At 42.9% G+C, this 143,798-nt stretch overlaps 2 protein-coding genes across 2 annotated transcripts; one reads left to right on the top strand and one right to left on the bottom strand.

Annotated features, from left to right (window-relative positions):
* The first annotated feature begins 38,814 nt into the window (after window positions 1-38,814).
* On the top strand, window positions 38,815-58,716 carry NT5DC3 (5'-nucleotidase domain containing 3). The gene is given in 15 exon segments (XM_084206791.1): window positions 38,815-39,026; window positions 41,894-42,078; window positions 44,910-44,984; window positions 45,462-45,517; window positions 47,674-47,764; window positions 49,365-49,502; window positions 50,784-50,844; window positions 51,079-51,181; window positions 51,322-51,423; window positions 52,426-52,507; window positions 52,846-52,932; window positions 54,112-54,252; window positions 54,612-54,676; window positions 55,749-55,980; window positions 55,982-58,716. Coding segments are annotated over 15 exon segments (1,650 nt in total). The 5' UTR covers window positions 38,815-38,824; the 3' UTR covers window positions 56,012-58,716.
* A 1,455-nt stretch (window positions 58,717-60,171) lies between these two features.
* On the bottom strand, window positions 60,172-140,738 carry STAB2 (stabilin 2; the record flags this gene model as incomplete). The annotated part of the gene is given in 70 exon segments (XM_084205466.1): window positions 60,172-60,290; window positions 60,869-60,988; window positions 62,003-62,131; window positions 62,822-62,929; window positions 63,769-63,927; window positions 64,692-64,811; window positions 65,771-65,877; window positions 66,108-66,273; window positions 66,976-67,109; window positions 68,412-68,553; window positions 69,540-69,733; window positions 70,370-70,477; window positions 70,832-70,936; window positions 72,717-72,866; window positions 73,820-73,943; window positions 74,884-74,940; window positions 76,016-76,162; window positions 77,408-77,497; window positions 77,582-77,758; window positions 78,435-78,494; window positions 78,808-78,933; window positions 79,312-79,458; window positions 79,545-79,628; window positions 80,995-81,042; window positions 81,456-81,575; window positions 83,601-83,672; window positions 84,993-85,066; window positions 85,585-85,710; window positions 87,805-87,881; window positions 88,966-89,011; window positions 90,356-90,451; window positions 91,673-91,868; window positions 93,022-93,117; window positions 94,313-94,369; window positions 94,960-95,085; window positions 96,127-96,258; window positions 98,663-98,770; window positions 98,867-98,959; window positions 99,098-99,175; window positions 100,034-100,148; window positions 100,513-100,649; window positions 103,426-103,473; window positions 104,457-104,552; window positions 105,273-105,368; window positions 105,756-105,914; window positions 106,110-106,203; window positions 107,188-107,368; window positions 108,581-108,692; window positions 109,209-109,295; window positions 110,010-110,044; window positions 110,047-110,092; window positions 110,873-110,923; window positions 114,123-114,272; window positions 115,190-115,270; window positions 115,937-115,990; window positions 116,613-116,732; window positions 116,825-116,887; window positions 117,663-117,806; window positions 119,484-119,627; window positions 120,260-120,342; window positions 121,889-122,022; window positions 126,827-126,960; window positions 128,054-128,250; window positions 129,701-129,826; window positions 130,550-130,645; window positions 132,407-132,476; window positions 133,308-133,393; window positions 137,359-137,474; window positions 138,371-138,504; window positions 140,655-140,738. Coding segments are annotated over 70 exon segments (7,623 nt in total). The 3' UTR covers window positions 60,172-60,239.
* Between the last annotated feature and the right edge of the window lie 3,060 nt (window positions 140,739-143,798).

Raw genomic sequence — 143,798 nt, 5'->3', positions numbered from 1 at the left:
GGGTTTTGGGGTGTGCTTACAGGCTGCTGAAGTTTTGGGATGCATATGAGGGAGAAGGGGAGACCACAGGCCATCTTAGAGACTGGAGAAAATAATGGGAAATCATCACCCTATTTTCTTTCCTGGTTGCCTTCTTGGGAGCCAGACAATGACATTTTCATTGGGTTGGGGGAGCAATCAGAGAGGGAGAAAAGACACAATCTGTACTTTAAAAATACTTTTAAGTATTTTTTAAGATCAGATCTCCAAGCATGCAGATGCTACAGCAGTTAAGGTTTGTGGAATTTCTTATGGTTAAGGGCTTTTGTGTTTGTGAAAATGCACAAGTTGAGGAATAAAGCCTAATTCAAATGCCCTTTGTTCACTAAATTATTATTTTCCATCTGAATTTGCTGAATGCCAACAACTCATAGTCAGTGGGGAGCAGAGGGTACTCGGCATTCCGGAGAACTAGCCCCAGGATGTATAAGTATTGCATTAAGTCTCCTTAACATTTCACAGATTTGGCTGATTTTCAAGATCTTTAAAGCATGACACCATACATTTGTCCCGTTTTTTTCTCCCTTTGGTGTGGGTGTGTGCCCATGGTGGGAGTGCTGGTATAGGAATTTATCTCAAAAAGCAATCTTTAAATCCAGCCTCTTGTTTTCCCAGGGGTATTTGTTTACATAAAAGGCTTTGTTGTGGCAGCAAGCACTAATGTGTTTGAAAATCTGTCAAGAGCAATTAATTTATCCTCCTAGCACCAAGCTGTTGGATAAGTTACCATTATCCCCATACTGTAGCAAGAGAAGCGAGAAACAGAAATTAACCCATGAGGGGCCTAAAGAGGCTGTCAGAGAGCCAGAAAAGGAACACAAATCTCAAGAATTAATAGGCTAATGCCTTAACCACATGAATATCCTTTCTAAGGTTTGATTTGTTGCCATATCCTTTTTCTGCTTGATCACTTAGGACAAAATGACCTGTCCCCAGATAACATTTTATATGTTGGAACTAAAAATAGGAATTCTCATCTCCTACTCTTAAATTGTAGCATTGTAAGTGTACAGCATGGGAACTTGTGGTAAAAGAAAACTAAGGTTCAAGAGGAAAAACAGATAAAGACCAAGTGTGGGAGAAGAACACTACGGAGGGAAAGAACCTTTGGTAGAATGTGCAAGGGATCCATCTCCAAATACTTCTCACAATTTAAGGATTTTCTTGCTGCCTCCCTCCATGCCCTTCGGAGAAATAAACATGGGATTGAAGAGCATTTGTTTTAATCCTCACAGGTGCTGTGCATGTATGTGCAAAGGTTTGCCATGCTACTCCTTTGATAGGAATTCAGCCACCTAGTTGGAGAGGCACAGACCAAAAGGTGCAGGAAAACAATCAAATATCCCCCATTCACTTCCTTAGGTTTTTGCCCTTACCTTGAAACACAGCTTTGCATGAGTTTACAAGTGACCATAGAGCTGAAGAAAGCCTTAGGCTGGTGATTTTTCTGTGGTCTTTTTAATACAAAAAATACAAGATTATTTAAACACAACACTGTCACCTCAAGTTAGTTTTCCAACAGCTTTGCAGCGTCAGTTCCAGACCTGCCAAGTCTCACAATCTCTGGTTAAAGATTCCCTCAGCTGTCTCCTGTCTCACAGTCCTTCAGTGCACTTCACTTAGCATCACATCACAGCTTCTCTCTGGCTCTGGGACCACCTTGTTCTGCATGGCACCAGGGTTTCCAGATAAGAGGTGATTCCTCTACTATTCCCACTGAGTCTACCATCCTATTTTCTTCTGAGGAATCTGCATAGGGAAAAACCCTTTCTGTGCAGGATGTCTTTAGCCATGGCAAGAAAATCCTCTCCTACATCTCTCTTTCTGTTGTGCTTTCACATTGTGGGAGCCTGGGTAGTATTTAGCACTGTTTTATTAAGCATTGCTTACTGCCAGTGCCTGCTTTTGTTTAATTAGAGCTCCACAGAAGATTATATTCAAGCTAGAGTTATGTTCCTTAGAAAAAAATGTTACCCCAAGTTACCTTTGGGTCTTAAGGGAAAAGCTACAACATGCTTAGGGTAAGGGTTCCCAAAAGCACTTGGCTCTGATAGAAGAACAGGCAGCAGCTGTCACTCATATGCACAAGACAGAGGACTCCTTTAGCTGCTCACAGGGTAAGAACATGCCACAGCTTTGGAAAGCTCAGCTCCAGAGCAAACTCCCTGCCATGTACCACACACTTCCTCCTTCCTACCAGCATGGCTCTGGTGTAAGGTCTTTACAGAGCAGCCCCAGAGAAGCTGGAGACATTATGCAGCAGTGTAACTTGGGTAGAAATTTCTGACTGGTCATGCAACCAAAAAAAGCCAGGTGTTACCTCGATAAGGTCCTGTCTATGCAGCCACAGAATCACAGAATCATTTAAGTTTGAAAAGGTTGAGTTCAACCTTTGACCAAACACTACCACATCAACTACACCAAAGCACTGAGTCCAGCTGTTTCTTGAGCACCTCCACGGGTGGGTTCTCTACCACCTCCCTGGGCAGCCTGTTCCAATGTTTGACAACTCTTTTCAAGAAAAAATATCCCCTGATGTCCAACCTGAACCTCCCCTGGTGCAGCTTGATGCCATTTCCCTGTGTCCTGATGCTGGTGGTCTGGGAGGAGACCAACCTGACCTGGCTGCACCCTCCTGTCAGGAGAGTGAGAAGGTTCCTCCTGAACCTCCTTTTCTCCAGGCTGAGCCCTCCCAACTCCCTCAGCCACTCCTCAACAGGCTTGCACTCCAAATCATTCCTCAGCTCCATTCCCTTCTCTGGACATGCTTCAGACCTCAGAGTGCATCTTGCAGTGACAGGCCCAGAACTGGACACAGGATTTGAGGTGTGGCCTCACCAGTGCCCAGCACAGGGGGACAATCACTGTCCTAGTCCTGCTGGCCACACCATTGCTGATCTAAGCCAGGTGCCATTCACCTTCTTTGCCATCTGACCACACCTGGCTCATCTTCAGCCACTGTTAACCAGCGCTTCCAGGGCCTTTCCCACCAGGCACTTTCCAACACTCTGCCCCCAGCCTGGAGCTGCAGGGGGTTGTTGTGACCAGGGTAGGCAGAAAGACTTGGTGCCTTCAGATGGCAGCACCCTGGTTTCAGCATATTGATGATTGGCAGGGAGCACACCCAGGGTGGCACCTGTGCCCTGCAGTGTAATTGAGTGCCAAAACTCCTCCTAATATCTGACCATGAGGTACAATTGCTACTTTTGATCAAGAAAAAACACTGTCTGTGGTTCTTGGAGGTGATTGCTGTGCTAACAGCTGTGCTGTCATGGTTCAGGGTAGCTACAACACATTTCCTCTTGAAGCTAAAGTGCTAATAAAAGTCTAAGCAGAATTAAAATAAAACTTAATTATAGGGTCCACCTAAGCCTTTAATAGGGATGTCTACATTAATAATTAAATTCAAGATAGACCTTTCTCTACCATGCAGAGGGAAAATTGTAGAAAAATGGCTAAATAAATCATGGAAGGCATTTAGTGTTCTTTGTTAGCACAGGATTTGTTATATTCAGAAATGTGGAAAATGCCTCACTTGGGCTATCAGATTCTAGTTGAACTCTTTAGGCTATGGGCAACAAGTCACTTGATTGTTATGTGTGTATATCCCAAGAAATTGCCAAGATGGGCAGGCCTTGGGATCATGCTGTACCTGAACACTTTAAAGAGGAAGTGGGAGTCCATACATGTAGGTCCATGGTCATTTGGGAGAAGCCCAGCCAAGAATCTTCTGTGTCATTAAAAACAAACCCCCATGAGCTGCAAGCAATCTGAAGGAAGCAGGTAATGCTGTCCTTCAGCAGGAACATAGTTAGCAAGATTGGAAAAATAGTGCATAATGAGTTTTTTGTGTCTGGGTGGATAATGAATGCTTTTTTAATGTCTACAGGGCTTTTACAGGTGAAATTTGAGCCAGCATTATGCCAAACCCAGATCAGCTACCCTCTAAAATTGGCTGCAAGGCACAATCATATTCTCTGTTCCTTCTCTCCCCTTTATCTCTTAAAAGGATAATTCCTGACAATTTACATTAACAGGCAGATGTGGGTAGGGGGGCTTGCTTGCTTACTTTCTGGAAAGTGCTTAAGGTGAGGTCTTCTGTCTCCTCTAAGGAGACATTTACTTGCACAAAGGGAGGTGTGATACAAAAGATCCTAATATTCCATACTCTTTAATCTTCCTAAACAGGCTTAGTGCAGAGCTCAGCCCTTGCTGTGAGAGGCAGAGCTCTGTTTTGCAGACTCACTGCTGAGCAGATGACACCATGGGCAGAGCCAGGGGTGGAAGTGGTGATGTGGAGAAAGAGGTCCAGTGCTTTCCAGTGTCCCATTTCCAGCCAGGGACATTGTCAGTGCTCCTGGCTGATGTCACACCCCTGTTGGACATGCAGCCAGGAGAAGTTCCTCCCTGGGACAATCTCAGAAGAGGCTGCAGGCACAGTCTAGGTGTAAGGACTGAACACCCATGAATTAATGCATCCTGTAGGATATGTATGGCATTCTAGGCAGTACTCCTGGTGCTCCCAGGGACTTGCAGCCCTTTAAAGAACAGATTTGGCAAGTACATGTCTGGAGAAGGCACTGCTCTGTTCTTGGTTCCTCTGGGAGAGCATGTGTGAGGGTGTGAAGGAGGTATTTTCTCTTTGCCAGTGAGCAAAGAAGCCTCCTAGAAAACGACCCACTCACTGCCAGTGTTTCACAGTGAATGTAACCCACATTACACCTGGCACAGAGGCACAGCCAGCTTGGAAACAGACATTATGAAAGAAAAATAATGGCTCAGCATTTCAGTCCCGGTGGTACAATGGGTTTATTTTCACCGCGCCATGGAATAAGCAGCACAGCTGAGGCTGCTGAGCTGTGCTTCTGGACCTGACCTAGTATCACAGACAGGCTTTGTGCCATGTGGTTATGCCAGCTTCACTGGAGCAACTTGGAACCTTCTGCCCTCTGCTGCTTTACCTGCTGCTGACATTAGCATTCACATTCAGTTTTACTCAGTCTCCTCTATACCCCTGCGCTTCCACTGTTTCCTCAGAGCAGTAGCCTTCCCTGGCATAACAGCAGATAAAAAAGGGGTGTGTAAGTCTGGATTCTTTCTTTTCTACCAGTAGTTTTTACTTTTGGAAGTCTCTGTCCCAAAATTCCACCTCAATTCCTGTTTCATCTTTTACCAGAGGGTTTAAGCACCTCAAAGACACATTTTATGAGATGGGTGGGTTCTTTTGTCTTTTTCTGGTTTGGGAATATCATTATAAATGGGACACAGAAAATGGCTGCTTTGAGACTGTTTCATTAGCAGGAAAAAGAGCTGAACTTCTACCTCACATCAAAAGTGAATATAACTAAGTTACTTTCCTCTTAGCTCCTTGTAGGTTTTTGTTTGTCAAAGAAATCAAACAGTTGGTAACCTCTGTGTAGGAAAGCTTCAGGCTTCAAAAACCAGGAGTTTTCTTATGCATTGGCAATGCTGAGTGCATCTCCTCACACAAACTATCCCAGGATTTTAACTAACTGTTACTCCAACCACTAATCCTTCACTTTCCTGTCCTAACTAATAAAAATCAGGCAATCCTCATGCATGTCCACCTCTGGGAAGGATGCTGCCTTTGTAGTCCGAGGGCCAGTCAATTTTCTGTCAATATGGAAGGCATTTTACATGGATGAAAACTCTATTTCTGATTTCATGTGCCTGGTTCAGGAAGATTTTTGAACCAGGTCCCCCAGACAACTTGAAGCACAGCTCAGAATTAATTACCTTCTGAAGTGTGTTCTAAGAAATTTTTATTTAACCTCATTTGTCTTGGATCTCTGTCTCTCCCCACTTGCATAATGTTTTGGGTTTTCTTTTATTCCCAGGGTAACCAGGAGATACCGAGCAAGTAAAGGAGCCAGCAAAACAGACAAACAGAAGTATCTGCTAACCTGTTGAATCACCATTTCCTGAATCCTATGGTGACTTTAGAAACCAGAGATGGAAAAGCTCCATCACATTATCTTATCTGTCCCACTGCCAAAGAAGGTTCAAGCATGGGATGTTATTTGCCAAGCTACTTTTCAGTTTCCACTTCTAAGTGAGTTGACCATATCTACATCAGATGGTCTAATGTTGCAAAAGTTAATGCATTTACTTGCTTCTGCAGAGCATTGTTTACTAAGTTCTGGGCAGAACTGAGCAGATGGCTGTGAATGATGAGCATTGCTCTTGTAAATAGGTGGTGCCCTGGACAGTGATCATAAAATCATAGAATGGTTTGGATCAGATGGAACATTTAAAGGTCAGCTACTCCTCCCTTCCCTGCAATGAGCAGGGACATCTTCAATCACATCAGGTTGCTTAGAGCTCCCTCCAACCTGACCTTGAATTTTTCCAGGGATGAGACATGGTCAACTTATTCCAGTGTTACCACTGTCATTCTCAAATCTAATCTAAATTGACCTTCCTTCAGTTTAAAAACATCCTCCATTGTCCTGTCACAAAACACCTTGATAAAATCTTTGCCTCTATCTTTGTTAAAAGGCCTCTTTAAGTACTGAAAGGTGCTCTGGAGCCTTTCCTTCTCCAGGCACAACAATGCCAATTCTCCTAGCCTTTCCTGACAGCAGAGCTGCTCCATCCCTCTGATCATCTTGGCGTCCCTCCTCTGACTTGCTCCACATCCTTCTTGTGCTGGGCCCTGGGGCTGGAGGCAGCTCTGTAGGGTGAGGGGTTGTCTCACCTGAACAGGGCAGAGAGGCAGAATCCCCCCCTCCCTTCCCCTCCCGTGCTGCCCACGCTGGGCGCTGCCCAGCACAGGGGAACTCTGGCTCATAGTGCATGTGGCCAGGGCAGGGCCATCTCTCAGCTAGCAGCACCACCAGGTCCTTCTCCCTGGGCTGCTCCATCTGCTCATACCCAGCCTGGATTGATCCCAGGGGTTGTCCTCACCCGGGTGCAGCACCTGCCCTGGTCCTTGTTAAACCTCATGGGATTCCCATGGGCCACTTCTCGAGCTTGTCCAGGTCCCTCTGGATGTCCTTCAGGTGTGCCACTGCCCCCTCATCTTGGTGTCATCTGCAAACCTGCTGGAGGTGCACTTGATCCCTTTGTCCATGCCATTAAGGAAGACATCGAACTGGTCCCAGTGTGACAGCTGCTACTGGTAAGTTTTACAGCTAGCTGGCTGAGTATGAAAGCTGGAAATATTTTGAGAGAAGAAGTGAATAAGACACAAATACAATTTGATGACTGAGCAGAAGCCAAATATGATGCTATGAGGCTGTGTTTATTTTTCACCAGCTAACCTTTGGGTTAAACCTGTCAGCAATACCATTCCCAGAAGCTTCAAAGCAGGGAAGATCACTGGGAAAATAATTCTGGCTCCAGGGTCTAGAGATATTCAATGTAGCAGCTTTGTCCACATCATTCTCATCAGTTTTGTTCCGCTCCTGGTGTTTGCCAGCAGGATCCAGTCTTTTCTGCTTGACACCATTTTATTTCACATGAATTTAGAGCTGTTGAAAGGTGCAGGCCTTTCTGTCTTAGATGCTGGCTTCTCTGTATACCTGTGAACTAGGCAGCAGCTTGGCAAGCTTTCCCTGGTTGTCCTGCCAGGACCTCCTAGTCCTGAGGACAGAATTCATTGCCCGTCTCATTCATACTCAAGCTTCCAAGATATCATTTCACAAATCCTAGATGTAAGGCCCTGAAACAGTCATCTGAACACTCATTCTTGTCACTTTCCATGCAGTATTGTAGTGAAATTATAAATGGGATGTGACAACTTCTACACAGCTAGGTAGGCAGGGTTTTTCTACCCCTTCCTCAACTCTCCATTCCAGGCAGCAACAACAACAATTACAGTATAGTGCAGTGGTATAATAAAAACACTACTGAGAAACTGGATATAAAATTTATTGGTCATTAAAGGAGATCACCACCAACTGCAGCCCAGTTTCATTCCAAGAGTGACAGTAAGGCCATTATCAGGTGCACCAGGGATGGAGACCTGACCAGGTTTTAGTCCACATAACACCTCCAGGAAGAGGAAAGCCTGTTGGGCATAGTCTGACAGAAAATGTACAGAGAATGTGTGAGAAGCCTTTGCAAGACCTGGTGCCTTTGCAATTCAGAGGCACTTCAGGGACGTGGGACGGGGATGTAAGTGGCTCTCATGCACTGTTTCCAATTTTGCACCAAAGTGAGAAGCTATTTTCACTTTGTTTCTGAGCCTGGTCCTGGACAACAAACTCTGTATGATTTAGGCTTTTGTGTGATGTACTGTACACTTTGATTATGGCAAATTGCAGAGGACATCAGTCCCCCAATAGAAGCAGGTATATTAAGTCTTCTAAGCATCCCTGGGACAGAGTGTAGAAAGCTCTGGGTGGCCTTTTAAACTCAGATAGGGAGAGCAATTAAGATAAGAAGGTCCCTTGGCAAAAAATACAACCTTTAACCATCATGGGAATACCAGAAGGGTTGCTACATAATTAGTTGCTTATCTGCCTGTATAGAGGTGCATGGAATGTCCTGTGTTTCTTTCAAGACTTGTGTGATTTGCCATTCTAGCTTTTCTTACAGGCTGCACATGTAACTCTACTGACTTCAACAAAAAATTATTCCAAAACATTTCGATGTAGACATTAGAGCATCCCAAGTCAGAAGCAGGCCTGGTTCTGATGGACACCCAGATTAGGCTGTTGCACAGAGTGTGAAATGAAATGAAAAAAGTAGTCTTAATTCTAAGTGGCAAGGCAAAAAAACCCAAAATATTATGAATTGACTCTGTAAGTCTCAAAGACTTGTCTTCTTGTTTATGGCAAGAAAAACTTATATCACCTACATTGTTTCTTTGCCACTCATCTCAGTTTTCTTTTCACCCCTAGCCAGATATTATTTACATTTTCTTCTTCCTGTGGTTGCATTTTGTCTTCTAGCAAGAAATAGTTGCCACCTGAAAATATAACAATTCTTAAAATAAATGTGCACTTAAATGAACAAACTACTTACAAAATATGTTGTGTTCACTAACTGTTGTCACAATCCAGGAACAAGAGAGTATCTGGGATGTAAGTGGCTCTCATGCACTGTTTCCAATTTTGCACCAAAGTGAGAAGCTATTTTCACTTTGTTTCTGAGCCTGGTCCTGGGCAACAAACTCTGTATGATTTAGGCTTTTGTGTGATGTACTGTACACTTTGATTATGGCAAATTGCAGAGCACATCAGTCCCCCAATAGAAGCAGCTATATTAAACCCTGATAAAGGATCTCCTAGTGAGCAAAGCATCTCCTGCATAGAATTGCAGACTGATACTCTGCTGAGTGGATTTTATTATTAAAAATACATGGTAAATCATAAGCCACATATGCTCCTGATTTCACTGATTTTAAAAATAGAACGTGAAAGCTCCCAGCTGGGGACACAGCTGCTGCTGAACACTGGTAGAAATCATAGCCAGGAGTGTCACTTGCAAATGCAGCAGCCTGAAACTGAAGCAGTGGGAGAGTTTGGTTTCTCCTCAGCCTGCAGCTGAATCTTGGGGGTGGGGTGGGCTTCCACAATGCTTGAAGGGTCAACTGTCTCTTCTCTAAGGCAGATGCAGACAAATTTAGCTGTAAGATTCCCAAACAGTGACAGTGCTTAGCCAACACTGTACTTCCAAGAACCTGATGTCATTGTTACGATCAGTTTTTAAAATCATTCAAGTTTCAGCACTTAAAAAAAATGCATCCATATGGATTGTCAGGATAGAGCTGGGATACAGGCTTCATGACACCAAGTACTGGTGAGGAAGAAGGAGGATGCCTATTGAGGACAATTGATGGCAATTTTCATCATCTACAGAAACACTGAAGGGAAGAACAGAAGGGAAGAGAGGAACAGAAAGTGGCTGTGTTGTGCCTTTTGTGCCAGCACCTCCCTCAAGTAATATCCTGCTGCCTTTTAGATGGGAGGGTCTGCAGGAAGGAGGATATCATGTGCAGGTTATTGAGCTGGACAGCTGCAGAGATCAAGCATCTCCTCTTCCAGCACTGAGTCATTGCTGCCCACGTGACAGTAGAAAAACCTATCCAGTGCTTGATTGTACTTTATTTGGTTTGTTTAAAATGCATCTAGTTGTAAAGTCTTATAAATATCAGATGCAGCTTCTTTCCCATATTCAGTACAATGTGGAAGGTTTTTGTATAAATGGACTTTAAAATGCAAATGTAAACAGTTCTTTTGGCTTCTTCCCGTTTAAAAGAAAGAAAGAATGAAACAGTGAAAAGTGGTTTTAGCCTGTTAGTGAGGCTCTGTGCAGGGTCTGTGTAATGAGAGACTTAAAGGAGAGCAGCTGCTGCCTCCTGATCTTTAATGTCTGCAGTGCTTTTGACTCGTATAGCAGGGGAAATAAGTAATGCTATCTTGTTTAATCATGCTGTCTTCTACCTTGCTTAGCATTTACTAACTGGACTGGACCACCTAACTTGAAGACCTGCTTTAAAGGCAACGCTTTGATGGAAGAAACCCCAGACTGAAAATTTTTGAAACAAGGGCACCCTCTAATGGAAATGGGAATGACAAAGCAACACAAGCTTTAGGGTAGGGAGCATACATTTTCTCTTCTCTGGGTATTTATGCTAAACTTATGCAAGAATTGCTCCCTCTCTTACTCTCAGAGGAATGGCTATATATTCTGCCTTTTAAACGTAAAATGAGAAAGTTTTTGGTTTTTTTCATTGCAGATCAAAGCTTACAAAAAAAATAACCACCTTTTGCACAGAACCCAAAACCTCCTCACCAACTTGAAGACTAGAAAGCATCTTGGCAACTGGTGGTCCAAGCTGTAAATTAACACAGGAGCTCTTCTGGCCACTGAGGCCAAAGACCACTTTGTTTAGTTTGCTTCTGTTTGAGTGAACTATTTTTCCTGCTTCAAACTGCATCAGCAGCAAATGGGTTTTCCCTGAGCTGCTGCTGATATTATGAGAGAGCAATAATTGTTCCACAGCATGGAAAGACACAGTAACTGCTATTCTGTGAGCACTTGTGTCCTGGGGTGACTTTATGATGCCTGTGTCCCCATTTGTTTGTTTAGCCCAGTAATAAGTTTTGCACCTTTTAGACTGGTTTGAGAGGGAAGTGGGGAGAAGTGCACAGTTTGTTTTCAGGAACAGCACTTGTTCCCCTGCATCCTTCTCCTGGACTGTGTGGTCTGCAGCATGGACAGACAGCAGGACAAGGGTCTCCTTCGCTTTTAGTTAGTTTTTAGCTAGCTGAGGCAGAGAAGTTCCCTGGACTGTGGTTTTTCTTTTTGTTGGACCTGTTTAACCCTGCTCTGGATGGAGCACCCAGCAGAGCACCGGCAGCTCCACCTGTGGCCACCGGGCCGGGCCGGGGCTGGGCATTTCCAGCACGGAGGGACTGATCAGGGACTGGGTGAGCTGAGCTACAGCCACCAAGGGACTGTCTGAGTTTGTCATCTCTTTGGAGCAGCAAGAGCTTTTATTGTTTAATATTGTTCAATTTTTTTGTGCTGGTGAATGATTTACCTGTTAAATAAACAGGTTTTTTCCACTTTTCTCCAAGTAAATCTTTTCCTGAACCAGTTGGGAAGGGACCACTTGAATCTGCTTTCTAGAGGAACTCCTTTGGAGGTTTCCTCCCAAATTTGCCCTAAATCAGGACAACTTGTCCTAGCACAATTAGGCTTCAGCGTTCTTCCATATGAAGCAGTGTGAGCTGCAATCCGATGGTGAGGGCTGTGTTAGCAAACCCTCTCTTACCTATCAACAGAATTTTTTCACAGAGGGTGAAAAGCAAAATGGGATGGCTACATCACACATTCAGGATAATTCCAAATGATTTTGCTGCCTGCCCCTACAAGCAAGTTCTCTCCTGATTCCCATACAGAAGATGAATGACAGTGTCCCTGGAGAGGATTAAATTCCATGAGTCCTTACCAAGTTTCTTGCCTTAGATTTGCTCCTTCTCATCCTCTGCACCATCATGTAGTTTCGGGGAGTGAACTGAGAGATGAGTTTGTCACAAAGGCTCTGATTTGTATGTTCCAATAGTATCAAAGGATTTCTGGAGGGTGCCACTGTATTTGCTTGCCATTTAATCATCAGCCAATTTCATTTTGCCCTGAGCACCCATGAGCCTGTGTGATACAAAGGATGTGCAAGCCCTAGGAACCACATCAAACAGGAGAGAGGTGCTCTGTCCAGGCTTGCCAGCTGTACCTACTGAATGAAACACACTCAAGCATTTCCTGAGAAAGTCTGGTGAGTCAAATCAGGCCAGCAGCACAACCCAGCTGTGTGCATCTTCTGTTTTTCTTGTGTTACTGGTCCATAAAATAACTAACACTGATTGCCTCAGCTTTAAAACCTGTGTGTGTAAATCAGTGCTATGTCTGTACCATAGCACCCACATGGCTGTTGACGTAGTATTGTACTTAAGGCTTCAAAACAGTTTTTATTCCAAGTCCAGTGTTTTCCCTTGCTCCTGAGTTTCTGAAAAGTTCTACTTTCTAGGCTGAAATTTTCCATCACTATGTTCAGCCAATGGCTTCTAGGAGAAAGTCTGAGGAAAATCCATTTGACCATTCTGTGAAGCTGGAAAACAAAACAAAACTTCTCTGGAAAATGATTTAGGAATATATTAACTTGAACATCCAGTGAGAAAAACATGAGCAGAAAACACAGCTGGGCTTTGACGAGGAAGCTGATTAGAATTTTTTAAAGTTGTGATTCCCTGAAGATTTACTCTGCTGCATCTCTCCTGATTTCACCCTTTGCTTGTACTGAGTTAGGTGACAATGGAGTTAGATAGGATTTTACCACAGCACTAGAGTTATCTCTTGGAACGTGCTGGGAGTGCGAGTGTGTTGTTACTCAGAGGAATGTGAGTGTCACCATTGCGTAAGCAACACGTACAGTCCCTGCCCTGTGGCCTGTGCCATGAGGGGCAGGAGCTGCCCTATGTCAGGACAGACACCACAGCTCTGCTGTACAAACTGTCTTCTTGCAAATGGCATTGAGAACTTGGAAATCCAGATCCAAGGGGAAAGAAAAAAATTAATTCATCTTGGGTGAATTATATTCACTGCAGCGTTCTCACATGTGATTAAGTAAATATCATTTGGTATGTACTCCCTCTGTTGACATTTTTTGTATGTGCTTTTATTATGTATTTATGGGGACATAAAAGGCAAAGAGATATTCCTACAGGATAATACTATTATCAACACATTTCTACAAATCTCAATAACAGGCATACACACATATCCCCTCCTTTTTATCTGTATCTGACTCCAAGCAATAATTTAATCTTCACATGACCCTAAGCATGCAGAATGAGTTTCTCCCCCTTTTGTTTTGCACACAGTGCCTCTCTGGTTACCCACAAAACAAGGCCAGCAAGTGGCCATGGATCAGGTCCTCAGTGAAACTTGTCAGGGTAATGCTGATGAATTGCATCAGCTGGAAGTCTGGCTTGCTGGTGTTTGGGAACTGTGGTGAGGGAGGTGACTAATGTGCTGCAGTGTTTCTTAAGCTTTGAGGCTGAACATCCTGAGGAAACTCTGATCTCAGAGCAAACCTTAAGGAAGTGCCTTGTGTATGTTGTGGGAGAGGAAGGCTAGGAGGATGGATGAGAAGGAAAGGATTTTTAGGGGATTTCTAATGCTCAAGACTTGGCAAAACCAGACTGTGGGACAAGCTCACAGTAATAAATGGAGTTTGTTTTGCTGTGTCTAGAGAAAAACTGACTTAGTGAGAAAGAAATGGAAAAGATCTTGTGTTAGAAGTTTTAAGATGTGCTAGAAAATTTCATACAGAAAAAGAAGGAAAAAGAAAAGGTAGAAGTTCACATTTCCACATCTCTTTTTTTCTGCTCTTTATCTTCTAACCTTTTCCAAAGAAGATATTTAGTGTTTGCATCTTTGGACAGGAAATTGTTTCATTAAACCAGTCTGAGGAGCTAAACCTTTCTGTGAGGATCCTGGGTCAGACCCTTTGTCACAGCTGAGCTCTCCTACCCCATGGGCAAACTGAACAGACCAGTGGGTTGTAGCATTCCTGGAACTCCTTCCTGATTCATTCAGCTGCTTCGGAGAGATCCAGATAGGTTAGTCCTATCTGATAAGAAGACCAGGAAGATAAAGCAATTGCATTTGGTTAAGCCGGAGCAAAGAAATTACTTCAGCCAGTGAAAGCAAATTAGCCAAATTCATTTTACAGGCCTCCATCATGTGGTTCTTTAAGAATATCATCCAATTTACCGCTCCAGGAGTTTAAGTTTGGAAATATTGGGAAATTATGAAGGCCAGGGGAACAGTGATATAATGGGACAGATATCGAGGGTGACCTTCAGTGTAACATAACCTAGTCATAGCAGCCACTGTGAGTGGCTCACAGTACAACTGTTTGTTCCCTGGTATGTGTGAGCCAGACCTCCCTAGTGCTGAAAGGAGGAGTAAAGGGAAATAAAGCCCTTTGCATGCACTGCCAGTGTGCTCCTCTCTGGAAACTTTAAACACGGGAGCCCTCCTATGGCAGCTCTTCAGAAGTGTGGTTTTTGTCAGAATCAAAGTGTCACCAGAAAAGTTTTGAAGTACAAGCAGAGAGAAACACTGCCAGAAGAGAAACCTGTACCCATGCATGGTGGCTGTGACTGTGGGTGTACACAGCTACTAAATGTTAGTGGGCAAGCCGACCACATGCTGCTTGTGTTGGGCAGATCACAAAACTTAACCTGACCAGCCCAATGACAGCCCAGCAAATTAAACCTAGCCTTGAACACTGAAACTGCACCTGTGAGAGCCTGACAGGCTGCCTGCAAGCACAGAGCCCCTGCTCCTGTTTATTTGGGAGCTTTGATGGTAAGGGGTATCCTCTGTGCACCCGGAGTGCAAAGGTGAGCCAGCCTGCAGAAGAAGGGTGAATGCTTTACACAAAATTCCCTTCTCACAGCAGTGTGGCCTGGAGGTGATGGGTGACTTACAGGACTTATTTAAAGCCTCTAAGAGATACAGATGGCCTGGCTGGGCCTGAAGCCATCCCACACTGATGAAGATGAGGCTGTGCACCCACAGCAAGATCCACCAGCAGTGCTCATCTGTCCAGCAGGTCCCTTCCACGGGGTGTCCATGAAGGGAGGCTCATGTGGTAACACATGACAAAGGCCAGCAGAAGTCTCTCTGGGGTTCAGGGATCATCGCCCACCCACACCCTGTTCACTCAGCACCCACCAGATTTACAGCTAGGATAAGCACCCACAAGGGATCCGGAAGGTGCTCATGGGTGTTTCATTCTCTGCTGACCCCACAGTGCCTGTTCCTGTCACAGCCCCTGGTGTTCTGAGCTGCCTTGGGGACTCACAGGCCAGTCCCAGCAGATCACATTTGTCCACAGAGGATGAGGAAAGAAATGCCAAAATAAGGACTCTTTTCTCAGTATTTGTGAGTAGAGGGAGGGCAGGGCTAGCCCTTTTTGGAGCATCACGCCCTTAAAACCACATCAGCTGGTCATAAATTCTCTCTTAAAGGGTGGTGGTTTCATGCCTGCCTTGGTATGCACTAATTGTTATAGTGGCTGTACCCTGTTAACAGAAATGCCCAAACTGAAAAAGACATTTATTAATTATTGGCACTTCACTAAGAGGAAGACTTCACAAGCATTTCCCTGATGTCAGAAGACAGTAAATTTGCATAATTTTGTTCAAAAGTAAAGAACTATTGTGCCTTAATTGACAAACAAAAAGCCTTTTGAACAGAAGTAACACATGTTGCCACATACTGCAAATTGTACTCTCTGGCTAACCAGCACCTACTCTTATGAAGTTTCCAAACCAAGTTCTGAACCTCACTTGGTTAAACTAGTGCTTAAACAAACTTCAGTTTGCTTATTCAGAGCAGCAGCATCCAAAGACTAAACCTCAGTGTAATTATTGTGTAAGAGGCGGTGTCCAGGAATTTTAATGCAAAGCACCTGCTTTTATCTTATGTGCTAGAATGTAATGATGGTGTGTAGCACTAAAAGGTAATTAGGTTGAACAATTTCTCTTATCTCAGGGGCCATTTTAAAGACTATAAATTTTAATTCAGCCATAAAGAAACGTTTTTAGAATATGTATTAATCTCTCTGGATTAATGAATTTTCATATTTGGTAATTGTGAAAGTCAGTGAAGTTAAGAAGGTAAGCTGTTGTTGGGGTTAAACACATGCACAAATATGCTTGTACAGATAAATAAATAAAAATCTCTCTAATGCTGTTTCCTTTTAATTATATTTTAATTTCATTTCTTTACATGTCTCTTTGCCGTTGTGCTAACCTGCCTGGAAAGAAGAACACATGGAAAAGGCCCAGGGATCGCTGATGTCAGAGGCTCAGTGAGACCTAACTAATGCTTGAGTGCCCACTGCTGGGGAATGACTGACCCATAGTGAACTAACATGGTAACTTTTGGTATTTTGAGACTGGCAAGTTAACAGTCACCTACTGTGCAAGCCCAGGACTTTTTTTTCCCCAAGCAAAGTTTCACAGGGCTTCCTATTCTGAATTCACACATGCTAATAATGCAATCGCACGTCTTGTTTGTTGCTCCTGCCTAATTATAAAATATATTTTTTCCTCTCCTAACAGAAGAGGAAGTATAAATATTTTTATAAACATAAATCTTAATTATGAAGGTGGATATTTATAAAACTAAAGCTCACGCTGCCCTTGTGGAAGGACAATTTTCCATCACAAAACAAGCAGCAAACTAAAGTGGAAGATTGGGATGTGCTTTAACATAATAAAAGTTAAGGAAATCCTTTGAGGACACCACTGATTCTGAATGGGTTTGGCACAAGTCTAACTAGGAGTGGTCCTGATTCCCTGGTCCAGACAATCTTTTTTTTCTGGAAAGGATTTTTGCTGCACATGCTGGTTTTAAAATTCTTCTTAAACTGATCTTGGGTTTGGGGGGTTTTGTTGGTGGTTTTGGTCAAGTTTTTTTGGTCAAGTTTTTTTGGTTTCAAAATTAAATCAAATTTAAAAATGAAAAGCACAAGTATTTAAAAAGAGTCTAAGCCAGTTTTCCCTTTCACACACTATATTGAAGTAATTGACATTTGACAAATGCACTTTCGTTGATGTTTATACAACATCACCTTCTTCATTCTGTTCATGGATAATTGTAAAATGAAGCCTTGCCTTATAATTTCATCAGGGAATAATTACTTAATTGCTCTACCGTAACCAGACATGATCTTGTCAACTGCAGAATAAAACCAGAAAAAGTAATCTGGCTTCCAGGAGAAGAAGTTGTGTCACTCATGCATGTATATTTAATAATATTTACTCAGAAATGTACATACTGGCAAAGAAAAATGTAAAATGTTTTCTTTTCTGCATGTTTGTCCCAGCACGAAAATCCCTCTTTAATTACTTGCTACAGCTGCCAGTAAATGGTGGGGAGGGCAGGGGAGCAGGCATACAGGGAAGAGCTATTTTAAGAAGCAAGGAAAGGTGTTCAAGGCTCTTTTCTTATTATTGTTCTGTTATGATTTTGCTCCTTGAGAGATTTTTAGGTTGGGTGGGCTTTTTGCTGTTCTGTGTGAGTTGGGTTTGTGCAGCAAGGAAGAGTCTCAGCCCAGCTTTAGCCTTCTGTTGCCTCCTCTTTCCTTGCTCCTGGAGACTTCAGAAGCCTCTCTAGATCTTGCCAGGTCTTTCTCCTACAGCCTGTGCTAAATTACCAAGGCTGGGCAGATCCTGCAAAGGCCCTCAGTGCCACCAAAATTGCAGGATTGTGGGGCTCCTCGGATCTTTCAGAGTTTCAGTAACACTCTGTTCCCTTTAACGTGCCTTTGACAGGCTGTCACTTCTTTTTGCACAACCTGTACTTTTAGAAGTAGTTAGGTATTTGTGGGTGTCTGGTGAAGGGATCTCAAAATTCCAGCCAGAATGTAAACAAAATACAGCTCTTCCATAAAATTCAATAAATATTGGCCAAAATAAGCCTGAAAAAAAAATCAGACTGTGCCACGCAACATTAAACCTTGTGAGCTGCTGAAATCCCTCATCTTGAGCCTTTTTTCAAAAGCACCAGAAAAATTACAGTCTAATGTACATAAATACACAGGGACCATGTTAGGATGGTATGTAGAGGCCCGTTTGTCTATTTACTCCATATTTTAGGAAGCAGCTTTTGAATGTCTCAGTGCATTCAGAAGATCCAGTCTGTAAACTCCAATTCTATTGTCAACAGTATTTTCTTTGGAAAATAAACTGCCTTGGCTAAATTTGGACCTGCTCCCAAATCCAGCTTAGTGCTCACTTCCTGATAAATGGCAGTAGAAAATTTAGACCCGCTAACATAAGCATTAGCATCTGTGCCCATAGAGAGGAGGTATGTATAATAATAGTGGGTGGGTGGACATCACTCAGTAATTCTGTAGGCTACTTAAATACTAGAATCCACTGTTCTTTATTTATACAGCTCTGAAAGATGGCTCAGATGAAAAATCCAGCTAGGCTATAGAGCTGTGCTGCTCCAGTGGTACTTGCCTAATTCCAGACCAAAAGTATATTTTTCCCCATTGAGGCCTTATAAATGTGGTGCATCCAAAATTCCTGTGGGAAGGCCTGCACTTCTGGTGATTTTTTTTCTTTTTTCTTTTTTTTTTTTTTTTTTTTTTAAAGGAGCAGCTTATGGTGCATAGGTGGGGTCCCAAGCTGGGGGGAAGGTACAAAAGGTACAAAGATTCAGATAGAGGCACCAAGAAAGCTTTAACAGCAGCTACTGGATACTGAAAGGATTACCCACCAAATAGTGCTCCCTCCTCTGATGCTGAGAAGTTTGCTAGAGTGAAATGCAGGCCAGAAAATCAGAGCTGGAGGTCAAGTCCCCAAAACAAATATAGCCAGTTAATTCACACTGACTTCAAAATGGAATAATGAGGTGACTAAGTACCATAGACCCATATCTGGGCTCTAATGTTCATTATTTGCATTTCCTTAACCGTTGTATCTTTTTTATACAATGGAATTCTAAGAGAATGAAAAGAAAAAAGCAATTTATTCTCTATTTCTTTTTCTTTTATCATTCCCTGTTTATAACTAAGCAGACATTTTGTCTGTTTCATTTTTTTAAGGAAGGGTCCACACATAAAAATTTCTTGGGCAGATATTCTTTTATATGTCTCTGCAGACAGATTTTTCTTCCATTTCCCACATCCTCCTCTGCATTTAAAACAACAGCTGTGATACAATGCAGGGCTCTGCTAAACAAAGGTGAAGATAAAACACACTGGTGTCTCTGCTCACTGTTTTCATTCACTTAATGGTGTTTGGATGTGCAAATCAAAGATGGCTTCAAGCAAGTGTCTTGGAAATGGCTTAATTCCCTTGAAGTTTTATCATGGCCAACAGGAATTGGGTAAGTTGTGACATTTCCACACATCCTAGAAGTCAGTCAAAATTGTTCTAGACAAACTAACAACCATCAGGCATGTCCCATATGTCAGGCAGATCATGCGCACACAGAATTGGGATCACCCTCACCAAAACCAACTGTGATACACCTTTTAATTTCCAGGGCACAAATGCCTTGAATGCCTTTTAGTGCCTCCAGAATGGAATAAAGGGGAAGGGGCCAGAGGAACCCCTTGGGTGGACTCCCCGTGTGAACGATCAGCTGGCTCCAATCTGAGGCAGCAAGTGAAATCAGGAGTCATCCATCACACCTTATCCCCAGTCAGACAAATTTCCCCACACTGCACACTTGTGGGATTCATTGAGCCTGCTGGCTGTTGTTGCCAGAGTTATAATTTCTGGGGGAGAGGGTGCTATGTTCATTGTCCGGTTGATGTCTCTCTTTAGGACAGCAACCCTTTCCAAAGCCATTTTCCATGCAGTGCACAAACCACTGCTTCATGTTCTGAAAGGCCTTTAGAGATATATGAAGCAAGTATCAGATGTCAAAGTTTAGCTCTTCCTGCTTTGCAGTCCAAAAGCTCCAGGGATTTTACAAGTGAACAAGAATAAATGCAGTCTGGGAAAGGATTAAATGAGACTGAAACAAGCCTAAGGCTATTTCAGAGATCAAGGAAAATACTATACTGAAAAATTCCTGACCCTTCTTAACACAGCAAACACCAGCTTTCACAAGTTGTGATGGGGGGTCCAAAGCATTACAGATGGATAATGAGATGATTGGCTCTCACAATTAAAAGATCACTATTGTGTGAATATTAAGAAAAGCTTTAGTGATGTACAGTTATGTTATTGTGGTTTAGATGTCCTCTGCTCTCCCCACAGTTCCCTTTCCCCCCTGTGTTGTTGCCATCAGACAGCCTGGGCTGTCCAGGACAGGTAAAAGAAGGCTGCACATGTGTCCCTTACCTGGGGCAGCTGGGGATGGAAAAGCTCAGGGGTGCTTAGGGGGTGCAGCATGGCAACACCTGACCTCCAATCCAGTTACAAGCAAGCAGTCTCCAGTGAGAAATGGCAAAAAAGAGCTGACTGACAGACTTTGGGAGGGGTCAGGGCTGATGCAGCCCCCAGGGGTAGAAAAGACTAAGCATCCATCTTAAAGAGGAACTAGCCATGTGGTATCCATGAGGGCAGTTCCCAGCACTGCAAATTATTCCTTACATAGTCCTTTTGTTGTATTTTTGTTAAGGCTTAATAAACCTTTTTAAATTTTTCAAGTGAGCAGTTGTTTCTCACAAAAGCCACAGGCTGGATGTATCCTTTGGTGAGGTGGGTCTGAGCTTTTGTGTGGAATTGACGGAGGTGCAGCTGATCCCTGGCCCACCACTGAATGTATCAAGGAAATCAACTGAAGTGACAAAGTAAGTTTCAGCAATACCTCACTAGCCAACATGCCAGGGATGAAAATTTTCAACCACAGAGCTCATCCCTCATCAATCTAAACTGCTGTTCTGTATTTTCCCCTTAAGCTGCTCTGCACTGACATGACTGTGAGATGACTTAAGCTTTTTCTTTCACACGGAATAAAAAAAATATTCCTTGAACAAACCCTGCTCATGAAATGGCCACAGATATTGGTTTTATGATCTGTCAGGAGTTTTTCCAAAACTAATGGGTCTGGAAGGCTGAGGAAGTTACAGAGTTACAGACTTGGGGCAAACCAGTCAGGACTAAATGTATCATTTTTGAGTAAGCTTCCTCATCTGTGGTAAAGGAAGCAGCAAGAGCAGTGGCTGAAGAAAACAAGGAAAATTGTTTAACCTTCCCATGAGTAAGAAGAGCTGTGAGTGATCTAGTGTGTGGTGGTTCTCTGCTGAGGAGCAGAAACTCACTAAAAATATTTTGTAAAGAAGAAGGAAAGCTAACTCCTCTTTCTGGAGAAAATTGCAGTTTGGACAGGGGTTGCAATCCAGGTGGAATTGCAGTTGGCAAAGGTCTTTCCTGTGTGGGCATCTTGTGGTAACTAACTGAGCCTCAGAAACTTATGGCAATGGTCTTTAAAGAAGTTTTGGTGGTTTTGGTTTAAAGGACCCTTTCAAACCAAACCATTCAAAGGTTCCTTGCTTCTAAGATTACTGCTATCGTGGAAGGGGCTTGGCAGCCAGCTGCCCACATGGATTTGCTCCCAAGAAATTAGGGAAGGCCTTAAATAAGGCCCTGCTCAGAGAGATGTATTTATTTATTATTTTTGTCACCTAGTTCTGGTTTTATCTGCTTTGCTTCCATGGGTGTTGTTGGGTTTTTTTTTAATTCTTTGTTTCAAAGTGAAGACAGATGAGCTGCTGAGTTTCAGCAAATTTACTAAAATGTTGAGTGGAGCTGAGAAGCTGTTTGGTGATGATTGCTACAATGAGCTCTTGATGGTACCACATCAGAATGGCTATAAATAAACTCCACACTTGTTTATCTCTTACATAAACTTTGCCTACTAGCAAGTAAACCTAAATAACATAATGAGAGAACTACTAAGGCTGAGTACCTCTGGAGACTGCTTAGTCCAAAGCCTTGCACAAAGCAGGGTCAGCCAGGCCATGTTGCCAAGAAGATGCTGAATCCTGTTGCAAATATCCCCAAGGAAAGAGACTCCATGACCTCTCTGGGAAATGTGTGCCTGTGCTCAATCATTGTTGGAGTAAAAGCACTGTTGTATTCTGTTGAAATACATTTTCTTTTTTTCTTTTTTCTTGCAATTTGTGCTGTCTTCTGCCCATGACTGGACAGCCGTGAGAAGAGCCTGGTTCTCAGCTGCCTCACCCTGCCAGCAAAACTCCTCCTAAGGCAGCCCAGGGAACCTTTGCCCTGCGTGGCTGCAAGTGCCCATTTCTCTCATGCTGATCTTGTTAAGCGTGACCGTCAATGGTTTTCTGCAAAGCTGCTGTTCCTGCGAGCAGCCCACAGCCCCAAGTGGTGCCTGGGGGGAAGGCAGAGGGTGGGCACAGAAGCTTCTCTGTCCTCCTCTCCCCTTTGGGGTGGCTGGGGAATTTCCGTGCTTTTCCCTTTTGGGGGTGCCCAGGAGTGTCTGTTCTCCTCTCCCCAACGAGGGAGGCCTGATTGGTCTCCATCCTCATCTGTCCTATGGGGGACAGGGGGACCTTCATCCACTCTCCTGTTTCGGGGGGCTTAGGGGTCCCCATACTCCTCCCCTTTTGGGGGAGAGCCGGAGGCCATCTGCATTTGCCCTTAACTTTGGCCGGCCGGAGGGTGTGGGGGGGTCGGGAGGTTCTCAGTCCTCCTCTCTTTTGGGGGAACCAGGGGCTTCCCTATCTTCACCTCGCGGCTGCCAGGAGGTCTCATCCTCCTCTCGCCTAGGGGGAGGGCTCAGGGGTCTCCCCGCTCCTTTCCCCTCTGGGGTACCCGGGCATCTCTGTCCACCACTCCTCTGTGTGCTGGCTGGGGCTGTCTCCGCCCTCCGCTCCCACGGGGAGAGCCGGGGCTTTGCGATTTGTTCGCATTTTCATCACAAATGACTCGTTGGGAGAGCAAATATCAGTCAAAGCAATTGATGTGTTGTAAAGTTCCATTTCTGCCAATTTTATTTTATCTGGTCCCCGGGGGATGCTCGGGAGTTTCTCCATCCTCCTTACCTCTGCCGCGCTGGGTCCCCCTCCACTTTCGGGGGCCCTCTGTGTCTGTCCCCCTCCGATACGGGAGGAGCCGGCGGTGTGTCTGTGCCCGTGTGATTTAGGGGCACACGGAGTAGTCTCTGCCCCCCTTCTGCTTTGGTGGGGGGCTGGCGCGGGCTCTCAGTCCCTCTCCAGTTAGGGGAGCCAGGGGTAGTCTCTGCCCCCTACCGATTTTGAGGGGCCGGCGTGGGCTTTGTTCCTCTCTGATTTTGGGGGACCGGCCCCGTAGATTTTGGGGGGTGGCGCCTCTTTGTCCCGCTCCGATTTGCGGGGAGCCGGTGCTGTCGCCGTCCTCGCAGCCCCCGGCCATTCTCCGTCCTACTTACCTTTGCCGGGCCGGGAGTAGGCTCTGCCCCCCACCGATTTGGGGGCACCGGCCCGGGCTGCATTCCCTTCGGGTTTGGGGCAGCCGGCTCTGTCTCCTTTCCCCTGCGATTTGGGGGGCGGGCTCAGGTGCCCGGTAGCAGCGGTGGCACGGAAGGGCGCACCCGCGGCTCCAGCGGCGCCGCTCCCACCTCGCTCCCAGGCAGCCTCGCACACTCCCCTGGCCCGGGGCCGCAGGCTCGCAGCGACGGGGCCGGGGGCGCGGGGCTCCGCTGCACCGTGCCCGCGCCGAGCCTGCACTGAGTCAAGGCCCCCGGCAGCAGCTGGGCAGGAGCCTTCTGCCACTGACCGGCGCTCTCTGGCTTCTCTCCCGGAGTGCCAATGTCTGATCCGCTGGTGTGTGTCCAAGCACCCCGCGGACAGGCTAGCGCTGGAGGAGATCTTGTGCCACCTGTAAGAAACAACTGCTCACTTTGAAAATTTAAAAAGGTTTATTAAAGCTTAACAAAAATACAACAAAAGGACTACATAAGGAAAAAGCTGCAGCGCTGGGAAGTGCCCCTCATGCATACACATGGCCGGTTCATCTTCAAGATGGATGCTCAGTCTTTTATACCCCTGGGGGCTGCATCAGCCCTGACCAGTCCCAAAGTCTGTCAGTCAGCTCTTTTTTGCCGTTTCTCAGGGGGGGGAGACTGCTTGCTTGTAACTGGATTGGAGGTCAGGAGTTGCTATGCTACACCCCCTAAGCACCCCCTGAGCTTTTCCATCCCCAGCTGCCCCAGGTAAGGGACACATGTGCAGCCTTCTTTTACCTGTCCTGGACAGCCCAGGCTGTCTGATGGCAACAACACAGGGGGGAAAGGGAACTGTGGGGAGAGCAGAGGACATCTAAACCACAATAACATAACTGTACATCACTAAAGCTTTTCTTAATATTCACACAATAGTGATCTTTTAATTGTGAGAGCCAATCATCTCATTATCCATCTGTAACACACCTTTGGGTGCAGGGCAAGCGTATTTGATGCCTGCCAGGGCCTCTGCAGCACTCAGTTACTGAACAGGACTGAGGACCCAAAAAATAAAACAACAAAAAACCTCTTCCAGGGTTTCATGACTGGTCCTTGTTAGCAACCTCAACTAAAGAAAACTGGTGGGAAAAGGGGCAATCAAGAGTGTTCCCTTCAGGCTTTGTCAAGCGTTCGATGCCTTTCCTCCAGGATGATGGTTTTGTGTCTTCAAGCACAGGCTGTAGTACAGCTAGGAGGGGCTTTAACAAGCCAAGAACTGACGCAGTGAAACGGCAGCTGCCCTTTCACACTGACCCGGCCACTTGGGGTCACCTGAAGTGACACACGGGCCAGTGTGTGCATTCCAAGGGTGAGTGGGTGACAGGGACAGAGATGTTGTTCTGCTGCCAAAGCTGTAAGGAGAACCAGAAGCATCAAAACACCATTTCAAGTCAAGCCCTGATGAACTCTTCCTCTTTCTTTGCCTCAAATCAGCAGCAGGCAAATGCAGCCCGGTCTGTGTTGAGTCAGGGGACAGCAGCATCCAAAGGAGCTGTGCAGGGATGCACAGGTGCCAAAAGGGACTCTAGGAAGGATGGACAGAAAGGAAAACCAGAAAGGCAGGAAAGATAAGAATAGATAGCAGGCATATATCTACCGAGTCCTGGGTACCAGTGATGTAAAACTCCAAATTGAAGGTAGGGCTAAAGGACCATGTGCTTCCCTCATGGTGACCCTTCTTCCTTGTGGTGACCCCTAACATTTTCACCCCATCCTGGGCCTTCCTTCCAGGAGGGACTTCTGGTCTCTTCTGGCCACTTGGAGACAGGGTTAGGCAAAACTGGGGCTGCCTCCACTGTGCCATGACTGACAGACATTGTGGGGCAGAGCACTACCTACCCAGACCAAGGTCTGATCTATCCCTTGCACACATTCCAAGCCCCTCAGCATATCTCAAAAAAGATTACCTTTTCCAGTCTCTGACAGGCAGGACCCATCCCCTACAAAGGCTCGGGCAGAGCATGCACCTTTTGCATTATGTGCAGCTGCCTGGGCAGCCTTTAAACCATGTGCCCTGAAGCAAAACCCTCCATCCTCAAGGTTTCCCAGCTGCTAAATCCTAAAGACACACTTTATGGCACAAAGGATTATGGGATAGATAATTTATCATTAGGAATTTCCCCCAAGCCAGTATCCTTCCAGGGAGTTGTAGAGAGAGAGAAGGTCCTCCCCGAGCCTCCTTTCCTACAGGCTGGGCCTCCATCTCCCTCAGCTGCTTCTCATCTGACTTGTGCTCCAGAGCCTACCCCAGCTCAGTTCCTATCTCTGGACACACTCCAGCACCTCAAAGTCTTTCTTGTAGTGAGGAACCCAAAACTGACTCCAGGATTCAAGGTGGGGCCTCAGCGGTGCCCAGAACAGGGGGCTGCTCACTGCCCTGGCTGTGCTAGCCACACTATTGCTGATGCAGGCCAGGATGCCATTGGCCTTCCGGGGCTCATGTTTGGCAGCTCTTGGCCAGCACCCCTAGGTCTTTTTTAGTAGGGCCATTGGAAATTGCAAAGAATGGTCAGAAGAATGTGCAGAGTTTAGTAACAGCCCCAGGGGGCCCAGTCTGACTGTGGGACTCTTTGGCCGCTTTGGTAACAAAACAAGTTGGCCCAGTTTCCGACTTGCCTGGAACAGCAGTTGAAGCCTTTGATCAGGACTGCCTGCATCCTCAGATCAGTGGGCATCTATAAGGTAGGAAGGAGTCCGAGTCCCCAATCCAGCAACTGCTCATTCTCAAGCACAGTCATCAGCCCATGCTCCTGCTTCTTGAAAATGTAACCCGCAGCCGTGGGAGCTCATCTCTAAGCGTGGGCATAAGCACTTTCTTAAACATTCATTGTGGCAGGTTCCTGCAGAACGCAAAGTGTTCTTTCTCCAAACAGCTTTGGAAGAACACTCTGCTGCCTGGCACTCCCCTTCTCAGCAAGAGGCGCCATCCCATTTTTCACTCTCACAACTCTCCTGACATCTTTCAGCAGCTGCTCCCATAGCAATAGGCTGTAGAAGTAAAAACCAGCCATGGGCTGCACCTTTCCCCTTGTGCCACGTAAACCACATCAAACTCACCGGTGCTCTCTCTCCCACCCTTCTCTTCTGCAGCAGCCATCGAGTTCTCTGGACCTCGGAGCCTCAAGGGAAGCACAAGAATTTCCACGGAGCGCTGGAGGAGGACTAGATAGAAGCACAGGAAAGGTGTCCATGAACTCCTTCCACACGAATGCCAACGTGAATTCCACAGGCAGGCGAGTGGCAGCCACCCTCCCCTGGCAGTCTGAGCGCTGCACACACCGCCCGGTGTTTTGCAGCTTCGTTCTGCGCCCCTCGGGAGCTGCCGCGCTCTCTCCCGGAGGGGAAGAAGCGGCTCCTTCTCCGCAGATCTCTGCGGGGCAGCGCTGGGCTCCGGGGCGCTGCGTCTGCCCAAAGGCGCTCGGGACCGGCACTCACCTCCGGAGCGCTCCGCAGCCCCGCATTCTGCGTCTCTTGTTGCCTGAATCCTACCGAAAAGCTTTCTGACTACCTCTCACAAGGAGAAACTGTGCCAGAACGGCACACTTGCCCGGAGCTTGCCCCTGAAACCTATATTTGCTGCGCATTCAAGGGGCACTCTTTCCTAGGCAGCCTGCAAACTGCTGTCAGATCGCCGTGCTCTTTGCTAGCTCCCCCCAGCTCGAACACCAGCGGGCACATTCCAGCCTCGCAAAGACAAGACATCCCGAGAGTTATCACAGATGCCCAGCGTAGCACAGCTGCTGAAAAGCAGCAAAGACAAATGCCTTCGCTGAGCTTCAGTTCGGGGCACATCTCAGTCATCTGTGGTGTGCACTACTTCAAACTTCCTTGGTGAGGGACGACTTTAGGGACACCTTGTGTTCAGCAGAAATCTGCATCACTGAAGCTGTAATAAAAAGCTTCTCTCCATGTTTTGTGATGATGTTCCACAGCTGCAAGCATATTCCCAGCTGACTCTGCTTGTGAATGAGCTGTTGCTGGACTTCTGCAATTGGGTTCACTGCTCACACAAGCCCTGTGCTCTCCTGCTCTGTTCTTCCCCTTCTGTGATCCAGACAGCTGTGATGCCCAGTGAAAGCATTCAGATTTGCTGCTTTTTAGTGCCTATACTGCGTGCTGTGCAAGGTTTTTTCTCCTCTCAAAGTACAGTTGAGCCTTTTTCATTTTCCAGAGTCGAAACTGTCCATGTAGCTCTGTTGTAGGGAAAGAAGCCAGAAGAGAAGGACTTTTGCTGGATTAGTCATTCTCTCTTCAAGAGAGATAGAGCACAACACTGCACCACAAGCTGGGTGATGAGCAGGGGGACATTTAGAACATCTTTGGTATTGATGTGTATTTTCACTTATCTATGGCTGCACAGCCTTTGCAGCAGTGAAGGTATAAGAAAGTGCTTATGCCCATGTTTTGTGATGAAGTTCCATGGCTACAAGCATATTCTCACCTGACTCTGTGAATGAGCTCTTTCTCGACTTCTGCAATGAAGTACACTGTGCACAACATCCCAGTCATCTGCCACTTCATTCTGTGATCTGCACAGAACTGAAGCTCAGCAAAGGCATTCAGCTTTGCCACTTTTCAGCGTCTGTGCTGCACGAATGCACTGTGACATCTCTCTGGATCTTTTGTCCTTGCGAGGCTGTAATGTGCTCATCGCTACTTCAAGGTAAGAAGGAGCGGGCAGAGAGCACTGCGATCTGACAGCGGTTTGCAGGTTGTACAGGAAATAGGACTGCCACTTGAATGTGGTGCAAATACAAATTTCCACCAGTTTCAGGGGTACGCTCCAGCCAAGTTTGTTGTCCTGGCACATTTTCTCTCTGTGAAATGCTTCCCAGTATGATTTGGATGACAAGAGATGCAGAATACGGGGCTACGTAGTGCTGAGAATGTAAGTGCCTGGCCCGAGCGTCTGTTGGCAGGAGCAGTGAGCTAGAGGCCTTCACTGCTGCCACAATGATCTGTGCGAGGAGCAGATGCCTATTCCCCTCCGAGAGAGTAAAAGCAAGACTGGTTACAAGCGTCGAAGAAGGAACCCACAGAGCACCAGAGCACCGGGCTGCTGGCTGCAGCATACCGGCTGTACAAGGAGCGTCGCTGTTACTGGCCTACCAACCGAACTCACAGTGGCAGTGGTAAGGATTAAAGTTCAGTGAGAGCTACTTGTGCTGCTACCTATGCCTCTTCCAACCCCTCCGTGGAAACAACTGTGCTTCCTTTTAAGTTCTGAGATCCAGAGAACACAATGGTAGATGCAGTGGAGAAGGGAAGGACAGAGTGCACTGGTGAGTTTGTGGGGCACAGGGAAGGTGCAGCCCAAGGCTCGCTTTTATTTCTAGAGCCTTTTTCTATGCAAACAGCTGCTGGACGCTTGCAACAAAGATAGGAGAGTGAAAAAAGTGATGGCAGGTCTATCTGGGAAAGAAGATACAGAGCATTGTGTGCAGTTTAAAAGCTGTTTAGAAAAGGAGGTACTTTGAGAACATCTTCTGTCTTGACACTTCCATCTGCGTGACCTCTAGCTGCTTGGACACAGCCACAATGAAAGAATGTGAAATGATCTGCACTGCCAATGTCAGTTTGCACAGGAAAGAAGGTAGGTTGGCAAATGCCTTCTGTCCTGGCACATCTGTCAGTCAGAACTCCAGCTGAAAACATTTAGCTGTAACAATAGTCTCTGCCACTTTGAGAGAATGTGCTGATGCCATATATATGTAGTTGAGAAGGAACATGCAAATCATGGGGTTTCATTTAGTTGACAGACTGCAAAGGGACTGTTATGGCCAGCACAGCCTTTTTGTTGTAGCACTTTTTCTTTGAGAGCAGCTGCTGGACATTTTGAAGCAGTTTGGGGTCTTCAAGAGTTAGAGTGCAAGATGGTACATAGACCTTGAGGGAAAGTGCATATCTCCAGGGAGCTGGATGCGAGTTACATATTGAGCAGCTGATGGCACAGAAAATGTTCTAAAAGGAAGAGGCCGTGATGCAATTGCTTTTTATTTTGAAGCTTATAAACCGCACAGACAACTATTAAATTATTCCTCTTCCTTCTCTTCTACATTCAGGATCACATTCTGTCAGTGCCCAAGAGTCAGGATCCACAGCGGAGCTCTTGCCCCCACACTGCTCCCACCCACACGAAAGGAGCTGGGCTAGAAAAGCGCTTTTCTTTTTTCTGGGCACTGCCAGCACTCACTGAAATAACCACACCATGGCGCTCTCGACTCACAAAACAAAGACAGGCACCGAGTCCGGCTCGAAACCACCCCCAGGACACAGCCAAGTCAGAAATGTCCCTGCTCTCCTATCACCTGTTTCAGGACAAAAAGATTTCGCCCATCCAAGTGGGTGCTCTTCTTTGCACCACACTCAAAGGTCAACACGAACTCCTCCGCCCTAACAAACTTTTTCACTCTCGTAGAGTCTGGTAACAAACCTGAAAACATCGGCCAAAATCAGAGCTCGCAAAACTGTTGGTGGAGAAAGCTCTTTGCTGCCTACGATTTCAATTGCACCCATCAAACTACAAACACACACCCTGCTGTCACCACTTGCCTTCTCAGCTCTAGGTACCACCGTGAGCCTTCAGTCTCACAGAGTCAGGATCCAAATGGGATGGCACCAGGGACTGCTCACACACTAAAGCTACGAGGGACAAAAACCTGTCCTGCAGAGGCCTGGCCTCTGCATTCCCACTGACAGTTCAACAACTCTAACCCAGAGAACTGCCTATTGGGAAAAGCCTTTAAATTCACTGACACCACCCAAAGTGCCCATCCAAACTTGCTTTCTTTGCCAAAGAGAGGAACTAGATGCCCATGTGAAAAGAATTGGCATCCTCTCCTCCAAAATCCAAACCATCCAGGGACTGATCCTATACCAAAGTGTCAGAACACTGGTACCGGGCATTACCTGCACGGGGCACTAGATCTACTGCACACCAAGACCCAGAACAGCTGCTTGTCCAAAAGAAGTGTGCTGGCAGAATTTCAAGAAGGCTGCCTCAAGGAAGTGGAAAACACATGCCAAATAGATTCACTCAGGCGGGTGACCACCTTTAAAAGATGGATACTGACTCCATGATTGTACAAACTGAGTCAGTCCTTCCAAACCAAATTTGCCAGGATAGAAGGTTGCTGCCACCCTTAAGATGTGCAACACAGCTTCTTATCTGCACCTCCAACACTGGGGCTGAGTTCTTTCCTTCCCATGAGAAAGCATTGCTGTTCTCCTTCAGGAACTTACCAAGCAAAAGTTGCATACCACATCCGGTACTGGCTATGTCCAACAATGGCTCCTAAAGAGATACTAAAAGAAAAGAAGGCCTCCAAAGAAATAATAAAAGATTGTTGATTAGGAAAAAAAAATTCTAATTAATTTTGTGAAACCATTTATATATGAATGAAAAACTTGAATGCTTGTTGTATATCCAAATTTACTTAAAAAGAAGGACAAATCCTATTTTGGGATTGTGAAATGAATATTAAGGATAACACCACCATTTTTTTCCTTAGTAGGCTAGTCTATATTGACCAGGTGCAGATGAGTCTAGCCAGGATGTCACCTTGACCAAGCCAGGTATACCTAGAGCAGAGCCTAGAAGGAAACTTAGGCCCTGCAGCTGTTCTCACAGGACCCTGCTCCAGGTTACACAGTGGTGCTGCACCAGAGCACGGCTTGAGCACTGGCAGCCGAGGCCTCAGAAGAAGGAGGGTGGATGATGACAATTACAAAGGTTTTGTAGGGAAAAAAGGTTGCAGGCTCCCCAAAGTAGTTATAGCCTTTTTGTGGGCCTGGGATTTTGGTTCTGAAATATTTCCTTTGTTAAGTTAGGGGATAGTGAGGTACACTGGCTGAGATGCTCCAGCTATGCAGACAAGTATGAAATCTCTCTTCTTACTGCTACTATGGGGTGAGTTCAGAAAACTCCAGTGACTCCATGTAGTTTTATCACTGTAAAAGCACCAGGCAGCATAAGCAGCTTGGTAAGTGAGATACTGGTTAATATATTGAAAAAGAAATTAAGTATTTTTTGATCAGGACAAAATTATTTTTTCTCTAGGATGTGTTACTCTTTTCCACTGGACTTGGTTTCCTGGTTTTAGAGTACACTAGTTGCAAAACCCCTTTTCAGATCTTCTCTGTGTCATTAGACCATCCTTTCTGTTCCTGGACCAAATGATTTAACTATTTCATATGAAGTGGAGCAGCTTTAACAGGGATGAGTGACAATATCTGTTTTAGAATACTCAGGACTTCCTGTCCAGCTACTTTTCTCATGTGCTTTTAGCTTGGCATTTCTTAGTCATTGTAAGAGCTGATTGATTTGACTCTGTTCTGCCTCTTGGTGTACAAGTGTTTGATCCATAGCTGCTTTGCTACCCTCTTGTATTGGGTGTTTTCTCATCTACGTTATGTATTCTGAATTATAATATGGATTTGGAGGGATGAATATAGAGAAGTAGTTTTGAGAATTTTTTTGAGAATTCATTCTGTTTGTAGCCAAAAGGTATGAAAATGCCTCTAGGAATGATTATATAAAAAAAGCAGCCAATAATAAAATTTAAGATAGAGAAATAGACTTTGGATCTGTCAAGATGCTGTGTCAGATAAAATGCTGTCATGCCTGGCTCATTAAATCTACAGGGAAAGGAAGGGGAGTGAATCTTCTGCATTCTCCCAGAAGACAGAAACAAGCAAAAGAGACAGGCTGAAATCTGCTGTAATAATTTTGTAACAAGTGATTCACAAGTTCTCCAGCAACAAGACCTAGACACTTTTAAGGAAATGCTTCTTGCTGTGAGTTTTTATTAATAATATGCTAATGTACATTCTTTTAAAGAAGCAGCAGAATGCAGCTTTATGGTACTCAGTTCTTTAAGATATTGATACTTCTTGGATAGGTATCTGCTGCTTAAAATATCAAAAATAAAGGACAAAAGCAAACATGTATTTAATTTTATATCAAAATGCAGAGAACATGAAAACCACTATAAGTTAACTGTCTATTTATTCTATATGAAATTAAATAGTCTGAGCTTTTCTTCTGATAAAACTAATTACAGGGTTCAGAAATTACTCAAGACTGCAGACTGAAGCTGTACCAATTTTATCTGAGACATCACTGTAATTGCAGCAGTGAAGTGCCTGCAAATTCGTGTTGCTTAGTAACATTATGGACAAAGTTATGGGGATGGAGTCATCCTTTTACCGGCTTCTCTGTTGGACTGTCTTTCACAAATCACATATCACTATTTTAGCATTATGCACTGGCAAGACACAGTTTGTGAGTCCTGTGTTCTTGGAGCTTGTGCCTATGAAGACCCCCATCAGGGAATGACTTTGTGCACTGAGGAGTTAAAACTTCAAAAAGATTCCTAAGTCAAGTGTATCCATAAATATTTGCAGACTCCAGACATGGTGTAATTATGCTAAACTTAGTTACAACCATGGTGCAATGGAATGGAATGGATTTTTAGTAATTTTCTAGTAATTAATTTCTTGCCATATTTGTATTTTATTAATTACCTCCTTTTATCTTCAGATTTTGAGTGAAGGATATTCCCCTTTATGCTTCTGTGCAAGCTACATTTTGCATAGCAGGATGAATCCTTTATTTGGAGGTCAAGTACAGCTGGCAGAGTTTTCAAGTCATCTCAAGAAAAGTCAGAGCTATATATAAAGTGTTGAGTAATAAGTGACATATTATATGATCAGGTCACATAAATTTGTCTGTAAAGAAAATGATGGGTTTTGATACATTTGAAACCTTGATCTGTGACCTGGTGTAAGTGCTGAATTCCATTTTTTTTTCCATTCTGCCATGTTGGGGATGAATTGTTGGACACATACTGAATCTGGGGATAGAAAACCCTCTGTTCTGGTGTAAGGCATGATGAAATTGTGTCCTGACTCCTATGAATGTGATACCTACATTGTGAGACTGCCTTGACCAAGTCAGGGGTATATCTACATTTTTTTGGCCTGGTGCTTGATGTGTTAACACAAAATTTGAAATACATGTAGTTAACAGTGCCTGGTGGACTTGGTTTAGTCCAGGATATGTTTATGAGGGTTCAACAAGCTTGTCCAAGAGCTAATGGGAGGGGCTGAGGATGGTCACAGGTGTTTAGCATGCGCTCCATCTTCCAGACAGTGTGATGGTCTCTGTAGTGTGCTTTGCATTTCCTGTCCACTGAATTTAAGTAAAGACATACTTGGCTGTGCCTGCTTTGTCAGCATTTTTGTTTTGAGATTTGGTACAAAATAATTCAGAGTTGTTTTTTTTTTACCTTGCAGACTCAGACTCTCCTTTGGACCAGATGTTCAAAGTGTTCACCTGTCACATAACAGGTAGCCTGTGCTGTAACTCTCTGTATTAACAGAGAATAATGATGGGCTTCTAACGCCTTTGCTAAGTTTGCTTCTGAGTGAATCCATAGTTTAAAGCATATCTCATGTGAAAAGAAAGGTGGTGTGTTGCTTTGTTGTTTTGTTTTTTCAGTTGCCATTTAATCTTCTCAATACACTCTTAGGCTGCAAAGCTGGGAAGTTGGGCAAAAGCAGTTACAAAACTTGCATCCCTATTCAGGATTGCTTGATATTGGTCCCTGGATTGGCTGGATTTGCTGATACTTTTTAGTACCTTTCAATTCAGATTATTCTGTGTTTTTACTGGATCTGTCTGTTGGTTGTGGTTTATCTTTTGGGTTTTTTTTTAAAGTCTGTACAAACTGTGTGCAATTTGAAATTGTATTAAAACATATTGAGAGTTTTGGCAAGTTTTTAGGATGTGTGATGTAGTGGATGGAATAATGTATAAGAATTTACACTCCAGTGTGCCTGGGTAGTAAAATTGTGCCACTTCAGTTACCAGGAAATCTCATAGCTTGTTTGGATTATACATTTTCTTCTGGGAGAAGGGGGACAGCTGACAAATGCTCACTAGGAAGAACTAAATAGTCATAATCTTCTCTATCCAGCTGTGTTGTGGAAGTGTAACACTGAAAGTATTCAAAGATGCTTTATATTGAAATTTGTAAGGACAAGTGCAGGCAGTAATATTTCTGATTTCAGTTGCTTTATTTCTCTGCTCTCATTTTAACCATGTATTAATATGCTTGGCTGGTGTGCACTTACAGTCTCTCTTTTCCACATCAGATGTGGAAAATTAATTTCAAATGATGTCTTATTATTATTGGAGTAGAAACAAAGAAAACAAGTAGCTCAGGCAAAAAAGAGTTAGATACTTTTACCAAATAGGTGCACATGAACACAATTCCACTTATTTTTAAGCATCAATACCAAAATGAAAAGCATATCAGGATAAAAACAGAGGCAAAAATTTTTATATGAAAACATTTGTTAGTGGGAGAGGTACTCTGGCTAAAGGGACTATAAAAGGGTATGGTTTCCAAGAAGACTTGGGTCAATAGTGTCTGATGGTTCTGTAAAATAATTTTTGGAAACACATTTAGGAAAGTTTGCATTAGCAGAAAATATAATAAAGATAAGGAAAATAACCTTCCTCAGATTCTTTTAAGGTGGTAAGAGACTGTTCTTTCTTTCTTTATTCTTTCACAGGAGGTTATTTCTGTGCTGCCTTTGCCCATTCTCTGTCAGTCCAAGGTCATTCACCTCTGTGATAAGCAACTGTCTGACAGAATCTGTCAAATGGTTTGATTGCTTACAAAGCTGTTCTGTTTGGAACGCTGCACACAAAAGCTGCTGTAAGACATTGTCAGCTTTCCTAGCACTGCATTTTAATTTCATTTAATGGTGCTTTAATGAATTGCAGTATCTCTTAGCCTAGTCAGAGGCTTTAGCTGAAGGCTGTACAAGCTGATAAGAAATACATCCCTCAGTGACTTAAGTGCAGGAGTGTCTTTATTGGCCAAGTGGTTTGAAGTGTTGAGTGCTCTCAGCGATCTCAGATGCGGGAAGGAGATGGCAGGACTGAGCAGGCTGCAGGGAGGTTTGTGTGTTTTACCTGTGTCAACAAAACTTTCAAACACAAGAAATTAGATGTGGTGTCTGAGCTGTCATCCGTAATGCACATGAAACACTTAACAGGTTCTCAGAGGTGTTTTATGTATACATGTGCAGAGATCACATGACATCTGTGCCCTGAGCCTTCAGAAGTGCTACAAGAGCTGGTGTTTGTGAATGAAGATACTGCATAGTCTCTCTCTGAATTACTCCTGGCCACAAAATTCAGTTAAACAGTTCATAAGTGTTCTCTTTTGCTTGAAAGAAATCACGTTCATTATCCTCACTGAAGTCCTAGTTAATTCTACAGGTCATGAATAGTAGTTGGATGCCAGATTTAAATCAGCTTACATGGTATGTACATAACAAAACATGCCATTTTCACTTTAGGCCTATGCTCTTTCTTGTTCTGTAAGACAGCCCTCTGAGGTTCTTCTTTGAAGGGTAATTCTTCTGTGAAACTCTTTCTGCTGGGTATGGGGGTTTCTTTATTTCTTTTCATTTTTTTAATTGTCAGACATACCTAAATGCCTTTCAGTTCACAGGAGTGGTCAACGTTCGCAATAAAATGAAGGAAAGTCTGGGTTCTCTTGTGTCATCACAGTCATCTCTAGGATCACTCAGACCGATCTGATTCAGAGGTATTTAATCTAATATTAGCCTGCAGGACTGTTACGTGCCATTTCAGAAAAACTTCTTGAAGTTGACATCCTTTATTTCTGCATGTTCTCTACCGGTTAAATAAAAGCTGATTTAAGTATTGGAAGAAGTGATGTGGACCCCAAATAAAGACAAATTAATTTCCACGTGTGCTCCTTCATACCAGTTTACATTATCACATATTTTCCAGTATTTGAGTCATTACTTGGAGACCAGCAGACACAGGAAAGAACAGAGTTGTCTGAAGTTGAGTTGTTTAACAACTTATTTTTAAACACCATTACCTCATGTTTTAGTTCTGTCTCTAGTCTCACTGCTAACACGTAGGGATTAGTTTGATTTGTGAGAATAACTTGCTGGCAAAACACCCCATGGAAGTTGTCTTTGCTAACAGAATCACATATAGAAAACAACTTTTCTTTCTATTTGTATTGCATACATCAAGCCTTAGAAAATACAGCTTGTCTGATATGTGGGAAAATGATTTTTTAATTGGTTAGTCCTGGTTATCTGGGGACCTAAACTGCCTGCAGCAAAGATGGGATTTCTACCACCAAGAATAGTTTCCACATCTTGTCTTGCACGTGCTTGCAGATGAAACAGAAGTATTAACATTCTAGTCTGATTAATTTAAAAAAGAAATGAATGTGAAGATTTAAAGCCTTGAGGTTTTGAGGCATGACTCAGTGCTACAGAGCACTATATTGTCTTTTTCCAGATTTCTATTAGACTTTTAACATCTTGATGCTGGTATCACAGTGAGGGAACATAAATCCCTGTCTCTGCAGTATCCTCTTACTGCTAATGGCAGCAACAACAAGCAAACACCTGTGTGAACACATTGACTGCTGGAACTATTGTCTTCATTACTACTCCTTCTTGTATTATTCAGAGGAGTTCTTGTAATTCTTCCTTGAGAATGCCTCACCTACCAAAGTGGTTATTGTTCACAGTATTTATAGTCTTGGGACTTGGAGACCAGGCTAAGCTGTGCTCAGGAGAAGAACAATGAGACTTTTTCCATTAATTTCAACTGAATTGTATGTGGGATTAATTAACACATAGGCTGGATTTAAAAAGCTGTCCAGTTATTATACATTTTTGTTTTGTGGAAGGTGATGAAGAGTCAGGCTGACAAGAATACCTACAATACTCTAGAACTATGCCATAAATTCAAAATTACTTTTACCAAGTCTTGTAATTTCATAGACGACTCAATTTTTTTGTAGTTGTACATGGATAATCTGATGCTGAAAGTTAAATGGAGTTTTCTTTTTGTCTGCTGCAAAAATATTCTCACGCTAGGAACACCAAGGAAGGCAAATACTAGGTTAGTAATTCTCTAGGAGGCTGTTTTTCATCTCACCTTCTCTGTTTTCTAAATATTAATGATCTTGTTCTCTCCATGTTCCCAGAATTTATTGTGATGGATTTCTAGTGATGCTTACCAGAATCACATATTGAAATGACAATGCAATTAACATAAAGGATAATGGAGGAACTTTGAAAGCTGTGTTTGGTCTCCACCTATAACCAAGCCTGGGAAGTCCTAAGGATATCAGACTTTTGGAAATCTCAGTTGTAATAATTGTACTATCAGTCAAGAATTCAGCCTTGGTTGGAAGTACAGAGCACATAGCTACTGACAGAATTTGAAATCCAAAGTTGATTATTTTTCTTTCAGTTGGTTGTGGTTTTGCCTGTAAAAACAAGGTGAGAGTCATTCTTTGTGAAAAAAAAAAAAAGTAGCATTTTGTCTGAAATCCTTCAGTTTTGTATAGGATTGCTTTTTTTTTTTTTTTCTTTTTATGGATGGTGATAAACGGCTGAGTAACTTCCAGACATAAGTGACAATGGGTTATGTAGATCTCCTTGAAATAAGAACAAATTGTATTCAATGTTTACTGTACTGGAAAAAGAATATGTTCCTTTGGTTGTAAAAAGTTTCTGAACACACCAGGAATTCTTCATGTGGAGTTGTAACCAGTTCACTGCAGCAGTGGTCTGGTCTGGCTCTTCTTCATCCATGCATCATCTAATTTTTATTTTTTCTCCAAGATATGGCTCAAATTCTTAAGACTGCCAGGGTCTACAGCTATCAGTGGTCAGTGCTTCACAGGGACATGAGGGCCTCAAAACAGCAACAGAACGTCTGTGCATTTTACTTGCAGCTTGTGTTACGAGCTTGTTTTGTTACAGATGTAAGCAGGTGTACATAGTACTTGGGAAGTGCGAGCGGGTTGGAGAAGGAAACGCTTGCTGTTGATGCGGTGTTTGTGGTGAAAGAACCCCAGGCGGCTCCGAGCACAGCAGAGCCCTGAAGGGCAGCAGCGCCACGAGGTCGGGGTTTGCTCCCAAGGCAGCTGCCCCTGGCCTGGCTCAGCAGCGCAGATTAAACGCTGCCCATGCCGGTGGGTGGGGGGACGTTGCTTTCCCTCCTCGGGACGGCAGATGGGACACGCGGGGCCCGGCCACCCCGGCTGAGCCCGCGGGCCCGCACCGGCTGCGCTCCGCTCCTCAGGCAACGCTCCTGGGCGCCGGGGCCTGGCCAAGCCCGGCCTCCCGCCGCTACCTGCGGGGCCGGGCCCGCCTCCAGCCCGAGGCGGGGCCCAAGGAAGTGACTTCAGCCGGCGGCGGCGGCGGAGCGGCTCGGCGGGGCTGAGCGCGGAGCATGGCAGCGGCAGCGGTGGCGGCGCGGGCGCTGCTGGCGGCGGGCAGGGCGGGCGCGGGCGGGCGGCGGGGCCGCGTCCTGCCCGCCGCGGGCGCCGCTCCCCTCTGCACCGTGGCCCCGCAGCAGCAGCAGCAGCAGCCGTCGCCCGACATGAAGAGCTACCTGTGGTCGCGCTACAAGGAGGCCAAGAGGGTCACCAAGGGTGAGCGGCGCCCGCGGGCGGCAGCGGCGCGGCTCCCCCTCAGCGGGCCGGAGCGGAGCCGTGGTGGCGGCTGGGAGTGGAGCAAGGGCGAAGCCTGTGCGGGAGCGGGAAGGGTCCGGGGGCCGGGGCGCGGGTCCGTCCTGCACCGGCTCCGGCTGCCGTGATGTGCCCAGGGCCGGAGCGGCAGCGCGGGGAGAGCTTCAGCCGGTGGGTGCTGGGGCCGGCCAGCCGGGCATGGGCTGTGGAGGCGGCAGCCCCTTCGCCCTCCCCTCGGAGGAGCGCTGAGCCCCTCACGCCATCGCCCGTGCGGGGCCGCGGCTCTCGGAGCGCCTTTGGGGCAGCGCGGTTTGGGCCGGGCAAAGTGGCAGGTTTTGGAGGTGTGTTGAGTGTAGGACAGCAAACGTAGAAAGAAAATCGAGAAGTTGGTCATCTCATTGATTGGTATATATATACACAACGCAACCCTTCTGAAATAGACTGCTTTTCCAAAAAGTTGAAATGCTGTGAAGTTTTGGATGAGTCTTAATTTTGCGTATGGTTCCATCATAACGCTATGTGAGGCATTATGAAATGCTCACGGTACATACATGACTTTGGGAAGCCCTGGTCTTCAGCCCATCCAGGCAAGAAGCTGAGGGAAAAAGCAAGCAAAATGCTTGCTTCTGCCCTTGCTCCGATGGGAAGAGAATTACCAAGATAATACTTGCTTGAAAGCGTGGTCTTTTCAGAGAGCTGAAAGAAAAAGAGGCAGTGTCTTCTGTAATGCCATGGGTGAGAGCATGTCCCGTACTGGCAATGGATAGTGCTTTAGCTTGCTTCTTTTGCCTATAAAGAAAGAAATTATTGTGTTTTCTTGCACTTAGGAGTCTTGAATGTGAACTGGGACTTCACAGCACTGTGTGCAAGCAAAGTGTTTGTGAATGTAGAATAGCGTCAGCATTTCAGAAATGAAATTAAAAGCTATGTTAGCGATCTCAAGAGAGGTCTGTGGGCTTTGGAGGGTGAGATAAGGGATAGGAAGAAGGGAAGTGCATTTTATTTTGAATCTATTTTTTCTTTTCCTGTTTTTGGAATTAACTTTTTCTTGTTCTAAACCACACCCAAATAATTCTTAGGAGCTGGGGTAGGGTAATGTGAGAAAATAAGTTGGTCAGTGGGTGTGAGCTGGCAACTGCTTCTAGAATATTTCAGGCTATTATATTACAAGCAAGTCACCCAATGGCTTCAAGTATATGATATTTCAGTTAGGATGTTGAGATGACAAGGCTAGAAGGCTCTTCTGTTTTCTGACCCAAGGTTTATAGCACTTGTGATGCTGTCTACTGGCCAGAATGTCTAATAGCTGCCAACTGTTCATATTGTCTGTTTTCAGACAGCCACCAGTCAAGCTGGTTTTCAGCTGTAGTATCTTTTTATCTATATATAGCTACATAAATATCTTTATTTTTTAAACAAGTGTTGACTCACCAAGCTGCACAATTGGCATTTGAAAAACTACTTTCTAATATAGAAGCGAGTGTTATAATGTGATTTTGGAAGTTGATTAAAAACTGTGCTTGTGATTTCAAGTTAATTGAATGCTCCATGGCCTTTTCTGCAGAGGAATAGGAATATAGTAGGAATATTTGCCTTAACTGTAGCATGTCAAATTGTATTTGATTTGATTGCTGGGCTTTATTTGAAGTTTGGAATTAAACCTAGTGAATTTGTTTTTTTCCCTCTTAAAAATTAAAAGACTTGGGTGTCTGGATCTGAAGCCCCCACATCTACCTGCCTTGTTGAGATGTTTTCAATGGTGTAGTGTGTAGGGATCTTGCCTCAGAGCTGAGAGTTTTGAGAGAAGCTTGGTCAATTCCTTTTAAACTTATATGGAAAGTAACCAAACAAAGCATATTTCCTTTAAAACTCTCCTTTCTAAGCACAGGTTTAAGATTAATGTTCCCCTTTTTTACCACTGGTAGGGAAGTCTGGAGTATAAAGACAGTATATGGAAAGGAAGGAAGGAAAGCACGCTCATGTTTTAATGCTGCCAGGAGAGTAGAGTTTAACCTCCTAATGTTGCTCTTTCAAGTTTTGTAAACAAGAAATATAAACACTCTCAGTGTTTAGTACTGACATTGGTGTTGGTCCTTAAGTTACTTACTATATCACAGTTTTAATTTCTCAGTCAGTATACTTTTTAAGTCAAATATCAACAGAAACATACTCTTAAAAATGGAAGTGCTTTGCACACTCTGTGTGTTTGTGTAGAAAATAAGCAGAATATTTTTGGTTTTCTGATTCTCTGGGAGGTTAATAAGCATAACAATGTGTATGTAATAGTTATGTACACAGTCACGTATCGTTCATTTATGTGAGCTAAAATTTATTAATGTGATAACCTTGAAATGGTGAAGCAAAAATTAAAGCAATACCAAATTAGAACGATATCAGTTCTGCTTCAGGGGCAGGAGCTGGACCAAGTAATGGGAGCAGAAAACAAGGCTCTTAGACTAGTAGTAGTAATAGTATAATAATATTCTTCAACTCCAAATTCATGTTCAAAAACAATAATAAATGTGTTAATGGAGCTAGCAAAAAATTATGTCTGGTGTTCTCTGATAAGCAACATGCCAAAATGCATCTTCTCTTCAAACTTGGACTGCAGAGAAAAGCTTACTTGGAATAAAACTTATGGATCACCAAGACAAGTTAGGGACAGTATGTTCAATAGCATCATATTGTTAACAACTAGGTGGTTAGTGTGAATTAGTTTGATAGCTTCCGTCATCATATATTGAGTTGGCAATTGCTAATGGATTTCTATGTCTTTATTTAAATAAAGGTACAAGACTGCTATAATTTTTTTTCCTCTCCCCTGTTCACAGAGTTGGTTCCTTCAATTATGAGTAACATGCTGAATCCAGATGCTATTTTTTCAAACAATGAAATGAGCCTGTCAGACATTGAAATTTATGGCTTTGATTACGACTACACCCTGGTCTTTTATTCTAAACATCTGCACACTCTCATATTCAATGCTGCTCGAGATCTTCTTATTAATGAGCATCGGGTAAGTAAAATTAATGGAATAACAATGCACTTAGGAATAAAGGGTATAAGAAATGATTTTTGACTGAGAGGCATGAATCATCTTTTCATGTGTTCCCTTATAGCACATTTTGTACAACAGCTAGATATTCACAACAGAAGCCCTGTTTTATTCTCAGCTGCAGTTTTGAGCAGAGAACAGTCTGTTAAGGATATTTGTCTCGTCTTTTAATGTGGGTGTGCAGTTTGTTTTTCATTCCTGATTGTCATTTATTGGAGTCACATTAATAAATAAGAAGCTTAAAAGTCACCATTATTGTGTTTCATCCCTTGCTTGAGTGCAGTGATTAATTTCCCTATGAAATATTTTTAGCCGGACTTCACAGCAGGGCTTTAATTGCACTGAGGGCTTGTGATGTGCTCTGTGTATACCTGGCACTTTGGCTGCCTTGGCTGAAGGGGCAGTGTGTACAGTGATCAGAGCCTGGATACAGGGAAGTGTTCAGGTCAGAGCACTGCCCTCCTGCCTCTCCAAGCACTGTTCTTGCATTGGTGACAACTTGACATCCAGGCAGTTTGGAGCTGCTTCTTGTCTGGTTTGGGGATGGGAAAAGCTCCCGTGTGTTGGGAAGTGGAGGGGGAGATGGGTGGCTGAGGAAACTGAAGGTGTTTCTGGGATAAAGACTGAAAATAATCTGTGGACTAAAAGAAGCAAAATTAATTAAACTGTAGGACTTGCGGGAAAGGAAAAGACAGAAAGTCCATGGAGTATGTTAATAAAGCTGCTTGTGTATTTTTATACAACCTAAATCTGAATGCGTGGTGTTATTCTACTTTCGTATTTGAATCTAAAGGTTAGGAGCTATTTATAAACACCTATAAATATCCTTGGGAGAGCAATCAAAACCTCATGGGTGCTACAAGCATACACAGCTTTATCCCCCTGCAATTTTGGCATGTCTTGATAGCAGTTTCTGTGGGATGTGTAAATATACATTTTTAAAGCTACATGGTTCATGGGAAAAACCCATGTTACTGTAGGAGTCAAGATTAATTCTTGTAGACAAAAATTCTAATGGTGTTCTGCTTTACTATTTGAATGGATTTGGGGGGCATTAGCTTTCCAGTTTGTCTTGATCAAAATCTCCTGAGTTCTACTAAACAAAGCTGTAATTACTTTTTGAGACAGCTTATTGAAATTATCTCCTTTTGGAATTTATCTGTTTGTACTGTTGATATATTTTTTGCCTTTACTATTAGAAAAAGACCCTCTAGACAATGGTCATTATGACTGCCACAGTAAACCCAAAAGATGGCAAATTTTGCTCATGGCAGTGGGAGGTAATACAGGAAAAAATTGCAAAATGCAGTGTAGGAAGCAAGGAATTGTCCAAGAGAATAAACATCAATTTAGTGCTAATCACAAAGGTGGCAGCAAGTGTTCTGTGTAAGCTCTTGTTCCTGGGTTCATTTCTTTCCTGATGCGCAGGCCTTGTGCCTTTTTATCAGGACTGCTGTTTTAGTCCAGTTATATTTGTCCCTACCAAAACTGGGGTAAGCAAACAGTACCATTTCTATCATTTTTTTGTTTGGTTTGCAAGGAAGCTTTGATTTATATGCCAGGGTAAGTTGGTATGTACTGGCATGTGTCTGAAAAGACAGCTTCCCAGTAGAATAAATGAAAGTAGCAAGTCAAGTATGTGGAAATCTGATAAAGTCAGAAATAAATTTTATTGTACATTCTTGATGTGGTTGCTTTGGGGCACGTGCAGTGCCATGATAGTTTTTAGTTGATCACATTCTGTATCATTCCCTGAGGATTTCCCTTGTGTCTCTGCTTCGTGTTCCCTGACCAAACCTGTGCCTCTTCCAAGCTGTCTGTAGGCTTTTGATGCTGTTCTTCATTCATATCCGTAGCCTGCCTCACGTTTTCTGGAAGTGCTAGTGTAGGGGTGATAGGACTGTATTCAGTACAAATGCAATCTACAACAGTTGCTGAGAAAGTCCTCTTCAGCAAGATAAGAACTTTGGGGTGAAATTACAGTTTATTTCTTAATAAAGTAGCTAGAGGCTCTCTTGAAGCTGCCTAATGCACTTATCCCCCTGAAGGCTTGTAAATTAGCCTTATATGTATGGAGACTCTTGTAGAGAGGGTGAAAAACAATGTCTGGTTCTAAGGTTGCTGTAACTTGTGGGAGGAGAATGAAGGACTGCCTTTCAGTGTCTTAATCAAAGAAATTATAATTTTCTCAGGCCTTGTTGAAACCACTGAAGTATTTCACCCTTTAAAAACAAGTGAACAAAGCCCTTAGCCTAAGACATGCACCTGACGTTTCTTTTCCTGGCAACCTGTGTTTACAGCAGAACAAAATTACAGTTGTCTGATAATGGGCTTGTACTGAAAAATGTTAAGAGTACAGCTCACACCATATAATGGAGTGAGCTAACTAACTATATGTAAAGAACCTGAGGGAAGAGTACATGACAGACATTCAGTTCATGCACATCTCTAAATAAATTTTTTAATGTATGAAGAATGTATTAAGAATATATTAAATTAACTTTTTTGAACAAGAGGCTAATGTTCAAAGGTAATCACTAGACTATCTGGATGTCCAACTTCAGATGCCAGGATGGCCTTAGATTTAAAACAATGACTTTGGATTTTGGAAAAATGTTTGACTTGTCTTGCAGGCATATGTTTCTGCAAATCTCACCAGCCTATGAAAAATTCTCCTAAATGATTACAGCAAATGAGAAGCATAGAAAACTTAGACTTTTAAAATTCTGCAGAAGCAATTTTTACTGTTTTGAATATGGTTTTAAAATCAAATCATTGCTCTTTTTTCTTAGTATCCTGCAGAAATAAGAAAATATGATTATGATCCCAATTTTGCCATCAGAGGGCTTCATTATGATGTGCATCGGGTATGTATAAATAACTTTTTGATGAGTTATGTAGTGCTGAGAACATAGCCAAAAAAATAAAGAGAGCTTTTAAGCCTTTTAACTTTTTACTCTGCATTGATGTGTAAGGATTTTGTTTCATATTTTTCTCTTTATTAGCAATCTTTATTATTATTGTTATTATTATTACTGTTATTATTATTATTATTAACATCATCAATAAGAATAATAATTTTTTTTTAAATGGCCCTTAAGTAGATCATATTTTGGGCATTTTGTCCTTATGGTGGGTGGGGAAAAGACTACTTAGGGTGTAACAGGATAAAACTAGGTAAAAGTCATTGATAAAAGTATTTTAGAAGCTGTGAAGGATCTTGCAAGGAGAGTGCTCAGTTATTCTTGAGGCAGAAAGGTTGTAGATAAAGTTGCTTTGACTTTTGTAATTTCATGTCTAATAGTTGAAGTGATAAAAATTTTCTTTTTGTTTCTACTTGCAAGGCATTATTAATGAAGATCGATGCTTTTCATTATATTCAGCTAGGAACGGTTTACAGGTGCGTAAAGTTATTTTTTCTTTATAATAACAATGTGTGCTTTTACTTTTTGTTTCTTTTAACTGCATTTATTAGTGTACAGCTTGGATTCTTACCAGGACCTGGGCCCTGATGACCACAGACATGAATGAGCCTCGTGGCCTTGCTGGAAGGGGTTTTCTTTGCATCTCTGTGTGTACACACAGATGTGTACACATCCACTGCCTGATCCAGCCCAGCTGATTCCCCAGATCAGCCCTGGCAGAATTGGCAGGCTGGTTGGTCACATAGTGCTGACTCACTTTGTTTCCGGCTGTGAAATTGTGCTGAAAGACATCTAAAAATACCCTGATGACTTCTCTGCTGTTGCTTTCTATGTAAATAATTGTCACAGGGTACCTGATAGCATGACTTTGGTGTGGGTGTGGAGACACTTGAGAGGTGCTGCTGTGTTTGCATAGAGCTTTTAAGTCTGGACACATCAACTTGCACCACACTTGACATCAGACTTTAAATTAGACAAGAAGCCAGGTCACCTTTCTTAAAGTCATTGGGCAAAAAGACTTTTACCCAGGTTTATTCTGTTGCACTCTTAGTTGTGTTCCCCCACCCACCATGGGGACAGAACACCCAAATTTGGGTTCAGAAGGGGATGTGACCTGGAAATGATGGTTTGCATCAGACCTTCATGCTGTTTCCTCAAACACCTGTGCTGCAGGTGGAGGAAAAAAGAGGCTGAGGGCCATGAGAGCTGATGTCAAGATGATGTGTGGTTATACAGCTGCACTGTGAACTGTGCCAGGACTGTGAGACTGTGATAAACGTAATCTACAGCTTTGCCTAGGCAGTCATCTCCCCACTGTGCCTTTGACATTGTCCTCTCTTAATTGTGCTTAAGGAGCTGCTGATGCACAAGTGCTTTCTCTAGCAGTATTCAAATAGCTGGCATAGCTGTCTGCAAACCAGAAGGTACCTCTTCTGTTCAGGTGGTGTTACTTGGTATCTGGTTTATATTTTGGTTGCATTTCTTTGTGCTTGCTGTGGAGGGGGTGATGCTGAACTGTGTGTGTTACAAACCCCAAGTATTATCTGCTCTGTTGGTGCACAAGACTGACTTGAATGCTGGAGTTCTGCCAGCCACAGCTCAGAGTTGTGTCCCAATTGGTGTGTGGAGACAGAAGTGCAGTAAAAGAGCTGGTTAATGTAGGATTCTGCCCCCACAGGAACCCTGAGGAAGTTCATGTATCGTCCTTTCCACTGCAAAGCTGGTGTGGACTCTAAGCACTGAAAGCACTAGGCTTGTGAATTAATTTATTTTTATTTTAATGCTGGCAGCTCTTCTTGGTCAGACCAAGAAAGGGAGGCACAGAAATAATTGTCTGTTTTACAAGGCTGCAAAACATTATTAAGTAGGTTTGGAAAAAGGAGACCAGCTGAATCTGGTTTGCATTTGTGGTTTTTTTAATCCTTAGTAAAATATCAGCACTTCTGTGGCCTCTGGTGAGGATTTTTTCATGCCTGCAGTCTTTTAGATGCTGTAGTGCAAGATGATTGATGCTGTAAACATTCAAAATCAAACTAAAGCCTGTACTCTCTTAATAGTTGATAAATGCTAAGGAAATGTTATCTCCTTCTTCCCCATTTGTTGTTTTATTTGAATGTTTTAATTATCAACCATCCTTCAAATAGTTTTAAATTTTGGGAAACTGAAGTGTTCATACATTTAAAAAGAAATTAGTTGAAGGTTGTGTATATTTTTCACTCCCTTAAATCTTCAAGGTCATGCTGCAGAATAATCTGGTTTAAGCACTATCATATCATCAGTGCTGTGTAAAAGAAAAGGCAGCATGAGGAATTAGTTTGTGTTAAGAAACTGGAAGTTCTAACCACTTCTTAAAAACCCCCTTGAGGCATTGCTTTAATGGGCACTAATAAGCTCTTTTCCCATAAGAAAGTAGAAAGGACTTAAAATTGGAATGTGTTTTGTGTGCATGAGTCTGTTAAAAAGTTACTTGTTTGGTAAGGAAAGGTGCTGTTTTAAGTTAAAAACACAAATGTTCATGTGATATTATTAGGGTTTTAATAAGACCCAGATCTAAGTGGTAATCTGTCAGGGTTTGGTGATTACTTGAAAATTTTAATCTGACTTTTCAACTAAAGCTAATGTTTTTTTCCAGAGGCCTCAGTGTTGTTCCAGATGAAGAAGTCATTGCAATGTATGATGGTTCCCATGTCCCTTTAGAGCAAATGAGTGACTTTTATGGAAAGGTAAAACCACAAAAGGGTCTTAAAATTGGGTGAGGTTTTTTTTAGCATGAGGGTGGTGGTGTTTAAATTTTGTTCTCATTATATAAGTAGCAGTTATATTTTCTCAATATCTGATTGACTTTAATGCTATATGGGAAATTTGCCATCAAAAGTGACAAATTGCTTTTCTCTCTCTTCCTTGCTGTAGTTTTTTCTCTTGACTGTTCCCTTATCAAGTCATACAGACAGAGTGGTAGAACACAGAAAATCAAGTGACTTGCTCAGTGTTGCACACAGATTCTGATAAAGGCTGGCAAATGAACCATATCTGGTTCATGTACTTTACTTTTTCCTGGTGGTCTGATGGCTTAGCTGGTATAGCAGCAAGTAAATGTATGGAGGCAACTCCTGCATGCAACCTGGCAGAGTCAAAGAGGATTTGACAAAAGATGAGTGATAAAAGATGAAACTTCTATGTTAAATCCTAAACTTTGCCAATAAAGTTGATTGTTTTCCTCTGGTGGGTTGCTTCCTCTTTCCCAAATGAAGGGTGAAGCTGACTTTTTTGCTAAAAAGCCAAGTTTATTTCACCCCTTTTAATGTCCAGATGTTAATTTCATGTTGACATGAAAAGCCCTTCTTTGTGATGTGGAACATTTTATTGTTTAAGGAGCTGAATTTAGAATTCCTGGATCTAGTCTCTGCATCAGTTGTGACTATCACTCTGGCATTCCCAGTGGGATGCCTTGGTCTGTTTAGATCTATACTTCTTGATCTTAGAAAGGACAGCAGCAGGACGAGAGGCAAGGGACACAATTTGAAACACAGGAGGTTTCCTCTGACCATTAGGAAATGCTTCCTTTGCTGTCAGGCTGACCTAGCAGTGGCCCAGGCTGCTTGCCCAGGGGGCTGTGGAGTCCCTGTTGTTGGTACTCAGGAGCCATCTGGACAAGGTCCTGGGCACTTGGCTCCAGGTGGCCCTGCTTGAGCAGGAGGCTTGGACAAGATGAATTCCAGAAGCCCCTTGCAGCCTCTGCTCTTTGTTACTCTGATCCTGAGCTTCTTGCTTCTCCCTTTTTACTGGGAGGTGTTTGGGCTGTGTTTGCTGTTATATAATGAGATTTTCTACTTCTGTGAAACATAACTATTGTTATTACAACAGCTTTTGCAGACTAGAAATCTCTTCCTCTGTTACTGTGCTAGTTATTGTAGATCCTTACATCTTTTTATTCTCATTTTGAGGAGGTAAATTGGTTTGCAATCCTAATTAGTATTCCACATACTACAAAACCCATCAAACTCATCCATCACTGCCTCTTATTTGCAGAATTGCAGACTTCAAGTGAAGGCTTTTAGCTGAGCACTGTCTTGTTTTTATGAATTAAAATACCATTCTTAAGGGTAATGATTTGGATTTATTTGAGGAATTAATCACAACACTTTTGTTGGAGATAACTTTATTAAAGGTCTTAGTTGAAAAACAATCTTTAGCCCTGTGAAGAGGGATGGCAAAAGCTGAGTATCTGCAATGAAGCTGAAGTGTTTATACTGAACAAATGAAAGTGTTCTAATCTGGGAAATACCTGATTTTGTTTTTTCTTTCCTTTTCTTCCCACTGTAGAGCTCACAAGGAAATACAATGAAGCAATTCATGGATATATTTTCCTTGCCAGAAATGACACTCCTTTCTTGTGTGAATGAATATTTTCTGAAAAACAACATAGACTATGAACCTGTTCATCTGTACAAAGATGTCAAGGTAGATGTTAAGCTTTGAAGGTTTGGATAAACTTGTACATTTGTGTGTCTTTTCTGTGAGCACTTCAGGAAGCTTTCACCTGTTGTGCTTCCCTCAGTGAAATCCCTCACTTGAGGTTTAGTACAGAGTAATTATGGGTATGCAACCATAAAAATATAAGTAAAATTAAGGTAGCGTTTGGAAAAGAATGAACTGTAATTGATTTGAAAGCTGACATTCTAGGAATTTTGCTCTTTTTGTGGGTTTGAGGGGTGAATAGGGGAAAGTGAAGAAGATCTTGTAAGGTGATAAAAGTTCTTTTGATTGTTGTTCAACATATCTTTTTTCTCACTATTAGGGATTTACTAGGTTATAGGGAATATAAGAGGCTATAGGGAATTCCAGTTTGGAGCTTTCATTTTGGCTAGTGTACAATCATTTGCTATCTCATACTACTGAACTGTCTCTTTTCCCTGTTCATCTCTCTTCCTCCTCCAGATAAGCTCTAGTACTAGTCTAGAGTAATTTGACCCTCTTGATTCCTCAGCATGTCCTGCCGGGGAGATAATCTTATGTCATGGTTAGGTAACCAGAGAAGGCCAGTGCTTGTGGTTTCTCTGAAGCATGTAGAGAAATTTCTGTACTATTCAGCATTACAAGCATTTTGGAAACCCTATAGTGGTATTTTTTGAGGGTTTTGAGGACATACCCTGAGTAAGCAGCAAAATGGCACTACCACTGTTTTAAACAAAGCTGTCTGGTGCAGAGCTGGCTCAGGAGAGCTGTTAAATACCTCCAGAGTGCCTTATAAGTACTTTGTTCAGACATTTAACTTCTTTCATCTGTTCATAAATTTCTTATGTAAATAATCAGGGTGTTTGTGAGTTATTATCATTTAAGATCTGTAATATATACAGTTTTTTTTTTTTGGAAGGGGAAAGTAATGTGTTCTACTCAAAAGGTCGCTAGAAATCTGTGATGACTCTGCTTCTGCAGAGGGCTTTCACTTCACCCTCCTGAGCAACCTTTGACAGTTATGTAAAAGTGCCCCTCTGCTATATAGTTTACTTCCCAAAATTATAAAGTTAATTTCTCAGAAGAGAAGCTTAGTCTTAGTCTAGTGGTGACATCATAGATATGGATATACACACATACTTATATATAATTATATTGAGCCTTACATGGCATTTCTGTAAAATTGGAAGTGTTGGGAAATGAGTTGTTTTAAAAACAAATTACTGTTGCTGTTTGGTGAACACTAGAAAATTTGAAGTTCTTTACTGCTCATTGCTTTCCTCACAGGATTCAATCAGGGATGTTCATATCAAAGGAATAATGTACAGAGCAATTGAAGCAGATATTGGTAAGTACTAATGGTATAATCTATCAAAGCTTTTCTTACTGATAGTATATGATTTTTCTGGCTTCCATATTTAAAGATTACAAATTTTAAATTTCTAAAATTTGATCAACTTGTTCCCACTTGTCAAAGGTGTATTTAAGCATAACCTCGTGTTCTGAGCTCTTGGTTGAATGCATACAAAGTTTTTCTCAAGAGTTTTCTCAATTAATGCTGTGTTTTCCCCAATCCTCACAGAGAAATACATCTGCTATGCTGAACAAACTCGTGCAGTGTTAGCAAAGCTGGCTGATCATGGCAAGAAGATGTTTCTCATCACAAACAGTCCCAGCAGCTTTGTGTACGTGAGCAGTTGTTTGCTCTTTAACTATGCGTTTGTAAAGAATGGGGAAGATGAGGTTCTCTAGTATAATTCATTTTATTGCACAGACAACTGCACCTTGCTACAGTTAATTGTTAATATTTCTCTGTCCTTTTTAGGGACAAAGGCATGAAATTCATTGTTGGCAAGGACTGGAGGGATCTCTTTGATGTGGTCATTGTCCAGGCTGAAAAACCAAACTTTTTCAATGATAAGCGAAGGTGGGTGTTTAGTCAGTAAAGAATGATTCAAGCAGCTCTTCTATATAAGGCTGCGAAGTGTGTTAGGAAATATTTTCCTTTGTCTGCAATGTAAAAAGAAGTCATATTTTATGAAATCCTGGGTAAAGTCATTACAAAATGGAGCAACACCCAATGCTGAAGTCTAAATATTTACCCTTTTTTGCCTAAGAAAGTTCTAGGAGCTGTCATAGGTGCACTGGAGTGACTTAGGGCCACGGAAGCCATTTTTAACTTCTTATTTGCATGCTGGTGAGGTGTGCTTCTTTCCTAATAAACCTGAGAAGTCTTGATCCCTTTCAAATCAGACCCTTATCTGGAAATGTCTTCCATTGCTTCTGGGTTTGTTTTTTTTTTTTTTTTTTTTTCATCACACATGATATTTAAAAGACATCTGGCTGGCTGACAGACTGAAATATTTGGACTAGTTGTGATTAAGTAAACACATCTCTAGTGTGTATGCCCTACTTTTACCCTTGAAAAAAACCTGTTCCTTTATGTGTGCTTATGATTTGAAAGTAAGATAGAGGGAGATGGCATTATTTTCCCTTTACTTTTTGCATTTGATTTTAAAAAGATCTTTGCTATATGTCTTGGCCCCAGTCCTGTGCTCTCTCATCTTCACTTGTCCAGGTGTGCAAACTGAGGGATTGGGCAAGAGTCTTACACATCTATTTTTTTGTGCTCTCTCCTCCTTAGTGGCAGACAACTCGTGCTGTTTCTTCCCTTCTGCCTGGGGTCCCTGCCTTACTTCTCAGCAGTTGTTCTCAAACTATGTTTATAATGTCATAGGCATACTGGAAAGCAATGGCTTTTCACTGGTTAAAGTAGAAGTTTTGGAGCTTTGCTTTTTCTCTTACAAAATTCAGATGCTAGAGATTTTTTTTTCCTTTTGAGAGATGAATAATTTTAATGCTACTTTAATTTCCTAATAAGAAGTTTCAGGATTCCTACAGCAGCATAACAATTGCATGTCTATTTTAGACCATTTCGGAAGGTGACTGAAAGGGGAGTCTTGCTCTGGGACAAGATTCATAAGCTGCAGAAAGGCCAGATATACAAACAGGTATGCTTTCAATAGATTCTTTATGTTGAAATTTCATACCTATTTCCTGGAATCCCAAGCTTCTTTGGATATAAAGGTTTCTAAAATACAGATGCATTCTTTAAGAGAGTTATATTAACGTCTGAAATTGTACAAATTCATTGTTGGTATTGTATGTCAATGTCTCTTGAAGTGCTCCTATCACTGAAATCACCTGGAAAATTTGGGATTCATAGTGTATAAACTGAGGACAAGATTTTTGCTATGAAATATTATTAGTGGTGTACTAAGTTCCTTTTTCATGCCTGTGAAGGTGCAAGTCACATGCTGCTACAATGACTGTGTCATTATTTCTGCAGGGTAACTTGTATGAATTTTTGAAGCTTACTGGCTGGCGGGGCTCTAAGGTTCTCTACTTTGGTGACCACATATACAGTGACTTGGCAGTAAGTAGTTTGCTTTTCCAAAATCAGAGAAAAGATGAGGCTTTCTGTTAGTTTTCCTCTCTTCCTCTGCAGTTACTCAATGTAACATGCTTTCATGTGATATTTTAAAATACAAAAAAAATTGGTTGTTAAGCCATATTGCTTTTTTTTTTTTTTTTTTTCAGCAAGGAACCTTGGTGCTGTAAAATGCCAACCATATTTTCCACCTGACTTGTAACATTTAAGTTGTTTACTAACTGTGGTCAGGAATGTGTGAGGTTGTATTCCTGATCCTGATACTGATTATGTCAGATGTACTAGAGAGTAAACACAGATATCCAAATGTACAGGATATGCCTGACTTGGATGACAAGCTGAATGAACTTCTGTTTTGAATGTAGGAGTCAATCTTCCTCTCACTAATTGTGAATGTTTTTCCCAAGATCTTGCTCTGATTTGTATCCCCACTCTCCAGGCTTTTTTTTTTTTTGCCACCTTATGAACAAATGCTCTGTTAATTGTTACTTTAGGGTAAGTGAGCACCACTTGGCTCTTTTGTAATTGATTCCTTTTAAATGCCTGAACGTGACTTTTCCACTCCAAGCTTTTGTAAGGTGTTTCAGCAGCAGCAGCAGATGATAACCTTTTTCCCTCAGTCTGCTTTTAAAAAGAACAGTAACATTGGGTGCTTCAGAAGGGCACCCAATGAGGGCCAAGAAGGAGGATGCAGCCCTGTTCTACTCTGGCCCAGTGGAGAGGAGAGCACAGGTGGCAGCTGCCCTGTGTTGTACCTGTCAGGAGCAGCCTGAGTAGCTCCTGGTTGTAGCCTTCTGTCAGCTGGGTGTGTGGGTAACCAGCACAAACCCAGCATACAGTTCCTCCAGGTACTGCTGGCAGCAGCAGAGCTCTCTACAGAGGCATTTCCTGCTGTTTGTTTTAAACCTAATGAATAAGTGTTTATTTGCAAGTGCTTATGTGTTCTTCATCTCTCTCTCTTCAAAAATGTAGGATTTGATGCTTAATCTGAAATTAAATTCTATTGTCCATTGGCATAGTTAAGTCCCACTGTTTCAAACTTCTGTTTGTACATAAAAACCAGTTAAATTAGTGCTGCTTTGGGATAAACAATAGTCAGATTCTTTTCTTTTAAGTAGTTCTTTTTAAGACTAATATCTGTATTTTGTAATTCTTGGTAAATAGGACTTGACCCTGAAGCATGGCTGGCGCACTGGTGCGATTATTCCAGAGTTACGATCGGAGATTAAAATCATGAACACAGAGAAGTACATTCAAACCATGACCTGGCTGCAAACCTTGACAGGATTATTGGAACACATGCAGGTTTGTGCTCTGTGTGTGTGTAATCAGCTCTGGAGAGCCAGAGGGATCCAGCCAAGTTTCTAAATGCTGGACATTGATCTTTGCAAGTGCTTTCAGTCTCGCTGAAGAGTTGGACTGTAGATAAATGCAGTTATTTGTGTGGTTAGTTAATAGGACTTGTCTCAACATCTTGTCCCCTTTCTCCACTGGTCAGCCTGGATCAGTTCCTGCTTTTGGTTGTTTAAAATGCACATGGATAAATTCTGTATACTTATCTCTGAATTATTGCTCATATCTTGTTAGCTGATAAGGATTTATTAAGAGAAAGGTTTATTTACAGAGTTATCTTTAGTTACAGGTTATCCATACTTTCATTTCAGGTTCACCGTGATCCTGATTCCCAAATGATCTTAGAAGAATGGAAGAAGGAAAGAAAGGAAATGAGGTAAGACACAGGGGATGAAGAATTTGCAGTATGCTTTGGTGGCCAAGGGCTCTGTGCAGTATCTTCCACAGGTTTCTTTGCAATTTCTTTCCATCCCTGGTTTATATTCCCTGGTAGTTACAGATATTATAAAATATTTTTGAAGCAATATTCTACCTGTCATTTGGGCAGCTCTTCTCCCCTCTGACACTTTGTACATGTGGACCCTTTTTCCCTGTCTTTAGAAGAGATGTAACTTTTCTGTGTGTAAAGGTAACATCTCATCAAATCCCTTTCCCTCTGACTTTGATTTTTCTGTCCCTCTGTGTTCAGGTGTCACTGTTGATTACACAGCTTCTGCATGAATAAAAACTGTACTTCTTTGTCAAGGCTTAGGTCACTTTACCAGGTTTTTTACATGATTTCTGCAGATTGCTTGTAACACATCTTAGAATACATAGAAGCTGAGCTCTGCTCTAAGTTGGATTTAGCATGGATTTATCATAAAGTTAGGTAATAGGGCTAGAAGTCCTAATAATCTACTATCATGAAGGAGAAATCCCTAAATGCAGGGGGTGTGAAGTGCACAGTTTTCAAGGCCAGCTGTACCACCAGCAGCCTTCTCCAGAAATGTGGGAATAAATGAAATGGGAATGATACTTGGCAGTGACTAATGCCCAGAACTTAATTCCAAGATGTGTTTAAGCTTTTTGTGTGCATTAAGTCAAATCTTTGCCTTTTCTTAAGAAGTCTTTTATCTTTGGAACATTGAATGTCATTAATATTTAGATAAAGACAAAAATCTTCTTTCACAATTCCTAGAAAAGAAGGCTTGAGATGTCATGTTTCTGATGTCAGAAGCAACTTATCTCTAGTGGGAGATCTGTGAAGCTCTTCATAGCTGTGTTTTCTAGACCTGGGTTGTATATGTGTAAGGGGTGAAAAACTTCTGTGGCACATTTTAGTGTTTTGAAGAACAATGGCAAGAGACTAATGCATAGAACAGGTTTTAGGATCTGTTTGCTTCAGGTTATGGATGCCAGCTGGTGCAGGTCTGTTCACTTCTCTGTCTTTTTCTCTTTCTGGGGGACAGGGAGATGAACAGGAACTTCTTCAATGCACACTTTGGAAGCATATTCAGAACTGATGAGAATCCAACTTACTTCCTGAGACGTCTCTCTAGGTTTGCAGATATCTACATGGCATCACTGAGCTGTCTCTTGAACTATGAACCTGATTACACCTTTTATCCAAGAAGGACTCCTTTGCAGCATGAACTTCCTGGCTGGTCAGACCAGCTGTGCACTGGTACATTCAGAATACCTTTTCCTACAAGAGACAGTTCAGATCAAATAAACTCTTGGTAGATGTTCTCTAAAGTGGACAAATATCTGTTGGTTTTCTTGAATGTACGTGCATTTTATTTAAGTCACTTATGTCTGTTACTTTGGTTTATATGTATTTCATACTTATTCTCATAAGCTTTGTACCTGGTTCTCTCCTGCTCAGACATGTGAAAACTCCTGTTACACACAGAAGAGATGATGGACTGCCAAGCTAGTAGTGGGCCATTGGAGGGAGAGGACTGCTGCTGTTCTGGGGTGGTTGTTTTAGCTTGTTCATTGAAAACTTTGATCTGCAGCCTTGTGGTTTACAAAGAAATGCCAGGACTCTCTCTTCTGCCCCTTTTCAGCACTCCAGCTGGAGCCTGCAATGGATTGTGGCGTGGAGGAGCTTAAATGCAGTATTAGTAATTCAGTGGTACAAGTTAGTAACCAGCTTAGGGTGAGATGAGAAGGATGGTCACACTTTTTACCTTTCCTTGCTGCTACAGACGGAGCCTTACCTTTGAGGGGTCGAGGGCTGGAGTGTCCTGTCCTGGCTCTGCTGCACTGGGCTCAGGCTCCTGGGCTCTTTCTCCTGTCTGTGCAGTTTCTGTTCTTGCCATGTCTGTGCTTGGCTGCAGGTGGACCTGAGCCTAAAATAGAAACTTGCAGTAGCTTGGGCTGCTTCAGCTTCCTTCTCTTAACTTTTAGGTACCTTTTTTTTTTTTGAGTTTCAGAACACTTCAAGTATCCACTCTCCAATAATAGTAGTTTCAAGAGATTTTGCATTTCAAAGTGCCGACAGATCTCTATCAAGCTTCAGTTTGATCCTAAATGCTGCTTTTAAAGATTTTAAACAGTGTCTTATTCCAGTGGTATGCAACGTGGCAGTGCTGTTCCCTAGGAGAGAATGTATTTCATATAGCCTTCAGTAATGGACTTCTAGAGTCAAAAGTAAACACGCACAATGGGAAAAGGACTTAGAGGAAGAATTAAGAAATGAGAAACCCTTAAGATATGAGAAACCCAGGGTTTTCTGATGACATGTTTTTAGCTCAAGCCCTGAAAGCTAAATTAGGAGCGGTACACATTTTGAATAAAGAAAAATAGTTTTGGTATAGATTAGAAGTTTTATTGAAGGTAATGCATGAACACAGACTCTGGGTAGCATATGTGTTTCAAAGATTTGAGCTGAAAAATGTCTATTTTGCACAAGGAAAACATCTGTTGATGTATTTCCTCAAAGAGGCACTTTATAGAATTGCTATATAGTTGTTTTTAGATAAGAATTTTTTCCTTTCTCTGAATCCAAAGGAAATGTTTGTTTTTTAAAGTGGTGCTTCCCACCCCAGCCACTTTAGAAGGCATAATAGAATTAATAATTTCAAATTTTAGTTATAAAAGGCTTGGTTTTTAAAAGCATGTGATTAACAAAACATATAGCATTTGGTATTCATTTTGGGATATCACTTGCTTTCTATCATGATTGGAGGCAAACAAACTTTTGTTGACCAAAAGTTTTCTGGTTTGGTTTGTTTGTTTGTTTTTTAACCTGTCTATATGTGCAAGTACCTGGATTGAATTTCATATACAGTATATTTCATGTTTTTAAAAGCATGTTTGCAAAGTAAAGAATGTACTGTAATTTAGCCTGCACAATTTTGTAAGTAGTTTTCCTGTATGCTTGAAATCAGTACGAAGTTCTCAGAGGTGGTTTAGATTTTATGATTTTCCTATACTCCTATTTCAAACTTGACTGAAGTGTGTGATTTAAACACCCCTGTGTTTAAACAGATGAATATACTTGAAATGAGTAAGTTCATCTGACTGTCCTGATGTTTTGCTGGAATAAAAAAAATAATGTGTTACAGGAAGTTAGTTTGACTGCATCAGGCATTGACTTGGTGGGGCTGTGCAAGAAATATATAGCATAACTTGATAATGAAATATGAAGATGGAAATATCCTGATTTGCCTTCAGTTCTTTATCCTAATGCTCAGCTTCAACTGAACTTGGTGTTATGTGTGTGGAGCACCTCTCATGCTCCAGAGATTTCAATGCACTGTTTAAAAAAAAAGACCCACCCAAACCACTGTACATTCATCCTGTGTTAAGCAGGAACAGTTTAATTGGCTTGGATGGTTATATTATGCACATAATGCATGTTTTGTTTTAAGATTTTCTTCTCTCACCCTTCCTTTCTCTTCAGTTAGAAATCAAACTTCTCTACCAAGCTATGTTGCAACAGCCAGCTGAAGTAAAATATTGTTTATATTGCATGACTTGTTGAAATAGACAATGTTGCATGAAAAAAAGTTATTGAAGGGTTATGTTTCTTTAAAACAACCCAACTATCTATAATATAAATTTAAGTGAGAATATTCAAATGTATTATTTATTTTTCAGTGCTAAAGTGCTGCTTTGTAACTTTTAAAAATGCCTTGCATTTTTTTAATGATTTCACCTTGACACTTTCTGCATTGCTCAATTTAACTTTATGCTACTGATTTCAAAGAGATTTTTAGGCATGTTTAATGGGCAGTATCTCTGTACTAATTTTGGAGTATGGTTCATTTGAACACCAAAGCAAGAAAAAGTTTTTGTTCTGGTCTATAGAAAACACAGAGCTGAATAGCCTGTCAGTAAAAAAAGAGATTAATGAATTGTGGAGCTTTTTTTTTTTTTTTTTTTGGTGATAAAAATATTTAATGATTATTACAAAAAATAAATGCTTGGACTTTATCTTCTGGTCTCTGTGAGCCTTAATATTTTGATTGACTGGGGAGAAGGAAAGAACATGAATTGTATCAATTGCAAAATTCTGTGGGGAAAGCTCTCCTAGATGTGTGTGTTTAAGTTTGTGTTCTCAGTTTTCTAAAGTCTTGAAAACTAGCAGGCTTGTGTACGGGGACAGGGGAGGGAGTTGAGGAAATTGACTGTATGTTTGTTTCATCCAGCTGAATGTGTATTTACGTGTTATATTTCCTTCCTTGTGCTTAATAGCTGCATCAGCAACACTGGATTTGCCCCCTGCCTTGTTCTGAGGGAATGTCTGCTGGGATAGTTCCCAGAGATAACTAAAGCTTTCCTGGGCTTCCCTCCTGCCCCTGTAGACTGGGGGGATGTTACTGCTGCCAGAAAGAAAACCTTTCTTTTCTTGCTGTTTTGTGTTTTTTTTTTCCTGTTCTCATTATGATATTTAATATTTTGATGCAAGGAGGTGACACTGAATCAAACTCAAGTTTTGGTCCATCTCTGATGATGTGTGGTGACAGTGGCAGCTGTTACTGCTGTGCTTGGTAAAAACAGTGTGTGAAGAACCTTGGGGCCTGAAGAACTGAATGTAGACATTGCATGGCAAAGGGATGTTCATCTTCACAGTCCACTTTTCACAAAAATGGCTCATTTGGACATATTCACTGTCATCCAGTGTCATTGGAAGTCCAGTTTAATTCAGCTCTCTTTGAAGATGGCCTTGAGATGCAGCTTTTAACCACAGCTTCAATTTTCCTACAGGTGAGGCAACCCACTTTCAAGTAGGGGGGAGACAGGAAAGCCAGAAAGTCAAATGCTGGTTTCTTCAATTTATTTTTCTGTTCCAGCTAGACATCACCTGCATTTCTTACTAAAGCTGCCTCAATCACTGCTTCCCTTTGGACAGTGAGGTGAGATGTAAAGCAAGCACCAAGCCAAGGTCAAGGAAAGATAGAGAAGCTGGAGGAGGCAAGGAGGGCAGTCAGGATGGCTGTGTTTCCTGCTGCTATCTCACAGGAAAGTATACCAGCCAAAAAATCCCCTCCTTTAAAAATAGAAGTTTACCACATGTTCTGTTTCACACTTGCCTGTTCTAATTGTAACTGAGCCAAAATGAAAGCACAGGCCTGGAGTACTAGAAAACTTAGGATATTTGCCAAGTTAGCAGCCCTGTGTGCTTGTGGCCATTTTAAAGTCTGTAAAGAAAAAGAAAAGCAGTTAAATAGCAGGTGAGTGAAAATCAGCTGCTTTTCCCAGAGGGGTGTCTGCTTTTGGGTAGGTTAGTTGAGACTCAGTTTTGCTTTTAGCACTTATAGTTGGCACTGCTCAGATTCAGCCAACGCTTCTGAAGTTGGTATTTCTGTAAGCTATATAGAAGGCATCTTAAACAAACTGCTCTTTTGATTTTTAGTTTGTAAAAAGATTTTATTCCCTGTAGGTGCTCTTTTTTTTGACAGTAAGTGTAAATAATATGTTTATTAGATGACTAATGCCAAATTCAGTTTCTAATTCTGATCATAAGGACCACTCATCACAAGCTGTTGGTCATCTGAATCCTATAAAATAGAATAAAAAGAAAATCAGACTTGAACACTGCATTAAGAAACAAGAGTAACATTTTGGCAAATTTGTCCATACATATGGCAGAGTTGGCACCTGACATTTCTTACCAGCCAAGTCCTTTTACTGGATGCAAAATGGTGCATTTTGATTTTACCCTCTGCCTGTACATGAGGGTGCAATCCTTCTTTCCCTGAATTCCCAGCCCCTTCCCTGCTGGGTTTCACATTCTTTGGAGTGCTAGTGTGGCTCTCAGCTGCATTTGTAGCAAGCAGATATGAAGACTAAATTAGAATGCTTTTTAAGTTTTTATGGATGTGTCACTGTCATCCACTCTCATTTGAAGTCCAGTTTAATTCAGCTCTCTTTGAAGATGGCCTTGAGATGCAGCTTTTGACCACAGCTTCAACTTTCCTACAGGTGAGGCAACCCAGTTTCAAGTAAAGGGGAGACAGGAAAGCCAGAAACTCAAATGCTGGTTTCTGTTCCAACTAGACATTTTTCTTTTATAAAGTCATTCCCTCTTACCATTATATTAGTAGTGTCTCAATCTCAAATCAAAATGAATACTTACTGAGAAAAGATCATAAGTAGGTTCTGGTGAAGTCAGTGTTGAAGAACTTTCATATGAGGGGTTGGTGATATTTGAAGGCTGTGCCTTGTCCAATGGTGTTGTGTCAGTGTCATCTTTGGACTACACAAAAGCACACAAACTTGCTTAAATTTCATCCTCTTCCCCCAGTGCATTAAGTAGGGCACTTGAGCCTCTCTACCAGCTGGTGCACTGTTGTGATTCAACTGGCTTTATTGTCTAAATCTGTCTCTGGGCATGAACTGTGGGTTTGGTTGTTGTTTTATCTCAGGTCACTTAACACTGATACCTCTTTTCCTCTCCCTTCTTATTTTTAAGCCTCAGCAAAAAATGAGAGAGGAAGTGTGGCCCTGAAATGGTGCTTGGGGTAGAAAGTACTTGGTTAGTCCTGAGGGTTCTCTTTGAAACTATTTAAAAATCTAAGTGTTTCCTCTGGCTCTTGGCTACTGGATTTTGTTTCTACAAGATGATTCACGTTACATGCAGAGACTAGAACAGGGAAGGGACTTTGTTCACTTCTAGGTAGACTGACTTTCAGGTTATGTTCTTGAATATTTTGTAACATTTTTTTCCTCATCTCTGTAGCTTAGTTGTTGCTGACTGGTTTTTCATCTATCTGTTGCTATCAAAATTAGGTAAGAGAAATCAAATATGAAAGTGCATCATTATAAAAACCTGCACTTTTCAATCCTACAGGCATTTCAGTTTGTCTGTTGGATCTGGCCTTTTTCCTATGAAATGTTTCAACCTCCAGAGCAACAAAATTGGTAGTAATGGAGAACAGGTGCCCTTCAATGGTTGTAATTCCTCACTTCCCTAAGGCTGAGCTTTGTGGGGAGGCAAGGGCTTCTGCACTGCTGTGGTGCAGTTAAATCAGCTTTGGGCCAGGCCTTGGTGTTGGAAGTGTCTGTGTGAGCAGAGGTTTGGGTGGAGGGGTCTGGGGCAAATGTGAACCCGTGTCCAAGGCAAAGCATGTGAACCCTCCCCCATTTCTCTGTGTCTCAGTCGGAGCAGCTCAACTGTCTAGCTTAACCAAATGTATGGAAAAACTGAAAGTTAGGAATTTGAGAAGTGCAGTTGTCCCCCCCCACCTTCATGCTCCCACCTTCCACCTACCTTGAAGTGCTGGAAGCTGATGTTTTTCTTCCTGAACCTGAGGTAAGAATATCCAATCAGAGCCACAATTCCAGTCACTAGACAGATGCCAAAGAATATTCCTGTCCCAGTAGTGGCATGGAGAGGAGCCTGGAAGCAAGGGAAGAGGGTGAGTGAGCTCTGGGGGGGCACTGGTCAGCTTACAGCACCCAAGCACATGCAGTCCTTTTCAGATATGCTCTGGTCCTGAGCTGTTCTTGTGCTTGGGTTTCCTGGTAGGTGTTCCCTAGAGACATTTGAATGTGGCCCTTTGATAGAATCACAGAAAAGTCTATGTGGAAATGTTTTGAAAATAGATATCTTTTGCCTGCATGAATTCCTGCAAGTTCTCCCAGTTACCCAGCTCTCTCCTTGGTCCACAAGGTGTAGTGATTGGCTTGGCAGTGCTGGGGGAAATAGTTGGATTCCATAATCTATTTTCAAAACATTGTTTTGGATAGGAGTGAATGTCAAGGCAAGAGTAAACAAGGTTGCCTTAAAAGCTTGAAAGCGGAAGAACTAAAATGGAGCTTTTAAAATCTCAGTTACGTATATGGGCTCCATTATTTTACATACAAATTTATAATTGTGGGAAGAAATTGTTCAGACAAATTTTTGTTATCACTGGTACTTTGTTTTTAACTTCTAATTCTCTTTGAAAGTAACCTTTTAAGATGAAAGCTGCATATATGTCAGGGAAACTGGGAATATATGAATGTCAGCAATGAGTTTAGGGTAAAATAAGACAGTTGCTTCTCACCACCCCAAAAACCTGAATCACTTACTCACTGATGCACTTACAGGTTCTGATGGAGCCTTTAAAGGCTCTGAAATAATGTGGATTATCCCGTTGGAAGCAATTATATCCCACTCAATAATAGCACTTCTGTCCACGTACCGGATCTTGCTCTGCCAGAAAAGAAGCAATGAAAGCTGAGCTTTGACCCTTCTCTCTTTGGTACTGAAATTGGCATTAAGATGGTTTTCCCACCTCAGCTGCTGAGAGCTCAGTTCACCAGAGAGAAACAACGTGTGGAAAAAAAAACATGGAAAGTTACTCTGCTGCCTCCCTGGACATCAGCCTGGGATGGGTCCTGGCTGGTCACAGTTCTCCTGTGCATGGAGTAGCCATCATCATCATCACCTGCATGTTGCCTTCATGTTGCTCTGTCCTTTTTTTTTTTCTTTCTAACTGAAGGTTTTTGTGATCTTTGTGAAGTTACAAAGCTCTGCCTGGAAGTGCAGTCATTCCTGAGTGCCAGGCAGCCACTTGCACTGCAGAGGAAGCCACTTGCCACTCGAGTTTGCTGGCTGTGAGCAAGGCTCTGTTGATGTCTCCTGCCTCTCCCAGAAAGTTACCAAGAAACTTTACAAATGCCAACATCTTTTTTTAATGATAAGCTGCTGCTTTCATCTCTTTACCTATTACACAACCATCTCCCATAATCCTACCAAGCTGAGAGGAGAGCAAAATGAAGCCCATATCCCCATTTTTCCATTCCTGAAAGCCACTTCAACAGCTTCCTTTGAGGTTTCCAGGTAAGAAGATGTCCATTTGCAAGCTGGAAAATTTGCAGTTTGCCAGCTGCTATCCTGCAGTCTCTGGAGAGGAAAGAGTCTTCTGAACTCAGTCTCATTGCTGCCCACTCTAACCTTATCAAAACGCCCTCCAGATCAGTGTGTCTCACCTGATTACAGGGTATAAGAGGAGGAAGAGCATGAAGATGGGAAATGTATTACAGAGGTACCTGGTCAGCTGTGGGCACTTGATGTTCCTGGCCCCCCGTGCTTGTAACGAGGAGTTTTTTCCCTAGACGAGTGAGAAGGGTGGTTCCATTGGTCAAGTCCTCATAAAACATGATATTGGCAGTAGATAAATGATACTCAATGTCTCTCCCAGAAAGGGTCTGCAAATGAGGGCAAAATACAAGGAGTGTTAATGGATCTTACTAATCCTTTGTATTTTCTAATAAGCTGTGTGCCTGTGACCTTTTCCCCCTCTGGTATTAATGCTGCAGCAAGTGCAGCAGCATGAGAGGTTATCGGGAAATCTGCATGGGAACAGTGGGACATTCTGTCCCTGCTGGCCTCTGATGGCAGGACCTTAATTCCAGCAGGACAAAGGATTTTACTCCTCTGTAGGATGACCTGAAGTGATGAGACTCAGAGATATTCCAAACAGCTTGAAGATGTGAACCAATGAATAAACCCTTATGAATTGTTTGAAACAGTGTTTGATTGAAAGAAGGAAAGAAAGGATAAAAAGGGGAAAGCATAGAAATGAAGTCAGGAATGGATGTCTTTAATGTATTTGTAGGAAATACCAAAGCTGTATGCTGCTTTCTTCAAATAACTGTGCTCCATGCTAATGAGCCAGAACAGACTTCATCTCAGGCAGACTCCTTTGTACCAGGGTAACTAAAATCCCTGATGGAAAAGTCTCTGTAGTGACTTGAACACTCAATAACCTCCCCTAACCATGGAAGGCAAATGGAAACTATAAATTCATGTCTTTTGCAAGCACAGTTTAAATTCTCTAGGGTTAAGCAGAAGTCACATCATACTGAGATTCTTTTTCTAAGCTTAAATTTCAATGGGATGCAGAAACCCATGATAGCTGTTTAAGAAGTGTTATTAGAACAAGGAAGGAAAAAAAGAGAAAAACCCTGACCTCATTTTCCTTTAACCCACTGTCGTTGGGAGCAAAGAGGGTGGCCTGCACTGACAGGTCTGTGAGGTACTGCAGGAACTCTCTCCCCTTCCTGGAGGTGTTGGAGTAAGCCATGATGTCCTAAGTAGAAAGAAAATCCAGCTTTAGGAGACAGCAATTGTGCACTCCTGTGTGGAGAGCAGAAAAGATGACACTGTACAAATGACAACAAAGGAACTCTGTTATTAGCTGTGAAGCAGCTCTGGAGTGACTTTCCAAAGGAAGTTTGTATTCAAAACCCAGCTTCAGCTGCTAATTTGATGAGTACATGAGTTGCAGGTGTTGGGCCTCTGTGGTCTTTGAGCCTGCTGATAAATACAGTGCCTTTCTGAGTAGCGACGAGACAAGAACTCTTAACATTTTGTCTTTTCCCAGTAGCAATTCAATGAAATTCCAAAGCACAGTGCCACTTGTGATGCTTAAAAAGTTGTGCAGAGAGTCTCCTTTAAGCTAAAGCTGCACCAGGCTTTTAATTCCAACTGAATTGTAGAACCCAGAAACCACTTTGCAGCAAGTAGTTAAAAAAGTAATAACTAAATTCTGGTTTGGATTTAGACCAGATAGGTGCAGATTTAGACCCCTCTGCCTTACTTCACTGCTGTGTTTGGTGGGTGGGGGATTCACATTCTCTGAACCTGAGAGAAGCAGAGAAGAGAATGATCAAAACAATTCTTATCTCATTTGCTGCTCCTGTTGTTTTGTGAATAAGTGGAATGTGTTGAAAGATTATTTACCTGAATGAATTTGGTAATTGGATTCTGGCATGAGTGTTTTGTTTTCTTCACCAATCTCTGCAAGCTGTGTCCTGATGGTTGGTCAGGAGACAGGTGCAAGATTTTGTTGAGCTCTTGTTCAGTTTCAATTTAGATATAGTGTAATATACTATAATAAAGTAATTAATTAGCCTTCTAAATCAATGGACTCAGATGCATCATTCTTCCCAGACAATGGGGTTGCCTGATTTACTATGGGTGGGCTAGCAAAGGATACAACACTCAGGGCCTGCTTTGCTCCACTCCTGCCCCAGCCTTTGTTCCTACCGAGAGGAAGTTTGTCAGCCTTGGGAATGACATCAGCACTTGCAGCAAGTTCCCACTACAGGAGATGCCATCCCCCACGTAGCCTGGCTTGCAGGTGCAGTTCACTTCTGAAAGATGCAAGCAGAGAGAGCTGCATGGGCAAACATCCTTTCCAAGAAAGCTTTAGGCTGCCCTGTGCCTGAAAAACTACTTGTAAGCAGCAGGTTAGGTTTTCTTAAAGTTAAAAAAGAGGCAGAGTCTTGCAGTGTTATCCACCAGCCTGTGGCTGATGGAAGGAGCCAAAATCTGGGCTGCTGCTCTCATTTTCACAGAGGGATGAGGCAAAGGCCCCTCTTACCTTTCTCCCTGTAGCAGAAAACATCCCAGGTTTCGCTCAGGTTGACTCTTCTCCCATAGTCCACGATGCCGACGTACCCGGAGCCGCAGTTTGGGGAGGAGAAGGCGGTGGGGTAGCCCACCCTCTCACCATCCAGCCAGCCAGCAGAGCACAGGTGGTACCTCGCCTGCAGTCAGCACAGCCAGAAGGGAAAACTCAGGGGAAAAGCTGGGTGGTGAGGCTGGGGAACTGCACTTGGAATGAGCTGAGCCCCCGGGGCACTCAGGCAGCACCTGCCCTGCCAGAACTGGTCCAGCCTCACATTTTGCTAAAGGTGCCTCTAAACAGTCAGTGTCTTTCCTCCTTCCAGAGTTGGAAGGAGCCAGAAAGAGACAGTCAGTCTGACCCACTCTTCTAAAGCTAGTTTTGCAAATGCAGGTTGGGATGCTCATCACACTGACATCAGCCATGTGTTGTGTCTAACGTGCTCAAGGGAGGCAATATGGAAATGGGACTGTTAACAGCATTTGAGAAAAATGGAGACTTACTTTAAAGACTTAAATTAAGCATAAATCTGAAGTGCACATTTCTTTAAGAAGTGTTATTAATTAAAATCCCCTTGAAAATACTCTGAAAGTCTGACTGCCCCTCACCCCAGCATCACTAGAAACAAGAACCTGGCAAATGATTTCAGTGCTGTGCGAGCATGCATGAAACCAATAAAAAGTCTGAAAATTGCTCCCAGCCAAACATACCCTGGGGCATGGGCAAAGGAAAGGAGGGAAAATGCTGCTTATTAGCACAGAGCAGCCCCCTTGCTCCTCCCTCTCCATTGACTCTGTGTCTCTGTACTGTTTGGGGATGTCCTCCCTGTAAGAGGCCTCCTCACCTTCTGTGCATACAGCAGCTGCTCGTAGGTGGCCATGGTGGCTGACTCATTGGCACAGGCCTCCCTGGCCTGCTGGTAGGTCATTCTGTACTGCCCCAGGGGGGCCCGCAGGTGGAACACCCCCACCGTGGTGTCTGCAAAGAGAGACAAGGACCAGCTCCTCCTGAAGGGCCTGCCATGGTGCTCAGGCAGCTGTGCCGTACAAACACCCCTGGATTTTGTGAATTGTCATTACAGCAGATTGATCCCTCAGGGGTAGTGTTCCTACCTGGGCTGCTCTCACACATGGCTTCATGATAAATTCATGTTCACATGTAATTGTTATAAACATAATTCTTATAACCATTTATTGCTGGCTTGGGGCTATATACAAATTACGAACGGGATGGGACTGCTAGGAACAAGTTTTGAGCTGTTTTATTTTTTAGCATCAGTCTCATTAGATGGTTATGACAATGGGAAGATTACATCAGCTCACATCTCAGGCAGCAGGCTAAGAATTTAATGTTACAACTTATTTTAAAAGTTTTTTGACCAATCACAAAAGCACATTGGCAGTAGTTCCATCCAACCACTATAAGCACATGTACCTTTGGTTAAAGCAATGCTTGCTTATTTCAAATACAATCCCTACTTGTAAACACAATGTAAACACTCCTATAAACACAATGCACAGAGCTCCATTATTAAGCTTACAACTTCCTAATATCTCGCTAGATAAACTTTTCTGCAGCTTAGAGAGGTATTCTAGACAAGCATTAGTACACAGACCATTGTTCTATTTGTCCTTACTTTTCTACTTCTTACATAATTTTTCTGCTGACCAATCTTAGGGCTACTGCTTAGCTCTAATCACAGCTCTGCTGTCTCTGAGGACTGCCTTTTGCAGATTTCCCAAAACCCTCTGATTTTAAGGATTCCCACGATGTTGCAACTGTAATCTCACTGTTTCGTGGGGACATTAAGTAGAGGCCTGAGTGAGCTTGCAGCTCCTGGTCACTGGCCTCAGGGCACAGGGCTGGTGGTGTGCAGGGGGTGTCCTCCTTGTCAGAGACATATTTCCTGAAAAATACCTTTGCTAGGATATTTCTCCTGAGAAGCTGAGAGGCCTCAGAAATGAAATGTAAACAATAATTATCTGCTGCTGTGGAACGTGGCAGGTGCATCTCTGATTGGTCTCATGTGGTTGTTTTTACTTGATGACCAATCACAGATCCAACTGTGTCAGGACTCTGGTCAGTCACAAGGTTTTATTATCATTCTTTGCTAACTTTCTGATGTCTCCTTTCTCTTTCTTTAGTAAAGCTTTAGTGTATCATTTTTAAAAAATATAATATAACATAATAAATTAATAAATCAGCCTTCTGAAACATGGAGTCAAGATTCTCACGTCTTCCCTCCTCCTGGGGACCCTCAAACACCCCACAGGTGCTCACCTTGGAAGTGCAGGTCGGCGCAGGCGGCATCGGGGTGGCACTGCCCGTTGTCCTGCAGGCAGCGGTCCAGGGGCAGCTGCATCACGGAGCAGTTCAGCCCATCGCCAATGAAGCTGGGTTTGCACTCACACTTACGTCTGCCCTGCTCAGGGAGAGAAGGAAAAAGGCTGAGACAAGCATTTGACTGACGTCACACTGGTGTTGCAGGCAGCATTCTGAACTGCTGGGGAAATTTCACTTGATATAAGCAGGAATGGACAAACAGAAAAGTTGCTACTAGGAAGTAAGCCAAATATTTACACATGTACTTGGGTGCTTTGTTGAATTAACACCAAAGCATAGTTTCGTCCACAAAGTTAATAACATGCACTGGAGGGCTATATTACACGTGATTTACAAAAACTGATGGCAAACATATCAAAATTATCTTTAAATGTCTGGGCATGGAAGCAAGCATGGAATTTAACAGCCCACTGGTAGTAATAAATTAGAGCTATAAACCAAGCAGGAATTGGTGACATCCAGGGGTTGCCATGGTTGACAGCTGGAATGGATTATCAGCAAGACTTGTCTAGATCAGGAAGGCAGCTCAGGCAAGACACCAAAATAGAATGGAGAAGTGATCCTACAAGCACCAGGACAAATGCTGGATCAAATCACCTGCATGGGTTTTCCCTAACCACACTGACTACGTGGATCATGGAATTTGGATAATGCAGCTGCAGAGCTTTTCAAGTCAAGTTCAAGCCATCAACAAGTGACACTATTCTCCCAGCTGTCCCTTTGTTTGGCTTCCAAAATGTATTTAATTTTAATCCAAGAAATTTGTGTTGCAAAGAAGGATAGACAGTTAGGGAGGGCTAAGATTGGGACAGAAAGACTACATATGCAAAACATCCCAGCTTCTGTGTTACCCCATTCCCCAGAGCAAAGATGTTAAAATGTTTCTCAGCCTTCAGCTGAGGCATACCAAACCGATGTGGAAAGTAGGTTGGAGCTAAGTAAAGGTTGTTTTGGAAAACAGAGATTTAGAGAGGTACAGGGTGTGATCCAGCCAGAGGAGACTTCTGCTGGCGCCAGGGAGAAACTCCTCAGACTTCCCTGCTGGGAATCTGGAATTCAACTTACAGGTCCTGTGACAATGCAGATGGCATGCTCGTGGCAGCCTCCGTTGAACCCATCAGCACAAGGGTTTATTGGAAGGCAGGTAAAGCCATCTCCCTTGTAGCCCTTCTGGCAGCTACAGAAGACTTTCACCCCGTGCTGCATGCATTCGGCCGCCTTGTGACACCCACCATTGTTCTGTTTGCAAAGTTCTGCAGCTGCAGGGGAAAAAAAAACCACATGAGTAAAGTCTGCTTTTAAAGAGGATGTTCTTCATAAAGAACCATCACTAGTCCTTTCACGCTAAAAATACTAGAATGCTTGTTAGGAAAAAACCCCACAACTTTTTCCATTTCCTGAGGCATTACTGAATTTCTGTAAGTCTATCCCTTAGGGCTCTGACAGCCTTTTCAGGATGTTCTTGATTCAGGAGACTTGGTACCAACCCTCAGATTTCTGGCCAGATTGACTTTGGAAGATGTAAGACACCTGTCTGACAAAGAAGAACTGTTTCTGTAGCAGTGCTACCAGGGAACTGCCTTGCCTCTGGGCATAAAAAATAAATCATAGGATCATTTTTGTTGGAAAAGCCCTTTGATATCTTTGTGTCCCGCTGTAAGTCCTCTGAGGGAAACCCTGCTGTCTTCAAAACTTGACTGAAGTGCACTTGCTGCTCATACTCCTGCTTGGTAAAGTCTGGAGACGTGATTTAGAAAAACCTGAACTCCCTATATCCTAAATTTGTTTCACCCACTGCTAAGTGCAAGTTTTTAGGGTGGGCAGTAGCTGCATTGCTGTGTGTGTGCAAGAGGGAAGAACCTGCCCTGTGGCCCTGAGTGGGGGTGGGAGCTCACCTGTGCACGTGATCCCGTCCCCGTCGTACAGGGGCTTGCACTGGCACGTGTTGTTCTCCGTGCAGATGGCGTTGGCCGAGCAGCTCGGGGAGCACACTGGTGGCAGAGCTGCAGGGAAGGCAGGGCAGCTGGAATCAAACAGCTCTGGCAACACAACGCCCTCCTTTCATGCAGAAGGAGAACCCTTAGTACCAGTCTGGCTAACTGGAAAATTTGTAAGAATTTTATTTTTTGACTGCCACAGCCCAAAGCCTCTCCACAGGGGAGGTAGGAACTCATATTGCCATATCACAAAAGAGGAGAAAGTAGGGTGAAGGGATTTTTCCTCAGTCCAGAGCAGAGTCCCTAAGTGCTCCTGACATTTATTAACCCTTTCTGTCTTATCTATAGAAACCTTCTGTTAAACTGCAAGTAGTTTCAACCCACAGCTCCATGGACAGACTGGTGAGAGCAGGCAGAGACCTAGCTTGGTTTCACACAGCCGGCCAGTCCATCCTGTTTCACAGAAACATCGTCCTGTCCCTGAGTATCCTTCATCGCACTGCCCGTTGTTCTTGCATTCACAAGCTGGAAAAGAAACACAGAGATCACGTGCAGAGAGGGAAAGTCTTTCTCTAGAGAAACATCATCATGTCAGTTTAGATACAGTACTGCCTAGAAATAATTTAGATGAATCTACCTTCATGGTATTTCACCATGAAGCCAGTCAAGCAGAGGACTAGACTTTCCAGAGTGGTTGAGCAATTGTCATCCTTGGAGGTTTTCAAGTCCTGACAGGAAAAGTCCTGAACAACATGAGCTCAGAACTGACCCTGTTTTGAGAAGGAGTTGGGCTAGAGACCTTCTGAAACCCCTTCCAATCAGAGTTAACCTGTAGTCCTGTGATTATATAATTGCTATTTGTTCAATGTGCCTCTGAAAATGAAAACTAGTATATTGCAGTGGAGTAGAAAACTGCATGGAGAACTGTGGCAGGAAAAAGTTAACAGCTGAACTAGAGACCCAGACAAATCAGTCCTAATGAACAGCAGCTGTTAATTGTGGGGAGGCCAGAGAAAAACAAGGTGTGTTGAAGGACAGTGCTTTGCTGCTCTGTGGGAGGTCCAGCCGAGTAAGGAAGCCAGATATGAGGTTAGTAAGCTTTTCTATAAAACGGAGACAAGTTACCTGGAATTTCTTTTTTAGGATTTCAGGTATTTTCATGGCTAAAAGCTTTTGGTTTCCTTCAGTTCCTTTTACAGGTGAGGCTTTGCTGCTTCTGCCCTCTGACCTGAGGTGTGATAGTTTGTTTAATCTATAGGTGATGTTTTTTCCTCTCCTCTTTGGGCCCTGCAATAACTTATGTGCTGAATCCTTCCTAAAGAATGATTCATGGCTCTCTGTTTTACAATGTTATGCTGCAGCATAATATTGACCATCCTTTATGGTATTATCCTTCTTCTTGAAACATTGTTGTTGTTTAGAGAAGAAAATTACGTGGGATTTGGGGAACTGATTTTTTGCATACCTGCTCTGCTGAAAAGGAGTTTCACTTGCTGGCTTTTTTCAGTTCATTTAATCAGTTAATTTTTGTCTGATTTAAATCTAGATCAACAGCAAGGGCCTTTTTTCTCTTTAATTTCATAATCTGATTTCAAGGTAATGGCTCATACGTTTATGCTATGGTGTGCTATGAAGTGGATGAATTGTAGGTAGTTATAATACTGAGAATCTGTGTCCAAGCCTGTTGCCTTGCCTATAACCTCCCATTTTATGTGCCTCAGGTGCATCACAGGCACACAGGGTTAGGATGGAAGCATTACTGTTGTAGCTTCTTTTATGAAAGGCTTTATGTCAGGAAAACATTTAAGTTTAAAGGGAGAAATTGCTTGTGCTCCCAGTTAGTTTACATTTGAAGCCACAGAGAGGTGGATTTTGTGAGCAGTTGCTTGCCTGTCCCTCTTCACAAACAGCCCTCACTTTGGTTACCTTTTTCCTCTCTGTGGAAGCAGCACCTGGCCTCAGCCTCCTGCATTCCTTGAGGAGCCACGTTACCAAAATCCTCTCTTGAGCTTTATGGGGACAGAGGAGAAAGCTGTGCTCTAGCTAAAACCAGTTGTTGCTGGAGGCCCTGCTTCTGTTCTCTCACTGATGCACTGTGTAAGAGTAGGAGGACCTGTGCAGACACAGCCCTGCACCTCTGCATGCCCTCTTCTCCTCCTCCCTTCCGAGACCTTGTGCCGTGCCCTGATGCGAGGAGGCACTCAGGAAAAATATGGGTGTTAAGAGGGAAGCTTTCCTTGGCTTACTCAAACTCCTGGCTGACAGAACAGTTTAGGCTTGGTGTGGGGGGGGAGCTCAGACATACGCCTGCAGGTGAAGCCGTATCTGCCCGGCAGGCACAGCTCGCACGCGGTCCCGTTGAAGCCGCCGCTGCAGCGGCACTCTCCTGTCCCCGTGTAGCCGTCATCACAGGAGCCGTGGCCATTGCATGGGGTCTCTGGGCCCCCTGGGCAAGCTGAAAGGTTGGAAAGGAAAAGCGGTTCTTTAGCTCAGGCGTGTGTTTGTTCGTTGTCGCTGTCGGTTCTCTAGCATTCTGTAAAAATCATCGAGCGGGGAGTGCCTGTGAATGCGTCTTTCCTGAGGTGTGTAAAAGGGGCTGTGGCACTTAGGACTACTGTGAGCCCTGTTCTCTAAATTCCCTGATACACTTCCACAGCTCCTATCAGAAAGGTGCTGAGGATCCTTCCAGCCCTGACTTGTGGATGCTGTTATCTGGCTGCTTGCTCGTTCAGACCCATCTGTGAGTGGCACTTCCCAAATCGAGCCTTTCTTGAGTGTCTCTGTGGGTCTCTGTGCTGTCAGGGTGACCCCAAAAGCCCCACATGCATGTCCCTCTGTGAAACTGGGACAGAGCAAGCTGGCAGGGCTGTGTGTGGCTGGACCTCTCTGCCAGCAGAGGTCCTGACCTGGATTGTGACCCCGTGCGCCGTGGTGGGAGCCCCAGCTACAGGGCTGGCAGGTGAAGGAGAACAGTCTGGAAGTGTCTGCTAACAAACTGCTGGGATGGAGCCTCCCAAATCATCTCCACCTGTTCAGAACTAGGACTTCTGAGCTTACTCTGCCAATGAGTGCACTTGCCTGTGGCTGAGCAATTATGCACTGGTTCTCAGGTGTGTGCTGCTGTTGCTGTGGGAACCTGAGCCTCTGTTTAAAGACTTTACTCTCTGTAGCCCTCACCTGCTATCACTGTGGAGTTTAAAACTTGCTCTAAATGTGAGGAGATAACCTGAACTGAAGAAGTACTTAACACCTTGTGCTCTTCAGCTCTTGCAGCCAAATTCCCTTATTTTGCAGCTGCTCTCTCCTCGTGCCCCTTATCCCAATTCTCCCGGTTCTGCCTGCTGGGTGCTACACAGCTCTCCTGGGGAAGGGGAGGGCACAGGATGGCCGGGTGGGTGGGAATCCTACCTTGGCAGTCTGGCCCGAAGTAGCCCTTGCAGCACTTGGCTATGTGGATGACCATGGAGCAGTTCCTGCGGCACCCATCCCTCCGCAGCCCGTAGGACTCGTAGGTGCACCACTGGATTCCTTCCTGCAGGTCACGAGTGGCAGCACAGGGAGAGGAGGGGAACAGCAGAATGAGTGCTGCTGCGTGGAGTTTGGCTTTTTCCTCTTTAAATTGGAATTTCTGATGTAACACTGAATCAAAATGTGATGTGTGAAGAGACCCCCACGCTCTCTGATTCCTGACATGCTAAGCAGCATTCCTGAGAGTGCAGGGGCTGCTCTGGAGTCAGCTGAAGCACTTTTACACCAGGTAGTGTGAGACCAAAAAGCATCCCCCACCAGCACCCACGTGTTTGAGCAGGGACAGCTTTGTCACTTGTTACAGATGGATAATGAGATGACTGGCTCTCACAATTAAAAGATAACTATTGTGTGAACATTAAGAAAAGCTTTAGTGATGTATAGTTATGTTATTGTGGTTTAGAGGTCCTCTGTTCTTCCCACAGTTCCCTTTCCCCCTGTATTGTTGCCATCAGACAGCCAGGGCTGTCCAGGACAGGCTGCACATGTGTCCCTTACCTGGGGCAGCTGGGGATGGAAAAGCTCAGGGGTGCTCAGGGGGTGCAGCATGGCAACCCCTGACCTCCAATCCAGTTACAAGCAAGCAGTCTCCAGTGAGAAATGGCAGAGAAGAGCTGACTGATGACTTTGGGAGGGGTCAGGGCTGGCTGATGCAGCCCCAGGGGTAGAAAAGACTGAGCATCCATCTTAAAGAGGAGCTAGCCATGTGGTATCCATGAGGGCAGTTCCCAGCACTGCAAATTATTCCTTATATAGCCCTTTTGTTGTATTTTTAGCAAGATTTAATAAACATTTTTAAATTTTCAGCGAGCAGTTGTTTCTCACAACTTACTAGTGTGGTAGCGCTCTTTTAATTTATTCTAAGAAACTTTTTCTGGTTTGCTGTTGTGAAGTATAGAGAAAAGCATGTTATTTTGCTTATATGTGAGATTTGAATGTTTTACCTTTGGTTTTGTCCCTGGAGGGCATTTAGAGTTACTGAAACAGCTAACACAATGCCCCTGGAAAAGAGAAAAACAAAGTATATTAAAATAATGGCTGCAAAAGGCTATTTGACTCAGACAAAGGTCTGTTTTATGAGAGCAGAAAAGGTAAAGCTTATTGCACTTAAAAAAATAATAGAAAACTGTGGAGGAGCAAGAGAGGAGAGTGACAACAAAATAGTTGCAATAGTTTAATGCCACAAAAATGCACGAAAATAGTTTTGATACTGGAATATAAGTTCAGGAAGAGAAAACTGGTCTGGGTTTAAAGAAGAAGGGAAGAGATGATGAATATTCTTCAAACAAGTATTGATGTTATCTGTGTTAGACCTGGATGTCTAATTTAGACTACAGAAGAATGTTTGCTTCTCAGGAACTGCTTATGAAATTGAAGGAAATGGTATCTGTTTAATTTCATTTAATGACATCATAAACAAAAGGCAACTTGAGCAGATGGGATATACAGGGTTGTTGGTTTCATAATTAAAATACATGTTCTGAGAAGCTTCTTTAAAGACTGACTACCTATTTTTTCATACTTTCAAATTAAACTGAAGTAAACTTGGTCTTGAAACTGTTTGAAGGTGACTTTCAAAATTTCCTATTTGTGGGACCCATCAAAACTTCCTCCACACTAACAGTGCCTGTTCAGGTGTGTTAAAAACAAGAAATGTCAGAGACAGAGTAGGCAGTTCTCTACCTTGTGTCCTTCATGCCCTGTGCTGCTGGAGTAGCAATGCTGTTCTTTTTCAATAGGGAACTTTGTAAATGACGTCTCTACAGACAAATCTATAGTGTGAACTAGATGCTAATTTAAGAGCACGACAGAAAGATTTGTCCTGTCTCGAGTTTTTGCTTGCAAGTTTTTTATGGTCTTCAGTGGAACCACTTGTCCTGTGTGCTGCTGTGAGTGGATACAGGATTTGTGTTGTGCTCCTGTGAGGCACTGTGCTGCACTTCTGAATCCCTGCCTGCAGCAGGGGGGCTTTCCTGCCAGGAGTGCCGGAGCTGCAGGGATGTTACCCCAGTGAAGGAGCACACTGGAGCCTGGGCTGTGTGTCTGTCAGGCTGGGGGACCCAGGGGGGCACTGACCATGATCTCCGTGGTGAGGAAGCTGTCGCAGCGGCCCCCCAGGCTGGGCTCTGCCAGCAGGCAGTTGATCCCGTAGGCGATGCCCCCGTCGAACTCCAGCTGCCGCTGCACCACCTTACACTGCCCGTCGTTCAGGAAGAGGGAGCCCTGGAGAAGGAGTGGGGAGAGAGGGACAGGGCGAGTCATGAGCTGCTCCTCCTCCTCCTCCTCCTTGGGGTCCTGCTCTCTGTAGGAATGCTCTCAGGGCAGGGTGGAATGTCAAACTACCCTGTCAGTAAAATTGATGGCTATAGGGGCTCAAACCCGGTGTTTGAGCAGATGTGTGTCTGGAGTACTGTGTCCAGCTCTGGAGTTCCCAGCATAGGAAGGATGTGGACCTGTTGGAGTAAGTCCAGAGGAGGGTCGTGACGATAACTCAGAGGGCTGGAGCACCCCTCCTATGAAGATGGGCTGAGAGAGTTGGGTCTGTTCAGCTGGGAGAAGAGAAGGATTCAGGGAGACCTTTCCAGTCCCTAAGTGGGGATATGTGAGAATTGGAAAATTATTTTTAGCAGGGGCATGTAATGATAAGACAGTGGATAATGGCTTTAAACTGAAAGAAGGTGGGTTTAGACTAGATTTGGGGAGGAAATTCTTTACTGTGAGGTTGGTGGGGCACTGGAAGAAGTTGCCCAGAGAGCTGTGGATGCCCCATCCCTGGCAGTGTTCATGGCCAGATTGAATGGGACTTGGAGCAACCTGGTGTAGTGTAAGGTGTCACTGTTCATAACGGGGGGGGGGGGGGGGGGGGGTTGGAACAAGATAACCTTCAAGGTTCCTTCCAACCCAAATCGTTCTATGATATCTTTCTTTTCTGAAGAGGATACAATGTACCAGTCCTATGTTCGCAGGTTTGTCTTATGTGTATTTGGACTTAGATACTGGTCAGGTGTGATCTGATACATTTGCAAAGAAAAGTGTGACATTGTTCTGGTTTGTCAGGCTATGTGTGTGCCTGCAGCCTTAGCTTGGAAGTGCTTACACACCAGAGTTTGCATGCAGATGCTGCATTCATGGGGTTCAAAACCAGGCTGATCTTAGTGATTTTGCACTAAGAAAACTTCTACTATTGTAGAAGTCAAAGTGTGCTGGTATTTCAGTTTCAAGGTGACTGAGAGCTGTTTTGAACAAATAGCATTTTACAACAGAGCAAACGGCAGCTCCAGAAAGTCCTGCAAACCAGACAATTTGCAGAATCTGTTGCTGTGGTTCTTGGCATGTAGCAGTGATGACCAATGAAGTTTTGGTGCCACTGACCCTGCCTGGGGGCTGTGCAGAGGCAGAGTTTGGGCTGCAGGAGCTGATCCTGCAGCAGGAGGGAGGAATAAACGCGCCAGCTGAGCGAGCACTTACGATCTCCCCGTTATCCCCACAGCTCACGCTGAGGTTGGAGCCCTGCAGGGTCTTCAGGGAGGTGGAGGTGGGGAGCTGGTAGGCCAGCACCTGAGGAAGAAAAAGGGAGCTGCATATGTCTGGGCTTGCAGTGTGTTTTGCCTGTGGCAACACTCCCAAAAGGCAAGGGCTTACTGCAGCGTCACGGACAATGTGGAATTTGAGGTACTGCACCAGCTTGTTGGTGTTGGACTTCTTGAAGAGGAAGTCCTGCTGCTCCTGGGGCAGCCCACGGATGGCTGTGTCAGTGGGCCAGAAGAGTGTGACTGGTTTGTGAATGGGATCATTGATCAGCCCGAGCAGGTTGTTTTTCTGCAACACAGCAACAATTGGAGCAGACGATTAATGCTCTGTCCAAAGTGACACTGACCCTGTGGGGTGAATGTCAGGTGGAACTGGGGTGTGGTGCTCTGGGGGCTGCCTGGTCACCAGCCTGCAAACACCTTGATTTTAAAAAGCAGATGTGTGAGTTGAACTTGATATACAGTAGGACAGAGCTGAGTGAGGAAGGGAAAGGTGGCTGTGGGTCTGCTTCACATCCCCAGGCTCTGAGGGAGTGTGACTGGTGGTGGGCAGGGTTGTTGTGTGCTGCATGGTGAGCCCTTTGGCTCTCCTGAACAAAGTCCTGCCAGTGATGACATGTTCTCTTGTGGAAGGATAGAAGGTAAGAAAATAGTGCAGAAGGCAATCTCACCCCTGAGGAGCTGCAGCTGTACCAATCACCAAAGATTAGGAACAGTCCTGCCCTTAACAAGCCACAGCTGTGGCCAATTAGAAGAGTGCTATAAAAGAGTGGCTTGGCTGGGTGAGGAGAGAGTTGGAGTTGTTGGTTGTGAAGGAGTCAGTGCTGTGAGGAGCTGCCCATGACAAATCACCGAGAAGGTATGGGAGCTTTGAAATAAGATGATAACATTTGCTCTGTGTGTTTTTGTCTTTAAAAAATAATTTACAGCCTTTCCCCAATGGCTCCTGTCTCTTGCGTCCTTACCTCTAGCAAAGTGTTGAACAAAATGTACCCATGCTTGGCTGCAACCATTTTAAGACTTTCCTACAAAGAAAGAAAAGTGAGTAATTTACCTAAGAAATACATTATTTGGATATTAAAAAATCAGGTAAGAGCTTGCTTTTCCCTGTAAGTCACTTTTTGTTATAAAATCAAAGCTGCTGTAAAAACCCTCTGCAGAAATCCTCTTATACTGTCTTTACTTGATCTGTAATTCTGGTGAATTTGAAATATAATGTTTAATTTATTTGTTTGTATAAGTTCTTTTTAGTGTCACTTTTTTTTTGTTGACTTCTATGATTTATATATCTGACAGTAACTGTGGAAAAGCCCCTGGGTTGGCAGTGGTGATACATACCTTCTTGAGGGGGAAATCCTGCATCTGTGAAGGGACCAGGATTTGGTTTATGACATGGATCACACCATTTGTGCCAACAGTATCACTGTGTACAATTTCAGCTTTGTTGTTCAAAACCAGCGAGTTCTGGAAAGGCAACAAAAACATTTTTTTCTGTGAAACCTTGTGGGAAGGTGAGGCTGATGCCGAATTGCTTTGATATCATGAGCCCAGACCACCTTTTCTTTGCAGCAAACAGTACTTTCAGCTTTATTAAATTGCCCTTTGCATTTTCAAACTCTCCTCATGCTCGTAAAGCCAGAGTCTGAGGATAAAATAGCTTGTGTCAAAGTAGAACTCGACTCTTGGAATACCAAACAAGTGCTGAACAGGCAATCTTAACTGAAAGTAATTTATTCATTTCTGTGCATCAGAGGAGGAAAGGGAACCACTGAAGTTTTTAAAAAGGTGAATGAGAGTGGACTGTTTTTCTGTTCTGTTCCCTGTCTCTCCATGTTTGGTTACCTGGGAGTAGCTGATGTGTATGAGGTCACCCTGGAGAGAGGTGATGTTGGTGATGGCTGTCAGGTCCTTGTACAGCAGGTTGGCGCAAGCCACCACGTGGTACCGGAGCACTTGAGCCATCACTCCTTTGGCAGTCCAGTCCCTGACCTGCAGTGGGGAATGGAGGGGCTGAGAAGCAGCTGGGCAAGGCTTCTGAAGAGAGCAGCTCGTTTGTACTGAGCCCTTTCACTCACTCGTGGGTCGCTGTTGAGAATGTCTGTGCGAGGGACAAACAGGGTGAAAGGACCAGGGCCTGAGAGGTCTCTGATGGACAAGGCCTGCCAAGGGGAAGAGGAAAAAGCAGCAATGAGTTAATGCACATGATGCCCCACAGTGACAGGCTCTGCCCTGTGGAGGGCAAGGTGGTGCCTGCAGCTCCACTGCTGCCACATGTTGAGTTCCCCTCCCTGCAACACAAGGGTGACAGGAATTCCTCGTGTGGGCTTTGACTCCTAGCCTGGTCTGTCACCTTTGCTCAGAGGTAATAAATAGAACATTTTGTCTTATAGCCATGTCTTTATCTCCTCTGCAACAATAAACAGGAGACGAGGGAATTAAATTAATTACTCTTGGGAGTACAAATGGACCTGGACTATTGCAGGCACTTTGCAATGACCACTGATAAGCTGTGCTGGGGTTACTTTATAATGCTTGTATCCCTAATTTAGAGGGATTGAGAGGTCTCTTAAAGCAAGAGGAAGCCACCTAAACTGAAACTGCATTATAGGTCTTTAGGTTAGCAGGCTGTGCTGCCCTGAGGCAGAGATTAAACAGAGAATTGCTGTTGCCTGTCTCCAAAAATCAGTGAGAGCTGGCTGCACACTGGCTGTTTTGCAAGACACAGAGCACCCTGTGACATTTCAGGGAGGAAACAGAAATTGTTGCCATTTGGAGGTGCAGAAGGGGTAGTAAATGAGTGGTATACTCTTGCTTCAGAATTCACAAGAGATGTGCTGGCAGATCTCAGACTGTGAATGGGGGAAAGCTTCAGTTTTATGCCCAATCTGGATGTAGCCACAGCTCTCTCCATAGTGAGCAGCAGGCAGGACTTTCCCAGGGCTTTTCCTGGGGAAGGCTGTGAGAAGATCAGAGAAAAGAATGAGAAACCATTCTTATCTCCACTTGCTGCACCTGTTGTTGTGCACGTGTGGAATGCATTATGGAGATTTGCTTACCAAAAGGTGATTTCTTAATTGGCCACTGGTGATGGTGTTTGGATTGATTGACCAATTGGATCTTTCTGTATTGGACTGTCTGTAAGGGTGATGAGCTTCTTAGAGAAGTATAGTGTAAGATAGAATAATAAAGCAATTGATCAGCCTTCTGCAATCATGGAGTCAATGCTAATTATTACCCAGCTAGGGGCCTGCAATGACATCTGGAGGCCTTACCTTTCTTTGGGACTTTGGTCTTGATCATTAATAGGTCATTAATACTGTTTTAGTGACAGTTAATAGCTTACATTAGAGCATCTCAAATGTTAGTGACTGACAATCCAAATCCAGTCCCAATTACATTGAAGGATGTTGTTGCACACCAGATTCTTGTCTGTTTCTCTCTGCTTTACACTCTTGGAGGAAAAAAAGGGGCGAGAAACCTCCCCATGAAAACCCAACAAACCCCAACCACTCAACCTTTTCTTACCTCTAAGTGAAAATAAAACCTAGATGTGTTGGAGTTCCTGAGAAGTTCCTGCAATTAAGAACAAGACTCTATAACAATGCTGCAAATGTGAGGCAACATCTGTGGAGCGCAAACAAATGCGGCAGTCAGACAAGAAAGGGAACTTCAGGTTTGGAGTAAGTGCTGCATATCTGTGTTGCTTCTGTTCTGTTTTTACCTTACTCTGCCAAACAGCAGGCTTCTTTGAAACCTGAAACTCCCTAATACTGTAGTCACAATGATTGTCCATCAGGGTTTTTGTTTGTTTTGGCAGTTGAAGTTATCTTGCAGCATCCTGTTCCTATTCCTGGTTTCTTGGATTGGGATAAGTTCTAATTCTGGGGTACAGCTTTGTCCAAGAAAAAAAGTGATGTGTTTCAACCATTGTATTAAGTAACAATGAGAAGAAAAATAGGGGGCAGCAAACATGTGAAGCACTTTACCTGGAAAATGTTGCCTCGGCACTGAAATCCATCCCCAATGTAGTTGGGTTTGCAGGTGCAGGTCCTGTCTGTCAGCTCGGTGTCATTACAGATGGCAAATTCACTGCAGCCTCCATTATTCTTGTAAGGGCAAAGTTTAAAATATATCACTCCTTCATTGTCAGATGTATAAAACAATTCCAATTCCTCCTTCTGCCCCATTTATATAATTTAGAGAGGCAAGATCTTTCTGAAACCACACCTTGCTGGAACATCTGATGGCATATATTTTCTTCCAAACACTACAAAGCATTTAGGATTTATAAAACAATAAGTCTCCTTTTATGCAGAGGATTTAGTTTTGATTCCCTCCTCAGTGTATTTAGTTCATAATGCTGTGAGGAAGCAAAATATTCACAAGTCTCACTCTGCACCTTCGGGATGAGTCTTAGCTTCTCTGCCAATGCAGTGCTGCCTTACCCTAAGGGGAACTATTTGCACACTGTAAATCGCTGGGATGGTGCCAGGAGCCTGAATTTATGGAGGAGCCTAGCACAGGACTGTCTGATGGCCCAGGTCAGCTGTAACAGGGACTTGTTTTGTCCTTGTCTCTAAAACATCTCCTGTCTGCGCCTGAGTCCAGCATGGCTTCAGAGCAGCTCAGCCAGCTGCCTGCCTCCAGAGAGGTCCCTGTACTAAACCAAGATATTCCTCACTCAGGAGCAGCATGTGGGGGCTCAGAGCTCTGCTCAGGCACAAGTAGGTGCTCTCCTGTTACCACCTCAGAACTTGTCATCCTGGGCTTGAGATCAAATTGGGGGAAATTGAAAAGCTGTCTTGGTTTTTTTCTTCTTGTACTTTTTTCATGGTGTTCTTTCTGTTGCTGATCATCTCAGGGATCCTTTCTCATGGACCATGAGAGGGAGCAGAAACTCCTCTGGGAGCTGCCGGTTTCATAATTGAAATACATGTTCGGAGGAGCTTTTTTAAAGACTGACTACCTATTTTTTCTGTACTTTCAAATTAAACTGAAGCAAACTTGGTCTTGAAACTGTTTGAAGGTGACTTTCAAAATTTCCCATTTGTGGGACCCACCAAAACTTCCTCCACACTAACAGTGCCTGTTCAGGTGTGTTAAAAACAAGAAATGTCAGAGACTGCCTTTCCAGGCCAGAGACATGTGGCTGTAAGGAGGAGGGGGTTTGGGTGGATTTGCTGTGGACTTGGCTTGGCTTAGGCAGGCTGTTGGCAGCCTTGGCTACCTGTGAAGCTTTGCTGCACAGAGGTTTGGTCATCATAGAGCCAGGTTAGCCTCTGGTATGACATTGATGCTTCTCAAGATGATCTTTATTTTTAACTCATAGTTAGCCTGGCATAATTAGTCAAGTGGAAGCAAAGCTGCTGGAAGGCAGCGCAGGAAAAAAGCAAGAGAATTCAAAATCCCAGGGAGCAATGGCTCATAACTTTAAGCTCCAGGTTGTGTTTTTGCCCTTGCTCTTTCATCTCTGCAACCTTTCAAGGTCAGAGAAAGCCAGCTGAGAGGCCAGGCTGGGAGGGTGAGAATTGCTGTTGCTGTGCTCAGAGCACAGAGGATTAATGTACACAGAAGAGTGGATGTGTCCCTGCTGTAGCTTGCCAAGAGGCAGAGCAGAACAGCTGGTGCAGAGAACCACGCTGACTGCCAGTATGTGGCTTGCAGTGTGTGAGCCAGCTTGTGCTAAACAAATTTCAGCCTTCAGTGACAAGTGAGGCACAGAATGGGTAGTGCCACGGCATGCCCAGGGCTGGGGGTTGTGGAAGGAAATGTTTTTGTTGGCTTTTTGTGGCAACTTGATATGACAAATAATTTGCTGACTTAGGTTTTGGAAATACAGGCCAGGGTCTGTTTCTCTGCACTGGGTTTGAACTGAGGTATTTAAGAGTCAGTGATGAGTCCAGGCCCTCACCTATGTTATGTCCAGGCTGCAGCTGAGGAAAAGCCCTTCCTGCACCTTCAGTTTCTCCCATAGTGACAGCACTAAAGCATGTACTGAACCAAGAATACTTACAGATTAGCCAAGTTAATGTAATTCGTAGCACACCTAACTTAGTTTAGAATGCATACAACCCCCAAAAGTGTAATGATTATAAGGAGACCTGAAATTGTCTCCTTAAATGGATACTCACTTGTGAACACATACTGATATAGGTGCAGGTTTTGCCATCTCCAGAATATCCCCTCAGGCAATTACATACTGCCTAAAAACCAAAATCAGAATACAAGCCTACATTGAAAAATGCTTGAATTTTTTTTTCAGCACACAAAAATACAGGGTTTTTTTTTTCCAGATAACTTCATTGTGATATGATGTGGAATTTATTAAGCTAAAAGTACATAATGTCTCCCAGAGCAGTTTCTTGGCCACTATGAGTAACCATACACTGAGATTAGGAAGTAATAATTTTCCTTAGGCTCTGTCTGCCTTTTTCCTGCCTATCCATCTCTGGTCTCCTCTCTGCTGTTCATTTGAAATGACCCCTCTGCCATCTGCATGTTATTTTCTTGCTGACAAAACAGGCTAAACCCTTAATTTGTTTCCCTCATGTTTTTTGCATAGGTTGGTATTCCCCTCTCATCCCTTTCCTTCCCCTGTGTTTTTTTTTAAGTGATGAAAAGTAGTTTCAAAACACACCCGGAGTTGTGTGTTACTGGCAGTTTCCCATGCAATGAAAATGTAGCTGACACTTTGTCCTGGTTACTATATTTTACATTTACAGGTTTCATGAAGATGAAAAATAGTTGCAAAGAAATGAACTATATTCTCCAATTCACTAATAATTGTTCTGAAATTAGAATTTACATTTAATATGTAGGAATTTGAAAATTCAGTGAGCTTTCTGCAGCAGAAATAAAACTGGCAGTCTAATAGTAGTGTTTATGCACCTCCTGGATGAGTGAGAGCCCCAGAGAAAGTAGATGCATTTCTATCCTATAAATTTGCCTTTGCAGTGCTGGGGTTTTGTAGCAGAGGTTGATATTACTCTGATGTTAATTACATTCTCAAGGTAAGGAAGAATAAATAAACAGGTTGTAGCTAGTACTTCTGGAGATCAGCAGAAGGGTGAGTGGGCTCCAGAATGTTCTAACCCCTATGCAAGAGCTATGGTTTGGGCCATTTTGTTTCCTTGTGGATACATTTGAACAGTGCAGGGAGAAGGTCTAGTCTAAAATGGATTTTTTTTCCATGGACAGTTTCTATAACAATAAAAGAAACATCATCTAGAAATACTTTCAAACTTACAGCTTTTCAAATAAAAACCTCCCAAAGGAGAAAAACAACCACTTGAAATAGCAAAACACTGTTTTCCTCTGCAGTTATTAATTTCTTTCACTGAAACAGATTTTTTTCATGTTTATCTGCACTCCCCCTCAAATGCCTTTTTGAGGGAAGCATATACTTTTCAGAATTATGAAATTCAGTTTTTTACTTAAAAACAAAGTTGACATGGGGAAATCTTTCTTTGCCCAACAATAAACACTTGACTAGGCCTATTTTTCTTCACTAACAAAGTACTCACTTGATTGGGTCCAGTCTGCGTGCATTCTGCATTTCTATCACATCCACCATTGTTCACCAGACAAGGGTTGAATTCTTTATAAAACAGAAACAGTGTAATAAAGAGAGAGTAATTCTGAAAACCCGAGGAGAATAAATTTTAAGTAAAGCATACAAGGAATGCAGATTTATGACTAAATTAATTCCCTCAGTGTCTTGGTCTAGGTTTTGGTCAGGTCTACCTTAGTCTAGGTTCAGTTGTCTTGATGGAGGCTAAAGCACTGCCAGCAGCATTTCTGAAACCAGACCTGGGGAGGTGTGGTACAGTATCTAAAAGTCTGTGATGGTCAGAGGAGTGTGTGTATATCAAGCTGCTGGAGATGGGGTTATCCTTGCTAGGGGTAGAGGTTGTTTGATAAGCTTTGGTGCCACACCACACTGCTGCAGGTGCACGGTTTGCCATAGTACCAGCAGGAAAAGATGCCCTTGGCGTCAGGAGGTGTAGTATCAGCAAGCTGCACTTGTGGGTCAGAGTGGGAGGAGGAGCATCCCCCTAGAGCAAAGCTCTCTGCTGTGACTCCCCGGGGTGCTGCAGAGGCAGGGTGTGTGCTTACCGAGGCAGACGATCCCATCCCCCGTGTAGCCAGCGCTGCAGACGCAGGCTCTGTTTCCCGGCGTTGTTCTCCTGCACTCAGCCTTGGAGGAGCAGCCTCCGTTGTTACTCTCACAAGCATCAATAGCTGAATGGGGACAGCAGCAGAGATTAGACCAATGTGCTGGAATGGCTCCTTGATTCTCATGATTACCTGTCTCCATTTTTAAAGGGATGTCAGTGGAAACCCAGGGCACAGGGGATATTTCTCTGTCTGCTCTGGGGTGCCCTGACCCCCAGGGCAGCCCTGACTTTGACCCTCATTCATAGAGAAAGCTTCCTAGACTTCAAGATAGACTGGAATCCACAAAAGTGTGCAATAGATTATAGAGAGCAGTGCAGGTGTCTAACTGGGTGAGAAATTTAGGTGTTGGGATTTTTAGTATTTTGTGGATGGAAGCAAGATGGAGGGCACAGGGTGTCATCCTGGGTTTCTTCTTCATGCTTCTTCCTTCTTCTTCTTGGGTTTGGGTGGCATTTTGTAATTGGGCAGAAAAACCTGCATTGGTAGCTCTGTGGGATCAGTTATTGGGTTAAAAGGGAAAATAATCGAGGTGTCAGCTCTTAATTGGATAGTTTAGTCTTAAAAGGCCTTGTAACAAGAGATTGTTGGCCATTTTGTGCCTTCTGATGAAAAGCTGCTCAACTCACAGTAGTGAGAATGCTTTACTGATAAGAAATAATAAACACCTGAGTCTAACATGAATTACTGTCTCAAGTGCCTTCAGTCCAGACCCAGAAAAACCTATGACAGCTACCCCCACAGATTTACTAACATTTTTTGAAGGAGTCTTTCTGAATTAGAGGGCCACAGATTTCATTAGTGCCACTTTTTAAATACCTATTATTGTTTCCAGAGGGAAAGCTGAAATGGTGTTTCTGGTCTGGAATGTTAGAATTCATCCAGGACTGACTTTTGATAACTTTCCATCTTCCAATTCTGCCCATTTCAACAAAACACCAAAAAAAAAAAAAAAGGAATGTTTGTGTTCATCTCTTGTTTAAATAGCCATTTTAGTGTTCCCTGAATTTGACATTTTTTGCACACAGATCATATAACTTCTCTTGCAGGAGGTCTAGAGTATAATACCACCTAGCCCTCCTGTGACAGCAAGTCTGGGTTCTTATTCAGGTGGATACTCGTACTGTTTTTCCAACTCTGGATGAATTGGATTCTCACAACTTGAGAGCAGGAAAGGAGCCTTGTCTGATCTTCAGTGTGGCTCAAATCAGCCTGAAAAGTGCCTTCAGTTTTGCTTCAAATGGCCCTAAATTGCTCTTTCATCAATTTCAGATGAGGGAGTTGATTTTATTTCTGCAACTAGTTTTGCCCAGGAATCCTGTATATGGGAGCAAGGAGAGTGCAGAGTCACTTTGGGTGACCTGTGTCACCCAGCTCTTCCTGCACATGGGGAATTGCCCCCCAGCAGATTAAAATGGATTAGTCTGTTTTGTGCCAGAAGGGAAAATAAAAACAGGCAGAGTAAAACTGTCAAAATCTGGGATTAGGACACTGCCAGCCATTGTGAATAAGTAGAAAAATAGGCTTCTGTCTGAAAAACATTAGTACTTTAAACAGTTAAGAATTAAGAAAAACTTATAATTATGATTATTGTAGCTGGCAGCAGTCTGTTTTGGATAACCCAGATTTTTGGAGGAACATCTAGCATAAGGTGCTATTATCCCTTTCTGAGGGTCTCTTAAATCTCTCTACTATAAAGAAATGGATTTTGCCACACCAGAAATCTGAGCAAGTTCAGAAAGCTGAGGAAATGGTTGAGCTGCACAGCTTCCAATAGCTGGAAGTGTTATTGTGCCCTGAATTGGCCTCTCTTTGCTGGGCTTTGTTGGGAAAGGGAGTAAAAGTCACAAACCAGGTTTCATTACTCTGCAAACAATGGGGCTGGGCTTGTGCACAGCATGTTCCCTTTTCTCTGCTCTCCCTGAGCACAATGCCTCACAACTTGGAGATTTGGAGCCCTTTGTTTGCTATGAATCTGCACCTGTTGGGCTGCTGTTTGTTTTGAGGGAACTGGCAACAATTCCTGTTTTTTAACTGGTGCATAGGGAACTGCTCATCTCTCACCAGCTGAGTGACCAGAGAATGCTTCAAGCATTCTTCTTTGGTTTCTTTATTTTTTTTTCTTTTTTAAAGGGAAGAAACAAAACCAAGTTCACTTGCCTGTGCAGAATGTCCCGTTCCCCTCAAAGCCAGCTGCACACTTGCAAGAGGCAGTGCCATTTGATAGGAGGAGGCAGCTAATGAAATAAAAAGAGAGGCATCATTTACAGAAAGGAAAAAAAAAATATTGGTCAGGTCTTTTGTACAGCCCTTGTTTTTGTGAGTGTTTCTGAAGGTAATGTTGCATAGAAATAACAAGGCATTTAACCATACTGTAAGAGGTAGCTAAAACCATAAAAATGCTCCTAGCTGGAACAAGCTTTTCAAATGTGTTTTGGATGTATTATTTTAGACATTAGAATTCCATGCTTTAGTCTTTGAATCTTCTTTTTTATTTTTTTTTTTTTTTTTTGTGCAGAACTACAGAATTTATATGTCTACTCACCCAAAAAGCTGTGCACAGTTTTTGTCTGTGTGCACCCAATTTATGGAGGGAGGCAGCCAGCACAATTTATCAATGCCCCCTACTCCTGCCATGCCTGCACCTATCCTCAGACCTACAGGTGTATGTCAGTGGATGAAAAATGCACAAGAGAGGAACAATCTGCTTCTGTCAGAAATACAGCCTTGATTCCAGAATGTGTAGGGTCCCCATGAGCAAATATGAGAGTGTAGTTTTGCCAAAAAAGCCTGGTAAAATATTGCTACTGTGAACTGAAGGTCACAAACACACAGGGGAGAGAATGACCCACGCCTAGGAAGAAGGGGGTTTGCCCCTCTGGTTTCTCAGCTCCTACAGAAGAGCTGTGGCTGAAAATGAGGAGTCTTTCCAGCCAGTTTTCCTTGTTTTTTTGGTTTTGTTTTTTTTTTTGAGATGTCTTGACTAGTGTAAATCTTGCTGCCTGGTCAGTGGTGAGGGGACAAATGCACTTCAGTAAATGGCTCAATGGGGCTCACTTGCTCCTCTGAAAGCCAGTTAGTGTCCCAGTATTGGTGCTGGACTGGTGAGAGCATTTTTTGCTGTTGTTTGTATATTTTGATATGAAGAGAAGAGAGGTTTGAACTTTCTGGTCTCATCACCACATATATTAGATTTACATTGCTCCTTATCTCTGTGAGATAGGCTGCTGAGAAGTCATGAACAAGGTGGACATGATTTTTGCCTTGCAAGAGGTGCCCTTTTTCTCCCCTCTCCTCCAAATGAGAGCATTTCATACGTACTTGGCACTGGTGTGGCACGAGGCGTTACATGCGTCATCTTTGATTTCTGCAAGTGGAAAAAAAAAAATGAAGTAGGAATCAGAACCTTTTGGGGCAACATCCTTTTAGATTCAGAGCGTTTGTTCCCACCATGTGGGGCTGGAGGCTGAATTCTGTGCCAGACAACTGTGCTCTCAGCATAGATAGAGACTCTGTTGCATTCATGTTTTTTAAAAAAAATTCTTTTGCTTAGGATTTTTCTCTAGGGAAGCTGAGAAGCTTCAGAGAAAAAGAAAACAATTTTTATTTAATTTGTTTTTCTTGTGTTTTCCTTTTTTAGAATGTGTTTAAAGATTTTTTACTTACAAGTAATTATTTTATTATATTTTACTGTGAGTTGGCCAATCAGAGCCAAGCTGTGTTGTGACTCTAGAAAGAGTCACGGGTTCTTATTGTCTTTTTAGCATTTAGTAAGTATTCTTTCTGTATTGTTTAGTATAGTGTAGTATTTTTAATATAATATCATAAAATAATAAACTAGACTTCTGAAAACATAGAGTCAGATTCATCATTCGTGCTTCCCAACAAATACAATAAGACTCCACCTGTAGAGTCTGTATAGATCAGTGGATAGCACTAAAATGAATTTGCAATAAAGGGTTGTGTCATATTGCCTGACAAGCATTTTGCCTGTTGTCATTTAACTGTATTTAGTCTGATGAGTCTTGTATAATATTAGAATTATATAAGGGTAGATTTTCTAAAGGAGCTGAAAGTTTTCTCAGAGCATATATAGCAACCTTCTTACAAAACTGTACTCATTACTAATTTTTTCCCTGGGAAAACTTAAAACTGATCTTGAATGCTATTATAAATGTTCTTGTAACATTTTTTAATTTCATACTATTATAGCTAGAGTTTGGAAATAGTTACTGAGTGCATTTTAATTATGTATAACTATAATTTGATTGGATATAGAGGCTGTATTAAGGCAGCACAAAATTATTTATTTGCTAATTACTTTTTACCACATTAACAAGAACATAATTTAATATCTGGCGTTTGTGTAGCTAAATCAACTTTTAGAAGCACTTGAGAGGCTTTTGATCTGAGGGTCAAAATGTGCTGGGTAATCCTGCTCTGGAAAACATAGCTTTAATAAATGGGATATTCTTTTGGGGCAGATAGAGGGTGACACAGGGAGAGAATTAGCTAAGTAGGCGTTTCAGTGTCATGAGTGGTGTCTCAACCAGCTCTCTAATAAAGCAGTAATTAATTGCCATAGCACAGGAATGTGACCCATATTTCACTGCATCTGGGAAGCTGCACTGGGATCTGATTGTGACTGTAGTTCTGTCGTTTTCTGAGATGCTCACCTTTTACCTCAGAAGACACGAGGCAGGACACTCACCAGTCTCGCACATCACTCCTCTCCAGCCAACGTCACATTCACAGGAGCCATCCCCGTCCACCCCGCTGCTGCATTTCCCATGGACACAAGTGCACACTGTGGGAGAGATGGGGGAAGCCACTGTCCCTGGCAGTGTGGGCAGCAAGGGACAGGAAGGACAGCAGGGGTGGCACAGACATCACCTGCTGATGGCACCTTCTGCTCTAGGCTCTTTGAAGAGAGGCGCTGTCTTGTGCCCTTTGGTTTCTAAATTACACAATAACTCTAAATTCAAACTATGCTTGTAGCATTCACATTCTCTGAAAAAATCCCTTCACCCAGGATTTTTCTCCTGGGAAGCTGAGAAGCCTCAGAGAAAAGGATAACAATTCTTATCTCATCTGCTTCTCCTGTGTTGTGCTCATGTGGAATGTGTTTGGAGATTGTTTACCCACAGGTGATTGTTCCATTGGATTTGGTGTGAGTTGTTTTTACTCTTTGGCCAATCAGGGCCAAGCTGTGTTGGGACTCTGGAAAGAATCACTAGTTTTCATTATTATCTTTTTAGCATTTAGTAAGTATCTTTTCTGTATTCTTTAGTATAGTATTCTTTAATATAATTTAATATTATAAAGTAATAAATTCTGAGAACATGGATTCAGATTCATCATTCCTACCTTCATCGGGACATTCCTAGCAAATGCAATACTACGCTTATATTTCCCCTATTCCCAAATGCAGGGTCTGAAACTGTATTTTAATGGGAAAGAATTGGTGAAAAATAGCAGTGCTACAGAGGATGCTTCTTCCTGGATTCTTTTCTGTTCTGTGGTGTGACAGAGTAGAAAGCCCTGCCTCCAGCCTAGAGAATAGAAAGAAAACCCCATGATGGGGAAAGAAAAGGGGTTGGTGATGTTTTTAAGCCCGGCCTGTTAGGAAGTGCTGTGCCTTTCTGGAACCTGGCCTGAACATGGTTAGAAGAGAAAAGGTGAAGGTTTGGACGCCTGGATGGTCCTTGCTGGCTTCTTTTCTAAGCCTGTGCTGTGACAGAGTAGAAAGCCCTGTCTCCAGCCTAGAGATTAGAAAGAAAACCCCATAATGGGGAAAGGAAAGGGGTTGGTGATGTTTTTAAGCCTGGCCTGTTAGGAAGTGCTGCCTGAAGGTGGTTAGAAGAGAGAAGGGGAAGGTGTGAGGTGTGGTTTGGGGGAAAGGAAAGGGGTTGGTGATGTTTTTAAGCCTGGCCTGTTAGGAAGTGCTGTACCTTTCTGGAACTTGGCCTGAAGGTGGTTAGAAGAGAAGAGGGGAAGGCGTGGGGTGTGGTTTGGGGGTGCTGGGTACCTTGGTCACAGCTGCGGCCGTATCTGCCCTGGCTGCAGCTCTCGCAGGCTGTGCCCACGAAGCCCTCCTGGCACTGGCAGGTGCCGGTGCCATTGATGCCGTCCAGGCACACGCCATTCCCGAAGCAGGCGCTCCCGGCCTTCCCCGGGCACGGCTGGCACTGCGGGCCGAAGAAACCCGCGCAGCACTCCCGGCTCTGCAGAGGCAGAAACGCTGTGCTGAGGGGCAGCGGGGCAAGCAAGGGGAATGAATGAGAGAGCTGGATCTTCACCAGGGCTTTTAGGGGTAGGAAAAGAGGGCGAGTAACATTCTGTGCCTGGAGGGGCTGTTCGGGCCCAGTCCGGCTGGCTGCGCGGCCCAGTCCGGCTGGCTGCGCACCCCAGCCCACACCATCTTACATGGATGAAAGGCAAAAGGAGAGGAGCGATCTTCTCCACCTGGGGACAAATGTCCTCAGTAGACAAATGTCCTGTATTTCCAGGAGACCCACCAGGTGGAAAAGAAGCTGTCCCCTTCTTGCAGGGGATTTTTAAACCCGGAGGAATGGGGTGCGGAGGAAGAGGCCGAGAGCCAAAGGGATACGAGTGAGGAGGGGTGAGGGAAGGGGTAACCCAGGGAGAGACCTCCAACACTGACATTTTGGGGGGGAAAAAGGGAAGACCATGTGGTGATATCCACATATCACGTGGACAGGGCAAATAACTAAATAACTGTTTCATGCACTACAACAAAGGTGGGTTTATATTGGATATTAGGAAGAAATTGTTCACTGTGGTGAGGCACTGGAACAGGTTTCCCAGAGAAGTTATGGGTGGACCCATGCCTGGAAGTTCAAGGCAAGGTTGTGGGGGGCTGTGAGAAACCTGGTCAAGGGGAGGATGTTTCTGCCCATGGCTGGGTGGTTGGACTAGATGAACTTTAAGGTCCCTTCCAACCCAAACTAGTCTTTGGTTCTGTGATTTTTAGCAGCACATCAGCTCTGCTAGTCTGCGACCTCACTCTTCAATGTCCCAGGACATGGGCTGCCACTGCAAGTCCTCGGTGGGACCTGGGACCCAGGTGCCCTTCACCACTTCAGGGAGAAGTGGAGAATTGCTAGGGACAAGCACAGGTTTATCCTTCCCAAGCCTGTGCTCCCTCCGTACCATGTGGACATGCAGCACTTTGTGTGCTGCAGCTATCATCAGTCTTTAACCTTCCAGTCTCTGCTGGGTCCAGAATAAAGGTCAGTAAATATATAGTCAGGAGCTGACTTGACATGCTGTGTGTGCTTAGTGGGGATGGTGAGGAGGATGAAGCTCTGGCAAGGGGGTTCCTGGTTTTTACCACAACAGAAGCAGGGAACTCACAATGATGGTTTTGGCACACTTGGGCTTGCAGCCGATCTGGATGGTGTACTGTCTCATGTGGTTTTCTGTGAGGATGCAGTATTTCTTCACCCCTGCCTGAGCAAATATTGGAGAAACAGATGCACTTCTGAATAATATTGATCAACTACTTTTAAATGTGTTACTAAATGGGACATTACCTTTATGTATGCTGTGCACTGACTCACACGTACACAATTAAAATGAAGGAAATACTTTTAGAAATAAAAACGAATATATTATCAGTTTAACTTAATGTCTTGTGGTGTTTTAAAGAGGTCTGCAAATGCCTTTGCTCAGAACTGAACAGATTCTATTCAAAAGTTTTGTAAACTTTTTTTTTTAATTTTTCACATTTTCTGATCTTTCTAATTCTTCTTGGAAAACAGAGTTATGAAGTTGTGCAAAAACAGCTGTTGAAAAATAATCTTCTAGGTCTGAATACAATTGGGGAATGATTGTTTGCTGGAAAAAGATTTTGATTTCAATATACACTTGTGAGGAGATTGGGACAAGAATCCATCCAGCTGTTCATTGTAAAGGAAATGTTAATGAGTTTGGTTTTTACCCATAAGGAGTTAAATTTGGGTTTGCCAGTCAAGTACTTTGATGATGTGGATTGGACTCAAGCTGCTTTGGAATACCATTACTGGCATAATTAATTTAAAAAAATAAATAATAAAGGAAAATATACTTATGTAATCCCATTGGAGAGGCTTTCACAGATAAGTTAGACACCAAGAAACTCTAAATATCTGCAGTTCTCATGTGTTGGACCTGGGAAGCCAAAGTCTCTCTTAACTCCAAGTTTTCTTGTGACCATAGCTTACAGCATGTTGCTGGGGATGGATTGACTTTGCCCTTCTGTACTTCTCTGACTTGAAGGGCTCAAAGCTGGTGCTGTAATTCCTTCTGGAGCAGACATACTCCAGACCGCATTTAACTCCCTTAATTTTGCATGGTAGAGGTAAGCTTTGCAGTTTAAGGAGTCTTAGTTGTCCCAGTGCATGTGAGAAGCTGTCCTTGAAAGGTATTTTTCTTTAAGCTGCCCTTCTGCTGCCTTGATCCCAGGTAGATTTTTCAAAAAGAATCTCTGAGGCCTCAGGGTGGATTGAATCTCTTGGCTATTGGCAATGTATGTAGCAGGCTGAGATAACTACTGCATATTTTGGTGAAACTGAGACAATTATATTAAAAATAGGATTGAATGCATATATAGTCAGTTTTGATATGGAGAAACAAATGACCCTAGCATCAATGAAAAAATACTTACAATTTCTTTCGTTCCTGGGGGACAACTTGATGGTTGTGAACAAATTCTGCACTTCTCCTTATGCAACACAAATGAGAGGTAGTTAACAGACTGTACAGAGCTGCAGGCAGGTTGTTTAATAGAAAAAGAATGATTTCCAGCCATATTTCTAAATCTAGTGCTTGAGGTACATTGTCAGGATAACCCCTTTGGTAAAGAGAGTGAGGGAAGCTGTCCTGCTCAGCAAGGAAGAATATCCCTGTCAGTGGCTCTATGGGGACACCCTTCCCCCAAGGGGAAGAAGGAAAGCTCATTTGGTTATTTTTTATTTGCTCTTCTAAAGTGATGCTTCCCACTTTATAACCAAGTGGCCTGGTTATGAAGATGTATTAGAATAATGCATTACTAATATTATCTGGATATTAGGGCTCAGGAATTTCTTATTATTGAGCTACTCCACCTACATTTTATCCAGGCTGTCAGAACACTGATTTCAGGACCAAAGTTGTCTTAAGAGATGCTAAAAACTCTGGTAGGAATATCCTTTGTGGAAAATGTGTGCATTCCTTGCTGGGAGGTAGTATCACATATCCTATACTTTTGAGCTTTGTTTGGCTGTAGGTCTCCCTGAGGGGATTTAAGGTTCTCTGTGAACTTCTATCACTTACAATGATCACGGTATTATTGATATCACATCTGTTCTTCTGGATTTCCAGCACCTTTCCCAGTCCGTGAATAATTCCTCTGTCTGTGGCAACATTTGCATAGCTTATGGGAGCATCATTTATGTATAGCTGCAAGAGAATGCAATCAGTTAGAGAGCAGCAGAAGTATTCCATGGCTCTGTGCTAGCCTGAGCAGCAGGAGATGGAGGAAAGAGGGAAAACCACAGGGGTCACATAAGGAAAACCAACAAAAGGAGTCAGCCTCAGGTACTCACTCTTATTCCAGCTGCTGCATTTAACTGCTTCACTGCCCTGGAGGGCATGGGAGGACTTGCAGCCTGTCAAAACTTCTGAGCAACAGGATTTGACAGAGCAGCTTTTTCCAAGGGGTTTAAAGGCTATGACGAGGGAGCCTACGGTGTGCCAAAAGGTGTGGTGTTTGCTGTGTCTGGGGCATGTGGGGCTTCAAGGAAACCCTACCAGAAGCTGCTCTTTGAAGGAGGGCTTCCATAATCTCAGTGCTACCCCACACTCCCATCGTGCCCTCACCAGCAAGTCCCACTGCAGGTGCTTTTTCAAAGCTCAGCTGTGGGCAGAGCAAAGAGCAGGGCTGAAATTCTGTGGAAGTTTTCAGTCTTCCTTTGCCTATGCCCACAGGGACTTCTGGGACAGAGAAGGAGCAGCAAGCTCCCTTCCTGGCCCTGTTTCTTAATCTTGCTGTGCCTGTTTTTTCCATGAGTGGTATTGAAAGGCAATTCATATTTATTGCACAGTGCTTTGAGTTCTTAAGATTGAAAGAGGAGTGAATCCACAGAAAATAGAAATAATGTCTCATAACTGAGGGCAGGTTTCTAATAGCCCTTAGAAGTCAGATTAATGCTTGACTTGGAATTCAGGCTTGAAGTTGCTAGAGACAGATACCTAAAATTTAATTTTAAATGTGAACAGCACAACTGAAATAAAATTCAATTGAAGATACCTTCAAGGGTGGCTTTGAATTAAGCAGGTCTGAGACAGGCCTTGCATTTGAGTGACAACTTTTGTGCTGCTGAGTCACAGAAGCTCATGAGGCATGCAGAGTTCCTTTTGACTCCATGTCAGTTTAAAGCTGAATCTGGATTTGTAAAAAGCAGGAAACCTGTTTCTCCCAGCAAGTGCAGACAGCAGTACCTGGCTGTTGTGGAGGAAGAACCCAACCTGGTAGGAGAAGCCCAGCATGGTCTCCCTGTGCATGCCATTGTGCAGGTCGTTCTTCAGGAGCTTCTCATCCAGCACAACGTGATAGCGGATTTGGCCTTCATCCTGCAGCGCACAATTACATTCTGAGTTAGCTAATAAAGAATGAAAACCTCCTAGGGATAGCATTTTCCAAAGGGTTTAAGCCAAACAGAGATTGCCTGAATTTAAAGAGAAACTTCTCCAGTGGTTAGGTTATTTCATTTTTCCTCCGGCAGTCAGCCTGCATTCTTGCCATAATGAAAATGTTACCGACCATGGAGGAGGAAAGGCTATTGAACTGGGAGGGGAAAGGTTTGCTTGAGCCTGTAGTGTGTTTCTGTGCATAGGGCTGGCTGCTGAATTCAGGGAAAAGCCAGGTAATTTTTAGGATTCTGAACTTCATGGGTTTATTTGATATGAAGACTGGCATATTTATGAGTGTTTTTATGGTCCTTCCATACCTCTTCCTTATTCCTTTGGGAATCCCTGAATAACCTCCAGGGGAATAAACTGTGGTGAGTGTTTAGAGTAATTTTTGTATCTATATATATAATCTTTAAGGGCATCTTCAGTCAATAAATAATGCATTTAATTGTCTTTAATTGAAAAGTTTTCTATGCCTGGTTGGTAGAGTATATTCATATTTCACTGCAAAGTGATGAAGTTACTCTCTATACATCAAAATTTTGTGTGTTTCCCACGGCTTCCACATCTTGTTCTGAAGCAGGAGACTCCCAGAGCTCTCCCTAACTAGGAGGAGGAAGCAGAAGCAGGATGTGTTGGTGAGAGATTGACCAATGTGAGAGAATCTGGGGTGGTTGGGGAGTTTAGGAGCTGCCTAGCCAACAGACAGTGCTGCTGCAACTTTGTCTTTGCAACAAAAATGTGCTTGTGGAAAATCCTGTTGCTCACTATCCTCTTATTCTGAATGTCCATGCTGCTTCTGCTCTTCTGCTCCTTCAAAAGTACTTGAAAGCATGAAGCATCTTCAGGATGTGAGATTTGTGATCTTGCCTGGCTGTGGCCACAGAGCAAAAGAGTGGCCTTGACATCCCTTAGGGCTGGCTTTGTTCCACAGATTTGGCAAAAAATATTTGCAGATGAGAAAATGGTTCCATCAGTGCTAATTTCCTTCAGTGTCCAGGCCTATTTAATCTCCTGACTTTGATGAATTGGAGGAAAAGCTAACACTGATTCATCTTGATTTCTGTCTTTAAGCACCAGCAGAGTTAGGCCATTTTGCCTCATCAGGGCCAAGAAATGGGATCTTCTCCCTGTTCCAAACTCTTCACTCTGCAGCAGAGTTCTCCCAAGTGTTTCACAAAGAGGTTAAGCCTCAGGCAGACTTACCCTTATGGTTGTTTTTTGATTTTCTTTTTTTTCTCAGATTGCCACATCAGGCAAGGTTGGGAGAATGGAAGAAAGACTGAAGAAACATTGGTGAGTAGTGGAAATGAAAATTATTTCTCTGCCTGCATGTGTAATCCAGATTTACCAGGATTGATGTCCTATGTGTCTCTCAAAGTTTATTATAAATTCTTCTTGTAGTGATGTGGAAATGATGATGTGTCAAGATACAACTAAAATAGTGTTCAAAAGCCATTTGAGCAGATGGAGCTTGATCACTTGTGAACATGGGACATTTGCCATGGGTCTGCTGTTGTTGGTAAAGTTTTGGGACATTTGAACCCTGTGCTCCTCGGCTTCCTGGCTGTAAATGGAGACCATGCAAGTAGGGATAGAGTGTGGATAAATAATTTTGGAAGAAACACAGAGGAATTGAAGCTTCTGGGCAAATCATGGGTGAAGCTTCCTCTGCAAGGTGTGTGGCTCTTGATATGTGCAAGCCATAAAGCTGTTTCAAATTGGAGAAAATATGAAGAAAGCTGCTGGGATAAGGCAGAAAAAGGACAGCTTATCTTGGGAGAAAACCAAGAAGGCTGAGAAGGGGGTTTGAACTTGTAAATATGTCAGGGTACAAATGCCAGAGAGAGGGTTCCTGCAGCATTCCTGCAGGAGTGACAAGGCCAGCATCTGCATAATTTTAAGAAAGACTCACAATATTTCATGGCATTATTAATGATGGGGTATTAGTGATGTCAGGAGACTGGAGTTTGTTCACCTAAAAAATTAATTTCAGTGTTTTTTCTGGTCTCTCCTGTACTGGCCTTCTTTACATTAAAAAAACCCTCTCTCAAAATCCCAAACAACAAAAAAATAAGTTTACTGATAAGATATCTTGGAAATTGTCACCATGTTTTTAATCTAGAGAAGGCCAAAACACAGAACAAATAGCTGGGCTCTTCCAGCAACTCAGGAAAATATAGTAGGTCCATCCCATTTCCATTTCTTTGGTGTTACAGACAAAACCTAACTTAGTGGATTTCTGGGAAACTAATCTCCCTATATCTGTGTCCTCACAACCCATCCACTTGAAACAAAGATGAAATACTGAGCTGTTAGGACAAGCCTTGTGAGTAATACATACCAGAGCAGCAGATTTCTTATCCTTTAGGTAATTTTCTATGGCATCATTACTTGGGGCAAAGATTGTGTATGTGTTTGCTGCTTCTATTTCATTAGCCAGGCCGTATTGCTGTTGTGAAAAACATAAAAAAAAAATAAAATCAGAATGACCACTGCTAGTCTGAAATGCAAAGAAAGCAGAGATCTGAATGGTGTGAAAGCTTACAATAATGTAGCCCCTGAACAGGGAGTAGTCAGGCATTTGCTCCAAGCGGGCCAGCAGCCTCGGCAGGACGGCGCTGCGCAGCGGGGTCAGCACCTGCAGGGGAGCAGATACCCCACATCACCTGCAAGCATCACGAGCAGGACAAAATGCTGCTCTGAGCACAGAGTTCTCCACAGGGGGTTGATAGTTCTGCATTGCTTGTGGTGCAGAAGAGCAAATCCTGTTTGATACCTTATCGATGACGTGAATGACCCCGTTGGTGGACGCGATGTCGCTGGCCACAAAGTGAGCGCCCTCGAGGGTCAGGTTCTGCACAAGGGAGAGGAGAGAGGCTTTGCCTTTGCCTTGCTGGGGTGGTGCTTCCCAGCAGCTCATCCTGTGCATTTCCACACCTTCCCAAATGTTTGCCTAGGGCTGTGCCATGGCACCACTAACTCACACCAGAGGCTGGGGGACCCTCAGGGAACCACGCACAGAGGAGGGGACTTGGGGACCCTTGGCTGTTCCCTGGGGGCAGACTGGCAAAGCCCTGGGCTGGCAGCACAGGGTAGGCTGAGCTCTGAGCTGATTCACACCCTCCCAGATCTGTGCAGCTTTGAAGGACCCTGTTCATAGCTTTTCCTTTGGAACATGGAGGTGGGAGGAATTTCCCTCTCCCTTAAATGTGACCTGTGTATTTCCAGGAAATTACCTGATAAAAAGGCTAAGGGGGAAGGGCTGTAACTTATTTACCATTAAAAATACTCTCAGGTGGTTTAGGATTATCAAATTGCATATGTGGAGATGTGTGTTAACACTACTTCCTCCTATCTTCCATGTTCCCTAAATTATTTGGTTTCCTCTTTGTATTAATTTGGCTCACACAGGCTGCTCCAGGCAAGGACTGCCATTCTGCTTGGTTACAGCTGTCCAGTGTTTGCAGCAGCTACTGGGACATTAGAAATAATTAATATTGTGGACAAATTTCAGTGATGTAAAGTGGTGGAGAAAAATAAGCTAATGTTTCTCCCGGAAGGTCTCGTGTAATTGAACTATGCCTTTAATTTTATGGCATGTATTTAAAAGAAAATACATAATGTGTGTGTGGTTTTGTAGTACAAAAAAGTCAGTGGCAGTGATGGCCAGGGTTTGGTGTATGATACCACAGTGGTTTGCAGGTCATCTCACCCCATTTTCTTTAGACAAGTGTAGGAATTTGCTCTGTAGCGATGTTGGCAGCATGTCAGAGGACGATAAATTCTGGAAATCAGCAAAGCTGTAAGCTCCTGTCAGTACATGATACCTAAAGGAAATTAACTGGATTTGAAGGTTTTGTATTTTATTTCTTTTTTCTTTTTCTTATTTCAGGTAAGTGGCTTAGTGTGTCTCAAATGGTAGTTTTAGCAGGAATTGCTTCTACAACACCCTGTTCAGCTATGTTTTTATCTTAGTTCAACCTTTAAACATTTCTGACATAATATAAATAATGCCTTTATTCCCAGTGGCCTTGCTACAGAGATATATATGCCACTGGAACTAGAAGAGGGATCCTATGCCCTTCCTTTAAAATCAAAATACCTATCTTGCTCCAGTGGCTTCAGACCAAAGGCTTGTTTAGCATAAAAACCAGTTAATTTTAAAAGCCAAACCCCAAGCCATGAACGTACTTAAGAAGAGTTGGAATGTTACTTTTTGACATCCAAAAGTCTTTCTCATCTTCATCCATGTTCTCAATTGCTTGCAGAGAAGGCACAAGGACAGTTAGGTTTGAGGTGGTGGACAACACCGAGTTTATCTTGGCCTCCTGCATGGAAGTAAAGAAGGTAAAATAATTCATTCCAGGATTGGCCTATAAATAGTAGCTGGTGACATTTTAAGCAAGGTGGAGTGTTTGACGTGCTTTGTGACCAGCCTGGAAAGGGACAAGCTATTATACTGAGCAATGACTTGAACAGCAGCACTTAGAGCTGTACAGAAATGGTAAACGAGTGTCTATTTTTTTGCAGAATAGATTGCCAGCATTGAAAGGGCAGAAATAGTTTACAGGTCAGAATTGGTTTTTATGATGACATACATAACTTGACCCCCACAAAAGTTAGCTTGTCTCCTAGGATTTGTATTATGTACTTGATTTTTTTTTTAAAAAAGAATAGAGGTGATAAATGCTAGTGGTTACTGATAAATTCAAGTCATTTGCTCTTCCAGAGCACTCCATGCTGTTCAATAGATAGAAGGACTATGAACCATGATATAAGAGACTCCCATGACACAGTGTTCCCATTTGGAAGAAGACTCTTTAAAACATGGCTGGGATTTTTTTCAAGATGTCCAAGAGTTATCTGTGTCCACTAGCACTGCAGTGGAGCTTGCTGCTGACAGCTCTAATTTTAAAAGATGGGGATTGTGAGATCTGTAGTATGCATGAATTAATTGATCTTCCATATTTTTATCTGCCTAAAGAGTGGAAAGAGTTTCCACTGGAGAGCGTTTTTGCACTTGTGTGGAATTTTTTTTTTTGAGTGAAAAATGGAAAGCTAAATATTTACATGTGATCTTGCTGAAGATGGGGTTCTCCAAGCTTTTCACAGTCTCCACAGCTTGCCATTTTCGATGCTGCAAAACTTGAGGGAGCAATATGAGCTTGGGCTCCATCTTTTTGCAGCTGGTATGCTGCCTGGTAGCTGTTTTGGATAGTCCTTCATTACCCATATTGGGTTCTGGATCAAGAAGGGAATCAGCTCCCTTAAATAGCTGGGGATTTTTTCTTTGTTAAGATCATCTTTCTTCCTAGCCATCATCCCTATCACCTTCCAAATATTTAAATATAGAAAGAGCAACAAACGTCCCCTTCTCATCCTTCCTGAGCAGCAAGAAAAGAATTTGGTTATGAAAAGTGGTAAACATCACATTCCTGCTCAAGTACAAAGTTAAAAACCCACAGATGGATATGCCTCCCTATTTTGCTCATGTTGTTATTTTAAGTGATAGCATTTCTCTGAAGTGTAGCAGAAATTTCCACATCAGTTTCAACAGATTATACAGAATCTTCCCTCTGATTTGTTCCCTCATTATCTAAAGGGCATATTAGCAGAAGAACAGCATTTTCAATTGTGCCCATTTCTTTAAATTCTTTAGTTTCTCTATAGAGAGTTCAGTGCCACAGTGTGAGCTCAGGGCCAGGCAGACACCTGGCCTGAATTAGCCATGTGGAGCTCTCTGGTGTTCCTTGCAATTGTGTGCTTTAATGATCCCCAAGGCATCTACCTTTGAAAAGCCTTAAAGCAGCTAATGTGCTGTGACTTCTGATTCTGAAGCTATTCATTAACACATCACTGTCCTTTCTTGTTCACCATGGTTCTGATGAACACTTCTTACAATTAAGTTTTAAATTCTTGGGGGAGCAACCAGTTTTGATCTTAATTCATACAGTTCCAATCACAGTGGGGTAGGACCTTAATGTTTCTGCTGCTCCAGTAATACATAATACATGTGAAAATAGGGAGTGGATTTTGACAACCAGTGTATCCAGACCTTTGGGGTTTGAAACCTACTTTGGTGCTTCTTCCATAACCTGGAGCCAAACAAGGTAATCTTTGCTCACTGGGGTTGCTCAGCCTGGAGGAAAGAAGACTCCAGGGAAACCTTTCAGTACTGACAGGGAGCTTGTAAGAAAGGTGGGACAGACTTTTTTAGCAGCACCTTTTGCAGAAGAATAAGGGACAATGGTTCTAAACTGAAACAGGGTGGATTTAGGTTTGATTGTGGAAAGAATTTTTTTTTTTTTTTAACAATGAGGGTGATGAAACACTGGAAGAGGTGGCTCAGGGGTGTGTGCTTTATTTCAATCCTTTATTTGTAACCAAGTGGGATGGGATGACCCATCCCTGGAGATATTCAGGATCTGGCTGGGCAGGACTCTGAGCAACCTGACCTAGTTGAAGATGTCCCTGCTTATGGCAGGGAGATTGGACCAGATGGACTTTAAAGGTCCTTTTTTACTCAAACCATTCTATGATTCTATTTCCTGCACCTCAGCCAGGCCTGCACAGACTGAGTTGTTTCCTGCTCTCTTGCTGTGGCAGCAGCACACTGTCCAGCCATACACTTGCATTTTTCTGCCATGGGGCATGTGGAAATTGGGGGGGTAGGGCATTCCTTTCCTTCCCACTTGTCATTTTATTGAAAGAGATAAGTTTAAAGGAGACACCTGGGGTCCTGTCCAGTCCCTGCTCACACCCTACTGCTGCTTATCTGGGCTACAATGTGTTTTCATGCAAAATTAGTCATGGCTTATGTAGCTCCTTGCCTCAGAGAGCAGGCTTGGAACTAGTTCTGCTGCTTGTGCAGCTTCCTTACTGAATTTGGGTTCAGAAGTTTGTTTTCAGGCAGAAATTGGGAATCAGATGGTCAACCCCCCCACAACAGGTGGGAAAGGCACCCTGATGTCTCTCCAGATTTTCAGCTTCATCTCTCTTGTGGAAGTATTGCTGTGAGGCTCCAATTTCTAAACTCCGCAAGGCTCTGCATGTATTTCTGCAAACTTGAACATGCTACAGAAATTAACCATGAAGTGTACTTACATTAACCCACTGGTTAAAAGCAGCTGCTTCTGACAGAGTGGATAGCTCCTGATGAGAAAGAAGAGAGATCAATGAGTTTGTAAGCTATAATTAGCTGTACCAAAGTGCTCTTGACTGTGGGGCAACCCACCATGCCTGGCCTGGCTGATGTGACATGGAGGAGGAGGAGGAGGTTTTCAGTGTGAGTGAAAAGGAATGGCATTATTTATTTTTTTTTTTTAATACTTTCTGGTAATGGGAAAGGTGAATTTTCAATTCTTGAAAATCAGGCCATGGGTTGCTTAGATGTGTACCTGACCTTGGTACATATTGTGTATGACCCCAGGCTAAGCATTAATTTCCTGTAACTTTAAACTTAATTCTTCTCTTAACTCCATGCAAAATTGATTGAAATATGTTTTTTTTATCTGATATTTGTACAGCATCTTTCACATCACCCAGCCCTTATTCTGCCAGAGTACTTAAAACAGAGATAGATGGTAGTATAAGCAGGGGTGGCAGATAGTGCTCAGAGCCATGTAAGATTATTGCCAGGAACTGAGACTGAGGACACTTTCATTTTTCCTGTGCTGTTAAATGCATATTTATTTCACCAATTGACTTGCTTTGCTTTTATCTGCCTGTAGGTCAGCACAGTTTGCTTCAACATGATAAATTGATAATTTCCACTGAGAGTGCCTGCAGGGCAAAACTACAGAAGAGTTGACTGCTTGGTGCTCTCAGCTGGGAGGTGAGTGCTTAGCACTTCTGTAGCTCTGGACTCTGAGATTGGTGTTTTCCAATTTGTTTTCAATTTTGAACTTTCAATTTGTTTGAAGCCGGAAATATGCTCTGCTCCCTTAGGCCCCTTCCCAAGCCATGTTTTTAAACTCAACAAATTTATGAATCAGGAGAGTGTTCCCACTGGAGCATCCTTTGCAGAGACCATTTTCTGCCTGTTTGTAAAGGCTTTGCTGTTCTCTCTGGGTAAGAGGCAGGGTGAGCCCTGTGCAGCAGGTGCTGTGCCCAGAGGAGGTGACCCCAGCACTTACATCTGCAGCGCTTCCGTAGCAGGTCCTGCCGTCCCCCTCGTAGCCCTTTGGGCACACACACTCCCAGCCACGAGAAGACTCAAACTGACAAGTTGCCTTTGAACCAGAAAGAGAGAGAATTTGTCAAAGGAGAGCACTCCAGCATGGATGGCCTGTGAAACCCCTTGTTTATATACAAGGGGCCTGTTTATATACAAGTATCAGCTTACAAAGGAGCTTTTTTTCCATCTTCCATGGGTGTTCTCACCTTCCTGTAGGACACACTCCATCAGCCCAGGGCACTAACTCCCTCCCCTACCCACCATGCACTAAGTCTACAGGAATATAAACCCTTCCTCCACCTTTTTGTTTCCTCCCTACATGTTTGAGGTCCTATTTTTTCACCTGACTATGGCAGATCCATCCTCTGCTCCCCAGAGCTCCTCGCCTCAGCTCTGTGCCCCACCTGAGGATGGAACTACAGGGCACAGCAGGGCAGCAGCTACTGATAAAGCTGATAGATGCCTGGGTGACTTGGGTGAATATCCCAACAGGATAGTAGATCCAAGTTGTAATTGCTGGTAGAAAAAGCATTTATTTATTCTAGGCTTGAGATAATCCTTCTGTACTGGCAGATTTGGAGCAGACCTTGCACTTTATCCTCATGCACCATGCTGATGTGGTTCAAAGTTTTTGGTGCTTCTAGAACTGCTTGGAAAGTGCTTTCTCCAAAGGAAATTGCAGGCTTGAAATGGCAAATAAATTCTATGGTGTGCGCGGGAGGCGAGGCGTGATATGAATCTGAACACTTTGTTCAGAGAATGATTTATTACTCACCAGATGATGGCATTTTCCATTTTGTTCCAGGCACGAGTTTATGGGTGTGCATTCAATTCCATTCCCCTGAAATCCATCCTTACACTTACAGTCATTCTGTCGTTTCAATAAAACATGGCAATTCATTAAAATGATTAAAATACTGTTCATATTCTAGACGTGGTGAATTAGTTTCTCTGTGTTTCTGTAGCCTGGCATTGACTCCAGTGGAATGACACTGACTAATATCTGCAGAAGACCTTCATACCTGACATCTACTAATGCACTTTCTAAAAATGTGTTTGCTGAAAGAGCAAGAGAAAGGAGGGAACACCAGGACTGGAATTTAAGGAGACTGTTTTGGATGGGGAGCACCATGTGGAAATAACATCAGGGCTGTGAGGGAGAGGAGGATTTGGGGAAGAAAGCAGGGTAGGAAACCCAAGTTCTGGCAGAGCACAATGGTTGAGGACATGGAAGGTGGCAGTGACTGTGAGGACCTACCTGCCCTGGCCCGATGTATATGCAGGTGGCATTCTCGTGGCACGGTGCCGTGCTGGGCAGCAGGCAGGTGTTGATGGCTGAGCAGTCCCTTCCATCACCTGTCCATCCTGCCTGGCAAACACACCTGTGCTCCTCTGGGCCTGTCTGAACACACTCAGCCTAGGGGGAGATGCAGAGGCAGCCATTCAGGACTCTTAGGGGACATCTGCCTTTAGCCATCAGGCTTGTCTGAGCTCTGGACTGGGATCTGGGGAAAGAGCCTGGAACTCCAATGAAAACCTTGACTCTGATGTAGAAGTCTCTGGCCAAACCTTCCTCTTTGCTTGCCTTTCTGTGGGAAAAGCACGTACTTACATTGACATTGCAGCCCCCAGGGTTTGAAACAGCACAAGGATCAACTTTGCTGCAGCTGAAGCCATCTCCCTCATAGCCAGGTTTGCAAACACAGCTACAGAGACAAGAGGAGGAAGGAGGCGTTACACGTGACAGGACAGCTCCAAAGCAAAGTGATTGTTTTCCACTGCAATGTGCTATTTATAGGCAGCTTAAAATTGGCAACCTTGGATTTGTGATGCAAGTAGCTCAAGTGTGTACATTATGGGGTTTTTTTTTCCAAAATATTGACTGGGTTAATTGAGTCAAATCAGGGATCTATTCTCTGCATATGAGACAGGGAGTGGAATTAATTCTGAGCTGATGTTATCATTGCAAAGTTGAGCTAACAGCTCTGAAATCTTTATGGGCTGGCCATGCTCTCTCCCTGAAATGTGTGTGAGACAACGAGCCCTCCTGTTTCCCTGGGTCCCTTCCCAGGATTAACCTTAATTGGAGGGAATTATTTAAGCACTCAGGTTCTGCAGCATCCCCCTTAGTGCTTGTCGTGACTCATTATGGATAATACACTGCAGCAAGAGGCAAACTTACTGCATGTGAGGGTGAGCTTGAGGCAAGTGCAGGGCAGCTGAAGCAGTTAACAGGGTTTTGTGGTTAGGACTGGGGAACCTGTGCTGAAGTCTTTGGTGTGTGGTGTGCAAAACTTACCTGACCTGACCAGAGTGAGATATCCACCCTCAAACTGTTGAGAATGTCATTCTTTTTCAGCAAGGCTTAAACTCCTAAATCACTAAGGGGTGGTTAGAAATAAGAGCTTCCTAAAAGCCTCTGTAGATGCCAGTAGGAAGGGAGGCTTCTAATCAAGGATCAGATCTGTATGCAACTATCAATGTTAAATATGCAAGGTGCAGGGTATTGAGAACTTGTAATTATTATCTTGCAACTCAAGGCTGATGTGGTGCATGGTTATGCTTGTTAGCTGCACAGCAGGGTTGCAGTGGCTGCTGTCTGTGCACTGCTGCCAGGGTCTGTTTTGGTCAGGCAAACAGGGAAGAGCTGCAGCACAGTGAATATTAATGGATGCAGGCTACTGACTTACCTCACTGTGCCATCACTGAGCTGACAGTCTGCATGTGCATGGCAGAGCTGTAGGGAGGGCTCACAGGGAACAATCTGCTGCTCGCAGAGTTTCCCTGTGTATCCAGCTCTGCAGGATCCAGGCAGGCAGGTCCCATCGCTGTCTACTCGGTTATCACACTTCCCATTCATGCAGGGGCACTCTGCCAGAGATAAGCTACAATGAGCACTTCCACAGTGGAAAAAGGCATTTGCACTCCCATTTCTTATGAATCAGCCCTTCCTATTTTTTTCCAAGAATCTAAACTTTTGTATTTTTTTGACCTCACTCTGATGGGGGACTTTTGTTAATCATAGCCATGTCTTTTTGGGTGTGTTTTATGGGTAACTCTTTAAAACCTGTTGTATTTTTAAACTGCTCTTATCAATGAATTTCAAAGTGCTTCAGAGAAGTAGGAGCAAAATGCTATGTCCTAGACTATTAAAGTTATTCATTGCATGACTTTTGCTGCGCTTTCAGTGACAGGGTAAGCCTTTAAACACTGAGCCCACTGACCTTCCAGGTTGCACAGAGCATCAGCACAGACCTACCAGGACATTGCTAGGACTGGGTGGATTAGTGCTGCTGGAGGCACAGCAATGTGCCCAAGGGATAGAGCAGGAAAGCTTTGAGTACTCCAGAGAATTGTCAGTGACTAGTCAAGCAAACACTTATTACTTTGGTGGGATTGGAGTTTAGGCGCTACCACAATTCCTTATGGAATTTGTGTCTCAGCTTTTGTCCATGTACCTTTGAACCTTCAAGAGAGCTTTGCTTCCTGAATGGCAGGCTGTTTCACAACAAAAAAGACTAAAAATGGTTTTGTAGGTGAGGAATGTATGTATATTTGATGTTGTATATGCTGTAGACTCTCAAATGAATTATGGTTTGGCTCAGTAGAATTAAATCTGTCAGTGCAGAACTGTAAGCTATAAAATAGATCAGAAATTATTCAGTAAGGGTTGTTAAGTGGCCAAAACACAATCTGCTTATAGATCAACTTGTTCTTAGATTACAGATGTTTGTCATTGCAGGCAGAATCTGTTCTGTTGTGGGCAATGGTAGATGGGAACAGAATAGCAAAAATTTTCTTTTCAATTACTTGTGTGAGTGAGACAGAAACCAAAAGAACAATGAATTAGTATAAAACAAGATTTGACCCCTGCAAAAAGTCATTTATAGTATTTACACAGACCCTGGTCTTATGATGTGTCCATTTGAAACAGGAAATGAAAATACCCCAGGAACATCTTGCTCATCTTCCACAGGGACTGTTTAGCAACCAGTTCACTCCTGCCTGAACGCCACTAGGATCCAAAAGACCCATTGGGCTATTGCTCACACTGTTGTGCTGAGGCTGTAGAGCTGCACTTACCTTTGTCACACTGAGGTCCATATTTGCCAGGGTCTGAGCAGAACTGGCAGCTCAAGCCTTGAAATGCCTCGGAGCAAACACAAGTGCCATTTCCATCCAGGCCATCCATACACTGTGATATGGAGGGGAGGTGATTGTTATATATGAATTCAAACAAGTCTTTACCTTAGAAAAGACACTACATGCCTGTCCATATTTTGTGACTCAGACTCTCAGGAAGAGCTCCAGCTTTGCTGAGATAGGTGTTTCAAAGAAAAACTTTATGCTTTTTCTTTGCTGCTATGCATTCTACCATTCTTTGCAGTTTTTCTGTGAGAATAGTGAGCTGGGGGGTCATTACACTGTGCTGTGCAAATTAAAAGCATGAGAATGGGCCACTCAGCCTTGCCTGTGTGCTGTGTGTTGGAACCCTAGAAATCTGCAATTTGGGCATCTGAGAGGTGACAGATTCCCTTTCCCTCCTACCTACAACTGAACCTGAAATCCACAGCTATCACTGGACGCAGAGGAAGGGGGCAGCCCTTGTGGAGCCCAACATTCCTATTGTGCAGAAATGCTCCAGGGGCTTTTGGGACACAGCTCATCCTTCCCCCCTGGAGTGCAGGGTGCTGCTGGATGCTCTGCTTACCTGCCCATTCCCAGAGCAGGGTTTGGAGAAACCTCCTGGACATGGTCTGCAGTTAGGGCCAAAGAAGCCTTTGCAACACTTTGGTTCCTGCAAAATAAAGAAAATATCCTCTTTTTCAATGCTTTAGGGCAGAGGAAGTGCATAAAGACCAAATCTTTGCTGTATTTCAGCCCTCTGAGAAATGTCTGCATGGCTAACATGCAGAAAAGCCTGGTGTTGAACTAGGACCAGCTCTGAAATATCCTGTTAAAAACCAGGAGGGGTGTTGACAGTTCACTAAGGGGATGCACAGACGACCTGATATTGTCCTGGTTCTTATCAGGCTCAGGGTTAGCAATCCCCATCCTGTCCCCACTTATGAGCATGCCAGTGGGTATCTGCTCATATTGTGTGCAGTCTCATATTTGCCAGTGGGAGTGCCGTGGAATTAGGATGCAGGCAGTTTCCTTGGAAGCTGAGAGCAGGAACCTCAGGATGTTTCACCCCAGGGAGATGCTGTGACAGCCAGACATGCTGCTTTGATCTTCCTCCCTCCCCTCTGCACCAGGGTGGGATTTAGCCACCATGCAGCTCTGAATGGCCTTTTTGGTTGTATGTTATTTGTGCAGTGGCTTCTTGAGCTGTTTGTTATTTACCTCTGAGGTGTACACCAGCTCCTCTCAGCCTGGTGTTGAAGTGCATGGAAACTACATGCACATGTCCAAACATCTCTCAACTCCAAAAGGAAAGTTCACCATGTATAAGAGAAAATTTTGGAAAGATTTTACATACATTTCATTTTAAGGAGCTGTAATTCTATAGCTTTGCTGTTATATTGCAGGCTCTAGCACAGCCAATTTTTGAAAGGTTGGGCATTCAATAATACATCTCTGCTTTGAGAAAGGCTGGAACATGCACAAAAGAGAGGCATTAGTATTTCTAAGCTATGTAGAGTTCTGTGATACAGTCTTAATACCACAGCATAATTTACCTGGATAATTTATAGAAAGCACCTTGCTGGTATTGCATTAAAAAATTTTATCAAGTCATGTATTTTTCACTATACGAACTTTCTTTTGTTTCTGACTACTGACTTACAGGATTTCTATCAGTGGATTTTTATAAAATGGGGAATAACATTCCTGTGGTAGCTAGACCTGAATTTTGTATGTGGATTAATATGCAGCTAAATTTGTATCTCTTAGCTACAAAGCAGATGGGAGAGCTTCAATCCTTCCTGAACCTGTGTCTGCAGACTGTTACTTCAGGGAGGATGCTTAATCAAGGAAACTTGTAACAGATGTGAGGTCTATTTTAAACACATCCAGTTTATTAACTCTGAAAGCATTGTCATAGTGATTCTCACTCCTCACATCTCCCTTCTGCAGAAATAGGACTTGCTTCACCTGAGAAACAAGAGCTCCTATGAAGGATACAGGGAATTTTGCAACAGCTAACAAAGAAATTCTGGAATTGTCAGGAGATTCAGTCATTGCCAAAAAGAGATGAAAGTACTATCTATATCTGTATTTTTTATGCATTCTCCTGTTTTCATATGTGGTTCTTTTGCTCTCTATGTTGGCAGAGCAATAACCAAAATATGGGCATGCCTTCTCCCTATGCCTTTTGTACAACTGGTGAGTCTGCTGGGAAATGTCTCAGGATGGTCTTGGGATGGGCTGCACATCCTGGGGACAGGAAGGCAGTGCATGCTGTAAACAGCCTTCACACACACCCTAGATAGAAATGATAGACATAGGGATTTGAAAAGGTGTTACACCGACTGCTGAGATGCATCCTTATGGATGGCATACCCTGTAAATTTTAAGTACCTCTGGTTTATGACTTCTAAGTGTTCCAGCATGAATCTGGAACCAAAGCACAGCACCAGGGCTATATCTGCTGGCTCTGATTTTTGAAGAGTTGTTGTTCATTTCCACCTTCTCCTTTCTTACCCCATTTTTCCTTCCCTTACTCCCTTCTTTTAATGAACATGAAGCTTCCTCAACAGAAGAAAACAAGGACATGAATGCTCTGGTGTTCTAGACTCAGTATAATGAGTTAACTAATATTGTCTGAGAGCCTAGTACAGGCTACACATTTAACTTCTATGACAATATTTTATTTTTCCTGGAAAAGCACAGATTAATTGAGTCTAGACTGCAGGCACTGTGAACAGAAATTTGTCTTGTGTACAGGTGGCAAAGAGAAAAATATTGTTTGCTTCCACATGGCAGATCCAGTGGTACATAGATATTTTTTTGTCTTCACCCTTTGGTTGCTTTTTCTGACTAATTTTAATTTATCACCATGTAGTGGTGACTGGCAATTACATAAATGAGGAGATATAAACTCCAGTGGCAGATTTAAAGGTGAATTCTCTACAGGCTCTACATGCCATAACCTCAGAGAGGTTGAGCCTTTCAGAGTGTGGATATGGGGTTTGTCCAAGCTATTGCCCTTGTGACTGTCAATGTCTTGTTTTTCAATCAAGTTAGCATAAATCCTAGAGCAGCATCCATTGTGTTATGTGACTGTTTTGTAGCCACTGAACAGGAGACCATAAACCTGAATTATGGCACTTGTCCCACAGATTTATCACTGGGGCTGTGGGGAAAGAATCACGTACTGGTTTGGATTTAGTAGTCCCTCATGTTGTACAGGACTTAAAGGAATAAAGGATCAGAATTACAAAAGCATTTGTGCAGCAAATAGCTGAGGTACCAATACCACTACTATGTTTTAAAGATCTGTGGGTCAGATATATAGATAGATATATATATATATATATATATATTTTGGTAAATGTATTTTGATATTATAAAAGTTGTTTTACAAGCTGCATAGTCATATCTGAAGCTGACATAGAGTCTTGCCTTTGTGCTTCTGAAAATTCCTGTAAGTGTGCCTTTACCCCTTTAGAACCTAAAAATCTGGCTGATTGTTGTGGGCAGGTTCCCTCTGTTGCTCTGCTTGATGCTCAGAGCTACTTGGTGTCACCTACTCAGTCCCTTTCCTTGATGCTCAGTGCCACTTGGTGTCACCTACTCAGTCCCTTTCCTTGAAGCTCAGTGCCACTTGGTGTCACCTACTCAGTCTCTTTCTCCCCATGGAACAGTCCCAGCCACGTGTACCTGCTCCCTCCTCTTCCTGAGGATGGGAGTCTGGTCTCTCTCTTCTGCCATGCCCCACCAGAGGATGGAGAAAAGTGCCCCCTCCTCCAGGCAAGGTCAGATCTGCCTGTTCTCAGTGGCAGATTGATACACTGCCTTCACACTGAAGTCACTGGAGCACAGAGATCTGTTCCCATCCAATCTACCACTGGGGTGATGATCTCTGGGGGAAGGTGGAGGAGGGAGCTGGGGTCAGCTGCTCCTTCAGTGCTCTGAGCACTTGTCAGAGATCATCCAAACTGGCTGTGGTCCACACATCAGGCAGCACTGAGGACCTGTTGTCCCCTCTGTGCTCTTTGTGACATTAAGACTAAACCCTTCATGTCCTTCAGTTGGGCTCAGGTGTAGTTTTCAGCATTTGGCTATGGTTACATGGATAAGTATGCATTAGCCCAAAGGTTTCATATTTAGGGATGCAAAGTTCTTGTAAGTGTGTAGATCTACCATTTCCTACAAGGTTTGTGTCTTTTAACTCTTTAGTGTTTATTAGGTGCTGTTAGAAAAGTGTTAGTGTTTATTAGGTGCTGTAGAAAACTGTTTTCTGAGAGTGATGGGAATGCTTGGTGCAGAGCAAAAGTTGAAAAAGCCATTGCTCCTTTGTGTTTTCCTGGCTTGCAGTGCTCTGCTTAAATCTTAGCAGATATAACTACATTTTTAAATATGCATGAAGCTTTCAAGGCTGACAGAAGGTCCTAACTTAAATTTGGGGAATAATTTTTGTGACCAACAGTGTTGGTTTTGTCTTTAGATAACTTTTTGTCTATTGCTTTAGGACAGATTGATGTTGGAGATATTTTTTAGGTAGGTTTTGGGTAAGGAATTCAGATTACTGGAGTGTTTTGGGTGGGGATTGCTTTTTGCATCAGAGATTGCTGCTTGGAGCTCTGCCTGACTTATGATTATATTGCACATACAGCACTTTGTAGTTACTGCCAGATGTAACAGATCTTTACTGCCAGTGTTTTACATCAGGATCAGAGACTATTACATTTTGATGCTGTCCAGCTCTGCTGGGAGCCTCTTTGCAGGCTGTGGTTCTGGACTGTTGTAAGCTAAGACATTAAATGTTTTCCTTTTGTACCGGAACTGTCACTGGCCCAGATGTGGGCTTGAACGTGGTCCAGGGGCAGCTCACTGGGGCTGTGCTTATTCCAAGGCAAAGTTTGGTCTGACATTCAGCCCTCTTACCAGAAATAGCATCTGAATGTTACCAAGCAAAGGCCTGTACTGTGTTACCTAAGTGAGCCAGGTTTGACAGAATCCACCCTTTTAAATGGGAGAAGTTTTGTTTCTGGAGGCAAGCAGAGCTAGGGGAAATTGTGGCTGCTGAAAATGACATATTTCTAATATATAAATATAAAAATATTATGTTAATATTTTAACTTGCTGTTTCCTTTCCCTGCATATTTAGTAGAAAGTAAAATATTGGTCTGGAGTTGTTTTCCCTGAGAACATGACACTTTTAAATTCCCATGTACTTGTACGCACAGATGGGATTCAGGAACTGGAGGAAAGAGTTGGACTGGAGAGACAAAGAGTATTTCAAAGCATTAATGAAGCAACTAGATTTTTTTTAAGCTGGTATAGGATGTGTTCATATGAGTTCCCTGTTTGCAGTACTGCTAGGCTGGTGGCCATTGATTTATTTCCAAAAATACCTCTTTCAAGTGGATGATATCAGAAAAAATTAGTAAAGGGAAGAGGAAGCTGGAATGCCTTCTTTGGAAGAGTTGGAGACACAGATTCATTGTGATTCTCTTACCTTTGTGACCTGGCTTGTCTCCTCACACCAATGTGGTAGGATTGGAACAATTGTGGGTGGGATGAGAACACCCTCAAGGATATAAATGCGACCATTTTTTGCAACAATATCTGTTTCTTCCATTTTTTCTCCACTCACCAAGACCTTTCCCTATGAAACAATAAATTATTATTAATAATAAAGTATTTTTAGCTCCTCAGTTTCTGATGATTTAATTTTAAATGTGTAAAATTACTCTCTAGTCATACCTCTTTTGAATTTGCTATCTAATTTTTATTATGCTTGTTTATCTCACATATATTGTGTGTTTTCATGTATACTGGTCTTCAGCAGAAGTATCTAATTTTTTTCTATGAATCTGCCCTGTCAGCCTATGTAACTGGGGAATAAAAGACTGGCCAAAATGAGAAAACTAGTGATGACTTGAGGCACTGATTTCAGTGGGTTTAAACATGCCTTGGTGTTAGAAGAGGGGGAAAGTGAGAGTCTGGGATCTATCCAAATTCACAGAAGAGATGAAAAAAAGTATTTTTTCTGCATTTACTCCTGCAGCTGCTCGGCCCTTACAAGAATTTTTATAGGTGCATCTCTACTCTAGAAGAGAAGGAAGCTAACCTAACAGATCAGCTTGGTTTTGCACAAGTACTGATCAATTAACGCTTTTAAAAATCTCTTCACTAGGTACATCAGGATCAGAGACTATAATATTACAGAGAGAAAAAGAATATTTTTGTGTGCACTGATAAGTGTTCAAAATGACTAAAATATGTAACAGAAGGATTTTAAATAGATTATTTTTTAAAATAAGGCAGAGCATGAATGAGGATCATTCCTGGACTGTGGATAAGCTTAAGGACAAAGCCCCTGTAGGCTGTCCTTGTATACCAATCATTTGCTCTGCATCCTTTATAATATTAATGTTAACAGTAGGTGGGAATGAGAAGTTGAAAATTCCTGCCACATCATAGCAAGAAATTCCTCTGCTAATGCCTCCCCCATCCCTTTTTGTTGCCTGTAAAGTTGCCTCGATCAGAGTGAGCTGCTCCCAGGGGAGGGCTGTGACTTACAGTGCTGGTCCTGTTAAAGTGAATGAACTGCTTTGCCATGGTCCTGATGTGCTCTATTGAGACAAGGCTGGCAATCTCTAGCTGAAATGAATATAAATTGGTTGAGACAAGTGTAATATCATTACTCTCTTCAAATCCAGACACATTTTGCAATAAAGACTTTGGGAAGAGAAAATCATCATCAATGTGACAATTGTTATCAATTGACAAACCAGCTTGTGTAACAAAGCAAGTGCCATTAAATCATGACTGAGCTTGCTGGTTCCTGCAGGTGAGGACCTTATTGCTCCTTAAAATAATATTAATTTTTCTTCCAATTATAACACTCAGTCTAATTAAAGTTAATACTTTTCTCTAAAAATAGTCCTGTTTGCATCCACCGTTGTGGTGGTGCTGGTACCATGAAGGTACATGTGGTTCTCATGTTCCCACTCTGCTGGGAGTGACCACATCAGATTATACAAACTGAGCCTTTCATTAAGGATACAAGCACTTCTTTCCTTCCTTCCCCACCACAGAGGCTGGGGTGGGGATGAACTTCCCCCCAGGAAAAACAAGGGGCTTGCTTAGAGGATGGAAAAAACCCAGCTCTTTCTGAAAAACGGATTTTATCAGAATAGGCTCAGAGGTAGCTCGATTTCAAGGGCAGAAAGTCCTTTTCCTGCTACTCATGCCTGCAGTCCTGACAATGCCCCTGCCAGTGGCTCTTGTCCCTGCACCCTGGGCTGGCAGAGCAGCTGTGCTCACCTCAGTGTTGGAGACGATGTGATACCGGACCAGCTCCAGCAGCTTCCAGGAACCCTGCCAGTGCACAAAACAGGCTCTTTTAGCCCAAAACGAGCCTCAGCAACCCAGTCTGGCTTGTTGAGTAGACATGGGCATGAGAACAGCATCACTGACCAGTGCACCAGAAACCTCTGGGTCAGTGGTGCTGTTCAGCTTGTGGCAGGCTCCCTGGCATTCCATGCCCTCATCCCTACACCGCATTTTATTTTGACACGGACCTTCAATGGCATGGATCTATTTTGGGACAGGCAGGAGGTGTCCAGGGGACAGGGTACCAAGATCCACCTCCTGGGACCCCACCAGCAGTGACTCCCATCCACCCTTGTGGCAGCTGCTTCCCTTGACTGTTCCCACCAAGGGTGGTGCATCCCAGGAGAGGTTTGGGGCTGTGCCGTGTGTCTGTCCAGGCTGTGATGTCTGGGCAAAAGCAGAGGACTGGGGGCCTGGTGTGGAGGAATATGTGATGGGAGACTCCAGATCCTTTTCCTCTCTAGGTGTTTTGGTCTTTAATTGTTAGAGATGGCTTCCAGCATAGGAGCTAATTCAGATGAACTCTGGACAATGCATGACACTAATTCAGATGAATCTCCTATCCATCTGCTGCCTGAGAAAGATTTGCCTTATGGAAAGACTGTACCTCTGCAGAAAGCAGGTAATCCAGAACCTCAGCTTTCATATTACTCAGAGCCTTGTTACTTGGAACAAAGACTGTGTAAGCCTGGTTGTCCTGCTGCAAATCCATTGCTAGGCCAGTTTTCTGTTTTGGTTTAAAAATAAAAGTGAAATTACATATCCATGTTGAAGAACATCTGTAAGAAGCCTTATGTAACTGCTTTAATGGATCCTTACCTCTAACAAAGATGTAAATTGGCTGTATCTTCCATTAGCCTGAAGTAATGACATTATAGTTTTCTGAAATAGGATAAAAGTAAGATTTGATTTAGTTGGGAAAATGAAATAAGTGCCAGTTCTTATGAGACATTTCTTGACTTATTGTGTGAGTCTCAATCGTTACAGATTGAATGCATCTCATTTGGGGGGCTGGTGGTGCTTGGAAATGACTGAGATGGCAGCACTTTTTTCCTGGTGCTATGCTGGTTTATAGTTAGATTTTGTCATTTTCCTGAAATACTGGGTGGTCACAGGAAACACAGCTGTGTGTGTATGGGGAAAGAGTTTTTATCTCTTCATCCCAAATGAAAAAAAGGCAAAGGAGTAAAATATTTGAAAAACGCAACATAAGGAAGGGAACTTTTAAGAAAGCATGATAAGCTGGGCACCAGAACCCTAAAACATTACAAATCATAATTTATTTTAATATTAGCCTTTCGGAGGGAGGAATTGAAACTTTGAACACAAGTCTTGTCTGGTATCTGTACAGATGCCCCTCCTTTTAGTGTGTGACCCTGGCATTCAGTGAAATTCACTGATCATGACGGCCAATTTTCCAAGGAACCAACCAGATGCAGTGAGAACATCCAAACCCTCCACGGTCCAGCTTGGCAGAAAGGTGAATGTCTGTTTTCTGTGGAAACTGTCTCATTACCTTTCACTTTGAATATTGCTTCATTGGGCTGATGTGCTAGGGCTCAGTAGAGTTTGCTAAGTTTCTGTCAGTCACATCCACCTCATGTGAAACTGTTTCAAGAGAAAGTTTGACATTGCCTGTCTGTAACTTAGGGCTCACCTCTTTGCTGCCCTCAAATGTTGGCTCCACGTTGTCCATGGCTTTGTCGATTATGTGCAAAATTCCATTGGAAGCAACAATATCTCCCTGCAAAATTTTTCCTTTCCCCCTTCCTCCTTGGATTCTAATTCTCAGTTGATTATCCTGAAAGAAACCAGGCAATGGGTAGTGAATTCTTTATTATGAAATGGCAGCAGTGTGTACACAGGCTGAATGTACTTTAAGACCCCTTCTTGTTGCCAACATCTAAAAAAATTTAAATCTGGGGAGGCTAAATATTGCTTCCAGTGCTTATCAAGGAAATGGAAAAAAAACCCTTTGGAATCAGGACCATGTTCTTTTGCTTCAGGACAGCAAAATTCAGAAGAGAAATGAGACAGGCCCTGAGGGGGATTCAGTTTACCTGAAAGTGTCGTGGTGACTGCCAGTAAAAAAAATCTTCTAAGAAATTATTTAAAATATTGTTGCACTGGAAAGGTCTGCTCCTATACACTTGTGGGACTCTAACCCATTTCCTTATATTCGATGTATATTTAAAACAACAAAATGTTGCTGATTCTGCACTGTACTGAAGCCTCAGGAAACAAACAGGGCTCAGACAGAAAGGATGTTTTCCTGTTACAAAGGGAGTGTGTACTCACTGAACATATAAAATAGATATCTCTGCTCAGATGCCACTGCTCTACTGCAAAACATAACAAGTACTTGATTTCAGCCTCCACATAGGCCCAGTCCATCAAGAGACACATAATGGACCAAGAACAATAATTCCAGGTTATAAAATCTAGTGTATCATCCACAGAGAACAAGGTTTTTTTAAAACTGTGGGACCAGACTGCCCAGGTGATTACTGACATTGGGTGATCTCGGCTAATGCTGAATTCTGCTATATATTTCCCAAATAATATATTTCATATGTTATTTATATATGGTTAATTGCCCCATGTTCTCTCTCTGCTGGGATTCCATCTGCTGCCTTGTCCCAAGGCTGCTGATGCTCACTGCAGCTCAGCCAGTGCCTGCTCCATGGGAGCAGTGCTCACAGGTTTCCAGCATAAGCTCTGTGGTTTTTTTTCCCCCTGCCAACTCTTGCTTCACCTGGGCTCTCTTAGCACCCCTCCCCTGCCCCCCCAGCTCTGTTGGTCATACCTGCAGATTCAAGATAACACCATTTTAGCAAACATTTTAGACCAGTCTCTGTTAAAGTCACTCAGTGCTAATACGTGACTAAAGGTAACTTTTTTTTCCCCAGTTTTAGTGGGAGCTTTGATGCCAGTGAGGTTTGAAGTTTGGCTTGAACTCCTTGTAGTGCATGGCCATGGCAGTGGTTTTTCCTAATCTAAGAGTTATCTTCACCCTGATATCTCTCTGCAGAAAGAGTGTTCCTGCTCCTTGTGGAGGGAACAGAGAGCACTATCCTGAAAGCCACTTACTGTCACCGACATGTGCTATGAAAAATCCTTTCCTTAGGATTTTTCCTCCTGAGAAGCTGAGAGGCCTCAGGAACAAAGTGTAAACAATGATTATCTGCTGCTGTGGAATGCAGCAGGTGGATCTGGGATTGGTCTCATGTGGTTGTTTCTGATTAATGGCCAATCACAGTCCAGCTGTCTCAGACTGTTTCTGTCAGTCTGAGCTTTGTTATTCATTCCTTTTCGATTCTCAGCCAGCCTTCTGATGAAATCCTTTCTTCTATTCTTTTAGTATAGTTTTTAATATAATATATATCATAAAATAATAAATCAAGCCTTCTGAATATGGACTCAACTTTCTCATCTCTTCCCTCATCCTGGGACCCCTGTGATCACCGTCACAACTTACCTTTTCTCCCTTTGACATCTCTCCTGACTTGCCAGTCAAAGTATATATTACATTAGCGTTAGTCAAGCTACTGGTGTTCAGTTGACCTGCAATAATATGGAGTTTCATGAAGTACTGGGCTTTCTGTTTATTTTTCAGAAGATCCTTTACCTAGAAAAGCAGAGGAACAGAGATTTATTTCAATGCAAGCTTTATATTAAAAAAAAAAGGTGAATACTTTTTTGCTCTCTTCAGTTGTTAAATTCTGAAATTACATATTTTACCCTGAAGTGAAGTGATGGAGTCTGAAAAAAGTGGAGACCTTTCTTGGTTTTGGTTCAGCTCGCATTTTACCCTCATGTCCCTGCATGAGCAGCAGGTGCCTCCAGAATTGTCCTGATGTCAGTGGAAGGTGCTATTAGGTGTCAGTCTCTTTTGTTTTTTCACTAAAGCCATTTTTTTTTTATGCCCCTTATGTAAAAGGTGACCTGAAGTCCTTGCTGCTGACAATTCAGATCTCTGTTCAACCCCGGGCTCAAATGAGTTAAAAGACTTTGAGCATAGTCATGTAAGACCATCCAAAACTTAGCTTGGGGTGTGACAGCGTTCCACCCAAATTATTTAGTTTTTCTTTAAAGTGTGAAAAATGCAGGCTGTGGCCCTAGATTTAAATGTGACTGGAAGTGTACTAGAGCCAAGTATTTGTATCTGCTGAATTCACAACACTTACAGCACAGCTGAGATTTCTGCAGAAGCCAAATCCCCCAAATGTGAAACCTTTTCTCTTGTTTACTTACATTTGTGCCTTTGAGTCCCTTGTTTGTTGGTACAAGCACAGTAAATGGTCCCAGAGTGCTCAGCTGCCATTCATAGGTATTTTCTTATGAGAAGAAGGAATAAAAAAAGTTTAAATGCCTATTGAAAACCTCATTTGCCAAAGGGACTGTGCAAAGCTGTGAAGGGAGAATAAGCAATAACAGTATCTGATTATTAAATATTAATTTAAGGTTCTAAAGTACAAGCCATTAAAAGATGAGAGACAGATGGGATGTGGAATCCAGGTGCTGCTCCATATTTGACACAAAATGAGGCAAAGCATTCAGGATGCTTCTGGCAGCCTGGATTCTGTGGCATGCAGGCCAGGGCAAGGACACAAAACCAGCAGCTTCTTTGGGGATGTGTCCTTACAGGAAGACAGCCTTCTGATTTAAATCAATTCAGTCTCTATGGGGTGAGAAATATGCAGCTGATAACCTGCTGCTACTGGAAATATTAGGTAATCAAAACTAGATGCACTGAAAGTTAATTAGAATTCATTTACTACCCAGAAGCTGTTTCTGTATCCAAGACAGTAGCAGGAGAGACCACTGGTTTCTGCAGCTGAAGGCATTAAATATTTCTGATATTTAGCTCTTTTCCTAGAGGTATAAAATCAGAACTGGAAAAATCTTAACAGTTGTTACAGGTGTATTATATAGAGAATATATCTCAAAATTAATGTGCTGTCCTACAAAGCATCTATAAATTCTTAGCTTTTGAAAGACATCAGTGTGGAGTGAACATGTTTTAAGTTAACCTGGTTAGTGGTTAATGTGTCTTTGTAGCTTCTGGCAAGTAGATCATATGGCACATTTACCTCTAAAACTTAACCAAAGCACATGAAATCTGGGTTGCTGTTAACTCAGCAGGCTGGGCACTTTTCAGACACGTGAGGAGCAATGCACAGAGAAACTGCAACTGAACTCTCACTGCTGAGGCAATGGATATTGATCCTCAGCACTGAGTATGAAAGGCTTTGCCAAGTTTTGACCTTGGCCAGCAATGGGGGATCCTTTTTCCTTCTGTTCAGGAATTCATGGTCTTTATTTTAATTGCTGGGCTCCGTGGGACTGAGCAAATTATATTAAAGAGAAGGATTTTTTTCTCCCATATTTACAAGTTTAAGTCAAAGACCCAGCTCAATTCTAGCAGTGTTTGTTCATTCCTCAAATAGAGAAAATGATGAAGGCTGTAAGGTTGCTCAGTTCACCAGGTAACTGAGAATGCCAGTGATTTTGATGGGTTAGTGTGTGTCATTCTAGGCCAAATCTCACTTGTCCAAAACAGTGGGGGCTGGGAGAAGAAGTGGGGTAATCCCACTTGTTACACTGTGGGGCAAAACCCACTGGTGATGTTAAATGATATGTGAGTGGTTGCGGAGCATGTTTGGCACTTCTGCAATATTCTTGCACTCTGCAATCGTGGTGCGAGGAGCAGAGCAGCTTCAGGTGGTCTGAGGGGCTTTTCAGTGGGCAGCATGTGTGCTGGCATGCTGTGAGAGCAGACAGGGCAGGATCAGCCCCCTGGGCTCTGCTTGTGCTCAGTTACTCGCTGAACCTCCACAACCTCCCAAAAAACTCCCTTCTTTATCAAAGCAGGACACTCACCCATGAGCAGGAGGCTGGATGTCAGCTTGCCCTGCCACTCTCCTCCCACTTGTGCGTTCAGCTCCTGGAGGCGCTCCACGATGTTCCCGTGGCACACGAACCCGTTCCCCACGGAGCCCCCCTGGCATGTGCACCTGGGGAGGGATTGGCATTTCAGCTGTGCCCCTCGATAAACTGGCACCAGGTGCTGCCTACTGCCCCTCTGGAGGCATTTCCAGGCAGCACTGGTGCAGGGCAGTCAATTCTCTGCTTCTGCCTGCTGTGAAGTGTGCCAGTGTGTGGGCCAGCCTGGTGGCTGCTGGCCTGGGGTGGTGGGACCTCGTTAGCTGAGCCAGGAGACAGCAGTGTCTGTCTTTCTGTCTTGCAGGACCTTTGAGTGGAGGCAGCAGTGTCTGCCTTGCAGGACCTTTAAAGGGAGACAGCAGTGTCTGTCTTGCAGGACCTTTGAGTAGAGGCTGTGTGCAGCCTCTGGTCCCAAAAGTGTTGTGGCTGCTGGAGCCCAGAAATCTACTGAACCTACCTGTGGGGGGACAGAATGTAAGAGAAGAAAGATAGTGCAGAAGGCAATCTCACCCCTGAGGAGCTGCAGCTGTACTAATTACCAAAGATTAGGAACAGTCCTGCCCTTAACAGGCCACAGCTGTGTCCAGTGAGGATGAGTGCTAGAAAAGAGTGGGTGAGCTGGGTGAGAAGAGAACTGGAGTTTGTTGGCTGGGCTGTGAAGAAAGAATCAGTGCTGTGAGGAGCTGCCCATGAGGAATCACCGAGAAGGTATTGAAATTTTACAATAAGATGACAGCACCTACCCTGTTTGTGGGTGAGGAGACAGGAGAACATAAATGTGCCGGGTGTGACTCTTGCATCAGGGAGTCTGTTTTGTGAAGAGCTCACTCAGGACATGAGGTTTGGCAGGATTAATGGTAGTTAAGGGAGGTGATAGTGTAGCCACATTTCTCTTCACAGAGAAAAGCAAGGCACAATTCTTCCCAGGAATATTTCTGAGATTCACATTCTCTGAATCTCAGAGAAAGGAAAAACAATTCTTATCTCATTTGCTGTGCCTGTGTTTGTGCAAAAGGAGAATGCAATGTGGGGAATTGTTTACCCAAAGTGATGTTGGTTTGTTTCCTTGGTCTGTCAGGGCCTATCCTCTGTGTGTGTGCGTGTGTGTTGGGACTGTGGGCTTACAGTCCTGAGATTCTGTGCTGCTGAGTGCCTGGCAGATTCAGTTTAGATGTAATGTAATATAGTATAATAAAGTAATTAATTAACCTTCTGATAAGATGGAGTCAGATGCATCATTCTCTCCCCCTCGCTGGGAGCAAAAATATCCACTGTAGGATAGCAGCTCATCAGTCCTTGGAAGAGTTGCATTGGTTTTGTAGAAAAAGTTTTTTCCTTTCAACAAAGCAAAGTGGTGGTTTGTCACCCTGCCCTTTAAGTAATGCCACCATTTTGGGCATTAATACTTGTACTTTTAACACCATGCCAGTTATTTAATTATATTAATTATTATTATTTAGTTATATTAATGAATATACTTAATTATATTAATAAATATTATTAATATTATCTTTTTATTTTCTGCTGCAGCACAAAATGTGCTTTTTTAGATGTATGTGTTGTTGTTGCTGTCTCTCTTCTGGAAATACCATCTCATATGTAACACCCTGTCTGTCTCCTGGGGACTCCAGCCTGTGGGGGTGCCAGTGGGGTGTTCCTGACCCAGCACTCTGGGTGTCTAAAGCAGACTCAGGTCACAGTGCCCATGAGATGGACAGACAGACACTGGATTAATAGTACCCTTCCCAATTAAGTCTGCAGCTCGTTCAATATTCATATAAGCTCTAACCACAATGGTTCATCTCTCTGGATATTTTTTTCCTAACGGCATCACTGGGGGAAGGAGCATTACTTATGTCAGCAAAAGATGCCTTTTCTCTAATCACTCATTTGCATGTGCTGATTGTTAAAAACACACCCCTGCCACCAACATCCCACAGCAGTACCAGCCAGAGGCCAGACCCTCTCCTTTTTCCCATGTATGGTCTCTGCTGCAGCTGTTTCTCTAGTGAGATCAATGTTATTGGAAAGCCCCCACAAGTCCCTGCAGTCTGGGGAGCTGCATGGAGGCTCAGAGGAGTCTTGAGATTTTGGCCAAGAGTCTCAAGCTTTGACTCTGATCCTGAGTAAAAATGGAAGTCTGAAAGCAACCTAAATTTTTAGGATGCTATTCTGAGTGTGAATCCACTTCTTTCTAAGGGGATCTCTTGAGCAGAGAGAGCATGACTGTGGAGCCTGGCTGAAGGGTTTACAGCTGGGAGAGATGAACAGCTGCTCCTTGGGAGCTGGTCCATTTTTTCTGGTGGGGCAAATATTGTTGAGTTGCTGTAGGTAGCTCCCTTCCACTTCTGAACAGAGAAGAAAACTGAGGCTTCAAAGGAGCTGAGAAATAGCAAAGTAGAAAAAATGAACTACACTTGAAATACGGCACAAATCAGATCCAGGTTTCAAAATAAAGCTCTCCTCTCTTTTCCATCCAATGTTCATAAAGAAGCAGGTGTTTAAACATAAAAACTTTTTTGGCTATCATTTCTGGGGGCACAGTGAACTGCAGAAATGCCCACACGGTTTGAAACTTCTCTCCTGAGGACGATATTGCTCATAACTGAGTGGGCTTCCAAGTGACATAGTTTGGATTTGTGTGCCAAAGGAAAGCATTGAGCAATTTCAGATTAGCACCCATGGCATGGGATTGAGCCCTTCAACTTGTGTGCTTCCTCACTCCTCCTGGTGGAGGAATTGACTTTCTGTGGCTGGGCACTGGAAAGACCAGCGGGACTGGAAAAGATGGGAACTGTCACCACTTCAGCTTATTCAGGGAAAAAAACCCCTCTGTTTCTCTGGAAGGGGAAAGCTCAGGTTTCTGTCTCCATTTTACCAAAATCCTCTATAACAGAGTTTTGGTTTATGAAGCTACTAATTTCTACATTGATGACATAGGGGAAAAATAAGAGTGGCATTAAAAGAAAATAATAGAGTTTAACTGACAGGAGAGCAGCTCTCCTTGGAAACCAGAGAGGTTCTGATCTGATATGCGGTGTAATTCTGCACTGGTTGGAGCTTCATAGCTCCTGGGCAAGGCTGAACATGATTACTGTGCTGAAGCTACACCTGAGAAAATTTTAGCACTCATTCAGGAAAAATCTACATGGTAACATAAGACAAAGGCAATTGTGATTTGTGTTATATTCACAAATCAAATGTTTGGGTTTTTTACATCTTTGTCTGTATTAGAGATTTATTCCTGTACAAATAATTTGGTTCTGGAAAATGTAGAACTGTGTGAGGAAAGCTAATAGCACAACTGTATTCTTAAAAAAACCAAAACAAAAATAGAAAGGAGACAACGCAGTTTTGTGGCTTCTGTTATAGCTCTGTGTTTTGGAAAACAAACAAAAACAACGAAAAAAGCCCTCCCAAAATACATTTATACTCTGACATGCCGCCAAAATACAGTCTGTCATTTACCAGAACGTATTTTTTTGTGCCCACATTTACAAATTAATGCTTTTCTTTTTAAAGTTCATCTTTCATAAGAGGGTTTTCCTTAGCTCAAGTCTTATTTCAATCCCACTCCATTCTTCTGTACTTTTTTTGCCATTAAATATCATTAAATGAATGATGTGCAGAGAATTTTTATTGTTCTTTTCCATCCCCAGTAATTTTTAATTTTCTCATTCTAAGATTCTCAAAACTTTTTCAGCTCTCAAAAATTGTTTTACAATGGCAAAACAGTGACTAATTAGAGGAAAAAAGCTCCTGATTTGGAATTTTATTTCAAAATTTCAGCTGCTGTTGTGCAGTGTGGTAGTGCTCTCTACCAAGTGTTGTATGAGTCTGTGGTGAGCAGTTTGAGTAGCACACTATGCTGTAGAAGAGAGCCAGGGGATATTCTAGATAAATTTCTTTGAAATGCACATTAGCTGATACAGAAGTGATGCTGGTATTGCCCTGCCAGGGAAAGCTGTATGATGACACAAGGACTGGCAATGAGACAACATTCACTCAGGAGAGCATTCTGTCCATGGATCTAGGTGATAATTTTTTCCTAACTTACAATAAATGACCTGTATTGTCCTTCATGTTCAAGCTCTCACCTCCCAAAAACTGCTATTTCAGGCACAGCTCTTTAACCTGTTATCACTGGGCTATAGAAACACCTAAGCCAAATTCTGTGGTTTGAGAGAGCTTTGTAGAGTTCAGTGCCATCTGTTCCTTTTTCCTAACATCCATGCAGCATATTTCTGTACAGGAAAAGCCAAGTCTGCCAGGGGTTTTGCAGTTTCCCTCTTGCTCATCTCGAGGTTTTGAGGAATCTTCTGGAGTTGGTGTTGCTTTCACAGCTTGGGGGGCAGATTCCCTGGTTGTGTCTGAATTAGCATGCTCAGAAGAGGCAGGGCTCCAGTGCTATCCCATAATTAATGCTGATTAATTTTCAGCATGCTGCCTGGCGTGCTTCTGGCCCACACCAAGGAGCATTTCCCTGGCAGTGCCCAGGCACAGTTGAAGGGAGAGCATGTGCCAGGGACTGCTGCCAAGAGAAAGTTACTCTGCTTTGGAAGAGACTTTAGCTGTGAGACAGACAATGCTGCTTGCCCTGAGGAAAAGAGGTTTTTGGTCCCTTTTATTTACTAGTGTAGAAATGACCTCTGAGTGCTTTAAAAATAAAACTTAATAGGTATTAGCAAATGGCCTGCTGAAATCTATCACTGCGTTAATGACCCTAACCCCATTAAATCTTGTGACTTTTCCTTGATAAAGAAGCCATTAAAGATAACTTCAGGAGGTGTCCATCTACAGGATTTGTTTTAGCAGCCTTTTTACTAGGGAAGGAGGGAGAAACCGTGGGGAAACTTCAGAAGCAAAAAGACTCACGTAATCTCTCCTGGTGCAACTGTTAAGCATTTGGCTTTTTTGTGGCAAGTGTTGTTTGTTTCACAGATGTCCATCATGCTGCAGCCTTTCCCAGGTACAAAGTTGGTATAATGCTCCTTGCATTCACAGTGGGACTAAATCAGAAGGATGTAAGAGGGGAGAGAAAATTAGCCATGCACAAATTGTAGATTTCAGCATAATTTCTGAAATTAGGGCTTGAATACAGTGTCTTAGTTAATCAGCTGGTGGGTTCAGACACAAATATAAAGCTTATATTTGTACACACCAGCCTGTGTCTCAGCCATGTGCACTTCACTGAGACATGACCACAAACTGCAAAAGAGCTCTGAATGATCAAGTCTCCCTTTTTGGCTCTTCAGGGTCCCAAGCAAACCAGGCCTTTTGAAGCCTTGCTTTTTTGATGGTACAAGTTCTACACACAGAAATTGGAGCCAGTTCCCAACACCATAAAAAATATGTAGTCTTTGTAAAGTGCTGCTCATTGATTGTTTTCAAAGACTCAGATTGCTTCTTTTCTAAATAAACCAAATTTAGAGATGTTTATGTGGTACCAGTATAAGGACCCTGCTGATTCTACAAGTCCTCTGTGTCAGAGAGACAAAATTTAACTGGGAGATTTATTTCAGTTGCCTCCATTTTGGGGAGGCAAATCAAAGCCAAAACAGTCCCAGAAAAAACAACGCTATTGCCATTATTATTTTCAGAGAGGAGATAAAAGGACTCCCTCGCGTTCAACAGCAGGGCTTATGGTAAAGCTAGGAATAGCATTTGGTTTCCTTGGGAGCTGTTTCCATACCCCCATGGCTTCTTTTTGGAGAGGAAGCATTATTTCTTGGGCAGTTGTGTGGAGGAGTGGTGAGAGGGTAGAGGTCACGTAGACATTCTCTTGTTAGCTGAGCAAGGACTGGGAAAGTTCCAAACCCAGCTAATCTGAGTTTTTGCACCTGCAAGAACTTGTGTCCTTGAGCGTAGCTATGGTACGATGACAGTAATGAGGATGAGACGTGAGAAGCAGAAATGTAAGTTCTCAAGAATGAGGAAGAGCTGATATTGTAGCATAACCAATCAATTGCTTAGCTTACAGAATATGCATGAGCTTATTACATGTTGTGTATAAAAGCCTGGTGCCTATCAAAACAGTTGGAGCTTGCTGATTCTCATATTAAGAGTACAAGACTTCCCTCACCGCGACACAGTTACACTGACCTTTCCTGGACCGTCGTAGATGCAGATGCTGGACTGTGCAGGGCAGCTCCCATGTGCTGCCTGACAGGGGTCTATGGGCAGGCAGATTTGCCCATCCCCTGTGTAACCTTCTCCACAGGTGCATCTGTGCTGGTTTGGCCCCAGGTAAATGCAGTCGGCATTAGGATCGCAGACCTTGTTGGAGCACGGGTTGATAGCTTGTGAAAAAAGGAGTGAAGTAAATGAATCTTTGCCCGCAGTTCTAAAATTGAAGACAAGGATTTACCAGAGCACCTCCATGCCAAACAAAGCCTGGGCAGACTAAACTTTTCATAACAGCCAAGTCTGAAGTATTGTGGCCGCGTGGAGATGGAAGGGAAGAATGTGTTTATGCTAACATAGCAACCAACTGTTTGCTTTTGAGCAGAAATGATCTCTTAGCTTGGCAAATCGAGTTATAAACAGATTAAAGCACGTAACGTGCTCATTAAAATATCACAACTATTTCCTTGTTCTCTGGTGGGTTTTAACTAGAGAAGGTCAGGTGGGAGGTACGAGGTCTGTGCAAGCTTCAAGCACATGTTAGATCAGTTGGAAAATATTTCTCAATACAATAGGCCTTCACTGTTTTCTTTCCGGTAGTTAAACAATGTAATGTCATCGGTTCAGCTGTATGGAAAACTGTCCAGAAAGTACTTTAGTCTTCCACACTCTTCTACTTTCAGGGCGGCACTAGAACCTCACTAGTTATTTCCATGAAGCATTTTTATTTTTTTGAGAAAATAGCATTGCTTGTTCTTTTTTAAGGTAAAGCAGTGCTTGGAGAGCATCTTCTCACACCTTTGTGTCCACATTAGGTTACGGTTAAGCAAATGTTGTATCTAGAAGATGGCATGCCCTGGAGACACCTAAGAAGTGGTGCTTCTCGCTGTTTTTGCCTCTTTTCTCCCTTGACTTCCCCTCAGCTGAAACTGATCTGAGCCAATCTCTTCTAAATTGTGCTTCCAGCGTCAGATTAAACAATATTCTTTGTTGCAATTAGTCTAGAAAGGAGGACTGGTACCGTAAGACATAAAGTGAGTAGGGAAAAGAAAATCTGGACTCTTAGGCAGTTAATTTGGGCATTGAATGGCAAGTTGAGTCTATAAAGACACATCTAAGGTAGAGTTTATCTGTAGCTGAGATGCTATCAGCTTTGTTTCATGAAAAACAGGAAAGCTAGAATGAACTTTACTTGCCTGTAGAGTTTGTGCTTGCTGATGGAACTGAGCTGTCTTATGATGGCTGCTGAATAAATATAAGCCCTTGCTTGCTGTTGTTATGGAAGTGAGCTTTGAGGCTGAACTGTGCCAAGCAGAGGGATATGTAAGCACTGGCGACCCAGTACCCACCTTATGTGTTTCAAGGCGGTTCACTAGGCTTAGTCTGATTGGACTGTATGCAGTCAGTCTGCACAGACTGTAACTTGTTAGCAATTGGATGGATGGGTTTCTGAAGCACATTTTAGGATTTTGTTTCTTCCTGAAGGAATCTAGTTTGTGCTTTGGGATACAAACCCAAAAGAAAAATTGGATGGTGAGATGTGGCTCAAAAGCACATTCCATATCTGAGCTCTGACAGTAATGGTGGTATATTTAAAGAACAGGGGCAGACATGGGAATTACTCACGTTCACATTGGGTGCCATCCCCATGGAAGCCGGGCAGGCAGGTGCACTGCAGCTGTCTTCCATCCTCCCCTGAGGCAGCACACCTGGAGCGGGCAGGGCACCGCAGCGCCTCGCACTCGGCTACGGCTGAGGGACACAGGGGACAGGTTAAGGTGTGCCTGCACGCGCTCAGGATTTGGGGTTCTGTGGAAACCCAGGGCACCAGGAATATTTCTCTGCTCCGGGGTGCCCTGACCCCCAGGGGAGCACTGACTCTGACCCTCATTCATGGAGAAAGCTTCCTAGACTTCAAGATGAACTAGAATCCACAGAAGTGTGAAATAGGTTATAGAGAGTAGTGTGGGTGTATCACTTGGTGAGAAATTTAGGTGTTGGGATTTTTAGTATGTTGTGGATGGAAGCAAAATGGAGGGCACAGGGTGCTGTCCTGGGTTTCTTCTTCATGCTCCTTCTTCTCCATGCGTTTGGGTGCCATTTTGTAATTGGGCAGAAAAACCCGCATTGCAGCTCCTTGGGATCAGTTATTGGGTTAAAAGGGAAAATAATCTAGGTGCCAGCTCTTAATGGGATATTTTAGTCTTAAAAGGCCTTGTAACGAGAGATTGTGGGCCATTTTGTGCCTTGCTGCTGAAGTCATGGTAGTGAGATTGCTTTACTGATAAATAATAAACAGCTGAGTCCAAACGTGAAACCCCTGTCTGGAGTGCCTTCAATCCAGCCCAGAGAAATTGATTAGGTTCAGCCTATGTTTGCTTGCTCTTGCATGACTAACCTGAGACCAATTCATCCTCACCAGTTCCACCTGTATCACAGCTGTTGAACACATTTCCTGTGGAAAATGCTCCTTACCCTGGTCACAGTGGAGCCCTTTGTATCCAGACAAGCAAGTGCAGCTTCCATCCCCTGCAATCCCACTGTTGCACACTCCGTGAACGCAGCCACAAACTACAGGGAGAAATGGATTTGCTTTGCTGAACAAAGTTGGAGCTTGGAAAACCTTCATTACTCATAGCAAGGTGTGTCCTAACCAGCAGCTTTGGCCAAGCCAAGCTCCAACCTGAGGGCCTGAATTTATAGGTGAGGTGATCAGTACTTGCAGTTGCATACATCATAAATGGCACATGAATTTTTGAAGGCTGTTAACAGCCCCAAGTCTGAAAATCTGCAGAACACACAGTGTAAACACCAAACTGACTTGTTGCTAATGTCATAAAACTTGCAAAATTCGACAAACAATCTGAAGCCAAAACTGGATATAATGTGTAACATAGACCTCTTTAGTTTCAGTTAACCTATTGCTTGGTTTTGCTTCAACTCTGTATCTCTCATGAACCTTAAAAAGAGATGAGATTTAAGACCTTTTTTTTCTCCTCCCTAAACAGGATTTATTTAGTTAAAAGCATAATTAAAAGTCTCAGATTTCTCTCTTCCTATAGCCTCTCATTTCTGGTTATATTCTGGTTATAAGCCCAGTGGCAATATGCACACAAAATGATGCATTCACAGTCCAGGCAATGAAGAGACCCTTTAAAAATAATCTTTGAAGCCTTAAGTATTCTGAAAAAGCTTTATAGTTATACCTGTTTGAATTATGGCAATGATGCTTTTTAAAAAGGACATTTAGAATTACACTTGGAAAAGTTCAAAAGAGGTACAGAACTGTATTGCTGTCTTCATGTTTAAGCTGCAGTGATGTAGCATATCCTCATCCCTTTAAAAACAAAGCTTGTCATCGTGCAAATAACCTGCGCTAATTAATTAACAACTTCCTACCTATGTTAATAGTCATAATATAAAAACCAGGAATGTCTAAGATATTACTACAAAGCAGCCACAAATGAACATTGTTTATATTTTATTAATTTTAGAACACTTGGAGGAGCTCAAATATCTGACAGCTGAAGTGTAAAATACTGCTTAAATGAATATGTAATTGAACCCTCCAGTAATTTCTTGGAAAATAATTGCATTTATGATATTAAATGCATTCAAGTACCCTGTTTTCATGAAAATGCTGGCTCAGTTACATTTCTGTGTATCAACACTGGCATCCAGTGGACAGCTGGTAGAAAAAGAGTCTTTGAGCCAGCAGTGGTGTAGGATTAGTGTAGAAAGGCTGGCACAGATTAGTTAAATTGAGACCATTGGAGACTCCTCAAAAGTAACATTATGTAGGTCTTGAGGGAAGAAAAGCAGTTTTACTTTGAGATAAGCAACTATTACCACTTAAGAATAAGACTATTTCAAAATTTTTTTCAGGCAGTTTTCTGGTTTTTCAGTGTGATCGTCAGCAAGGGTCAGGAAGGTAAAAGAGTAGAGATCATTGAGGCAAAAGTGAAAAATGTTATATGCATGTATACACTTGTGATACATAAACATTTTATAAAGTGTGTACATGGTTTTAATTGCTCCTTCAGACTTCCCATTCTGACAGATGTATGGCTAATCAGTGAATTCATCAACCACCCAAACCCCAAAACTAAACACATCCTTTATCACACTTTTGACAGAACTGTGGATCTCCCTGGCACAAAATAGAGCAAAGAGCTGTCTTTCCTTTCCCCACTGTGTTCTCTGAGGCAGCACACCAGCTCTTACTGAGAACTCTTTGGGCCCCCTACCCATTTCACTGTGATTTCTTAAGAGTCTGAATGCAGCTTTTACTCCCTTCTTCTCCCTAATCAAATAAAGCAAGTTCAAATTTACCTGATGCACAGTCAGGACCAAATAAATTGTCTTCAGCACATTTTTCACAGGCTGTCCCACCAAATCCTTTCTGTGAATTACACAATGAAAATCAGAACTTAAGTTTCTCATCTATCTCTATACAGACAGATATATGCTTGGCAGGCTGAAAACAGCATCTTTTGCTGTCAAAAGAAAATAACATGACAGTTTCAATCAAGAGCTACCACAATTTAGAAAACATTGTCTTTTGAACAATCTTGCCCCCACATCTTCTTTAAAAATAACCTGTAGATCTTCAAATCAGATGTTCTAAATATCAAGGTAACAATAAAGTATAATAATCAAACCTAATGTCCAAATCAGGCTTACAATTGTTGGGTTGTATTTTCTGGGTGTTTCTACCTATGTCTCTTTTCATAATTCCCCAGAAGAGTATTTTTGATGTGAAGTAAGGATGAACCAGTAGAGGGGGAGGTAAAAAAGATTAATTTGAATTTTTTATTAAAAATCTATTTGCCTGAGGTTAAGCACTACACCTTGCACTCTCAGCAAAGGAGCAATGTATGGAGAATACAGTCTCATGTATAAGTTCTTTCTATTTAGGGTGAAAAAGTCACAAGTTTAAAATTTAAAAAACAGGAACAGAGACAATTTAAAAAACAGAGGAGCTCAAAACACCTGTCTCAGGAAGGCAAGGTGAAGAACTTGTTAATAATTCCACCTGAACACGCTTAAGTCTGGAGAAATAATAGTGTGAAGATTAATGCAATCCAAGCAAAAAATGAACTCCAAGCTGGTCATCACTTCTGTTTCTGGAATATTTCCCTTTAATGTCTTTATAGAGTAGAACACACAGGGCTCCCTAGGACAGCTTACATGCTGTTGTTGATTTGTTTTTCATTCAAAAGAGAGGACTCACCTGGCAAGTGCATGTTCCATTCCCAGCTATGCCCTGTGAGCAGCGTCCTCTCCCGTTGCAAGGCGATGCAGCTCCCCCTGGACATGCTGGAAATGACAATGCCAGAGCCATCAGTCACCTTGCTCTGACCCTTGTGCTCCCCCTGCTCACAGGGGGCCACCTTGGCAGCTGCAGGGTTTTGGGCCAGACAGGGGCTCTGGGGGACAGCTGCTGTTTTGCAGCTGCCTGAATCTCCTCACTAGAATCTTAGCATCAGCAGGGAACACCACCTTCTCTTGAACAAAAAATAATTCTCTTATTCCAAAGTACCATATGTTTTTTTTTTTTCCTGCTGCTCCACCTCTGTCTGCCACACCCTAAGCTGTTGGCTGTTCTGGCACAAGTGGAGCTTGCCTGAACACTCCTGCATGTTGATGTAACTCATGGATTGATAATTTGCTCTCGGGATTTTATTTGAGGCTACATTAGGGTTTAATAAGTCTTTTATTTCCCCCCAAAAAATTGCATTTTTTTTTTTAGTGGGAATTTTTCTTTTTCCCTGCTACCTTCATAAGACTGTGATAATTGATTCAAATGATCTTGGAAATTGAAATATCTAGATATCTCACAACCAAATCCTGTCCAGGGGGCTGTAGTCTCTAATCAAGCTTGTGTGCCAAAGGTGTGTTGTGCTCTCAGTACCTCTGGTGCTAAAACCATGGTTGCAGGCAGCAGTACAGATGGGGAGACAGTCTGAAAAAAAACCCCAGCCAGCAGGATGAGATAAGAAAAAAATGACCATATTTATAATAAAAATAGTCGAATTGTTTTGTCTGAAAGGTTTCAAGATTCAAATCTCTATTGAAAGATTGCCTACAAGAAATGTATGTTACAGTGGTTTTTGGTCAGATCATTCTGTCAGTTTTTCTCTCCTCTAGGGATACCCTTATTTTTCACAGTTGTCCTGCCCCTCCTTGGAAATCATGTATTAACTCTCTTCCATAAGCCTTTCCTTCCTGTATTCAGAATTCCCATTAAGTACCATAATTTTGTTGCAGGTGGTATCTAAATGTATCAAACTCCTACTGGCATCACAGGTACTCTGCTGTACCTTACTAGTGGATTTATTACTTATAAAGAGTCTCAGAGTTTGTTCTGTGTGGGTGGGAATGGGCAGCACTGGATTTATGCTCCCCCTGCCCAAGTTAATCCTGGTTTAGAGTATTTAGGTAATGTGGAAGTTTTAGTAAGAATGAATTTGATTTGGATGGAGTGATGAGCAAATAAGTAGACGTGCATATGTGTACACTTAATTACACTGAAAGCTTGGGCTTTATGCCAGTTGTTAATATTTCTTAATTTATTCCTAAATGTAATCTCAGGTCTACTGCATCTGCCTAAGCTTCTTTTGAAAAACCAATAAATTTAAAGATGAAAATGTAAGTGCTGTTTATCTCATACATGCTGAAATAATAAGATGTTTTTAGAATTTAGGTTAGATAACTACAAATGAGGGAAAGTAATAAATACATATCCTTTAATCTTTAAAGTGGCTTTTAGTGAATGTTGTTTCTGGCTGCTGTATGACAGCTAAATCTTAAAGATTCATGGCAGCTGTTTAATAGTTGCACAGAATAAAAACAAAAATGTATTTGCATTGATGCTTTTATTGAATGAGCAAGGCTAGAGAAAACTCAGAGTTCATGGTATAATTCCTAGGAAAAGTTGCTTTAAAATTATTGACAAAGCAGGTTCTATTTTTGCCCTTGGCATTCATTACACTCCTTGTCTTCACTGCATCTTGTCTCTTGTTTTGATACCAAGGGACAGCTTTATCAGCAGTGGGGTACATTACCAGATTGTTGAACAAGTTTGGCCAGGGAGATAAAGGGTTTCCTGCAACCCCAGGGCCAGAGGAGGCAGTGCTGGGACACTGGAGCCGGGCTGGCACAGTTCCCTGCTGCCACCCTGGGGAGAGGCCAGACCTTTGCTTTTATTGAGGATGCCTTTTGAAAAGCAGTGAGAAAGAGATGCTCTTGCTTATCTCTTAACAGCTGTCAGTGTGAAGGCCGAGTCTTTGAATCTAGGCCAAAAGAACCTAAATCTATCAGCATTTTTTCCCCTTCATGGACTTAAATTCAGTACTTTCCAAGTGTTATCAAATAGAGCCTCTTAAAATACTTCTCTTCACCTGACTCCCTGTGAGTCTGAAGCAGTTTGTGCTTGAAAAGAAGTATTTCGAACCATATAATTTGATAGTATTAAATTTAGTATTTTTCCTCTTGGTCTTTATTTTTTCTTTGAACATTTCCCCCCCCCTCCCCCTTATTCTTACAGTCCTTTCTGCTCAATTAGTCATGCCATACACCTTTCACTTGGTACCCAGGCTTTTCTTAGGAGCCATGGAAATATTTGCCTAGAATGGGAACCTGTGCTAGGGTAGGGAGCAGCTCCTGCTGTATCTGAGCTCCACCAGCTGTAGTACCTGTGGCTGGATGATACTGGCAGTGTTGAAAGGCAGTGCTATTTCCCCCTGGATCTTTTCTGATCCTATGCTTTTTCTCTTTTTGACTTTATGGCTTTTTGCAGAGGGATTGGTGTGCAGCTGGATGGCTTGGTGTGCTTCGTGGGGAGGGAAGGGGACGAAAGATCTTTCATTCACACTGTGTGTTTCAGCATGTGCTATCATTTAAGGAAGTCAGAGTGCTATTTGAGACTTAATTTTGTCCTTGCCATCAGATGATAAATGTAAAGCAAACCCCTAGTCAGGGATTTTTGCCCAGCCTCAGGAAGGACTGTCTTTCCTCCAAATATTTCAACATGTGCCATATTCTATGACAGAGGCTGTGATAATGTAGAGATGACTATTTTTCCCCCTCCAAATGAAAGCAGAAACAATGCTGAGACCTTGATTCTTTGCTTTGTGGGGTCAGGAAGTTTGTCCAAAGGAAGAGAGGGCTTCCTTGCCTTGGCAGCCTCCTTCACACCGTGGTGCAGGCAGGGCTCTGGCTCTGGGGCAGGGGCTCTGCCCCTCTCCAGACACACTGATGCCCCTCATGTGGCTGCCCAGAGCACCCTGATCATGGCAGGATGAGCTCTTGGGCTGCATTTGGAGCTGGGGAGGTTAAACCACCACCCAAGTAACTCTCTTCAGAAGGCATGACCACGCACTGTGCACTCAGCTCTTTGCCTGGCTTTTCTCTTGAAGCTGCTGTGAGCTGCAGTTTGACTGCTTTCCTCTAATAGATAAACCCCTGGTGTGACTTATCCATTTATCTACTATTTCCCTTTAGTAGATAAATCACTGGTGTTTAAATAATAGCTTGGGCTAAAATTAAATTTTTTTTTTAAAAATCTGTTTTGTGGACAAAGGACTTCACAGACATTGAAACAGACCCTGAGGCCAGTAACTAAAGGAGGAAGCACTCTGGCTGGGCAGGGAAACTTCCTCTGTGGGTCTGGATGCCCATCTTGGTAGCCTGAGATTTGATGCATTTGTGGAGATGCTGAAAAGCTTTTCCTGAGAAAAGGCACAGCAGAAGGGGAGGCACTCCTGATTCCCTTCCTTCAGTAATAGCTTCAGCATTCACAGGCAGTTAAAGAAATGGTTTCAAGTTGAGCTAAAAGAAAAGATCCTCCCTGCATCACAAAATCAAGAATTAAAGAGATTTGGAAATATTTCAGATGCAGATTAAGGTGGTTTTGACCTGAAATGAAACATTTAATTTGTGGTTTGAAAATCTTAATTTTTAAAATCCATTTTGGTGGTCCTCCTGAATGAAATAATTTTGCAGGCATTGACTGCAATGATTTGTTTTGAAAATCTCAAAATCTAGAAGGTTTTCTGAGGGTCTTTATATTTTTCTATGAATTTTTCTTCATAAATGAAAATTTGAATTTCTTTTTCCAAATCCCCTAAATTTTAGCAGAAAACTGCTATTTATTTCTACTTTAACAAGCTTGAAGGAACAAAATTCTCACAGCAATAGTTTCTGAGAAGAAGAAAAGTTGCTGCTTTATTTCTGTTCAAATTCTATATGAAACTAAAACCTCAAAGCCCAAAACAACTCACCCATGCAGTCTGGGCCCCAGTGCCCCTGGCAGCACTCAGGTTGTTCAAATTCCTTCACACAACGGTGCCGACAGCCCAGAAAAGAAAGCGTGTGTGTTTTAGTTTCCAGGTAATACCTGTGGAAAAAAGTTAGAGCTGCTTTAAAAGACTCCTCAGGGGGAAAATGAAATTCTTAAGTTCTCCTTTCAGTGGCAGGCAAGAGGACTTTAAGCTTGGTTGCATTGATCTACTGTTTTTTTTCTTCTTCTTCATTGAAACATGCATTGAATGTCAAGGTCTAAAAAGATACTTGGAGCTGTTTCTTTTGAACAGTGTATTTATCTTCCCATCCCAGCCTAAATACAGCACATTTCTCTAATTTTTGATTTGAAACAGTATTTTAAAAATTGTTTAATATCAAGGTTCTTTAAATTCTAAGTAAGCTCAAAGTAGTTACATTTCCTCTAGAGCAGTTATATTTTCTCCAAAATACTGCTTCTTTTCCCCAATTGGAATGGCAAGATGTCAAATTGGTTTTGAGATTTCTTCTTGCCCTTCAACCCCACAACTCCCTGATCTAGAAGTGTGAAAAATACTTAATTTATGTAAGATTAACACCTAAATATAGTATATAAGTTTGTAATACATTTTTGTATCATTCATATCAAGTATGCAGAATAAATATAGAAGAGGCTATGATTCCATTAAAGAGAAAATCTGTTAGGCCAAAGAGCAATGTTTATTTTCCTCTTATATCACTTGCTGTTTGACTTCAAGCATCAAACACCCTGAAGGCAGCTTGAGTTCTGGAGTTGGTGAAGCCAATGGTAAATGTTCCATAAGAAAATGGCATAGATTGGAGAATTTTTGATGTGTATTAATATTCTATAATTAATATTAGAAACAATATTAATATTGATAGTAGAAAATATTATTAAATAGAATATTGCTATTTCTAATAATATTAGAAAAATTAGCAATAATGAATATTAGCAAACAATATTAATGAGAGAAGCTCTGACAGAGGAGATACCTGCAGTCTGGTGTCCCAGTCCCATTGGTAATTTTGGTGTAACCAGCAGGGCACTGGGTGGCAAGGTTTAAAGAGCAAGGCACACATTTGGTTTTCATTCTAATGAGCAGCTTTTGATCACATTGCTTCTTCACCTGCAATTGGAGCAGAATAATTAACAAGGAAAAACACTACCCCAAGTGCCATTGTTGAAAAGTGACAAGTTGAACTCAGCTTTGTGCTCACCCACAGCTCTTTTCTGTACAGCAGGAGCTCCTTGTTTTGGAGCTAAACTAGGAAATTGACCCCATATTAGTTCTGTGCAGGAGCTTTGTCTGCACAAAATATGTCCAACCACTGCAGGATGAACCCTTCTAAGTGTATTTTTCCTAACAGTGCTTTATCAACAAATGCTAAGTTTGTCAGACTTAAAAACCAAGTTACAGAGACAGCTTCAGCCTACAGAGTGTTAGTTCCAAAGCTGCTGGCAAGTGCCTTCCCCACTCAAAGGCAAAATTAAACAAGGTGTGGAGGAGGCAAAATTAAATCAGCACCACCATACTCATCTAAAGGGCTATGGCTGGTATTTTCAGATTGGTGTCAAAGAATGATATATTGCTTTTCATTCAAATCTGGCCCCACCACAGCACTCAGAGAAGAGCAGCCCCTTTTTGTTTTTTGGTGTTTTTTTTTTTTTTTTAACCTGTTTTTATGTGTCTATTTAAAGCAATAAGTTTCTGCTGAACTGCATCTAATGTTGGCTTTATCTTCTTTTTTATTGGTATTTGTAGAAGTAAGTTCCCCATTCACAAATGGTGAGAAATGACCTGATTCAGAGTATGGTTTTTAAAAACCAGCAGCATAACCCTGTGCAGCCCAGACCTTCTGGACACTCATGGATGCTGCAGCCTCTGCAGAACCTCACAGCAGGTCTGGGTGGGTACCCTGGCACCTTGGGCAGGAATTCTTCATGTCCCATGGTGATCCTGGGTGAAGCCCTCACTCTGCAGTTTCTCAGCTTGACAGCTGAGGCATTTCAGCAGCAAAGTGTGTGAGGATGTCTCACAGACACTGACAAGGAGATTTAGCTTCAAAACCTCTGAGCCACTACATGTGATTGCCACCACATACAAGCACATTTCAACATCTATTTAGTTGTTAAATTTTAGTTTTCATAAGTGCACTGTTGAAATCTGGTCTGGGTAACATTGAAGTATTCGGGAAGTGAAACCCTTTTGTTGTGTAGATGCTTTTCAGGTGTCTTTGAAGTAAAAATGTCACCTTTTCCCAGGTGTGGGTATAATGTGAATACAGCTAGAAAAGAAATTTGGTTTTCATCAAAAAGAAACTACACAAATTTTCATTTTTGGAACAATAAAATTGAGTGTTTTGAAAAGGAAAAATTTAAATAAAAATAACTTATGTCCCTTCTCTACCACCAGCTTAAAATACTATTTGTTTTGGAATGATAATATTATTTCTACTTTCTCCCAATTCCTCATTTTCCCTTTTTGTTTTTAGAGAAAATGGAAGAAAGCTGACTTTTTAGTGTCTCTTCTTTTAGTAACTGTTTAGGTTTTTAAAAAAAATTTTTTTAAGAAAAACAAATTTTCCCCGTTTTTAGGTACATTTCAATGTATGTTTCCATTTAAAAACTGCAACCAACCAACAACAGCAACAAAACACCTGAGTGTCTTCCTTTTCCCCCTTCCAAGTCCTCTCTGTCTTTTTGTTTCCTCTTTTAAATCTGATCTGCCTCTCTACAAGGGTGGTGAAAACAGATGTTGTGAAATTCCACAGATTCACAGTATTTGTACATGACAAATGCACCACTTCCCCAAAGGTCTACAAACCCTTTAATTATTACTTTACATAGCTCGATTCCTTTGATTTTTATCTCTTACCTGTCTAAAATAGCTTTTCCTCCTTTTAGTTAGTAGGAACAGATAATTTTTGCTATAGAAAAATTTCTGCTTTCATCTTCTGACTTACCAGAAATCCCAATCAATTTCTTTTGATAAATGCATCATTTATGGTCTTTTACCACACATGCCAGTTTTAGAGACTTTTTCAGTGTACTCATGCTATATCATTTGAGCCCAATTCTCACACAGAATGAACAGATGCATTTCTGTTATTTCAGAGGACTGAATTACACAGCTCTCAGGTTATAATTCATTGTCATATACCCCAGTGACTGTTAAAGTGGCTTTTTCTGCTGTAAGATACAGTATCTGGTAACTGTTCTCTCTATAAAACATAGTAAAACAGACAATAATCCATTATGTAAAAAGCAACTTCTTACCTCATCTTGGACTTGTGATGTCAAACATAGCTTCATTGCAACCAAAAAAACAAAAAAGAATAAAAACCCTGGATTTTTTTCCATTGTGAATTGGACTTTTTTCTTTCAGAGCCGTCCAAGCATGAAAATTCAAATTTTGACATGAAATGATTGTTAGAGGTGCTGGTTTTTCTGCATCCTAAGGCAAATACTTTTACCAGGGCTCTTGTCTTCCCCAAGGTAAATGAGTGAAGGATAAGGCATGCAGAGCTTGCCTAGGCAGGAGAGATTCCAAAATGCAGGGTATTTGCTGAAAGCTTTCACTGGAAAGCTGAATAAAGCCTCCCTCACTGAATGACAGGATATCCTGACAGGGCTCCCATCATTTATTCCTCTCTCTGGAGCTGCTGATAGTACAAACCCAAGGACACTGAATTTTATGACAGATGATTTTAGGTGAGCATGGATAGGGGGCTGGAATAGCCACTGGGCTTTTTACTATTGCAGTTATTTAACTGATCTAAGGGAAAGCAAAGGATCTCTAGAAGTTGGTTTATCAGCCCTAATAACACAAGGGTGGGTCACCCCAATGTGGTTCTGAGAGAAATACTACGGATTTTATCTCAGGAGGCCAAAAGAACCTCTTCCAGATTTGGTTAGCTACATTAAAAAGGGCATATTTTTCTCTCTTTTTGCTATTTTTGTAAAATAATTTTGACTGATTTTCTGGAGCTAAGCAGAGGAAAATTGATTCAGCTGTATTACTTGAGTGTGGTTGGGAGAGATGAATATTCAGATTTGCCAAAAGTATTTTGATTATGCCATTTTGATTTGCCAAAAGCAAGACTTTTCCTTTCTTCTCAGAGTTTTTCAGCTCATTTCTAGTGCTGCTCTTTGCCACTGCTCTGGTCAGCCTTGTGTAGGTTCTCTCATGTCTCAAACACCCAAAAATGTGGCTCCCTCCAGTTTGTCAGCTTCGCCTGGTCCTCCAGACTTAGAATTTTTTCTGTCATTAGAAGGGGCTCCTTAAGGGTGCCTTAATACAAAGCTGTGCTTTGTAACACCCTATCTTTAAATCTGTGTGGTTTTCCTAAAGAACCAAGTGGTGATAAACATACAGCATAATGTACAAATCCATCTACTTTTGTTGCATGCTCTAAAAGAACTCTGCAAAAATCCCTGGGATGGCAGGGCAAGGTGTTTCCTGTACACTCATCAAATCCTGTTCCTTTCTCTAGATGATGAGGAAAGTAAATCATTCCTTGTTTATGCAGACATGATAGCAGCCAGGGTTGTAATGGACATGCAGACAGTAAGTAGGCTCTTAAGAAGGGCTGTTTCTTCTTTCTGAGGTCAAGGTTTCACATTTCTTTGGCTTTGCACACAATGTACAATCTGGAGATATAAAAAAAAAAAAGGGTTTGGCAAAGTAAATCTTTCCAGTCCCTTCCCTGGCGGAAGGGATGGCTCAGGTTTTACTCCAAAAGCAGAATCCTGGAGGATCTCCTCTTCAGGGTGGTGATAGCCCATGGCTGCATCCCATTCTTTGTGGGAGGTTTGGGAGTGCAATTCACCCTCCCCCTTGTGCAGAGGGGCTATCTGGGCAGGGTCAGTGACACCTGGGCAAATCACATCTGCTGGTCCCTGTGTGGGTGCTGGCAGGAGCTGACAGCTCCTTCGGCAGCTTGGGGTCAGCTGAGTCTCCTGCCTGTGACCACAGTGGTGAGAGGAGCTGTAAATCAAGCATGTCCCTTTCCTGCCCTGTAGGCTGAGATAAAAAGTAACAGCATCAGCTCTCTTGTTATCTACTCTTGCCTCTTGTACAGGCATTTGTGTGAAGTAAACTCTTTTTCCCTTTCCTTCCTCTCCCTTCTCATCAGGCCACGGGCTCCTCACTAACTGCTATGGTGGCTGCTTTCCTTGTTCCAGAGGGGCCAGCCACCCTTTCCTCCTGCTGCTGACCAGCATTTTCCTTCTTCGTGTCAGTTACAGACTCTGCCAAGCTCTGAACAACCCTACAGCCCTGCCTGGCTGGCTCCTGCCCACTTTGGGCAGAAATTCAGACTAAGAGGTCACCTGGCACTCAGGGTGGGGCCCTGGGGATGGGAAGGTGTAGGAGCATCAAGGGGTAGGATGGTGGGGATGGATGGAGACAAGAGATCTCTGCAGCCAGGTCTTGGAACTTGTGGTTTATTGCAAAGGGCCTGGGTACAGGACCCTGCTGGGAGCTGCCAGCCACAGCTCAGGGCAGACCCAAGAGAAGTAGAGAGAGTGGGAAAGAGAAAGAAGGCAAAAGCATGGTAAAGAGGATGAGAGAGTAAAAGAGGTAAAGAATAAAAGAGGACAAGATGTTCCCGTTACAATAAATCTTCTTCTTTGTTGAATATTCTAATTCTCACTAACCAATCTAATACAAGACACAAATCCTACAGCATTTCCATACAGCCTATAAGAATCATTACATTACCATGCTGTGTTACATTTTAAACCCTAAAACTACTCTTTGAACCCCTTCTGCCAAGCTGGCAGGGTCTGCTCTGACCCTTGGACCTGCCTGCAAGCAGAGGTATTGTTTTACCAAAAGGGGATCACCTTCAGCTGGCCACACCATCGTTTTCCTGTTGTTCAGTAACTAAGGTATCTCAAAGCTTGCTTTCATTTCAGTCTTGCTTATAGTTGCCATATTCTTAAAATCTTTTGCCAGACAATCATATTTATAAGGCTTTCCTGTTTCATCTTCCCCAACAGGAAGGTGTCACCTCAGTGCTTGAAGCAGCCTGTGCAGGCAGCACTGCCAGCCTGCCAGGGAGTGGCTTCCTGAAAGCCAGCATCAGTTTGGCACGGGGAGCCCAGGCAAGCCTCCCTCCTCAGATTGCCCTGTGTCTCAGCTTCTTGTACCTCTGAAAACTTTCAGGTTGCAAGCAGCCTGGTGAAAAAGATTATTAAGAGTCACTGTGTATACTTTAATACTGCAAATACCACGTGCTGGGGCATTCCCTTTTGTGTGTCAGTTTTGTTTTGCTATTGCATTCATGGACTGGGTGCTCCTACTTTAGGTAATTAAGAACTAGTTGTCCTTTTACTTTCTTCATCCACCTACTGCCTCTCCCCAAGTTACTGCTTCTATTTCTGTGCTGTAAATATCAACCAACCAGAGAAAACTGA

Source organism: Fringilla coelebs (assembly GCF_963513975.1).
Source record: "Fringilla coelebs genome assembly, chromosome: 5".
Lineage (NCBI taxonomy): Eukaryota > Metazoa > Chordata > Aves > Passeriformes > Fringillidae > Fringilla > Fringilla coelebs.
This window is presented reverse-complemented; position numbering and strand designations above follow the sequence as displayed.